The following is a 144,179-nucleotide window of genomic DNA, read 5'->3' on the forward strand; positions in this document are numbered from 1 at the left end:
TGCTGTAGCCAATAATACCCTGAATTTAAAGTTTCTCCTTAAATTTGAAACTTCTAAGACAAGCTTAATTTACCAACTCCAAAACATAGGTACTAAAACTTTTTAGTCTCTTGGACTGTTACAGTCCAGATCTTAACTGGATTTTTTTTCTTTCCCGATTTAAATGTTCTACAATTTAATAGCTGAACTATGTTTTATGTGTGATGAAATATTGATGATAATTTAAGACACCTTCAACCTAACAACTAGAAACATGACTATTAAACAATTGTCACATCAGCATTTATGATTTTATTTCTGGTCATTTTATTTATTTAAAAGCACAGTGAGGTCAGAAGGAAAGCTCAAGAATGGGGAGCAGGGTACAGTGGATTTTGGAGTGTGAAGGAAATAAAAAATTTTACCCCAAAATATATTAATTTGGCATATTTTTAAGTGGCCCTGCAAAGCTGTCTTCTGTGGGGGAAATTTGCATTTGTAGATGTGCAGAGAATCTACATTAATGCAGCCAGCCCTTCTCTTATCCAGATTAACTGAGAAAGATTAACTGAGTCTGAAACATTCAAAAGTCTGAAAAAGACTCTTACCATCTATTTTCTCCAAGGGCTGCTGCCTGTGAAGCAAAGCTTCATCTCTATAACAACACCACCTTTACTAGCTAAGCTTCCTCTTTCCTCCCTCCCAGAATCTGTCTTGCCACTAAGACCTGATTTACCAGCATAACCTGTTTTGGGCCATGTTCTGAGCCCACATTCCTTCTGCAACCTCAAGATGATACATAAGCATCTGTACCACACTGGGGGTAAAATCTTCATTCTGAAGTCTCCTATGCATACATATTACATAAATTTATATGCCCTTTTTTTTTTTTTATTAATCTGCCCTTTGCAAGTTGGTTTTTTTCAGCAGACCTCCAGAGGGCCAAGGGTGAAACCATCTTTACAAAAATTATAACTGAGGAAATTATGACAATGAAAGAGATCAGACCTAACCAACTCCATCTTGCTTCTAACTTTAAGCTGTCCTTGTTCGTTCCTGGGCATAGGCTGAACTAACCTTTAACTCTGAAACAAAAATGATACTAGCCGTTTCTTTAAAAAAAAAAAAAAAAAAAAAACAAACAACAAAAAAAAAACCTTCTTGTCTGAGGACCAGTCTGCCTTTGTAGGACTAACAAATTAGCTACAAGATTAGAAATTAAGGTTTAGGGGTCATGCAGCCTCCAGCTGCAACAGTCTGAACATCCCCAAATTGCCCCTAGGAATAACATCACTATTGTAAATCCTAAGATCAGTGCTTGAGATATTTTGCAGACCCTGCACTTGATGGATCACCTGACACCACCCAGAAGGGTAATCTAGTTCAACCAGTTCTATCATCCCACCCAGGGACAGAAGACAGCAAGGAAAACTCACTTCGACCCCTATAATTCTATCTCCAGCCTGACCAGTTGGCATGCCCCACTTCCTGAGCCCCTACCCGCCAAATTATCCTTAAAAACTCTGATTCCCTAGTGCTTGGGGAGACCAATTTGAATAATAATAAAACTCTGGTCTCCCACACAGCCAGCTCTGCGTGAATTACTCTTTCTCCATGACAATTCCCCTGTCTTGATAAATCAGCTCTGTCTAGGCACTGGGCAAAGTGAACCTGTTGGGTGGTTAAAAGGTTTCCCCTTGGTCCCTACAGTTGGAAAAATTCACCTAGTTATTTGCCATTTATCATCAAAATGATTGTTAAGTAAAATCTGTAGAAAGCTATTATTTGAACTGGGCTTCTACACTACGCCCAACAGGCCAAACCAAAATGAAGTTACTTATGCCAAAATGAAGTTATTTATGCCGAAGTTCAAAGCCACCAAGCCAAAACTAAGTTGTTTATCAGATCTTTCAAGAAATCAGGGAGAGATTATAGCTGCAGGGACCAGGGGAAAACCTTCCCTTCACCCTCTGAAGTTTCACTGAGAAGTCAACTTACAAAAGACAAATTGAAGAAAAAGCATACAGATTTGTTACCAATCATACAAGGGAGAACTACAATGTAATTACCCTACCCTGGAATGGTGTTCAGATGTTCTTATATCATCTTGAGGTTATAGAAAGAATAAGGGCTTGGACTGCTGGCAAAACAGGTTAAGGTGGTGATATAGTTTTGCTGTGTCCCCACCCAAATCTCATCTTGTAGCTTCCATAATTCCCATGTGCTGTGGGAAGGACTTAGTGGGAGATAATTGAATTATGAGGATGGGTCCTTCGCATGCTATTCTCATGATAGTGGATAAATCTCATGAGATCTGATGGTTTTAAAAATGGGAGCTTTCCTGCACAAGGTCTCTTTCTCTTTGCCTGCTGCCATCCATGTAAGACGTGACTTGCTCCTCTTTGCCTTCTGCCATTATTGTGAGGCCTCCCCAGTCACATGGAACTGTAAGATGATTAAAAATCTTTTTCTTCCCAGTCTCGGGTATGTCTTTAACAGCAGCATGAAAATGGACTAATACAGGTGGTAAAGCAGGATATGAGAGGGGGAGAAGAGGAGGCCTGGCTAACAAAGATAGTCTTGCTATGTAAATGAAACCTACCCTCTCTGAGGATAGCAGCCCTCAGAGAGAATAGATAGTAAATGCTTTTAAAAACCTTTAAAGGTGTCGAATTCTCAGTTAATTTTTCCTTGATCCAGACAAGGAGAGGCCTCAGAGAAAACCTGGGCTCACTAGCATAGATATTCTACAGATGCAAATCTCTCCTACAAAAGATAGCCCTTCAGGGTTATGTCAGTTTGCTCTCTCTTTGAACAGCCATCTCAAAATATGTCAAAGAAATCTATTTTGGGGTAAAATATTTTTATTTCCATCATAGCAGAATCTCCAAACAGGCCAGTTTTAGCCAGCATGATAAGGAAGTAACCTTTACAAGGAAAGCAACTTCAAAACACCAATTGTCTTTTTGTTCTCTGTTTCTGCTATCTTTAGCACTTTTCTGTCTATAAAGCCAAATAACTTTGCTCAGTTCATCAGGACATTCATTTTATTTTCTCGAATAATGTGTTGTCTGATTCTAAAATTGCAAATAAAAGCCAATTAGGATATTTAAACTAAGTTTATTGTAATTTTGTCTTTTGACAGTATCTGGTTACCAGAAGAAGGGGACCCAAAATGCTGCTGAAAATTTGTGAGACTTATTGAGGAACACAGGAGAGCCTCCATTGACCCCTTCATGGATCCCGTTTCTTCCTTATGGACCGCTACATGCTGCAACTTCATTTTGGATCAGACTCTGTTCTTCTTGCATTGAGTGTTCCCCCAACCCAGATCTTTTTGGCCTTTGAATCCAGGGTTAGATTGTGCTGTAAAAGAGAGTACCAACCTTGGGGTTTGTGGTTGACAAGTCACTGATAAGAGTGAAAGTCACAACAGAAACAGGATTGGGTTCTGTAGGGAAGCCTCAGGTGTTTGACTAAGTCAGGCAGAAACTAGCAGTAAATGGCAATTACTGCCAAAAGTATGAATTTTGGCTTTTGAAAGTTTTCAGAAATGTGTTTTTTTCTTGCATGCTTAGGTAGAGAAAAATTATTAGCTATGTTGGTCAAGGCAATCTCAGAGCCAAAGACACAAACTTGACTGGTGGGCATGCTAGTGGCAGCAAATTTGTGCAGGTCTGGAGAAACCTCAATTCTTGCTTCATCAGAAGAAAGAATTCAACTGAAGGGGCATAAGGCAGAAAAAGAGACTGAGGCAAGTTTCAGAGCAGGAGTGGAAGTTTATTAAAAAGCTTTAGAGCAGGAAAGAAAGGAAAGTACATTTGGAAGAGATTCAAGTGGGCAGTGTGAAGGCAAGTGCCCCATTTAAACTTGATCCTAAGACTTTTATGTGCTGGCCCACTTCTGACCTCTTGCATCCCTTTCCCTTCATTCTTTCTGAAGGGTAAGCTGCCCACATGTGCAGTGCCCTCCTTATGCTTGGGAGGTGAGCATGCACAGTGTGTTTAGGAAGTTATATGCATGCCCACCTGGGTTTTCCCTTTTCTGGTGGAATGCCCCCAGAAAGCCATACTCTGCTATTTTGTCTCTTAATGCGCATGCCTGAGCTCACTTGGCCAATTCCTGAGATTTTATTGGAAGCTGATTACCAATGTCATGTGTTTTTATCTGTTTGGGAAATTGCTTCTCCCTGCTGCCTGCAATTAATTATCACTTTAGTTTGAAAACTGTCAACCATCAGGAAGTTGCTTCTCCGTGGCACTGGCTGCCAATTATCATTTTTAGAGAGCTAGTGTGATAGCTGCTGAATGGTCACCTGATGATTGCCTGACGTTCCTGGTGGGGATAGGGGTGGGGGTGGGTGGAACCTTCTCCTGCCACGTTCATGCCTGACTAATTACCAGTAACAGGCATGAAATAGGCACTTAAGAGGTATTGGAGCAGTCACTACCAAAATAAGACTCCCATGGTCACAAAAATGGGTTAGTTGATATAGGTCACCCATCAGCTTCAAGAAAACTTTGCGCAATGAGGTACTCTGTGAAAGTATTAGAATACACAATGCTCTAGTGTTTTCATCATAGGATTTTATCTCTGCTCTGATTGACCCAAGGGCCAGAATAAAAACAAGATCCTTAATTTCTAAAGAACTGACCACTCCACTTTCCAGCTATGCCTGCTTTTTATACGTATAAATATTAGGCACTGGTAGCCTCAAATTTTTAAAGGCAAAATCTTTTTTAAGATAATGGAGAATTACAATGGCCATTATATAGAACCTCCCAGATGAAGAATACTGTACTTTAAAAAGTGCACTTAAAAACGAGGGGTACCAAATTAGGCTTACCTAGGGATTCCTATTGATGTGTGGAAGCCTCTAGAAAGATTTCAGTACAATTTTTATTGCATCTTTTAAAAGACTTGTTTACAAAAGGCAATTAAAAAGCTTAAGAGACTAAATGATTTAAAAAATTGAATCTGTCAACCTTTAGCATAGTTACTATTCCTCCCTAAAGGAATAAAGAAAGCTAAATAAAAAGTAATTTTGGCCCTCATGTAAAGAAGGTTTTCTTCCTTTTCAGAGTTATCCATGTGGAGTCCAGGCATAGAAAATACTTGTTTGCCCTATTCATTAATGGAGCCCACCCTAAATAAACTGAGTAATCTAGAATCTAAGTTCTGGATTACTGAATCTAGAATTTAGAATTCTGTTTTAAAAGCAGAAGATTCTATTTCTTAAAACAGAAACTGTTAGAGTAGGTAGCTAGGCAGACATGTGCAGGGCAAGAGAGGCCTTCCCCTGACAGGAATGTCAGGGGGCCATCTGGTGATCAGACAGCTTGTTCAACTGTCTTTCTAAAATAATAATTGGTCGCACCTGGTGCCAGGAAAGGGCAGTCTCACAATAGAAAACACCTGAAGCTGGTGAGCAGCAGCTTCCTGGTAAGATCTTAGGAGTTGGGTAAGTGGGCTCAAGTATCCACACTAAGAGGCAAAATGGTAGAGTTTAACTGCTACATGACCTTCCTCTAGGAACCCTCAGCTGGTAAAGGAAAACCACCTCAAATGAGCATACGCACAACTTCAGGAAACACTGTGCATGCTGCCCCTCCCAAGTGCTAGCAGGCCACTGTGCACATGGACAACCCAGCCCAAGGAAGAATCAAGGGAGAAGAAACAAACCCTGGAACCATGCCAATGTATAAAACCCCCGAGTCAAGGGTTGGACAAGGCACTTGGATCACTTAAGTTGACCGCTTGGCCCTTTTCTAAGGGCACTTCATATCCTTTTGTTTCTGCTCTAAAACCTTTTAGTAAACTTTCATTCCTGCTCCAAAACTTGTCTTGGTTTCTCCCTCTACCTTAGGCCCCTCAGTTGAATTCTTTCCTCCAAGGAGGCAAGAATCCAGTTGCTACACATGCATATGTATTTGCTGCAACTAACATACTTTGGTGCTGTGACTCAGATACGTTACCTAGTTGTAAGATCTCTCTCTGCCTTGCCTTCTTTGGCTGGAGTTATTCAATCCCCATATGAGGTTTCCTTCTCCCCCTTTGCTCTCCTGCTTACTAACCAACCCTCAGGATGATTTCTGTCAGCCACAGTGGTTCTACTTCCCCTGGCTGATCTCTCAGCTCACCCTGACAGTGACTCACAGGAGTAGAAAGAACCTTGGAGTCTGCACTGAGTAGACCTGAGACACTCATGGCCCTGCTGGACAGGAGGCTCATGAGAATGGTAGGTCTAAAGCCTAACACTGTGCAACGTCTGGGGTTTCCTCTGATTTATCAACTAAAATAAACTCTTTCCAAAAAACCTGCACTGCCTATTCTCCCGTTTTCTCTGTGTATATTTTGAAATGGGCTTGAAAACCCACAAGGCTATTCACCTTAAGGACAAGTCTGCCTATTCTCTGCTTTCACTTTACGTGCCTTATGACTTCCTTCTCTGCCTGAAACATACACTGTTATTCATGGTGTAGCTCGTGCTGTGTTTGTGCAGCAGCAAAGAAACAGGCTCTCTTAAGGATGTCTTTTGGCTCACTGCCAGGAAAGACATTAATTGGAACCCTGGGTCTGCCAGCTCCTTCTGATTCACCATATATCTTTTGTCCCTGTTATTCTTCAGGGCCAAGTTTTTTTGGCTTTTGATGAAATTTGTCTGCCTTCATAGGATCTCCGTCTGTGGCCATTTAAGGACCCCACCTACTTGCTTTTTTTGAGCCAGCACCCCTTTGGGAGGAGGGAAAATTATTCCTTTGCCATTTGTGAGCCCTTATCCCAAGCCCCAAGTCATTTAGAATTTCCTCCTTTATGTCAAGAGGGCAAATCAACATTGTCCTCTCGAATCCAAGGGATGCTGTTTTTGTGAGTGTGTGGAAGCTTTCTATGAGTATTCTTCTTGCTTTCTCCCACTTCCTCCTGCAGCAGAGGAACTGTCCTGTCTGTTTAAGCATTTGTCTTCTGCATGTTACTCCAACAGGACATGGAACCTCAAATACAAATTTTCCTCCATTCCTCTAATTACCTCCACATCTTTCTCAACACTCGACTTGTAAGGGAAAAAGGCTTCTTAAATGAGCATGTACATAACTTCAGTAAACACACTGCACATGTGTCCCCTCCCAAGTGCTGCAGGCCACTGCACATGCAAACAGCCCACTCTAAGGAAGAATCAGGAGAGAAGAAAAACAAATAACAGAAACATGACAATGTATAAAACCCCAAGTCAAAGATTGGACAAGGCACTTGGACAGCTCAAGTTGCCCACTTGGCCCTCTTCCAAGTATACTTTACTTCCTTTTGTTCCTGCTCTAAAACTTTTTAATAAATTTTCACTCCTGCTCTAAAATTTGCCATTCTTGCTCTGCCTTATGCACCTGGGTAGAATTCTTTTCTCTAAGAAGGCAAGAATCAAGTTGCTGCAGACCCGTATGGATGCACTACTGCTAACAAAACCAAGTTAAACAGAACACCTATGGAACTAAATTAGGCTCAAAAATGTAACTTTTTAACATTTAGCTATTTTGAAACTCTTTTGTAAAAAAGATATATCTATGAAGGAAAATGAGCAGAAATTCTTACAATGGGGGAGAGCATTGGTCTAAGCAAACCTCACCTTTGACCATTTTATTTTAACTGTGCTTCCTACCTATACTTTTCTTTGTTTAGGCAAATAATGGCATTTAGGCCGGAAATTTAACTTATGTGCCTTTGAGATGTAAATTTTCTAACTTGTTCTATATAAGATCTTTATCTTTAGAAATGCAAACTTAGGAAACTTTTTACATAGTTATTAAAAATGGAATGAATATAATCGACAGTAATGGGGTTAAAACAAAGGTCAAATCTACCAAAGATTGTATGGAACAGAGGGACCCTCAGCTTGTCCCCTGAAATCACACTTCCCAAATCAGTCTACTCTCTTTATACTAGTTTGGAGAAATTTACAAAGCCAAAGGGCACAGATTACAGTGAGCAACCTAGATAAGAATTGCTTAGGGCAATAATCAAGTAGTTCATTCAAGAAAGGGAAACATCTTCCTTAACTCCTCATCTGTAATGGGTATAACAGTCATTATACCTGCTGCAAAAAAAATTATACCTGAGAAAATTATGACAGTGAGAGAAATATGACATGCTTGACTCTAACTTGTCTTTAGTCTCGTATGTTGGCTGTCTTCACTCATTCCTTGGGATGGGCCAAACTTTGGAGGTAATTCAGTTTATAGTTTAAATAATAGCCCTTTTGAAAATCAAAACTCTCCTTGTAAAACTAATGAAAGGCCACCAAGTTAGGATGAGAGGGGTTTGAATTCTAAATAACTTCCAGCCATTATTCTAGAGGTCATAAGATTTTCAACTTCCCCAATTACTCTTGAAGATAAGATCACTATTATAGAACCTAAGATTGGCCTTTTGAGATGTCTCTTCAGGTTTTTGCACTTCTGACAACAAGATGGCCCCACCTGGACCTGCCAACCAGTCCTGTGCCCCACAACCAGGAACTGACTCAGCATAAAAGGACAGTTTTGACTCCCTATGATTTCATCCCCAAGCCAACCAATCAGCACTCCCAACTCACTGGCCCCCCTACCCACCAAATTATTCTTAAAAACTCTGATCTCTCAGAGACACTGATTTGAGTAATAAAACTCCAGTCTCCCATACAGCTGGCTCTGCGTGAATTGAACTCTTTATTGCAATTTCCCTGTCTCGATTAATCAGCTCTGTCTAGGCAGCAGGCAAGGAGAACCCATTGGGTGATACAGTCAAGGATGAGAGAGATTCTTAGAGTAAATAATTTTTGAAAAGACTGAAAGAATGGTTTGTGACAAGGTCTTTCTGAGTGTGCCAAAGTCTCCTCTCCCATGAGGAAGTTAATCTTCCCTGGTTACTGGAATTCCCTGGGGAGAGAATTAATGACAATAGAGTTTTTTTTGGAGGATTTCTCTTTTGGCAGATGAGAGAAATTCAGAAAGCCACACCCTGCATTTTACTATTTTTCAAGTGCCTTTAGTTCGAATTACAAGCATATCTCAGAGACATTGTGTACTCAGTTCTACACTATAGAAATAAAGCAAGTATCACAAGAACATGAGTTACACAATTTTTTGGTTATGCAGTGTATATAAGTTATATTTACACTGTACTATAGTCTATTAATTATGCAATATCATTATTTCTAGAAATACAATGTACATTCCTTAATTTAAAAATACTTTATTGCTAAAAAATGTTAGCTATCATCTGAGCCTTCAGCAAGTCAATCTTTGCTGTTAGAGGGTCCTGCCTTGATGCTGATGGATGCTGACTGATCAAGGTGGTAGTAGCTAAAGGTAAGAACAGAGGCCCCACTTAGGGGTTTGCCAGCCCCCCACCAACCCCAAGAAAATAACCACATGAAAATAAAGGAAAATTCTTGCTTTCCAAGGAAATTCCAGCTAGCCTTGAGAATTAAAGAACCCAATAAGGAAGAAGATATTAATAGCTTAAACAAGCTATTTAGTTTATAATTTGTTTATAGCTTTTGGGAAGAGCTATTATTTAAACTACAAAGTAAGTAGCTTAAACAAGTCACCCAAGCAAGTCAAAGTCTCAGAGTGTTTTGGTTCTCTAGAGAAACTAAAAGATACATTCGTTCTTGAGTTATTTTTCAGAAATCAGGATGTTCACCAGATGGAAAATGATGACTGCTGTCACCTAGATCTCAGATAAGAGAGAACTGAGGACTGGACTCTGGCTGCCAGTCTTTGTTCTGAGTTTCTCCTTGAGGGACCTGGAAAGAGTCACACCTTCAAGCCATTATTCTTACTAACCTGGTTGCTCTGACCCAGTAAATTATGGCTTGTTCTCCTGGCCTGACTCTGGCATGGCACCCTATAATGATTAACAGTTTCCCTTATCTTAACTAACCTATGTTAAGCCCAAACCTTAACATTTCTTTCCGTCAACCACAAGTTTTTGAACAAAGCCTTGCTTCCTTAATTGCAAATCAAAGAATCTCTGAATCTTCCTATAATCTATAAGCCCCTGCTTCAAGAAATCCTACTTTTTGGGACCAAACCAATGTATAACCTTCATGTATTATGATTTTGCCTATTACTTCTGCTCTCCTGAAATGTGCACCTGCCTAATAAACTCTTACTTGTAAGCCATCAGAAACTTCTTCTTAAGCATTAACTGCCTGTCCTTCTTGCTTGGCACCCTGCAATAAATGCCCATCCTTCTCTAGCTGCAAACGTTGGTATCATTTGGCTTTCTGGTGCCAGGCAAGCAAATACAAGTTCAGTTCAATAACAAAGATTGGTATGGCTGTGGAAATAAGGCAACAGTGAAGTCTGCCACTTCGATTGACCATTTCATGCACTTATTTCTCTGTAGCATATGCTCCTGTTTGACAGCATTTTACCTATAGCAGAACTTCTTCCCAAATTGGAGTCAAGCCTCTCAAACTCTGCCTCTGCTTTATTAACGAAGGTGTTGTAATATTCTATATCTTGTTATTTCAATAATGTTTACATCATCTTTACCAGGAGTAGATTCCCTCTCAAGAAGCCACTTTCTTTGCTCATCCTTAAAGAGCAACTCCTTTTTTTTTTCTTTTTTTTGAGATAGAGTCTCGCTCTGTCGCCCAAGCTACAGTGCAGTGGCACAATCCCAGCTCACTGCAACCTCCACCTCCCAGGTTCAAGAGATTCTCCTGCTTCAGCCTCCCAAGTAGCTGGGATTACAGGCACATGCCACCATGCCCAGCTAATTCTTGTATTTTTAGTAGAGACAAGGTTTCACCGTGTTGCTCAGGCTGGTCTCAAACTCCCGACCTCGTGATCCACCTGCCTCGGCCTCCCAAAGTGCTGGGATTACAGGTGTAATCCCAACTCCTGTACCAGGCCAACTCCTTTGGTTTTTTATAAGTTTTATCATGAAATTGCTGCAAGTCAGTCACATCTTCAGGTTCCACTTCTAATTCTAATTATCTTGAGTGGATTTAGCACAACTTTTAAGAGCCCTAGGATTTTAAGGAAGGATAAGGAGGATTGGCTTCAACTTAAAGTCACCAGCTGCATTAGCTCCTAAGAAGAGAGTAAGCCTATCCTCTGAAGCTGTGAAGCCAGCCACTGACTTCTCCTCTTTAGCTATGAAAATCCTAGATGGCATCTATTTTTAATAAAAGACTGTTTAATCAACATTGAAAATCTCTTGTTTAGTATAGCCACCTTCATGAATGAACTTAACTAGATCTTCTAGATAACTAGATACAGCTTCTGTATCAGGGCTTGCTGCTTAACCTTGTACTTTTATGCTATGGAAGCAGCTTCTTTTCTTCAACATCATAAACCAACCTCTGCTACCTTGAAACATCTCATTTTCAGCTTCTTCACCTCTCTCAGCCTTCATAGAATGAAAGAGAGTTAGGGTATTGCTCTGCAGGGAATGTTATAGCAGGTTTTATCTTCTATCTAGACTACTAAAACTTTCTTCACATCAGCAAATAAGGCTATGTAATTTTCCTGTATGTGTTTACTGGAGTGGCACTTTTAATTTTCTTTAAAAACGTCCTGTGCATTCACAACTTAACTGTTTGGCACAAAAGATCTAGCTTTTGGTCTATCCCAGCTTTCAACATGGCTTTCTCACTAAGCTTAATCATTTCTAGCTTTTGATTTAAGGTAAGATATGTGCAACTCTTTCTTTCATTGAACATTAGAGGCCATTTTAGGGTTATTAATTGGCCTAATTTCAATATTACTGTGTCTCAGGGAAGGGGGAGGCCTGAGAAAAGGAGGAGATGAGGAAACTGCCTGTTGTGGCAGGAGTCAGAACTGACAAAATTTATGGATTAAATTTGCCATCTTATATTAGTGCAATTTGTGGAACTCCAAAACAACTACAATAGTAACATCAAAGATCACTGATTGCAGATCAACATAACAGATATAATAATTGTTTGAAACATTGCAAGAATTACCAAAATGTGACACAGAAACATGAAGTAAGCATATGCTGTTGGAAAAATTGTTGCTGATAGATTTGTTTGATTCAGGGTTACCACAAACCTTCAATTTGTAAAAAACACAGTATTTGTAAAGTTCTGTAAAGTATGATAAAATGAGGTATGCTCAAAAATCAATCTACCAAAATGACATATTTTGCATAGCATTTTCCAAACTTCAATGGCTAGTTTTGTTGAAGAAGCAATTTAAGCATAATTGTTAACAACAAGTAAATTAGGTTAATATAAATGGGATAAAAGCTTATAAATAAAGTTGTCATAGTGGCAAACATCTTTTTCAATAACTTGAAATCTTAAAGTTATGCTAATATATGTAATAGATATTCATGAAATACTCAAGTCATTTCTAAATTAAACTGAAATATTAATTGCTGAATCTAAGTTTAAAGTATACATCTTTTGGCATCTTGCTTTTATGTGATACAGAGAAGCTAAACATGTCTTAGTTTGAAAACATGAAAAAATTATGAGGAAAGATATGGATTTTTATGGCTTTTAAAATTTTAAATATTGCTGGTTCTTTTAACATTTTGTTTTTCAGATTTAAGGAAACTTTAAAAAGCTATCTATAGCTCATAGCAATTTGGTAAGGTATACCCTTGTGATCAAAAATTGAAACGTTTGCTTTTTCCTATCTAATCCCTCCAAAATCCAGAAACTATTCATGAGTATTCTTATTTTATGGCAATATATGCTCATAAATTCAAAAAAATATGCTTTTATAATAAAATACAATTGGTAATACTGACTATATTTCCAAGCCTTGGACTGGGATGCCATATTTCAGAATGTACATAGAACGAATCTATAGGTACTGCAGGAAAAGTCTCAAGTATGCATTGGCTTGGCTTTCTAGCCTCAAGAGGTCTTTAAAAGTCCAGCCTGATATTGCTTATCAAAAGTTTAGCAAAGCAAACTTGGAAAAAATAAAAGGACTATGTTTTCAGTTGCTATTCTTGGTGCACTTAAATAGGCCAATTTTCATGAGACTAGACTTATTTTGCAAACAAAATTAGTCTTACTCTGATTATCTTTGGTGTAAGTGGGGGCGTCGCTGTTAAGAGAAAAATTATATTGATGAAGAAAGACTATAGTGTACCTGTTATTAGATTGCAGCCCTGCTTATTGTTTGAGTTTTTTTTATCTACCTGTAGACTAGAGTGGATCCTGAATTCTGTTTTCCTCCAATATCTAGCTACATCCAATATCTGACTATATTTCCTCCAATATCTGGTTACAACCCTACAAGAACTGCTCTGTTCCTGAAGCCCTATAAATTGAGTTCGGACAACTTGATGTAAATTTCAAGGACAGATCTCATGTTTGATGTGTGAGCTAAGCAGAGAATTTAACAATAACCAGAGACATTCAACCTGCAAACCAGGATGAGAAGTTGATGACTTCATGTTGTGGACAGCTTTTCCCGAGACATGTTGAGACCAAAACCCAAAATTATGGTGACTGAGAGCAGCATTGATGACCTAAGTTTCATCACACTCTCAGTGAGAGTGTGACAAAAAGGGAGGAAGTTTTAAGTGAAATCCATGGAAGGTAGATTGGGTGCAGTGGCTCACACCTATAATCCCAGCAGAGAATCGCTTGAGCCCAGGAGTTCAAGACGAGGCTAGGCAACATAGGGAGGCCTCGTCCTTACAAAAAATAATTAGCCAGGCATTGTGTCTTTTATCTGTCGTCCCAGCTTATCAGGAGACTGAGGCAAAAGGATTGCTTAAGCCCAGGAGTCTGAGGCTGCAATGAGCCATGATCACACCACTGCATTTTAGTCTGGGCAACAGAAGGAGATCCTGTCTCTAAAAAAGTAAATACATAAAATAAAATTATAGAAGGCCATTTGGTTTGGACTGAGCTTCTACACTAGTCCCTTACGCTGAAGTTCCACCAAGCCAAAACTAAGTTGTTTATCTGACCTTTCAGGAAGTCAGGAGAGTGAGAGATAATAGCCAAATCCACAAACAAGCCAGTTTTAGCTGTGATATAAGAAAGTCCCTCTGTTTAACCTTTATAAGGAAAATAAATTTGAAATGATCAATGACTTTTTATTCTGTTTCTGCTTTCCTCAGCCCCTTTCTGTCTATAAAGCCAACCTCTCTGCTCTTTCAACCATACTTACATACATATTAATATTATAGTAATTGCATGTAAATAAACTGTATGGAAAAGTAGTGTATTCATCTGTTTTCACATGGCTACTGCTATACCTGAGACTGGGTAATTTATTTAAAAAAGAGCTTTAATTGGCTCACAGTCCTGCAGGCTGTACAGGAAGCATAGCACCTTCTGGGAAGGCCTCAGGAAACTTTCAGTCACAGTGAAAGGCAAGGGAGAGCCAGCACTTCACATGGCCGGAGCAGGAGGAAGACAGAAAGCAGGGAGGTGCTATACACGTTTAAACAACCAGATCTCTATTATAAGAACAGCACTAGGGGGATGGAGCTAAACCATTAGAAGCGGCCCCCATTGTCCAATCGCCTCCCACCAGGCCCCACTTCCAGCACTGGGGATTACATTTCAATATGAGATTTGGGTGGGGACATAGATTCAAACCATATTAAGTAGCAATGCTTTTTTGTGATTATTATCCAACTCTGTGTAAGGGAAATTAACATATTCACTCAAAAATTCACTTTTTTTTCCTGTCTGTATTTTTTCCTTTTCTGAAAGCTTTTGATCACATTATGTCAATCTATACACTTTTTTCCTTTTTGTAATCAGATTCCACATCTTCAATCAACAATACCCATTCTGTTACCAGATGTGCTATGTCTAAAGAGAATTGCTCTGCCTCTCTTACTTAGAGTAGAAAAGAATTCATTTATTAATCTTTAACACTTCCGAAGCAATTTCACATAGAATACTCAGTGATGATGAGCATGGCAATATTCAGAAGAACCAAAATTTATTTATTTATTTATTTATTTATTTATGAATTGGTCTTGATTCTTCAGAATTCTATTTCATCTTGGTTGAGGTAAAATACCCTTTGTATCTTTCATATATCAAAGAATAAATCCCAGCTTCACAAAGAAGTAAAATGCTAACTATTAAAATGCAAGTGTTCTGCTAAGACAGGGAGAGAGAAGGGACTAAACACCCTGATGCCTTTGCCCCCCTGACCTTAGATTTGCTGCTGCTGAGTCCTTTTGTACTGTCCCCATTAGGGAGTCTAGAAGAGGCACTCTATAAAGATCAATATGCAGGGCACAGCATCAGGGAGAAAGTGGGCATGTGCATTCAACTGGCTAACCACCAGCGCAGATGGGTTAAACAGCAGATTAGACACAACTTAAAAAGATAGTGTCTGAAGAAATTGTCCAGTAGCACAGAGAGACAAGGATTTAGACAATAGGAAAGATTAGTGAATTGACATGAAGATTGGAATGAACAAATGTTTTATATTTCTAAGGAGCATTCTAGAGGACAGAATACAAATAATGGGGGTGGTGGGCAATATTAAAGGAGATTATAATAAAAGTAACAATTATTCAATAATAATGGTGAACACATACATAGTATTTACAATGTGCCATGGCACTGGACATAACTAATTTAATCTTTATAACAAACCTATGAATAGGTATGGTATGAATCCACAGATACAGGAAACACAATAATTATAGAGCATGTAAATAATTGATATGCAGATGCCTTGAAGTCAAACTATAGAAAATCAAACAAAAAAAGAATGGAAAATAGCTACAATAAAAGGTGGTAACAATGATTACACTGACAACAGAAATTTTCAACTGTAGACAATGGAATAATCACTTGGATATATAGGAATAAAGAACCATTGACCTAGAATTAGGTATCCAGCAAAACTATTTTCAAATATGAAAGAATAATAGTAAGATTTTAAGATAAAACAAAATTATGATCATCAATAAACTTTAACTAAAGGAGTTTCAAAATGGGTATACTTAAGGAGGAAGAAAAGTAATTCCGCAAAGTCAAGGGTCAGGAAAGAATGGTGAGAAAATTGGACAACAACCAGCCATCCCATTACTGGGTATATACCCAAAGGACTATAAATCATGCTGCTATAAAGACACATGCACACGTATGTTTATTGCGGCATTATTCACAATAGCAAAGACTTGGAACAAACCCAAATGTCCAACAACGATAGACTGGATTAAGAAAATGTGGCACATATACACCATGGAATACTATGCAGCCATAAAAAATGATGAGTTCATGTCCTTTGTAGGGACATGGATGAAATTGGAAATCATCATTCTCAGTAAACCATCGCAAGAACAAAAAACCAAACACCGCATATTCTCACTCATAGGTGGGAACTGAACAATGAGATCACATGGACACAGGAAGGGGAATATCACACTCTGGGGACTGTTGTGGGGTTGGGGGAAGGGGGAGGGATAGCATTGGGAGATATAACTAATGCTAGATGACGAGTTAGTGGGTGCAGCGCACCAGCATGGCACATGTATACGTATGTAACTAACCTGCACAATGTGCACATGTACCCTAAAAGTATAATAAAAAAAAATTAAAAAAAAAATAGATGGTACAATTGACCCTTAAGCAAAAAAAAAAAGAAAAGAAAAAAGAAAATTGGACAACACTTAACTAAATTTAAGCAAATATTGTCTGTATAAAGTAATAGCAATAGTTTCTAATTTAGGATATAAGTTACAACAATAGCATGCAACTTACAAGAGAGTTGAGAGGAGTTAAACTGGTGAATCATATATTTGAAATGAAGATCAACAGTGATTTACATTTAGTTTCTTAGTTATGAGAATTTCAAGGGTAATAACCAAAAGCCAGTTAAAGAAAAAAGATGAAGCAAGAATCAAACAAATGTAACATCTCTATCAATCCAAAATAAAGCAAGGAAGGAGAAAAAAATAGCAAAAGAAAAGCAACACAAAACAACATGCTGCAAATAAGTCAAAATGTATTTTTAACCACAATAATTTAATTATTTTCAGTTGAAATATAGAATGCTCAGAATACAATAACCCAAAGTAAGGTGTGTTGGTGTGCTAAGCACATTGAACAGAAAGGCTTCAGAAGGACCTCAGAAGGAAGGTCTCTCTGACCTTCTCCCATCCTCCTATCTCCAGCCCATCTTCATTCACCTGAGCAATTCATAGAAATCAGACTTCCTTTTCTTCAAAGTGAATCATTGAAACTAGAACTCTTCTCCCCACACACAAACCATAAAACCCAGAAGGGTCATTCACACTTCTCATTTCTCCCTTGAAGATCCTCATTTCAGAGGAGTGCTGTCCAATACTCAGAAGAAATGCTACACAGAGAGCTTAAGAATCTGAACAGACAGGACTTGTTGAGTTTCCCCCTTCAGTTACCATTAGATTATACCCTTTTATATTAGATGAAACTCTTTTATCCAGTTACATTTCTACATGCCTGTTCATTTTTCATGGAACCTAAGTATAAAAATAGATAGTTGTCCTTGGGTCTTTGGGTCTTCATTTCTGAAGTCTCCTGTGTCATGTAAAACTTCGATTAAATAAAGTTATTATGGTTTTCTCTTGTTAACCTGTCTGGTTATAGGAATATTGGCTGTGACTTTTATGATTGGTAAGGATAGGTATTATATCTTTCCACCCTAGTATTTACAAAGGAATTTCAGGTTGAAATTGAATTTATGTGGTACACATAAAACCTAAGATAGACAGGTTGAAACTACAGTAGAAAAAGATTAGAAAAATATTTTATTTAAGAAACAGGGTAGCTATAGCAATATCAATCAAAATAACCTTTAAGCAAAAGTATTATTAGGAATAAAGAGGTCAGAACATTTATTGATTTAGAAACAGCTATACAATGTTAAATGCATGCCAACCATTGTTGTAGGCACACAAGCAGGCTTTTAAGTATTAACTTATTTAGTTCTCATTTCAATTTTATTAGGTAGGTATTATTTCTATTTACCTTTCCATCTTTTCAAACAAGGCAATGGATGAAGGAAGCTTAAGCAATTTGCTCAGTCACACAGTTAATGAGGAGAGCAATCTGGACTCAATCCAGAAAGCAATCTGGCTCCAGGGTCCTTGAACTTAACCACTATGCAATGTTGTCTAAGAGGCTTAGCTAGCATACTATAAACTTGTATGCACCCAATTTAATGGCCTCAAGCATAGAAAGAAAAATTTGATAAAACTACAGGGAAAAGTAGACAAATGTAAAATAATAAAGACATAGTTCAACATATTTTAAATTACTACAAGCTTAGGCAAGCAAAAAATTTGCAGGATAAAGAATTAAAGAAGTCCTAACCAGAGGAATCCAACAAGAGAAAGAAAGAGCATGCAAATTAGAAAGAAGTCAAATTATTTTTTGCAGATAATATGATCTTATATTTTTAAAAAAACCCAAAGACTCCATTAAAAAAATACTATTAGAACTGTTAAACAAATTCAGTAATGTTGCAGGATACAAAAATTAACATAAAAATCAGTAGTACCTCTATATGCCAGCAGTGAACAATCTGAAATAGAAATTAAGAAAGTAGTTGTATTTATAATGTTATAAATAAAATACCTAGAAATAAACTTAACCAAAGAAGTGAAAGCTCTCTATATTGAAAACTATAAAACATCGATGAACAAAATCAAAGAGAACACCAAAAAAGGGGAAAGATATTCCATGGATTAGAAGAATCAATACTGTTAAAATGTCCCTACTACCACAAACAAGTTATAGATTCAATGCAATCCCCATCAAAATACCAATGACATTCTTAAAAAATAGAAAAAATAATTCTAAAATTTATATGGGACCACTATAGACCCAGAATAGTCAAAGCTATTGGCAAACAGGTGTATGAAAATGTGATCAGCATCATCGAGCATCAGAGAAATGCAAATCAAAACTACAATGAGATATCATCTCACCCCAGTTAAAATGGCTTTTATCCAAAAGACAGTCGATAATGAATGCTGATGACAAGGTGAAGAAAAAGGAACCTTTGTATACTGTTGGTAGGAATGTAAATTAATACAACCACTATTGAGAACAGTTTAAGCAGAATAACCACTCCTATGTTTATTATTGTAACACTGTTCACAATAGCCAAGATTAAGAAGCAACCTAAGTCTCCATTAACAGATGAATGAAGAAAATATGGCACATGTACACAATGGAGTACTATTCAGTCTTAACGAATGAGATCCTATCATTTGCAACAACGTGGATGGAACTGGAGGTCATTATGTTAAGTGAAATTAAGCCAGGCACAGAAAGATAAACATTGCATGTTCTCACTTATTTGTGGGAGCTAAAATTCAAAACAATTAAACTTATTGAGACAGAGAGAAGAATGATGGTTACCGGAAACTGGGGAAGGTAATGGGGGTGGGGGGTAGGCAGGGATGTTTATGAGTACAAAACTATAGTTAGATAGCATGAATAAGATCTAGTATTTGATACCACAACAGAGTACAGTCAACAATTTATCATGCATTTAAAAATAACTAAAAGAATATAATTGGATTATTTATAACACAAAGAAAGGATAAAAACTTGAGGTGATGGATACCCTATTTACCCTGATATGATTATTACACATTATGAAACCTGTATAAGTCTCTCATGTACCCTATAAACATATACATCTACTATGTACCCACAAAAATTAAAAGAATTGAGTGACACAATTTAAAGTTCTAATGTAACAGAAATTAATACATTGTGCATCCTTTAAGAGAACTATAAAAGGCAAGGATAATGTATTGGTTATTTACCGCTGATGAACAAATTACTGCAGAATGTAGTAGCTTAGAACAAGACACATTTATTATCTCACAATTCCTCTGGGTCAAGAACTCAGGATTGGTTTAACTGAGTGCCTCTGGCTCAAGATCTCTCATGAGCTTGCAGTGAGGGTGTCGGCTGTGGTCTTATCTAAGATAAGACCTGGGTATGATCCACTACAAAGTTACTCATGTGGTTGTTGACCCGATTTTATTCTCTCAGGGCTGTTTAGACGGAGGGCCTCATTTCTCCTGCCTGTTGGCTAGAGGGCTCCCTCAGTCCCTTGCCTTGAGGGCCTTTTATAGGACAACTTCAAACTTACATCATGGCAACTGGTTTTCCGTAGAGCAAGCAAGAGAAAGAGGGAGTGAAAGTGAGAAGGAGAGAGAGAGAGGAAGAAAGAGAGAGAGATGAAAGCTACAGTTATTTTATAACCTAATATCAGCAGTGGCATTCACTACTTTTGTTTCATTGTATTTGTTAGAAGTGAATCACTTCTAACAAGTCTAGTTCACTCTGCAGGGAAGGAGATTACATAAGGGTGTCAATACTGGAAAGTGGGGGTCATTTAGGACCATCTTAGAGGTTGCCTAGCACAGGTGATTAACATAAAATACAGCAGGATTATAATAAAAGCAAAGAAGTCATCAGTACAATTGTATTGACTTAGGCATATTTCTGAATTAGATGATTGAATTGTGGGTGTCCATTTTGTTATGCTTTATAAGTTTACTGATATAGTACTCTTTTCTTTTGTATATATAAAAATCACATAATTTTTTCAAAAAATAAGGTAGTCACCATCTTCTAAAATAAAACAAATCTCTAGCTATATGAGACTGACCTCTCGATAACTCCAGTTTTTAATGAAAATTAACCATTGCATTTCATCTGATTTGTGAGTTGTTGGGAAAGTTGCATCATTCCCTGTGCACCTCAAATTACCTATACGAACTGAACAGTACATTTTAATTCTATCTTTAAAATAAAATGTTCATTAATTCAATTTGAACTCTCAAACTCAGTCTTTTAAAAGTTTCAGAATTTTTACATAAAAGACACTCTACAAACTTACAAGTAGGAAATATTATTTTATGGTATATTTGCTCCCACAAATTTAGGCAAATGTGAGCTTTTTGCTTGAATTATTCAAGTCTAAACTCTGCCATAAATGTAACCTGTAAATATTTAAACTAATGCAAACAAAAAAACTTGGTTTTATCATTTTGATATGTAGTATCTCTCTCCCCCACCACCTCCTTGTCTGGTGTTATCAGAAATACAGTTTGATAACATGAATCAAGCTAATAACATTAGCTTATGACTGAGTTTGGCCTGATATAAAAATTCTGCATAATTAATTTTAATCTTACAATAACACTGGTGGGACTGTAGACCATTTCCCTTAATTTAAATACATAATTTGCAACTTTAATACATCTGCAATAATGAAATGTCAGAATCTTTTACTCTGAAAAGAGCATAACTATAAATACAACTAAAATTTTATACAAATAACTTTTTTTATTAATTTTATTGGCCCTCTTGAATTAAGAAAAATAATGCAATGATTCTTTAATTTTCAACTCATATTATTCTTAAAGTCCCTAAATTGGTATTTCCAAAAAGCTGCATTAAGGCTAATTGAAGATTCTGCAAAAGATACATTATGAAACTAAGATAACTATAAAAATGTTCAGTAGTACAAATACATATAAAGTAATATATAAAATCTACTTAAATCACCCCTTACCGCCCAATACCACTCCCCTGAGATAACGAATCTTAATTATTTGGTATCAGTCTTTTTAGACATTTTCCATAATACTAAAAACTTATGTGTATTCACATATATGTGTGGGGGCCAAAGGCTCTTGGAAGATTCTCTGAAAAATCAACTCACAAAAGGCAGATTTATAGAAGAAAAAGCATACAAATTTACTTAACATGTATACATGGGAACTTTCAGAAGACTCAAGGATACAGAAGAAATTGTCAATGTTTATGTTTAGGTTATGGATAGCCATGTAGAAACATGATCGGACAAAAAGGGCAAGATGTAATGATAATGGGCTGAGTGGGGAAACTCTGGCTGTCTAGATTCTTCTGAGCATGCATTCCTTCCTTGGTGTGAGGAACAGCCCTCTCTAGAATGGGGGTCTCATGATCTACAGTCAAACAAGGTATGTCAGACAATTTCTTTATGGCCAGTTTTTACACAGAAAGGCAAGGGAAAATTAGAGTAATATTATTAGGTTTTATGACTAGCTTTGGAGAAAAGGGGCTCTGATTTCTGTGACCTGCCTTGGGGAAGAGGGATTCTAGTTTTTATGGCTAGCCTCCAGGGAGAACAGGACTGAGAGACAGGGGAACACGAAAAGGTCAGAAAAAAACTTTTGCTCTGAGGCTGCTGTGGAGGCCTTCATTTTAAGACACAGTTTTCTGAGCCCCATCATATGAAAACATATGCATTTTTAAATTGGAGTATACTATATTTATTGTCTGGAAATATTTCTCTCGTCTTTTCATCTAACATAGTCATCTTCATACAATATAAGATATAGCTCTACATTAATGATTGTTTTATTGGCTATATAGAAATCTCATGGCTTGAAATATAATGATATAACTATTTTTCTATTAATGATCACTTAACATTTTATTTTATAATTGTTAATTTATCACATATAATTTATTTTTAAATTTTAATATTAAAAACCATGCTACAATAAATGTTTTTGGTGATAGAATTTTACTCTAATTAAGCATTGTCTCTCTTAAATGGCTATTTCTAAATTTCCACTGATCGGTCTCCTTTTATAGCACTGCTCTTAAAGGGGAAATAACTCTAAGTTTGGTCCTCAAAGGTTACACAACTTGATTTTAATTTGTATTTGTTAATCTAATTCAATTATTGTTCAATATTAGCTGAAGTATTCAGGCCAACTTCAACTCAAATGAGCAACTTAAAAATAAGAAAAATGCTAAGAAGGTGGATGTTATGTGTTCTCACCATAAATACAACTATATGAAGTAATGCATTCACTAGTTAGCTAGGTTTAACCATTTCACAACATACATATACTACAAATCGTGTTGTACATGGCAAATACATATACTTTTATGTCAATTAAAAATAAATTTGAGAAAAAAGAAATAAAGTTGATTGTATAGTTTGTCTATTTCAGCACAAAAACTGTAATATGGGAGTTTAAGCATGTTTACTTTCTCTGACAGTTTGGTAGGTATAATAAAAAATTTACCTTGTTTTTTAAAAAAATAAGTAGCAGTCATTTTAATTAATTGCAATGTGGCTTTTAAAAAGAGCTTGAGGCCTAATTAGTTAAAATCTTACAGGTGTATTTTCAGCATGAGTGTTCTATTAGAAGCTAAAAACTGGTTACTCATTTATTTTTAACCATGCTCATCATTTTAGTATTCCCTGATGGTGGGGAAATCTAACATTCTTTTTCTAGCAAGTTGTCTCACTGCTGCTTACTAACAGGTACTGGCAGAGCCTATAATCTGCCTACCCACAAAGGTTAGAAATGAATTTTGGCATTTTGGTGGACACTCAATATTTACCCACTTGGAAGACAACAATAGTGCTCAAAACAATGAGATATATAAATTTCCTTGTTCGGTTTAACAGTGGTTGGAAGATAAGTCACTCAAGCAGTGCTGACAGGTATTACTCTGTCTGAGATCTCTGTTCTCCCATTTGAGAAGAAAAAACAACAAATTCCTTGTCACCCTCTTCCTTTCTAGTGCAAATCTAAGACTGGAAGTTTTTTTGAACATATTATGCATCAGGACTTGATCATTAACTGGAAACTACCTTCTGTCCTCTCTAGTTCATTGCTCCTCTTGGTTCAGCCCTATGGATCTAGAAAAATCTCACCCTTGCTCCACACACAGAGCCAGGCAGACAGCCCAGTGACAACCCTCAAAGTGAGCAATTTAGGTTTTGTTCTGGTAGCACAAAATTCCATTTCCTCTAGTTATTTTTTATTTTATAGAAATAAAAATAAAATAAAAGTATATTTTTCAAAATATTTGCCTGTGATTTATGTAAGTACCCACATATTAAACCAAACTCTGTTGCTGCCTTGCAATATTTTCCTGGATTGAACCAGCCAGTCTCCTTCAAGTCTCCTATGTAGGCCAATCACTATTAGAAATGAGTGATCAGAATATATTTGTCTGTAATGTTTAATTTATTTCATCTGTAATGCTGCAGCCGGGGTATTTTATGGCATTACACTGGAAATGGCTTGACTCTTTGATATGGGGAGATAGATCTCAGGTCAAAACCCAAGGAATAATTGATTATTTTCACAAGAAGAGGGTTGAAAAATAATATCCTCCCCTCCTACAGTCCTCAGAAAATAGCAGCCAGCAGTGAGAATGCATCATCAGAGAATGCTGATGTAATAGGCAGACAGATCAGGGGGATGAAGTATCACACAGTCACCATCTCCATTAACTAATGTAGGAGGAAGCATCAAAGTTGTCCACAAAAAATAATTGACAGGTCTTGGTGCCTAAAGACACATACGCAAGCCCTAAGAATTTCCTTTCATTTAGTAATCACAGCCCTCAACAAAGAAAGGAACCTCTTAGCTTGGGCAGCATTAAAACAAAACACTAAAGGAAGTACAGATGATTATCTTGAGATCTTAGAAGAAACCAAACTAGACCCTAACAATATCGCTTGACCATGTTATCGAGGATTATAACCAATTCCTTGGTGACGAAGATTAAACTTTGATAATAGAATCTACTTTATATACATTGTATCTATACCTATTTGTCTAATCTATCATCACCTGTATATCATCTATCTATGAAATTAGAAAATAAATTGGGATAATTCTCACTATAATGTGTATGTCCAGTAAGTTTCATTATTGTTCTCAAGCTCATAGTGTCTCTAATCAAAGACTCTCTAGATACAGTCATGTCCAGATATATAGTTGGGAGAAATCCACTTACTTCAGACAAAATTATGGTTTTTGTCTGAAGAAGCATATTTAAGAAAACATTATCCCTTACAAAGACTTTATTTTCTGTCAGGGTGTGCTACATATTGACTTATTGTTTCTCAGTGACAGGGGAAAAGGCATAATCTTGAAATATTTGAAAGTACTGGCTATCTTCAAAGTTTTTTTCCCAAGTTCAATGTATACAGGAAGTAAAAAATGTGTTCTGCCCAACCTAATATTACTCAGAAAAATTTTAATCTCAGACGGATTCATTTAAGTCACCAAATCTTCGAAGGAAAGTAGTATCTTTCACAAGCACAATGAGAATTTTTAACTGCTCTCAGACAAGTGGCTATAATTATTGGAGATTATCAGGTATAACTAAAACTCTAGGCTCACAGGAAAAGCTGATGTCATATTAATTATGAAGAGTTTTATTTTTGAAAAATGTCATGTTTGCCTTAAATATTTAATATTTTCTCTTATCAAAATGTGTTACCTGGGAACTGAGGATCTAGCACCATCTGCAGGCAAAATAAGCTAATTTCATCTGGCAGTAGAAACAATTTTACAGAAGTTTAAAACAGGTTAAAATTCTTTCAACAATGATGTATAAGTCTGTCCTTACAATAAAAAAATAAATTGGAATGCCACCTGCTTTGTCCTCCGTTTCTTTTATTTTCTCAAAGCATCTGCAGTGGCCGTTGATAAGAGTACTGTAGTCTCTGAACTGGTATGCTTAAGACTACAATACTCTTGCCAGGAAGGGCCCCATTTTGATCAGCGGGGGAGGTACATCGGCTATGGCCCACAGTATTTTTAAAGGCCCACAAAAATGTTTCATGTCTTTTAAAATCAGTATTAAAAAACTTTTAGGTCAAATAAACTATTTTAATATATGATATTAACGTATTCATCTTTATATCAACCCAGTTATAAAATATACTTTTTGATATTTTTAAATGGAGACAGGGGTCTGTGAAGACAAAAGTGCCTAGGGCCCACTAAGGTCAAAAGGGTCTTTTTTGGAGGCTGATTGCTAGAGTCCAAAGAACTACACAGGTGAATACGGAGGGTAATCAACTTAACCCTGGTAAACTACTTAGAACACAGCTTGGCACGCATTCAGCTCTCAATTTTAGTCACTATATGCCAGCTACCTTTAGCCTTCTTAGTCTGGTTCTCACTACTTGTATGCCAGAGCTTAAAGTTCATGTTTGCATATTTTGTTTTTAATCTCACATCTTAATTAGTGCTTTTTAAAGTTAATCAGTGAACAAAATTACCAACATATAGTAATCATTGGAAAACTCTAAAATCCAAACAGAGGAGTCTTCCTGTCATTTCTTCAGCTGGTATGACTGATTCATCTTTAGCAACAACAAAAAATAACACAATGCATGTGTTGGGGATTTAGATAACCATTGTGAAAAATTATTTACAATTATATTAGCCCATTTTCACACCACTCTGAAGAACTACGTGAGACTGGCTAATTTATAAAGAAAGAGGTTTAACTGACTCACAGTTCCATATGGCTGAGAGGACTCGGGAAACTTAAAATCATGACGAAAGGCGGAGGAGAAGCAAGCACGTTCTTCACAAGGCAGCAGGAGAAGACGGGGTGGGGGAAGTGCCACACTTTTAAACCATTCGATCTCGTGAGAACTCACTCACTATCACGAGAACATCATGGGGAAACCACCTTCAGAATCCAACCACCTTCTACCAAGTCCCTCCCTCGACAAGTGGGGATTACAATTTGAGATGAAATTTGGATAGGGACACACACAGAGCCACAGCATATCAATAATAATCTCATTTTAAATTTAAAATTACACAGTACTCTTATGATGTAAATATTTTTTATCCCCATTTTACAAATGAGGGAATTCACGTATAGAAGGAGGTAAAGTTCTCTGTGCAAGTCCACACAACTGTGGTGAGTTAGAGCCAGGATTTGGGATCGAATTAAAATCCAGGTGCACCTGACTCTGAAGCCTCACAGCAATGTGTCCTGCAGCTGTCCTGCCTCCAGTTCTATTTCTACATGGTGCTCTTAGCAGACACCTCTCCACATACACATGTATATCCACAGCTAGAACAAAACAAACTGGTAATCCTCAAATTCTTCTTGAAGTATGTTTTTTTCAAAATATTTTTGTCCAACAAATAAATTAAATACCTCATTTTAACAGGCATATTTTTATCAACCCATAATGTGGATTGAAAAGCGGAAAGAAATATCTTTAATAAATTATCAAGTGATCTTGAGCCATTAAACATTCTTGGCTTTTTCTAAAAATAGATGATAGCATGTAGTTAATAGGACTTGGTGTCAGATATGCATTCAAATACAATCACAGCAAAGTGTAAGCAGCAGGGTATTTAGGAAACAATTGGAGTTCTCTAGGCTTTGGTGTTGTCATCTGTAAAATAGAGAGAAATCTTTTCTCTCAAAAACTTGATTGTCTGAAAGATTGTTAATTAAAATCCCTAGCATCACACTCAATACATTTTGGTTTTCTTTCTTCTAATTATCCCCACTTAATTTATTTAATTGATAATCACATAATTGATCTACTTCCACTCAGGAAAGCACTTCTGATTTTTATGGTGTGCTATTGAATAATTATGAAAATAAAGTGGATGCTGAGTGAAGAGGTTATCATACCTAGCAGTCTTTTGACAGAAATATTTGTCCATAGTAGTTTTAGTTTACCTGCCTTCGATAAATAAAGCAAAAATTGAAAATCTTTGACAACCAAGCTCTGAGAACTTTCTGAATTTAGAACTGTTGCCTTCCCAACTCAGAACATGAATGATATGGTTTGGCTGTGTCCCTATCCAAATCTCATCTTGAATTGTAGCTCCCATAATTCCCTTGTGTTGTGGGAGGGACCCAGTGGGAGATAATTGAATCATGGGGATGATTTCCCCCATACTGTTCTCATGGTAGTGAATAAGTCTCAAGAGATCTGGTAGTTTTATAAGGGAAACCCCTTTCACTTGGGTCTCATTCTCTTGTCTCCCGCCATGTGAGACACCTTTGGTCGTGACTGTGAGACCTCCTCAGCCACGTGGAACTGTGAGTCCATTAAACCTCTTTCTTTTGTAAATTGCCCAGTCTCAGGTACGTCTTTATCAGCAGTGTGAAAATGAACTAATATAATGAACTTCACCATAACTTAGCAAACAGCCAATTCCATCTGCCATGACTCTGCTGGCCCTGATCTGGGCTGATTGCCCAGGGATGGTCACTGGTTCACGCCCATCCAGTGGTACCAATTTCTCTGAGATTTTTCTCACTCAAGACTTTTGAACTAAATGTCATGTTTTCTAGTCAATGGGTGGCAGTAATTGGAACAGAAAGATCATCACATTGATCTGCTGGGTACATTGAATCCTGAGGAAAATCAATAAAGAACAGCAATGGGCAAAGAGAATTAAAGATTTACAGAGAAGCCAAGAAGAGACAATCCATGCAGGTCCAGAAAGAGAAAAGAATGAGTCTCTTGATTGCTTCCTGGCTCCCATTAAACCCAGCCTCACTTATTGTCTTGAATGCTGTATCTTTTTAATTAACTACCATGTTTATTGAGTTGAATCAAAGGAAAAAAAAAAAAAAACCTTAACTCGATGGCTCCCACCTGGAAAAGGGGAGGCAGTTTCCATTAAAGTGGGGCTGTTAGAAAAAAGATAGAAAATTAGGAAAACTGAGGGTAGTTTCCCACTCTCCACTGCCAGGGATAGGTAGCAATCCAACATATCATGTCTGCTGCAAACTTGTCCTGGCCATTACAAGCCATGACTGTTTAAAGGAAATAGAGTGTCAAGGATGCTGCCCATATTTTCAACATCATCAAAGAGTTTAAGTGTTACATGATGAGGTCCTTGTGAGGCAAACTGAAAACTGGAGGAAATAAACTTGACAAGAATTGTCAACAGGTCAGTTTGTGCAGCCTGTTTTCTGAAATTAAGGGCTGAGTTCTGTGAAAAATAGAAGTCATCTGAGAATAAGTCTTATTTCTTATTCAACATTACATATTAGTGATTTTAGCACACTTGCTTTACTGCTGTTTATAAATATCTCATCTACTTCATCAGAGAAGGAAAATGTATTAAGACTTAAGCAATTTTTTTAAGAGATGGGGTCTACGTTGCCCAGGCTAGAATGCAGTAGCGATTCATCAGTATTCACAGGTAGAATACTCACTCAATACAGACTTTCAACTCCTAGGCTCAAGTGATCCTCTTGCCTCAGCCTCCCAAGTAGCTGAGATTACAGGTACAGACAACTGCAACCACCTGACTTATGCAATCTTTAGGAATTTTGCCAGACTTTTTTTTCTACAAACAAGAATTGAGTTGATATTTCCAGTATCTTTTGCAAATGGTGATTGAGGAAACATCAGCTGCAGTGCTATAGCTACTATATAAACACTGATTAACAAGCTCCACTTAGATTCCCTACTTTGCTTTCTGTGAACAAATAGCCACTCTTCTCTTTTAAAAAGAACAGAATCTTATAATGTTTATTATTTATTTCTTATTTACAGTTAATAACATTTTAGATACACTGTACAGTATATCTTCTTTTAGGTTTTCTGTATTGTATTTCTCCCCCTATTTGACATGTTGTTTAATATTTAGGCCACTGCAGCTCATTTTAGAAGTAACTGGCATGCATATTATAAGTCATAAACAAATTATTAAGTGGCACAAAGGCAAAATTTTATATTAATTTGATTAATATAAATATGCTTGGTTTAAACTGTAGCACATAAGTCCATCAAAAATTACATAATTGTGATGGATTTTTTATAAAATTGAAAAAATACATACAATATGTCTATATTGTCATTATGGGTTCCAAATATCCCCAAACAGTTTTAACCTGAAATTTTAAATACTATCGGGTATTTCATTTCAATGTTAGCATGAATAAACACAAAACAGTCAAATATATTAACTAAGCAAAGTCTATAGTCTGAATTCTTTATAAGAATTCAGTGTGAATAGACACTACACTCTAGCCTGGGCAACATAGCAAGACCTTATTCCTAATAAATAAATAAAATTATAAGATAAATATTGAAAGTTACATATTTTCAAGTACTTTTGCTTAATTTTTAAACACTCATTATTTTCAAAGTATTTTCCAAATAGACTGTGAATAAAGTATGTTTAAATTAATTGATGTGAAATATCACCAAGACATAAGCCAAAAATTAAATCTCTTGCCATCAATTTATCAAATTACTTGCTTTTCTAAACTCACATTATATTCTAAACATCACTTTCATTTCCATGAGTTATTAGCTTTCATAAGGACGATTTTACATAAAACTTGTAAACCACAGCATTTCTTCATTATTAACCTATACAGGTCCATTAAGTCAATTACAAATGGATAGTGTATTGATTAATATTTTAATTTTATTGCGATTCTTGATGTAGATCTAAAAAATGTTTATGAAAAATTTAATGTACACTCATGCATCACTTAATGAAGGGTATATGTTCTGAGAAATGCATCATTAGGCAATTGTGTCTTTGTACTAACCTCGTAGAATGTACTTACACAAACTTAGGTGGTATAGCCTACTACACCTGCGCTGTATGGTACAGCCTACTGCTCCTAGGCTACAAATCTTTACAACATGTTACTGTATTCAAATACTGTAGGTAATTGTAGCACAATGGTAAGTATTTGTAGATCTAAACATGGAAAAGGTACAGAAAAATATGGTAATATAGTCTCAGGGGACTACCATCATATATACAGTTTGTGATTAGCTGAAACGTCATTCATTATGTGGTGCATGACTGCATTAGTTTAGGTATCTCAGAAAAAGTCTTTAAGCAATTATTACTTTTCAACCATAAAAAGTTTATATTGAAAATCAATTTAATAAGACTATTGATAAAATTGCTATGTGGTTGTGATATTTTGAAATATATATTTGGTTTTCATCCCATTCCTAATATATACTCCTAAAATCCTTATAATGTCCAAAGTGATAAGAGTCTTTTTGTATGCTAATGAGTTGACCAATGGCTGGGGACTCCTGGATAGCCAGGTCATAGGAGGCCGGTCATAGGAAAGACCAAGATAGCTTTAAGCATTTCAGCCCTGCCCCTCCAACCTCCAGGGAAGGCGAGAGGCTGAAGGTTAAGTCAATCACCAATGGATAATGATTCAATCAATCATGCCTACGTAATGAAGTCACCATAAAAGCCCAAGGACAACGTTCAGATGAGCTTTCAGATAGCTGAATACACAGAGGTTCCTGGAGAGGGCATAGAACCTCTGCACCCCTTCCCACATGCTTTGCCCTACACATCTCTTCACCTGTGTCCTTTGTAACATCCTTTATAATAAAGCAGTAAATGTGTTTCACTGTGTTCTGTGAGCCGTTCTAGCAAATTAATCAAGCCTGAGAGGAGGAGATAGTGGGAACTCTAATTTATAGCTGGCCAGTCAGAAGCACAGGTAAAACAACCTCGGGCATGTGATTGGCATCTGAAGGGGTAAGTCTGAGGAATTGGGGGACAGTGCCCTCAACCTGTGGCATCTGATGCTACTACAGGTAGATAGTGTCAGAACTGCATTGAATTAAGAGGACATCCAGCTGGTGTTTGCTGCAGAATTGATTAGTTATTGGGGAGAACTCCCCCACAAACTTCTTGGTGACCAGATGTCACAGAAGCCTTCTGTGTTGATCGTTGTGTTGTGAGAATATACTGGGAAGAAACTGAATTTGTTTTCTTCTCATACAATTGTATATTAAGCAAAGTTGTCAAACTGATATAAAAATGTATCTATTTTCATAGTATTTTAATTCCAATTACTAAGTTTAAAAAGTATTCGTTTGTATCTACAATGCTATTTTCACAAAAGCTGAAGAATATTTGTACAATACTCTTATTTTCACAAAAGCTGAAGAATTTAAGTATACACTAAGTGTTAACATTTATTTTGCATTTATATTTCTGAATTTCTGGTAACATAAAACATAGTGAAGCATCTTATTGTTGATGAAAAGAGTCAAACTGTGTAAAATATTTGAAGATATTTATTCGGAGCAAAATGAGTCATCATGGCCTGTGACATGGCCCCAGGAGATGCTGAGAACATGTGCCCAAGGATGTTGGGCTACAGCTGGGTTTTATATGTTTTAGGGAGACATAATAGGTGGATTCAAGAATTTTCTGATTGGCAATTGGTTTATCTAAAGACCCAGAATCAACAGAAGGGAGTGTCTGGGTTAAAATAAGGGGTTGTGGAGACCAGGGGGTTCTTACTATGCAGATGAGGCTTCCAGGTAGGAGGCTTCAGAGAGAAGAGATTGCAAATGTTTCCTATCAGGCTTAAAAAGGTGCCAAACTCTTAGTTTATTCTCTCCTGGATCAGGAAAAAGACCTGGAAAGGGGTGGGATTCTCTACAGAATGCAGATTTTCCCCAAAAGAGACAGCTTTGCAGGGACATTTCAAAATATGTCAAAAAATGTATTTTAGGGTAAAATAATTTCTTTCAGGGCCTGTTATCTGTCATGTTGCTATCTTATTGCTACAAAAAGTCTGCTTTGTTATTCTTAAGGTCTCTGTTTTGATGTTAATGCTGATGGGTTGTGCCTGAATTCCAAAGGGATGAGGGTATAATGGGGCATGTCCGACCATCCATTCCCATGATATCCTGAACCAATGTTTCAGGTTTACTTTGGAATTCAATTACTCGAGAAGAGTTCTTTCCATTGTTTGGGAGGCTTTGAATTTTATTTTTGGTTTATATTATGTTCTCCTAAGTAATCTATTAAAACTACCTTTTAGTAAATATAAAATGATAAATTAAAAACTCTTTAATTCTGACATTGGATGTTAATACTTAAAGAGTCCTTAGCATATGTAGCAATACTTTTATTCTGATTGCGTCTTACTTTATCTTACAGGTTAGATATGGCTTAGGAATGCTCAATCTTTCTACTTAAAAGAAAAAAAATGAGCCTTTGTAAATGTATATGATTTAAGATGGTCGTGTTCAAATTAAAATAACTTGTTTTCTGAAAGTCAAATGAAATGTCTGAGGTAAAATATGAGATAGCAGGAAAAAGGAAACTTTATAACCCCAGGTAACTTGCAATTATTTGGGTCGCTGAGGCAAATCTTTTAATTATATGTGTATTCCTTGTTGTTGTTACCCACTTCCCCAACTATTCATGTATTGTAATTTAACTTTGTTTTTATTAAGCATCCAGATACACTTTTCTTGTGATATCTGTAGAAGGATTTGGTTTTGTGATCATCTCTCTCGATTCATATACCAAAATGGATCATGGTACAGAAGAAATGGAAAGATGGAAGAGCAATCAGATGCAGACCTTTTAGCATGCCTGGTGTTTGTTTTCTCACTTTTGGGCCCAGGACGCCACTGCCACTTTTTGTAAGGCTGGGAATTACATTTTTCAGAAGCCACTTACCTGTGTGGTTCTGGGTCAGAGTTTGCCAATGAGAAAAATTTGCTGGAGAGTCAGAAGAAGGAAATGAAGAGGAAGCCATCAGTCTTTTCAGAGGTGTTTGCAGCTTGATGCTTGGAAAGATGAAATTCACAGTGGCTTTCTAGCAAAATTTTGAGAATAATCCACTTTGCCTGAGACAGTTGGTGGTAGTTTTTAAAGATTCTCAAGTATTATAGCAGCTCCGGGAAAGCCTCTGAAAAGAACCTGCTTGGAGCTTTGGGCTAACGTCTTCATTATTACCTACTCTGATCAGCGGTGGCTTTCCTAACCTCTAGCTCCCAACCCTCATTCCCCATTCTTCAAATACTTACTTCTGTGAGCCCCTCGTTCTGCATTAAGCATCATCTATTAGGATGATATCAAGTGGCTTCCATTAGGCTGACTGACTCCTAATGATGCAGACATAGTCACAGTTAGGGCTGAGAAAATATTCAGTTTATTAAATATTGTGAATGGGTGGAATATCAGATACATCATCTCAATATGTAAATATCCTATCCCATCTCAACATCAAATTTAGATTACCTGGATTTCTTCTTTGCTTTTCTCTATGATTACAACAGAGATCATTATGTATTTTATTAGTTTCTTCAGTCTTTAAGATATTTTTTGAATGATGTTCAAATAAACTCCAAGTTATCTCCAACTTTTTCTGAACAAAATATTTCCATTCTTAAGATACAGGCTTGTAATTCATATAGTTGATGCTACTGAATGGCGTCTTATCTGTAGTAGGAAGAAGGAAATTGTGTTTCAATGAATAGTATAAAATCATTTAACCCTTACTCATTATTTGTTGCCTCCTTCCCTCCGACATGATACGTAAAGCTCTTTTGGTTCTGTTTGCCACTAGACTCAATACTGTTTTCATAAAATTGAAATCAAATCAAGATCATACTTAAGGTCCAAGCAGTCATAACCAAATGGAGCTTGCATACTAGGTGATTCCATCGTGGCAAAATGTTACACTTTAGAAACATCCATGCCCAATAAAACTAATTAACGTTTTGATATCTCTCAGGAAAAAACCAATGATACTCATAACACATTGCAGTGTTTCTCTGAAGTGTCTTTCCCCATCCTTTTCTTTCTCCACCTCTTTCTATTCCTCTATTGGATGTAATTAGTTACAAACTCTTGCATAGTGCTTGTTATGTCCCAGGCACCACTCTAGGTACTTCACATATATTAACATATTTAATCCTCACAATAAGCCTAAGATTAGGTGCTACTATTAATGCCATATTGCAGATGAGAAAACTGAGACTGAGGGGGTTAAACTTGCCTGAAATCACAGAGCAAATAAGTGGCAGGGTCAGAGTGAGTGCACTCAGCCACAAGCAGGAGGTTATGATGCTTCTCAAAGCCTTTTATCAACCCACCCTCTTTAGCACCTTTTTCTTCCTTTGCTTATTTTCCCTTTCTCTGTGTTTCTTGTCTCTAGCCAGTAATTCTTTTTCATAGAAATTCTAGCAATCCAATCAGTAAGCTCCATTTCTTTTTTTTACCCACTATCTCAGGTTGCCTGAGGAAAAGCCAGGAGGTAGTTAGCCAGCCTGAACCCTCCTTTGGGGAAGGTAGGGAAGAGGGGAGCAAGGGATGGAGTTGGAGAAGGTTCTATGGATACCCATGGATGGTGGTTGCTTTTTTCCCCACTAAAGAGAAATTTATGTTTTAACCTATGTGTGGGAGCCAAGGAAATATCGAAAGCAAGTAAAGAAAAAAAAATGACACCAGTGATCAACAGAATAAAGCCAGAATGAGATTGAAGTTAGAAGCTTGGGAGAGCAGGTTACAGTAGAACAGGACATATTGTCCTCATGCTTAGCCTTTTATCCCCTTTTCCTTCCCCATGGCCTTCTGGCATTTTTTCCCCTTAGTGTGATTTCAAATGCATTCTTAGAAGCAGCATTAATGGGGATAAAGATGATTTGCTATTGATCATATGAGGAAGGATTCAGATGGCAAATAAATACATAAAACAGAATATAGAGCAGCCACCTAGTTGAGTACTGTCAAAGTGGAGTTAAAAAGCTTTAGAGGTCATAGGGTTTTCTGTGCCATAAAAATCTCACATCAAATCAAAACAAATAATATATACTTAGGCTGCCTTCAAACCCAAGGAAGCTCAAGCTTTTATTTTTATTTTTCTCAAACAATATTTAATCAAATAAGTACTCAATAACTTTTGCTTTCCAGTTTTCAAACCATAGCCCTATTATGATCTGGTTATTTTCACAATGAGGGCCAATTCTACAGGATGACACCAGTGCTCAGAGAAAACTATACATATATCCATTTTGTCTCCAAGCCAGATTGATCCATATCAAGCTTCAAGAAGAAAATTTCTAATCAGTTGTCAAATTCTGGTACTCCAGCATACTTTTATATTCATGACCCTGGGGCATTTTGAAGTGCTAAAGAGCATATAATGACTTTTTAAATTACAACTCCTACATATTAACTTTAAGACATTTTTGAGAGGTTTGCTGCATTTGTGTGTCTGTATGTTTGTATGAGAGAGAGAGAGATTATTAGAACTACCCTTGTGTGTATAGGAATTAGGACTGAAATAACATCTCGGGTGTTGATATTTGGAAATTTAAGATTAGAGACCAAACACAATGCAGTTTAATCCTATATGAAGAAATAAGATCACAGAAACTTTTTAAATATATGTTTTATAGCACTGGCCCTACAAATAAGTGTCTTGAATCTATATTGTGGAATATTTGCTGTCTCAACCACAGTGTCATGAAATACTGCATTACACTGGACAGTTGTATCTATACATTGAAATTCCTTAAAAACACATCAAAATTTTATATAATAACTCTACCATAACACAAAAATGATACAATTTTTAATTTTAGAGGCAAATAAATGCTTTTTTTTATTTTGGAAATAAGAAAAAAACATTAATTAGTAACAATTACTAAGTAGAAGAGATATGCAAATGTCAATGTCTAATATTTATTTTCTCTTTAAACTTTGAAATACCTGTATTTTCTTCCCACATTTGACTCCAGAGTATTCAGTGCGGCAGGAACACACATTGGGAAATATGCATCTGCCTCCATAAAGACATTTCGGGTTGCAAATTGCTGCAATACACAAATTTTTACAATGACCATCTTTGACATGAAATGCTTGTGGCATATTCTATCCTAGTGGTCTGGGGCTATCTGGTGATTGGACACCAATGCAGTCATAAGAATCTATTAATGAACCATCAATGAATGGATCTAATCTATGTACTCTCATCTTTCAGAGCACACGCACACATCAAAAACAAAGCACCCAAAACTCAAACAACACTTTTGGAATTCTATAAAGATATTATTAAAAGAAACAAAAATTTCATTGGCTACATTTTGAAGTATTTGAAATATATCTCTTTTTTTTTTCTAGAGGAGCTGAAGTCATTAACAGAAGATAGCATCTATAATTTACTTTTTAACATTAAGCAAAAATTTAAAAGAGACAACCCAGTACTGGCTAGTGTATGGAAAATTTGACAATTTTTATACTATCATTGGAAGTTTAATGTGAAATAACTACTGAAAATTTCTGAAAGATACTCATGCTGTCTATATAATACATTTCCTACTTGAAATCTTTCCCAAGGCAATTAAAAATACCTACATCTATCTCAATATCTCAATATCTCAATCTATTTATCATCTACCTGTAGAAAGAAAATACTTATAATACTTAATAATAACCTGTAAATAACTAAAATGTTAAACATAAGAGGGGAAGTAAAGGGAATTTTTGTAGTATTTATATTATGGAACTTAATATATTGCTTTAAATTTTGTTTTTAAACAACATAAATTATTTCAAACAATATTGAGTGAAAATGAGCATACCACAAAATTATATATAATAGTTATTTTTATAGGACAAATACTGCTTCAATATCACATACTTGAAGCTTACACATTCAAGAATAATATGTCCTTTAAGATAAATGCAATATTGACAGGGTATGTTTTCATCAGGGCTGCTGTATACAGTTGGGCAGGCTGTGTAATCCACGAGGGCTCCACAGCTAAGAAGGCACCATTCACATGATACGTATCATAGATTTGAATTTTTATTACAACAATTTTCCAACAGATGGTAGTAACATATTTTGTTTAAGAAATATCATTATATTAAGACAGTTTCTGAATAGTTTGAAATAAAGAATTTGAAGTAGGATGACTTTTAAATTCACATAAAAATGCTGCAGGATGCAGAAACAGGGTGCACAGCTTCAGGCTGTGCTCAGACAACCTCAATCTGCAACCACTGAAGCATATTTCCTCATTAATATGCTTTTAACATCTTCTCATCCTTCTCTCTTATGGTCCGCATAGAGCTTACTCCAGAACAAGCACCCAAGTTGAGGTTGCTAACTTTTTTTTTCTAGCATTTTATCACATCTAAATTCCAACTGGAATTATCAATATTTGAGCATACATATCTTATGTAAATACCAGCACTTAATAGTACTTTGATATATTTTTCTAGGATAAGAAATGTATACATTACAATAGCAATTACTAATAAATTAGGGTCTAAGAGTCACAAAAACTACATGCAAAATTTCTGATGCATGGAAAGAAGGGTATGGTTCATAAGACATCGAAACGGAGGGTACATTATTTCTAGTAAAAAGGCATGATCATAATAAAACTGTGTAATTTCAGTTTACAATACACTTGGCCACCAATTTTTAAATTATGTAATTATTAATCATTTGGAAATATTTTGAGGGATTTGCAGTTTTTCCCATTAAGTTAATCATTGTTAATATTTTAACATCTTTTTTCAAGTTTCCACAAAAAATTTCAAAATTGCATGAAATTTGATCTTCCTCTACATCTTAAGATTTCATCTATGTAGAAATTTATGACTAATACTGGATGGAGATATACTAAAACTCTAAAAAAGCAACCGAAATTAATTCTAGATGGTGAAATTTAGAGTGACTATTTTTTTTTTCTTTTTTTACTTTTTTTTTGAGACGGAGTCTCGCTCTGTCGCCCAGGCCGGAGTGCAGTGGCGCGATCTCTGCTCACTGCAAGCTCCGCCTCCAGGGTTCACGCCATTCTCCTGCCTCAGCCTCCTCAGTAGCTGGGACTACAGGCGCCTGCCACCATGCCTGGCTAATTTTTTGTATTTTTAGTAGAGACGGGGTTTCACCATGTTAGCCAGGATGGTCTCGATCTCCTGACCTGGTGATCCGCTGGCCTTGGCCTCCCAAAGTGCTGGGATTACAGGCGTGAGCCACTGCACCCGGCCTAGAGTGATTAATTTTTAATGCATTTTCATATTTTCTAAGGTATCCATGATACATACGTATTTATCTTATAATATGAAATAATATTTAAACTTCTATGTATCAACACCTTCTTTGGCCCACCTGGGGAAACTTTACTGGTAATCCACAGACCATAATTTGAAATTCTCTCTTCACACAAACTATTAATATATTATACTACACTTTTTTCTTTTAAATGGATATAAAATTTAGGAAGTTTTTGTTTTATATCTAAAATCATTTTTTAAAAAGGATCAGCATGCTGGAGTTTTTTCCCCCTTATGGACTTGTCCTAAAGCTATACTTTAATTATTATAACAGATTCCAATTCAGAACATATAGTAGGAAAAACATCCTGTGGGCTTACGTATTTGACACCGCACTCCTTCCCAGGAGGAAGGACAATGGCATATGCTGGGCGCAATGCATTCACCACCGTTTTTACATTTCTGCAAGCAGATAGCTGCCAATCGAAATATAAACAAGTTAAAATTTTAAATTACTAGTCAAATCCTATCCATAACCCACAAAACTTTTCATTAGAGAGAAAAAAAGAAATAGTTACAAGTAAGTGATTAAAGAAATTTTTTCCCTAATATTTTATCAAGAACATTTTTGAATGTCACTACATATTCTTGGAAAATGTGACCTTAACAGTTGCAAAATGTTCCATCGTTTCAATGCGTCGTGATTTAACTTTTCTCCAATTGTTGGACATCTATGTTGCTTCTCATTTTTTCATTTTGATCAAAACATTCTAGTAGCAGCTAATTTAAAACAATTTATAGAAAGGAAAAAAATGAAACATTTGAATAAAGACAGCCACCCTCAGGAGCTAACCAGCCTGAGTGGCACTGTTATCTTCTCTTGGAAAGGTCAGAACTGGATGGTTTGAGGTGGGGCCAAGAAGTCAGTAATTTTTTAAAACCTTTCCCCAACCCCAACTTCAGGACTTAAGGACTTGTTATTTTTTCTGGCAAGTGCAGTAGAAAAACTGAAAAATACAAGATATCCTCTTCTGCTAACCTGAAAGAATGAGTTCAGAAGAGTAAAAACTCTGTGTTTCAAAGAGGTATCTCCTAAAGCAAGAATAAATATGCAAAAATTTTAAAAAGACCAAGCAAACAAAAGTGAAAAAAATGCTCTGTTTTAAATTCTGCTTTACATTCCCATGAAGGACGAAAGCTTCAGTGTTTTAAGAGTATTCCTCTTACGTGTGTTGCATCGTTTCCCACTCCAACCAGAAGGACAAGAGCAAGTGCTTGGTCCCACACATTTTCCTCCATTCATGCACGTAGGATCACAGATGCCTTAAGGTAAAAGCATGAAAAGTCAGCCCTTACATTCAACAGTTTTGTCTTGGCTTTAGCTGTAGTTGACAAATACATTTAGTGATGTCTTACTTTTTTGGCATCTCCTACCAGTGTATCCTTCACGACAGATGCACACATTATTTCTCATGCAGTGGCCACCATTCTTACAGGGAGGGTGACAGAAAGCTAAAAGAACACATGGCAGCAATCTGTGAATATTACACATCCCATTACTACATATGATACATTGCATCATGTGCTTGTCATCAATGAGGACATAAGGCAGAGAAATGTGCTATTAAAATAAAAGATCACTCATTAAACCTGTCCTTTCTAAATCATGAAATGCACAGCTTATACCTATAAGCTACTAGTGGGTTAGCACAATTTGAAATATATTGGTTAAGTGTTCATAAGAAATTGAGTCTTTCATATTACAATGAATATATTATAAACCTTAACTTATGTTTCACTATACAATAAAGCATGGAATGATCTAGACAAAACCCAGAAAATAAGTCAAAACGTAGCTCAAAATAAAAATGTGCCTGTTCTTGTGGAAATTAGACAAATCTCAACAATTTTCCACATATTTAAAAAGCACTTTTAAATTAGCTTTCGAGTACTTACTGAGGTTATGAAGGCACAGCTTTATATGTGACTTATTCCAGTGAATGCTTGGTAAAAATATTTTTAACAATAAATCCTTGGTTTTGTTAAGAATATTTGTTAGATAATTTTGAATATATCTTACTTATACAAGTAGTTCCTATTTGTATAATTCTGTTTTATGAAATTCAGAGTAACGTTAATATGTATTAATTTTATGAGATGGTTATGATTACTTCATGTTTCTTCCATATATGGAAATTAAATACAGGAATTTCTTTTAAGTAATACACAGGCAAACCTGTCCAGAAAATTTAAAATTTAATTTCTTCCTAAATAATAATTAAATAAATGTTAGTTTGTATTTTAAAAATAAATTTCAAATTAACTGGTATTAATAACAGGACTAGTGTGGACTGACGCCCTGTTTGAATTACTAGCTGCTTTCTTTATTTCCAAACACTGTAAGAAAAATTCTACTGTTTTCAAATGGATTTTTAAATGGAAATAATATAGAACTTTATAGTAATGATATAACTGAAAGCTTTTAGCAAACAGATAATTTCCAGTATTTTAGGCTGAACTTTTTTTTGGTTCATGCTTGAGTCTACTGTTATTTCTCTGACATTTTATTGATACTTTTTATTGGTAGAGAAATGTTCTTACATTTTCTGCTCCCTATCCTTCATACAATTTAAGATTATTATTATTTATTAGAAAATATATATTCTTTCTACTACAAAAACTCCATATAAAATGCCTGTGGTTAGGAATTTGAAACGTAAAAAAGCTCCACAAATTGTTTATGATGCGTAATCTTGCTATAATTAATCATCCACAGAAACTTGAAGTGTAGAAATAAATTATTTATACAAAAAAGCATACATACTTAAAATAATATATACAAAGGGCATACAATTTAAGGGTGGCCATGTCTACCCATAGTCTCACATTAGGAAAACGGGGTTTATGAGAAAATCCACCCTCCACATATATTTATGAGATCTATAGGCCTCATTCTGTCACCAAATCCTGAAGGGAGCTAAGTAATTGGATTCACTCTCCATGTGAAATCCAAGAGGTGAAGCAAATTGGAAGGTGTATTTAAATATCTCTCCAGCCATACATCCTAAGCCTTGCTTACTAGTTTAGTAGTTTAACTTTTTTGTGATGTTTCTAGCTCAATTTCTATCTTCCTCTTTTAAAATTCTATAGTGCACATAGTATATGTTTTTCATATGACTTTATATTCCACCTAATTTTATTCAATCACATTCAATGTGTGTGCCATCTTCCCTTCCCACCATTTAGGCTCACAACAAGATGAGATCTAATAAGAATTACATGTCATAGCAACTGTCTAGATCATACTTGAAAGCCAGGAAGTCTGAGGCATGGAGCCTTTAAGTAAACACCAGCAAGAAAGCTGTGGAGGCAAGCTCATTGTAAAACCTACTCTCTTCCCACAATGATAATCTGTTTTCTGGCCCTTAAAGCATGGAATACGTTCAATAGATAATTTTTAATTCAGTTTAATAATTGAGAGATTTCTTCCTTTATCCACTTACACAACTGGCATATACATTTTAGAGAACTTTTCTTACTTCATCTTACAACTACTTCAAGTAGCATGAAAGATGTAAAGTTTTCATTTCCTTCCTTACATTCTCCATTCAAAACTACATATATAACTCTTTAGCATGGATTTAACCATAGTCTTCTAGTTTTCAAGATTTCCCTTAACTTAGTCTTTACTTCTTTCTGTTTCTCAAACTGCTTCTTCAAAGGAATACGAATTACAGGAACTCATTCACTATGCCCGTATATCCTGTGTTAGCGGGATGACTTCTTTTCTGCTTTATTTCCATCCTAAGAATCCTAGCCAACATCCAAAATAAAAGAAATAGAATTGCAAATCAAAGTGCATCGTGGCAAGGAAAACCTAAATTTTAGGAATTAAATTATGGAAATACTCTGACATGTTCTATAGTAAAAATCTACTCTACATTTTTAATAAACTCGAAAATATGAAGATGTAGAAAATACACATTACATATTATTGGTTGACATTAATTCATACCCTCAAGACATCCCCATTATTCTGAAAATAACCTGCAATATTAACTATATGAGGGAAAGTGTTAAAATACTAAGCCCATGAAAGAGAAAAACAATGCATTTTTATGTCTCTGTATCTTCTTGCATAGCGCTGTGCACAGGTGATTCTTCATAAATGTTTAATGAAACTAAGGTGAAAAGAGATTATGGGATAATAGTGGACAGTAGATTGACTATAAATCAAACATTTTTGCTGTGTAGGCAATAAAAATGACACAATTTCATTATAATAGACTACAAGAGAACTTTGCTTATTTGTTTCATACCTTGGGCCTACAAAGCTGCACAGAGAGATGCCAAGGTATGAGCTTCAATATATCGAGTAAATATAACCATTTTACATAATAACTTTGATATATTTTTGTAAGCTAGTAATTTGGTGGGCATACTTGAAACATTGCAAGAATTCTGGGGAAAAAAATCGCATCTTTCCCTTTGAAACTTGTCTCATGTTTACTCAGAGCTCTGTTGATATCTAACTTTCCATTTGCCCTTTTTACATACAAAGAAAGAATAATTACCATTCTGACAGTGTTCCCCAAAGAATCCATTTGGACAGAGGCAAGTATTTGGCTTATTACACGAACCACCATTGAGGCAAACAGGGTCACACAAAGCTAATAAACAGCAGGAGGAAAAGAGAACATAAAAGTTTTATTATTTAAAAAATGAAAGCTGCACAGAAGTGCAAAATGGTGCATAATGAAATATTTTATTTTTACTGCAAGTAAAACCCATAATGTATAATTAATTAGACTTTGCCAAACATAAGAGGAATGAAATTACTGGATAATCGCTTTGAAAGTATGTTCATTAAGTTTACAAATAACACTAAGCTTAGAAAAGCTACAAAGGGAGCTGGAATTTAAAGTGGCGGTGTTTGTCCAAGATGACGGTGCTCCTGCTCTATCAAGATTGTAGAGGCTATGATTAGAATTCAGAATGCCTTCAGTAAGCTAGAAGAAAGGATTGCAAGTTAAGAGAAGACAATTCAATTCAACAGTGTTAACAGGATGGTTTGTAATCTGTTCAAATACATGTAGCCATGCACACCTCCTTATCGCCTTCCCAATTAAAATGAGAACACTGCACTCAAGTCCTAGCACACTCAAAAACATTCTTTGTTTTTGCTTCTTTATTTTTGTTTTGCTTTGAAAGACATCCCCAATTTTATTTTTCACCCTAGATCCTACCCATTCACCAACATCTACTACAAATACTATTTTCTTCCTCACTCCACTTGCCAAAATTAATTTCTTCCTTCTCTGCTTCTAAGGAACTGTGTTTCAATAACATTACTTATCATAACTCAACTTGTATCATAGTCTTTTTTATAATTGTATCCCATGTCTCTGTCACTAACAATATGCGACTTGAAATCAGGGCAAAAATCAAGTGGATCCTTGTTTCCATTTGCATCATGCTTCACAAATAATTGGCCAGCTATAAACACTGAATTACACTTTCATTGAGAAAAAGTCATTAGATTATAATGAATTAGATCAAACATAGATAATTGCAAACATTGCTGCCAAAGAAACAAGCTTACGCTGGGCACAGTGGCTCACGCCTGTAATCCCAGTACTTTGAGAGGCTGAGGCAGGCGGATCACGAGGTCAGGAGTTTGAGACCAGTCTGCCCAACATGGTGAAACCCCGTCTCTACTAAAAATACAAAAATTAGCTGGGCGTGGTGGCATGCTCCTGTAATCCCAGCTACTCGGGAGGCTGAGGCAGGAGAATCACTTGAACCTGGGAGGCAGAAGTTACAGTGAGCCAAGATCGCCCCACTGCACTCCAGCCTGGGGGACAGAGTGAGACTCTGTCTAAAAGAAAAAAAAAAAGCCTAATACTGTGATAAATAAATGGAATAACATGAAGGGTATCCACTTAATTCAGAATTGCTTAGATATTTAATGAAATAGGATGTTTGTATTGCGATGAAAAACTTAAAAGAAACCTAGAAGATTCAACACGTTTCTCTTCACCACAAGGTAGGTGAATGAGGGAAATATAAAAGCAAAAAAAGTATTGGTTGGTTAAGATAACAGTAAAGCTGTAAGACACCATACAGTTCAACATAAAAACAAAGGGAATGAAGATGAAAGAGTTTTAAAAATCTGTCTGAAATAACAACTTCATACCTATCTACCTGTCTTGTCAGGTCAGTTTTATGTTTCTTAGGTGCACGTCTTCAGGACATTGGCATATTTTAACTTTTAATTGACATGTTCATTGAAAATATTTCCAATTTTACCTGTACTACAGGTGGGTCCATACCAGCCAGGTTTGCACTGGCAAATATCTGGTGTAAGACACTGGCCTCCATTTTCACAGTGCCTGTTACAAACCACTGAGATCATAGAATAAAGAGAAAAGAAAGATTAGGCTTGGAGTAGTCATATTGTTGGTTATTATCTAGCTAGCTCATAACTGCTAATCACATCTGCTAATTAATAAGATTGCAGAGAAAGATAAAATACAATTTATATTCGGGTTTCAAATGCTTTCTGATTCTCATATTCAGTTATTTTATTTTATTTTTGGTTAATAGAGATGGAAAAAATAGAAAACCGTTGAGCCAAGTGATAAACAAGACTTGGCTATTTGGGAAAATTATTAGTTATTGATGAAAGCAATCATAGACATAAATTTAAAAAGAAATTTATATGCAATTTAACAGATTTGAATTCCTGTTTTCTCAAAGAAAGACCATGAATAGCATCATATCTTAGTACTGGCCACTGTGGTTGATATCAGTGCTATGCAAGATGGTAACTGTTGTCATCAATCATCAATGTGTGTTCTTTTTATTTTTTTCCTGGGATAAATCTATTTTATTTATTTATTTATTTATTTTCCATTTTCTATTATTATTATTATTATTATTATTATTATACTTCAAGTTTTAGGGTACATGTGCACAATGTGCAGGTTAGTTACATATGTATACATGTGCCATGCTGGTGTGCTGCACCCATCAACTCGTCATTTAGCATTAGGTATATCTCCTAATGCCATCCCTACCCCGTCCCCCACCCCACAACAGTCCCCAGAGTGTGATGTTCCCCTTCCTGTGTCCATGTGATCCCATTGTTCAATTCCCACCTATGAGTGAGAACATGCGGTGTTTGGTTTTTTGTCCTTGCGATAGTTTACAAGAACTATCGCAATGTGTGTTCTTTACGTAGAGTTTGGGTTCATTTCATGTAGCATTAAGGCCATCAACTATTCAAAGAAGCAGTTTCATTATATCAGACATCAGGAGAGCTTTGCTTACTTGTTTCACACCTTGGTCCTACAAAACCATAAGGACAAGTGCAGAGATTCCCAGCCAAGCATGTGCCACCATGTTGACAAGGTGGGTTACAATGTTCTGCAGAAACAGATTATGTTATTATGTCAGTTCTTAATTTTTTAAAAGTCAGTTTATATTTATAAAGCACTGTCACAATAAAATCTTGTTGTAAGAGTAATTTATAATACATTAAGTTCTCTTTTACTACAAAACTTAGTTCTGTGGGACTGACTATATTAATTCACACTGGAAACACTTACAAATCAACAGCATGCTTTGATTAATAAAACGTTTTGTTAACTGGAAGAAAATATAGGACCTTGGCCTTCTTCTGAAAAGTGAGATTTGAACGTACTTATTCCTGCCTTACAAATAGAGCTTTTCTATAGTTCCATAGTTATTTTCATATGCTATTTATATTGAATGTTTCTGTTAGTTCACCCTAAATTTACTTTAATTTGTTAATTTGTAGCTTGCTTTGCCATAAAAACATTTAACATGGCTCTCAGCTTATTCATAATTATATGCACCATCTACCAAACTATCTTTTCACATATTATTTTAAAATAAACAACTTATTTCTTTAAAGTATCATCCACTTTAGGAATGCTATTTCATAAATTTTCCGCTTAAGATTTAAACCAAAGCAATGCAATTATATGGCTACAGATGTATTTTTACAAATTCACTTTTTAGGTTTCTTCTTACTACTTTACATTTTCTAGTTATTTGGCATTTAACACTTTATTTGAACCATATTTGGTAGATCATTCAATAGCTGTCTTTGCTTGAAGCTAAAACATTTGTAGATATATACTACCTTATAACTAAACCTCAAATCATTTCAGAGGATAATTTTACCAATAACAAATAAGCTATTGCCCCTTGAATCTCTGATTTCAGAAATTTAATTCTTTAGAATCTTTGAATAAATTACATTTAATAAGTATTTTAAAATGTAGAGTCCTATACCAGCTTTGATAAGAATATTTTAGTATACACACAGTAAAACTGAATTGTCTTGTAAAATGGTTTTTAAAGAAAATCATGCTATATTTTAGGCCTTATATTTGATTTTTAATTTGAATTATCACCTTCATCACAGGTTGCTCCACCATGTCCTGGAAGACACTGACAAATGTTAGGTTTAATACATTTTCCATGGTTTTTGCAATCAGGGTCACAAAGAGCTGTATAAAATAAAGCCCAAGTTTTAGACATATCAATTACCAAATACAATTTATCATGCAAACTAATGAATGATGTTACCTACCAGTTTGGCAGTTAGAACCAATGTAACCAGGTTTACATTTGCAGATGTTTGGGGCAACACACTCCCTACTTTTTCCACATGGATATTTACAAATGGCTAAAAAAAAAAATCAAGGAAAAAAAGGTTGATTGCTAAAACAGAACATACATATTGCCCAGAGACTTAGTTATGATAGAAGCAAAAGTCTCTGAAGTTTGAATATTTAACTAATAGTCCCTCTAGATAATACTGAGAACGTAAGAATACTCCAACAACTCTCTTGCTTAAGTTTAGTCTCAAACAAGCCAAAACACAAACAAAGCAAAACAGTAACACAACAGTAACACAAGACAGCTTCTATGTTGCCAAAGCCAAAAAGTTGATTTTCATCAGAGAAAACAATGTTAATAATTGTGAGAAGATAGAAACAATGCCTTTAAAATTACAGTGATATATAACTTGCTGTAATCTCGAAAGAGTTGGAAAGATTACAGAGAAACCTAGTTCATGCAAATAAGCAAATATGCCAGAATTGGTATTTGCAGTGCCAAATGCCCACCGTGAGCTGAAAAGAATACAGACCACAATGTTAATCAGATCTATATTGACATCTTTTATCTGTTTAGCTGATTAATGCTGGGAAATTCAGTGGGCACTCCAAAGCTCTGTTTTCTCATCTGTATAATGGGAAAAATAATACCCAATTTGTGGGGTTCATGTGGATTATATGACACAGTTGATACAAAATGTTTCCACAGACCCTGGAACACAGAAAGTACTCAAATATATTTGTAATATATATTATATAGTTGTAATACTCTATAATATTAACATGATTTTAATAAATAACTCAGCAGACCCACTTTTGTTCTTGCAAAATGTAATGAGAATACAGTATAAATGATCAATAAATAAAATAAATGGAAATAAGTGAACTAAGCAGAATAAATAGAAATTAGTATATAGAAAACCATATCCTTTTAATAACTTAAACTTGAATTAGATAATTTTCTTTGTATCTTCTGAAGAGTTTCATACTACCTCTGCAATTGATACCATCTCCATAATACCCAAAGGGGCAGCATCCACATTTGAAGTGACCATCTGAGCTTGGCACACAGGAAACACCAAGAAAACAAGGCGAGCCAGCACGAGGTGATATTTTGGTTGATCCAAACTTTTCTGGCAAAATAGCAATTGCTTTTGTAATAGATGACACAAACTCATCTTCATACTGTGTGTAATCTTGGGAAGACCTGCTAATTTGAGAATTATACCCTCCCGTCTCGGTTTGGATGGTGTTCTGGATATCATCCTTTGCTTTGCCATGGGTGTTGTTTGGGTTCCTGTTTAAAGAGCTACTGTTCTTCACAGAAACTTCCAACTCACCCAGACTGAGATTTGTACTGAGACTACGATCCACATGTTCAATATCTGATATCTGATGGGAAATAGGCTTTACTGAATTATCCATTTGGGCTGTAATTAATTTCAGTGATGAGCGGGAGATGTTGTTAGTTGTGCTCAATAACTTTTTGATAGTAGCGGGAGTAGGAGTAAATCTTGTACTAATTAGTGAATATTCTGTTGATGGTGGCTGAAAATTTATAGCTACACAACCAAAAAATAAAAAACATTAGTCAATAGCATTTATAAATAGTCTTCTCTACCTGAAATATTTTACATTAAGTAATTCATTCCTTCACTTAGTATCTACACATGTCTAACATTGTAGTAGGAGCTGTGTACTAACAAGAAATCAAGACACTGTTTCTGCCTTCAAGGAGCTTATAATCTTTTGGGGTACACAAGATAACCCAGAATGTTAAATAGTATAAAAGTCAAAGTACAATAATTTATTTCATTAAGATTTTGAAATGGCTAACAAACACCTGTTGATCACCTCATACACATGAGCCTCAAAACAAAGGAAAGCACAGCCCCTATCCCTGAGCAATTTAGAATATTGTCAAGGATACAGACATGTGAGCCATTCACTATGAAACAATCATTGAGAACTACTACAAGAGTGATAAATATAAAATGAAACCTACAGAAACACAGAAGAGTAAGTAATTTTCCCTATAAAGAAGACAGGAACTAAATGTACAAGCAAAAATTGGGAAATTATATAAATGCTATTTTATATGAGAGGCAAAGAACCACAGGTCTAATAATTTTACCAATGTGATAAAATCAGGTTTTATGTCCCCATCTTTCTTGATTGCTCAACTAGAAATTAAAACATTTTTACACATCTTTTTGGCGGGGGTTGGGGGGATCATTATTTATTTCACCTGCCAAAATACTTCATTTCCTTATTGCACTTTTTTACTTCTTTGGTATGGAAAAATCTAACGGGTTTTAGAGTATGAACACATTTTAAGCAGTGATTAGATACGTTTTTCTTGTTATGCTTTCTATTGCAAATTTAGGATTTGATTTTGCACTGTCTTCATGCAAAGCTCTTCTCAAAGGTCTTAAAATATAAAAAACACTTAATGCTTCTCAAAGCATTAAGATTTTATGTAAATCAAACCAAAACCAGAAAAAGATAGAAGAAAATGAACCAAAAACAACAAAAATAATCCTTAACATAGTTGGCAACAAGTGCAATGAAAGATTTTCGAAAAATGTGAGGACTTCGTGAAACATAAAAAGCATATGGGTTCAGACTAATAGAAACAAGAGTGCACCAAATATAGCCCCAAACATAAATAAGGGCAGTGAGGCAAGCACAGTTGTGTCAAAAAATACAGCAAAAGTGCCCTGGATTAGCAGTCCCCAGAAGAACTGCTTTAGATGATCTGGGCCAAGTCAGTGTCCCATTCCCTCAGCCTCTGTACACAGAAGGGACTCCTTCCAGAACCAAATTGTTTTAAGTGAACCTTCTCCTTAGGAGAGTTTTTATTGTCAGAATTGGAGAAAGAAGCAGAGAAGAACTGAAACTCCAGATTACAAAAATTACCATTAAAGAAAGTAAGAAAAGAGCATATGTTAGCAAATGTATGTTAGTAAAGCATATTTTTTCTTTTGAAATGTAATGATTCAATGTTCCTATGAAGGTATATATCAGAGATATCATAAAAATTACAAAATACAAGAATCATGAGAAGATATTGACCTTACAGATACTAAAATGTAGTATAAAGCCACACTAATCAAAACAATGTATTATTGGCATACAAAAGACTATTAGAAAATAATAACATAACAGAAAGCTCAGAAATATATCTCAACACATAAGGGACTTTAAATAAAATATATGATATTTAATCGTGAAAATGGCCATACTGCCCAAGGTAATTTGTAGACTCAATGCCATCCCCATCAAGCTACCAACGACTTTCTTCACAGAATTGGAAAAAACTACTTTAAAATTCATATGGAACCAAAAAAGAGCTCACATCGCCAAGTCAATCCTAAGCCAAAAGAACAAAGCTGGAGGCATCACACTACCTGACTTCAAACTATACTACAAGGCTACAGTAACCAAAACAGCATGGTACTGGTACCAAAACAGAGATATAGATCAATGGAACAGAACAGAACCCTCAGAAATAACGCCGCGTATCTACAACTATCTGATCTTTGACAAACCTGACAAAAACAAGCAATGGGGAAAGGATTCCCTATTTCATAAATGGTGCTGGGAAAACTGGCTAGCCATATGTAGAAAGCTAAAACTGGATCCCTTCCTTACACCTTATACAAAAATCAATTCACGATGGATTAAAGACTTAAACGTTAGACCTAAAACCATAAAAACCCTAGAAGAAAACCTAGGCAATACCATTCAGGACACAGGCATGGGCAAGGACTTCATGTCTAAAACACCAAAAGCAATGGCAACAAAAGCCAAAATTGACAAATGGGATCTAATTAAACTGAAGAGCTTCTGCACAGCAAAAGAAACTACCATCAGAGTGAACAGGCAACCTACAAAATGGGAGAAAATTTTCACAACCTATTCATCTGACAAAGGGCTAATATCCAGAATCTACAATGAACTCAAACAAATTTACAAGAAAAAAACAAACAACCCCATCAAAAAGTGGGTGAAGGACATGAACAGACACTTCTCAAAAGAAGACATTCATGCAGCCAAAAAACACATGAAAAAATGCTCACCATCACTGGCCATCAGAGAAATGCAAATCAAAACCACAGTGAGATACCATCTCACACCAGTTAGAATGGCGATCATTAAAAAGTCAGGAAACAACAGGTGCTGGAGAGGATGTGGAGAAATAGGAACACTTTTATACTGTTGGTGGGACTGTAAACTAGTTCAACCATTGTGGAAGTCAGTGTGGCGATTCCTCAGGGATCTAGAACTAGAAATACCATTTGACCCAGCCATCCCATTACTGGGTATATACCCAAAGGACTATAAATCATGCTGCTATAAAGACACATGCACATGTATGTTTATTGCGGCATTATTCACAATAGCAAAGACTTGGAACCAACCCAAATGTCCAACAATGACAGACTGGATTAAGAAAATGTGGCATATATACACCATGGAATACTATGCAGCCATAAAAAATGATGAGTTCATGTCCTTTGTAGGGACATGGATGAAATTGGAAATCATCATTCTCAGTAAACTATCGCAAGAACAAAAAACCAAACACCGCATATTCTCACTCATAGGTGGGAACTGGACAATGAGATCACATGGACACAGGAAGGGGAATATCACACTCTGGGGACTGTGCTGGGGTGGGGGGAGGGGGGAGGGATAGCATTGGGAGATATACCTAATGCTAGACGACGAGTTAGTGGGTGCAGCACACCAGCATGGCACATGTATACATATGTAACTAACCTGCACATTGTGCACATGTACCCTAAAACTTAAAGTATAATAATAATAATAATAAATAAATAAAATAAAATATATGATATTTAAATTCAATGTGGCTTATGTTATAAATGATACTACATAATTGCCATTCATCTGGAAGAAAAAAAGTATTGGACCTCTTCTTCATGTAATAAAATAACAAATTTCAAATGAATTGAAAACTAAATGTAAAATATAAAATAATAAATGTTCTAAAAGAGACTATGAGTTCATATTTATAATTTAAACTTTGAGAGATTCTTAAACAGAAGCTATAAATAAAAGATTTTAAAATATATTTATTTGATTACATAAAATCTTAATGCTTTCATATAAAAAGACAACACAGATAAAGGCAAACCACAGAGATAAACACAATAATTTAAGTACCTATTATGTATAGGATCAGAATATATGAGGTGGCCAGAATATATAAAGTACTCCTACAAATCAATAAAAAGGCAAGCAAAAGGATAGCAATTAGCACAAAAACAAATCTAAATGATTATTTGAAAAAAGAAACCCAAATAAATAGATAATCTTTGGCAACTTCTATCTAGGAAAAATCAAAAACCATAACAGTGGAAAGATACAACTAAACAACTTTGGAGATGAGAAAAGTAAAATAGCTATACATAAGAAGACAATTTTAAATTATACAAGAATACTACATGTAATTGTATACAAGAATTTGAAATCTAAATGTGACAAATGATTTTCTGGCAAAATAAAAATGATGAAATTGACTCAAGAGGAGGCACAAACATTGATGGAAATAGAAAAACAATCTAAAATTACTCCCCAAAATAATGCTAGGACAGACAATCTAATGAAAAATTTTACCAAACAATTAAGGAAAGGGTATTTTCAAAACTGCTGCAATGCACAAAAAGAGATGAAAAGTAATATAAATGCTTTATTAAAGTGGCATAATCATATAGTCAATATATTTGTGACATATAAAAATTTAAATGAAATACTAGCAAATCAAAGGTAGCAGTGCATTTATGGAAAAATATATCAGGATTAGACTTGTACCTATTTATATAATTATATAATTGCATAAACACATAATATGGAAAATATAAAATAATGTTGAAATATAATATGCATTAATTACTGATTTTAAATATTGTGAGAAAATTAGTCTAAGGAAACTTTGTTAACTACAATTATAGCAAGTAATAAATGATGCTGAAAAAGCGTTTGATAACATTTAAAACCCACTCCCAATTTAAAACTAGGAATTCTGAAAAAGCAACTAATAAAAGGAAAATTCATCAATTGGATAAATGGTATCTAGCAGAAACTGCAGTGACATCATAGTGAAACATGAGAAGAATTCCCATACCATTAACAAAGCTCTCCCTTCACTACAGGCTTTGTACTAGAGGTACACTACACTACAATGAGAGCGTAAGTTTGAGACCCTGGTCTCTTCAGTTAGATTGCTCAGGCTCAACTCTCCCTCCTGTAATTTAAAACTCCATAATCTGAACACATTACTTAAGCCTTCTATGTTTCTGTTTAATCATCTGTAAAATAGAAGTAATAACAGTTATTGTAAATAGCTATTATGAGGATTGAATGAGGTAAGATACAAAAAATGTCTGCCTAGCGCTGGCACATTATAAGCATAAATTAAATCTCACTATTAAGACAAGAAAGTAAATAAGAATAGCAGACAAAACCCCCTATTTGCAAAAAACAATTATTGTCTGCCTATAAAATCAAGAAAGAGAATCCACTATAAACCGTAGTGTACATCAGAGTATTCAGTAAAGTGACAACACTGGAATAATAAGAAAATCAAGACACATTTCCTATGTTCCAGGAATCAAAAATATCTTGAGAGATATCCCATTCACAATAACAGTTGATGTTACAGAATGCAAAGGCATAAAGAAAGCCAATGTGAAATGTACAAGAACTTTATGAAGACAATCACAGAATGATTAAACCAAATGAGGGCTATTAAGAAAGCACTATGACACAGGAAAGGCCTTGTGAAATAGTGAACTTCTTATCACATTTAGGGTTTGAGCAGATACTGGATGACCAGTTTCCAGGGATTTATAAAATATAAGTTTGAAATAGTCACTTCCAACCATAAGCTTCTCCGAAATCACTTTAAATGATGCTTTGTTCATTAGAGGACATAAATGCATTTTTTCTAAAATATAAGCCAGATGATTCAATAGATTAGCAAGAGAAAGGATAAATTTTAAACCGCATCATATAACCTTTAGGTGATCTTTCTAAAAATAAAAATACCTGAGGAATAAATATGTTGGTCTTCTAGAAAACAAGTAAGAGGAATTACTTGTCATTAGATTTTAACTAAGACCATTACTTACTGAAGGCATTTCCACTTGTTGGCTTAACATGCCTCTTTCTCCCTGGGGCATTTTTATCATCCTCTTCTTTATTTACACTTTTATCAGATCTTGTGAGAACCACAGTTTGTGTAGTAAATTTATTTACAAACTGTGTTTCAACTGTAAATGAGAACAAGGAAAACAGATTAGACTTAAACTATTAGACAACCAAAGCACCACAAATAAGAATATACAATACAAACGCCACTTGGATTAAACTCTGCAAATTAGACTAAATAACTCACTTAAATGTCATCTCTTCTGCACACTTTTCTGGTATGGACTGAATTGTGTTCCCCTAAAATTCATATGTTAAATCCCTACTCCTACATGTGAACATGTTAGGAGACAGGGTCTTTAAGGGGGTAAATAAGATAAAATGAGATCATAAGAGTGGCACCCTAATCCAACAGGACTGGTGTCCTTACGAAAACAGGAAGAGATACCACACATGCAGGGAAGACCTGGTGAGAACATAGCCAGTCTGCAAACCAGAGATATCTCACCACAAACCAACCCTACTCGCACCTTAATCTTGAACTTTCAGCATTCAGAACTGTGAGAAAATAAATTTCTGTTGTTTATGCCCCTCAGTCTGTTATAGCAGCCCAAGCTAACGTACCTTCCTTCAGTTGAATTCACCCACCCGATCAATTTTGCCCATTTGGGTTCTCCCACAGAACTTTGTCCTTCATGCTATTGATTCTTATGTGCCCCACTAGTTAGCAATAACCTCAAGAATAACTGTGCTTTATTCATGTTGATATCCATTGACTCTGGTACCTAGCATAAAACTAAGAAAACACCACCAACAACCACAAGTCCTTTTGTATTAATAAGCCCCTTCCTACAATACACAAATGACTCTGACAATGTTAAGAAACATATTTAGTCACTCATGTGTAAGGGGATTTGGTTCAACTTGTTTTTCTCTTAAATGCCACTGAATGAAGTTTTTATTGAAGAAATGGGTCTGTTTGGGAAAGAAAACTGCTAGACCACTTATTACAATGGAAGGTGTGAATATTAGGGATGGGATATTCAGGAGTAAATGTGAGAAGCAGTAGTAGAGAATTCCCCTTACCATCCTATACTGTGTTGCTCATATCTGTGGGGCTGGGCAGGCTCAGCCCAATTTGAAGCACAAGATGCTGCTGCTTCCTTAGTACGTAATTGTCACCAAAAAGGGTCCCATTCACTTAATTAAACCAAAGGTATGGATCTTCAACACTGTCTTCTATAACTTAGTTTTTTCTCTTTTAATCTTTTAAAATGTTGATGCCCACCAATTTTTTTTGTCCATTTTCCTCTAAATCTAAGGGTTTTCCTGGACAATTCTATGACATCGCTGATGATTCTAAGATTTATATTTTCAACTTAATCCTCCTTTCTGAGCTTCCATGGATATTCCATAGTAACCCTAGTTTCTGTGCATCCAAACTGAATTCATTATAATTCCCCTCCAAAAAACTTGTTCTTCCATTACGTTGCTTGTGTGTCTTAGTCAGCTTGAGCTGCCATAACAGAATACCACAGACTGGGAGGCTTAAACAACAGAAATTATCTTGCCATTCTGGAGGCTCAATGATCCAAGACCAAAGTGATCAAACTAGCTGATTGAGTTTTTGGTGAGGGCTCTCTTCCTGGCTTGAAGACGGCCACTTTCTTGCTCTGTCCATACATCACAAGCTCTCTGGTGTCTCTTCATATAAGGATACTAATTCTGTGGGATCAGGGCTCCACCCTTATAACCTCATTTAACCTTAATTACTTCCTTTCTCCAAATATAGCCACACTGGGAGTTAGGGCTTCAACATATAAATTTTGGGGGGACGCAGTTCTATCCATAGCAATGCAAATGCAAATTCTACACACCCATTCACTAAAATCAAACACTTAAAACTTAATGGATCTCTTTCTCTCTCATGCTAAAACCAATCACTGGCCAAGTACAATCAACTTGCTTCTTTAGTATCCCTTTCATCATTACCTCATCTTCATCTTAGGTTAATATATCTTCATCTTTTTTCCTATATATTTGAAGTATTTTCTTAACTCTTCTTCCCACCTTCAGATTTACACAGTTCCTTACCCACAAGTGGTCCATCCTACACACTACTCCTTAAACTATCTCACGTGTAAACTGTATTGTCTTTCTCTCCCACCTCAAAATTTTAAGAGAGTCTCCATGGTTTTTATGTGGTCTTGCTACTGCTTACCTCTCTAGCTCCAACTCTTGTAGCAGCTCCCCTTTCTCCCTATATTCTAGGCACACTGAACTATTCACAGTGGCTGCCCAAGGAGTGCTGTGATGTTGCCTGCTTCTGTCCCTTTGCTCCTGCTGTTGGTTTTGCCTGGAATGCCTTTCTCTCTCTTGATCTATCAGATTCAGTTCTCATGTGTCTAGTATAGTCTAGTCACTTCCTTTTTAAAAAATTTTTCATTATTTCTCCAGGTAGATAAGATTCCCTGTGTAGTATTCCTACTAGCCCTTTTGTGATTTCTATCAAAAGACACAGAACACTTTATTATACTCTGTAATTACTAGTCATATTCCCTGCTGTTACACTCTACCTATTAAGTCAGAGAACATGTCTTACATATTTTTGCATCCTTTGTATCTAGTTCAATGCATGACACTTAATGCATTTACACTAAATAAATACATGAGTCAAAAACAGAAACTATGCTATTAAAAAATAATTAACTGCAGCAAAAAAAATCTCATAGCAGAAAATAGGAACTTTTACCATGGCATATTTTTCCATCCCCATAAAATCCTTTTGGACATGAACCACAATGATAGGAACCAAAGGTATTCAGGCATTCTACTCCCTCAAAGCAAGGCTTGGAGTCACACTCATCAACATCTTCCTGGCAATTTTTGCCTGTATAAAATATAGATCAAGAGCTCAGATTATTTAATTTGAAAAACATCGTATGTCCAATTGTCTTATTATATAACTTCTACTTTTTATGTCTGTCCTTCTAACCCCAAAAGAGCTGCTATGCATTATGAGGACAGAAGTATGCTGTTTTTTAAACTTACTGTATAATCAAATATAAAGTCACTAATTACATTCAATTTAATATTAAACCAGACCTTTCAAGTACATACGATTTTTTTTTGTAAATAAGATGAGTTAAGAATTCCATTAATAGTTAAGGCAAAAAGCTTCATATTACAGCAGTAATTTGAACTTTGTTTAAAAAGTCAGTAATTTTTAAAAGTTATTTAGGATGGTTGTCTGTTTAGCTTAAGGACAAATTGTTTAGTCTAGTTATAAAAATTCATGAAAGTTGTTTGTGTTAGGAAAGTCAGTCCGTCCTTAATCAACGTTTTTGAGTTGATGTGGTGCTCTTTGAAATGCTTAACAACTCATCTGAACGAGTAAATTCAGTCATACGTGGATGGTAGCCTTTATTATACTAAAATTTATGAGGCAATCAACATTTGAATTCTTTCAAATAGAGTCTACAGTGGAGTAGAAAAGAGATCTATATTCATAGTTCCCAACGATAAAATTTTTGTTTTAAAATGCTGAAGAGGTCGGGCGCGGTGGCTCACACCTGTAATCCCAGTACTTTGGGAGGCTGAGATGGGCGGATCACGAGGTCAGGAGATTGAGACCATGCTGGCCAACATGGTGAAACCCCATCTCTACTAAAAATACAAAAAAATTAGCTGGGCTGGTGGCGGGCGCCTGTAGTCCCAGCCACTCGGGAGGCTGAGGCAAGAGAATGGCGTGAACCCAGGAGGCAGAGCTTGCAGTGAGCTGAGATGGCGCCACTGCACTCCAGCATGAGCGACAGAGTGAAACTCCGTCTCAAAAAAAAAAAAAAGTGCTGAAGAAAATTAGAAGACACATAAATATTCTGCTCAGTTCTATTGTATTGTTAAAATGGGTGTCTTCAAGAAAAATATCAGCTCATTAACTATATATTTACTTATTTAATATTTACATCTATTAAATGTAAAGAAAATATTCATATGAGTTTTTAAAAAGCTGCGGGAAATTAAAGGTTGGCAGTCATATATTTATTTCCGTAATCACACATTTTAGGGCAATTAATGAGTTAGTAAATATGCTAACATTTCATTTGATTTCAACTTCTTACCATGATATTTCTAAGTCAATGAATTATCAGTAAAACCTCTCTTAAGTGATAACTTTTGTATTTTCTCTGGCATAATTCCTTTATTTTTCCATATTATATCTTAATAGTAATACATTTTAATACACTTCTCCCTACCAAATACAGGTAGGAATGTTTAGGAACCTGCAAAACAGGTTCCTACATTGCTATAACAGTTATAAAAATTGGCAAAATTGTAATAGTGCATGGAACTTACAATTTACAAAAACAAGGGATATGGATAGTAATTATGTTTGTAATAACTTTTATTAAAATTGTAAAGATGTGTACTAAAATCTTTAGGACCACACATTTGCTTAAGTAATCTGTAGATATGTGTTTCAAGGAGCTTTTCTTTCTAATTTGTTATGAGGAGCAAAATCTTACCTTTGAGCTCAGGTGGACAATCACAGGAATAACTGTGAAAACCACTAATACAGCTGCCAAGACCACAAGGGTTGGATTGGCACCCACTAATGTCCACTTCACAAAGGCTGCCATGGAAGCCAGGCAAGCAGACACACAGGTACACTCCACTCCCTGGAGAAAAGTTCCTATCAGACACACATGATCCACCATTCAAGCAATCACAAGACTTCACAGTCACCTACAAAACAAAAAAAAAGGAAATGTCTTATTTTTCAATAAAATTATCTTCAGTTTATGCCCCAGAAATCATGACAGTCATGTGTGTTTATGTACAAGTATGACCAAATCACTTACATTTGATATATATATACACACACACACAAATGTAATATAAAATTGTATTAAAAATAGTTTAATAAGGCAATTACGCCCACTCCCAGATGCATAACCACAATATAATACTAAGGATAACTTTTCTAAAAAAAAAAGTTACAAGATGATCAATTTCTGTCATGCAAGTAGAACAACTTAAAAAATCATTAAAGTGGAAAGCAGTTAATCACCTGGGTTATTCACAAATCTAGAGAGCAAATGATCTCCCGAATTACTGGGTTAATATGGCATAGAACGCAGCTGCTCTTCACAATATTACTTCAGTGTAAAAGCGTGTTCCAAGTTTCAAATGAACAAAGGACATATAAAGGGTTTGTAAGTACTAAGTGCTCATGACTGACATAAGCAAAAGAAAAGTCAAAGAAAGGAATTATAGTTGTCAATTATTTATCTCAAGTTGTATTTATAATCTTGTTTTCTTATTCAACATCTCAGGTCCTTTCACCTGATGGAAGAGGGTATAATTATCAATCTTAGATTAATCACACATCTTTCATGAAGGTGGAGCTGAAGGAGTTCTTTATTCTTGTCATAGTGAAGTGCCAAATAAAACAGTATAGAAATTATTCATTTAGATCTGTGCTTCTAGGCTTGAGACTCTCTCTAAGGTTTTAAATTCTTACAAAGAATAGTCAAAGTTTTGGCAGTTTAATTTTCCATACAGTGTTTAATAACTTTGTTGCTCTTTACAACTAGCAATATGGCTTGTATTTTAAATTCAAATAAAGTTGTTAAAATTGCCAAAGAATCCAGTGGCACTTAAGTAATTATAAAGATTACCTCAATCGTGACTCTAGTTTCAGCATCGCAGTCATCATTAAGGCGTAGAGTAAATTGTTGGGTAGTTAGTAAATCTGTTTTCCACATAAAAAGCCCTGCAGAGGAAACACTTGCCCCTTCAGGACCAGAGTCCAACGTAAAATGGATGTCAGAACCTTCTGGATCGAAGGCCACGAACTGATACTCAAAGTTTTCACCATAAAATGTCTGTAATTTGTCTTGCAATGCTTGAATCACTGGGGGCTGGTTGTCTGTAATAGAGAAAACACTTAACTTTATACCCGTGTAGAAAAAGGAATGAAGTGTACTTCTGAGAGCTCCCACAGAGATACGCATTTTGATAAAGACTGAACTCTGCTAAAAGGTCTATTTGCTGCTTTTATTTTTTTTTTTTTAACATTCTGAGTAAGTTCAATTCCATTCTTAGACACGTGAAAGTAACTGACAGGTGCAAGACCTCAGGCATTATTATGAAAGTATGAAAGCACTTTGGATACAGCACAGAATATATAAATACCCATGCACTGGCCACACTGGATGCTGCACCTCTTCTGTCTTACTTCTTGGTGTTGACTGCCTCACTACTCTCTCTCTCTCTCTGGCTGTGGATCCTTTGCACTCTGTTTCTTTAAGCCTCACTTTCTCCCTGTACTCCCTTTCTCTATTCCTCCCTCACTGCCCATGACTGCTCCATTTCTTTGGCTCCTTTGAACGTTTCTTGCTGTACTTGCCTCCCCAGCTATAATACATGGAAGCCATTAGTCATATTCATCTTCTGATCCTCAGAGGTTCTTCCAGTGGCTGAGTGCACACACTAAAAAAGAGGCTATTTCAGGATGGGCATGGTGGCTCACACCTGTAATCCCAGTACTTTGGGAAGCCAAGGCGGGAGGATCACTTGAGGTCAGGAGTTCCAGACCAGCCTGGCCAACATGGTGAAACCCTGTCTCTACTAAAAATAAAAATTAGCAGGCATGGTGGTGGGTACCTGTAATTCCAGCTACTCGGGAGGCTGAAGCAGGAGAATTGCTTGAACCCGGGAGGTGGAGCTTGCAGTGAGCTGAGATCGTGCCACTGCGCTCCAGCCTGGGAGACAGAATGAGATTCTGTCTCAAAAAAAAAAAAAAAAAAAAGGGGGGGGGCTATTTTAGAGGACAGTCAGAGTTCCCTTTACACTCATGAAACAACTGAAAATCTCTTTTTATATTGTCTTATATTAAAAAATGTCTACCTTTCCAGCCCACTGGCTTAACAGTTGGAACAAATAGCCCCATTACATTGTACTGAGCACAAAAATTCTGCTTGCATCCACAAACTACTAATGCCCGGAGATTGTAGCTCTGACTCCTGTTCTGCCCCTGCATATCCTTACACAAGCAGCCTAACTTATTGATCTTAATTTCCTCATCCTCAATATGAGAGATTTAAAAGACATGACATTTTTATGACCCTTTATGACTTTGAACACTATGAGACTATAATCAATCAATCAGTCAAACTATAGCCATTGACAAAACAGAGGCACCAATTCAGAAGTTGTATTGTATTTTCATCTCTTGCACTACATTTTTCCTCAAATTTCCATTGTCTTCCCACAGCATTCCATGAGTCTTAAACCTAAGCAGTGAATCATCTGGCAAATGTAATAAAACACAGTAATGAAATATGCACATACAATTACAATGATATTACACAGCATTGTATAAATATAAAGCTGTATGACTTCTTAAATAAAATTACATGGGGCCAGGGAATAATTGTGTCCTATTGTCTCTAATAATGTCTCATCTCCCTGTGAGGGAAGAGAATTTGGACACCTATATGGAACCAACATAGCTCTATTTATGAAAGTGAGGAGGTTATATGGTACATGACTATAATTTGGGGTATTGTTTGAAACAAAGTATCTCAAAATTATCTGTACCCAATATTATACTCATGACATCACACAACAGTAGTACTGGAAGGCACTTTATAGATTACTGAGTCCAGATACCTTGTTTAACAAGTGCTGAATCCATGGCCTTTGAGCTTAAATGGTTAATAACTTCAGAAAACTGAACAGAGGTAAGGCTAAGCATAGGAAATTGTGTGTAGCTGAGTTAATAATTCCCATTTCTTCCATTAATAAATCACAAAGGCTTTCCTAACCAAATGTTAAAATAAATATCCTATACCCTCAAAGTAAATTTTGCAGTTAGGAGAGATGCTAAATTAAACACAGAGGTCGTTCATCTTAAACACATTTACGTAACTTCTGGCTGAAAACCACTTTTAAAATGTCTTGTATAGGAAATATTTGGATTAATAAAGAGTAACTTACTTTCTAAAAATGACCAAGTAAATCTTGAAATTTTGGGTCTACAAATCAAACAAGGGCTGGTTCGATTTTTGTCTCCTTCAACATAGCAGAGTCCATCAATAATGCAAACATTTTCCTAATGGAAAATTTTTAAAAAAGAAAACATCAAAGTACAGCGTGTAGAAAAAAAAAGTACATAGAAGGATGGCAGTATATGTATTGATGATTCCAACGAAAGCACATACATCTATTTTGATACTTACCGTAAGTGCATATGAGGAAACAAATTACCTGAATACGTAAATGTCTATAAAACTGATCAATTTGGAGGTAATAAAAGTACACATAAGTTTTATCTTTACAAAGTTATAGCTTATAATTTATAAATAACATGGCAGAAAATCTCTCTTTTGGTATTTTTCACTGCTAAACTCATCCTAGGAGTGCTTTATTCATAAAGAAATAAAACCAACTTCTTTTTTTTCCTCCACAATTTATAAAATCACATTAGGTTATAGCTATTTTCCATTTCCCTAGCAGCCCACTATGTTCTGTGAACACAGCCAACTAGACCAGATCTTTGGCATAATTATATCCACACTTGATAATGGATATCATTACACCAAACATTTGAAAGAGATGCTGATAAGCACAGAAAGAACATTAAATGTAGCAAGTATTCTTAGGGAGAGAATTGAATTTTATTCAGGAGATATAAACTTAGCTCATTTTACAAAATCTCCTTTAATATCACTTGGAAAATTGCACAAAAGTTAGAGCAAAATAGCTCCAGGAGGAGAAAACAATCTTGAATAATAATATTTTTAAAGTACTTATGAATATATGGAAATGAAATATTTGGGAAAAATAAAAATCAAACAATTTCTCAAAACCAGAGATTTGATCTGATGACTAATCTCAAGAAAATAAATTTTAAACTTAGAAAAAATAATACTTTAAAATTTTCATGTACATAAATATTATTTGTATGCACCTCAGCTTTGAGGAGTCAAGTGTCTCTTAAGTCAGCAGTTCACATGTGAGACAGCCCTTCTGATAAATACAGAAGGCTGGATATAGATTAAGAAGAAGTTGTGACTTCACCTCAGCTCAGGCTGCACTGCTGTTCTGTAATCCATCAAGTGGCAGGTATTTACATGCTCCAATAAAATTAGCTGCCAGGAAATACTCCCCATAAAAATACTAACTTTATACATTTTACAAATTTTAACCAAATGTATGTCATTTGATGCAAAGAAGAGTAGGTAACGTAAGATCTCTTATTGGAAAGTCATTATTACTACTGAAAAAACAATGTAGGTAGGAGTGAAGTAGTAAATAATTTAGTCTCGACTTCCTCTTACAATTTTTTAGAAGTAATCTGCCATTTCAAAATGTTAAAGGTAGGAACCTCTTCGTTGCAGGCAGAGTAACAATTTCAGTTACCTTATATAAACTTGAGGAAGGCTTTTCTCTATTAGTTTTTCTGGTATAAAAGTGAAAAAACAACAGTTAATGTGCCAACAGCATAGGAAATGAAAATACCTATGATGTAAATGTGAAAATACATGAAAAAAATACATACCTTTATAGTACATGAGTCATTTTTATAGAGACCACAAACTTGGCAAGCACCATCATATATGACCATTATTTTGGGATTACTGAATTTATAACCATCATTAGATACCTGTAACATAATAGTTCTATAATAAGATGATTTGTTCTAAATGTTCTAAATTCATTATGAAATGTTAAGTATTTACTTTGTTTATAAATATGAAGATGTCTTTTTATTTTTTACCTTCAACTGCCACTTCCCAGTTGGTTTCCCACCCACCAGATCCATGGTATCAAACTGCTGAACATCAGTGGGCAGCTGACAATCAACAGCTCTGCTATTGTGGAAAACAGTCTGTGTATAGATGGGTTCTCCAGGCATCCATTCACTGCTATTATACTGAAGACATAGTGAGAAAGCAATTAACGTCTGTTAAATTATGGAAATATTTTGTTAGTAAATTACATATAATCAAAACATAAATTTTAAAATATATGCCTAGTATAATGGAATATATAACAGGGAAACAAAAGTCACATTGGGAGTGAGTTTTATTCAGAATAATGAAAAACATATATATGTTAATATGATGCAAATTGCTCCCAATGAATCATGCATTTCTTGGCAGTTCAAATCAAAGAAGTTACCAATATTGGTCATATACAATGGATCACTATGTAACAACTTTTGTAGCAAAACACACTTGACTATATAGATGACACACAGTGGATTGATTTTCTGCCCAGAAATTCCTTCATTTCTCCTGCAAAAGCTTCCATCACCTCATCTACTTGAAACTGTCCTTTCTGCCCCCTAGACAATTCCCACAGGGTCTCTCATATTCCTATATGACCAATCTCCCTGACTATGCTTGACTGGTGCAGGGGCGGACCTAAGCTAGGCCAATATTTCAATACTCATGATATTTTAACTTTGTACCAATGGAGATGTCATGCCAGTTGGCCTCTGATGGCTTGAGTTGCAAGACGCAAAACTATGGAGTGGTTGGTGGCCATTTTTTCACTATGGAGAGAAAGCCAGTATATAGTGAAACAGGAAAATGAAGCCCACAAACAAAAGCCGAATTGAGACAAACACACACACACACACACACACACACATAAAAATGCACACATACTGAGTCTTCATGGTGTTCAAGTCCCAAGTTCAATATTTTTCTTGAGAATTCAGCTACTTTCTTATTCTTGATTCTCTAAGAAATATACTATCCTCATAATAAATATTTTTGCTCAAGTTAGTTTATTAGTAATTTGAAACTAAATAAACTCTACTTAGTTCACTCTACTTAATAACTCAGTGACACATTATGCTTAAGCTACACTTTTAGTATTGTTTTTCAGTATGAAAATGCACTGGTCCCAAAAGAAGAGAAGCCAGAATAATGTTCCAGGTACGGGTAACTACGTAGGAAACCAAAAGCTATATTTTGCTGTCAAAATTTAGATTTAGATTTTTCTTTGAAACTTATTACTGTCAAATGTTTTCAACCACTCAGAATTTGTCATAGAGCATGCTGATGCTTCAATATTGTGGGTCAGCAGGAAAGGGAAAGGAAAACATGATCACCCTTATCTGCAGCTAACAGAAATTATGTTTTTGAAGATTTGATGATTGAAAGAGTGAGCTGCAAATCTCCATATTTAAGGGAGTATGCAGAGTCTAGCCTAGCAGATCTACCAGTGGTTTCCCTCTTGTAGAGGAAGAATGATGATTTCTCAGAGTAGTCATGATATCTACACTTAGGTAAATGTACAGTCTCGGTTTCTTGTGCAGAAAGAAAGCTCCAGCTAATGACTGGCAATATAGAGATTATTTCCAACTTTCTATTTCAAGGGGCCTACCCAAAATGAGGAATATACAGTGCTCTATTTCCTTTTCATTCATCAATATTTTGTGAGTATATATTATGTGCTGAAAATATCTCAGTGAAAAAAGATCACAAAGAAAATGACAGACAATATATAAGTTTATTATTGCATTAAAAGAGACTCAAATAAGATATAATACAAAAGGAGGTATTAAGTCTAACTAACTAGCACAGTCAAAGAAGCCTTCAAAAAGGCAAATACTTCTCTTCCTGAAAATAAAAAGGGAGACTGCTATTTGGACACCGGGAGCAGAAGTGGAAAGAGTGCAATTCACATGAATGGAGGGAATAGTGTATGAAAAAGACAGGGATGCATGGAACGGCATAAACAGGAAGTTCCAGCCTACAAATATAGACAAGAGCTAAATCATAATGTGCCATCCATTTCTTGGATAACATCCTGTATTTAATCCTATAAATCAGCAACCTTAAAATTGGATTTTGTAGAGTCTTGACTGCTTTGGGGGAGGAAGTGAAAGAAATGCTTAGGTGGTTGAATCTCTAGCTAAAGACTTGCTTAAAACTACTAATACAAAAGTAGAAAAAAGCATGTAAAATATGTTACACTTTATATTAAAAAAAGAGTTTCTATCCATTTTTTGTACCAAAGAAATATAGTAAGGATTAACCAGAAAATGATGACAGTAGAAACATACTTTAATGAAAAGAAGGAGTGATGGAAAGCAGATGACAGGGATGACAAGAAAGTAACAATTCTATGTGCATACCTTTGTATAGCTTCAACTCTTAGAACTATAATATTTCATATACCCTCCAAATAATTAAATAATTATAATCAACCAGAGTGTGGAAGAAACTCAAAATGGAAGACAAATATTTTTAAAACCTAATTGTATTATAAATAAAACAGATAACCACTCTAAACAGAGTGGAAAATAGTTAATCTAACTCACTTTGGAAAGCAGTATCTGCCTTTATATTGTGACCTTGTTTCATGAATTTGTTTTTTTACAGAGGAAAGGGTTAGAATTTCTGAAACTGACTTACATATACATTTAGATTGAGAAACCAGGTAAATATATTGTGGATCATGAGAGCCAGTTTTCACTTGTAAAGAAAAGAGTTACAAATAAGGAAAGGAGAAGGCTAGAATGAACCTTATGGCACTGCACTGAAATCAGAAGTATCAGTATCAACTCACAGAGATGACAGATAGATAAACCGATAGACAGGTAGTTACGTGTGTGTATAAGTGTACATACATAGATTTTCTAACTGTATCCATTAAAAGGGCCAAGAAGGATTAACTACCCTGTAACAAGAAGCACACCTTGCACCCAAGTCTTGGATTTTAAATGACCCTCTTTGATAAACGGAACTACAGTCTTTAGAGAAACGGTTGATTCTAGAGTTGGGGTAGGAAAAATATGAGTCTGGAATATCATATGATGCCAGAATGTGATAAATTGTTCAAAAAATTATGGGAGCAAGTTAAAAGGACATGTGAATGAATTTGTAATAGTTCCCAACGGTCAAAGCTAGAATAATTTAAACAGCCAAATAAAGAATGATAGCAATGAGTTATAATTCATGAAGTAAGTTTCCATTAGTCTATACTGGCCTGAGTAAATAAATGAATAAATAAATTGGAAACAAGGAACAGCTCTTCCTTTCAGTAGAATTCCAGATAATATGTGTAGAAGAAATGATGGAAATAGAAAATCACCACTGGTAAATACCATAGTCATAATTGCTACAAGCAAAAATTATAGTTGGATGCTAAAATTAGGAAGAAAATGTTTGAGGAGCTATCATATATTTGCATAATCTAAAAGTGTCTCCCTACAACATACTTATTAGTTAAAATGGGAAAAACAGGGAGCTTAAAGTGAAGATACATGGCAAGAACCCCTTAAGTAAGTGATCAAAATTTACATTGCCCGTGATTAGATACATTGCATCATGAAAGGATGCACTAAAAATTGTACAACATGGCATGACCTCAATCTAACCATAAAAAAGGAACATTCCACAAAATAACTGGCCAGTGCTCTTCGAAAGAACCAAGTGTGCAAAAGATGAAGAAAGATGGAGCACCGTCACAATATTCAAAAGAGCCAAGTGTGCAAAAGATAAAGAAAGATGGAGCACTGTCACAATATGAAAGAGACTGAAGAAACATGACAAAATGCAGTATAAAATCTTAAATTAGATCCTGAATCAGGAAAAGGACCATTATTAGTTGGACAACTGGTAAATTTACAGAACAAGGTCTGTAAATTTGTTAATAGTATTGTATCGAGGTGAATTTTCTGATTTGAATAATTATTTTATGAATATGGTTTATAAATAAGATATTAACTTTATGAGAAACTGGGTGAAGAATTACTGGAAACTGCATTATTTTTACAATTTTTCTGTGAGTATCAAGTTATTCCAAAATAAAAGTTTTTAAAAATTACTTCGTAAAATGGGAAGTCATTAAGGATTTTGCATGACCTGATTTCCAAAATGCTAGATTTTAAAGAGGAACCCAATCTTCGAAGGGAACTGAAATTTGAACTAAAAAGGTGAGCAGGAATCGATTCATGTTGACTGAACATGTAATAGGGGAGCTAGGAGAAGACATTAGCTTAGTGGCAGGGCGAGCACATTCCACACAAAGTGAATGCAAGGCTTTGAGCAGGGCCCATGTTGGTAGGGTTGGGAATCCTAAAATAGTGGCACATTAAACAGACTTGACTGGAGGTATGAATTAAAGGCTAGAAGAGCCTTTAAAACCCAGCACTGGGCAAGACTGGCGTTAGGAGAGACAGACTTAACTTCAGCACAATGTAAAATAAAGACGGATATGCACTCTAATTTTAGTTTGGGCAAGTGAACATCTTTCTTTCTATAATTTTTGATTTGGTTTGGCTCTGTGTCTCCACCCAAATCTCATCTTGAATTGCAATCCCCAAGGATCGAGGGAGGGACATAGTGGGAGTTGACTGGATCATGAGGGCAGTTTCTCCCATGCTGCTCTCATGATAGTAAGGAAATTCTCATGAGATCTCGATGGTTTAAAAGTGGCAGCATCCCTCTTAACTCTCTCTCACCTGCCACCTTGTGAAGAAGGTGCCTCCGTCTGCCTTCTGCCATGATTTTATGTTTCCTGGGGTCTTCCCAGCCATGTGGAACTGTGAGCCAATTAAACCTGTTTTCTTTATAAATTACCTAGTCTCAGGTAGTATCTTTATAGCACTGTGAAAATGGACTAATATAGTTCTGTATAGTGTGTTAGAGGATTCCAGATTTTACTCTGTATTTATCAGAAGTTTGCAGGAAGTGGCAGGTAGTATGAGAGTAAATCACAACAAACAATGCATCTGAAGGTAAGTACAAGATGTGCTTTCCAAGAGAATATAAATCTACAAAATTCGCTCCTGGCACATCACTTAGTTTTCATGTGATGTCATATGATTTATTCTGCCATGACTAATATAATGTCTATTCTCTTAAGTGATATTAAAATTACTTACATGTACCTTTCTATTTTGACTTATTACTTCATTGGGATTAAAATATTTCATTACTTACTTAGAAAGGCTCCACCCATAAAATCCTGAAGTTAGCATACTTGTGTTTAACTACTTGATAAAGACACATACAAACCTATTTCCTCCTGTAAATTCTCAATCTCAGAATCACATTTGGCTTCATTAATTTAGAGAAAAAGTAAGAAGAGTATTATAATGTGGTTTGCTGTCTTAAGTTTTCAGCTTACCCACATATACTTTTGAAATTCATAGAGTCATCCTTAAAATAAAATTTCCATGTGAATAAAGACAAGGAAGACCATTTAAATAATCATCAAAAATAAGGTATAATTTGATATACTAATGTTCAAACTGATCATGTCTGTTTCTGTGGGCTTCAGAAAGATAAATACTATTTTTTAAACGTGGGTCTTTTCTGTCTAAAATACTTAGTAAGGAAAATATAAAGAATAAATGCAATTAGTCCTCATTTTTTGATTTGTAAAAGGGAAATGTTCATATCCAGTTGATGCAAGATGTCTTGGCTAAAAACAATGTCTCTTCTTTATGTTTTTACACTTCAAGAAATACAGAGGCTTACATAAATCAAGCTTGATATTCTTTTAGCTTTTTAATATAAGTGAAAACAGTGAGCCGATACTTCAATAAAAAGTTTATAAGATATTTTAATAAAGTTAACAAAGAAGCATCAACATTATGTAACTTAATCATTTTCCTGTTCAGCTTTCTAGATATAATATCGTTTGGATTTATGTTGCTAATTGATAGACCAAATTAATCCAAGATAATATTAATCTGAGTATCTCATACACTCTATTGTTTCTGAACTCTATAATTAACATACCTGTAGCTTAGTAACTTCACATTTAATTGAAGGTAATTCTTTGAAGCCTTTGCCAAAAACTCTCACCATCATACAATTATATTTTTGAACATCACAGAATCCAGCATTCCCAAGCTCTGTAATTTCAGGAGCTTTGTCTTTGGAAAAAAAATATAACAAATACTACATATTTTATTTAATTTCAGAAAAAAAAACTAATTATTTCCAAGCCCCAAATTAAAAGCATATGGAAAATAATATTTTAAAGTATACCTAATAATGCTGCTTACAACACTAATTAAGCCATTAAATGTTAAGAGTAATCTGGTATTAGAAGAGGTATCTACCATCAAACCAATAATAATATTACAAACACTACCAGTCCTAAAATCACAGATTACACTAATGTTTAATAATATTTTATATCAATTAAGGACAAATATTAAGAAATTACCACTACAATAAAGTACATTTTGGTTTTGCCATTTTGGCTTGTGCCATATAGCTGGGTTATAGAAAAAAATATTTCTGTAATAAAATATAGTAGTTAGTAATGCAATGTATTAAAATTTCAAAATGTCATCTGTATCAGTAACATCTGGTTGTCAAAATGGGTATATGCAGTGTGTAAAAATTATTAAACCCCTTGCCTAACTACTGGGAAAACCTAAGTGAATACAACTCTACTAGCAGTAGGGTAGAAAATCACGTGTATTCAGAACCTTAAAAATCTTGATGAAAATTTTTTTTAAAGCCTGGGTTACTTCAGTCCATACTTTCACAAATTCAACAAATGTTTAGTAATTTTCATTTATCTGTTGTTATTCTAGGTACTGGGGTTGTAGTAATGAACAAAACAAAAGTTTCTGCCTTCATGTAATTTGCATTCTAGATGAGAGGATAAAAAAATAAACAAATAAAAAGATAAATATAAATTATATTACATAATTGTTTTCAGGAATATAGAAAAAATTATATTAACTATATTAAGGGAGATTAAGACCATGGAATTGTGTAAGAAAAACAAGTCTATTTTGAATGACCACAGAGGATTTTCTGACAGTATGACATTTGAACAGAGAAGTAAAGAAAGTAAGTCATAAAGATCTGTGGTGGGAGAATCCTCCGGTGAGAGGGAGCAGTGAGTGCAAAGACCCTGAGGTGGGAGCAGGCCTGGCTCCTTTGAGGAACAGCCAAGCTGCCAGTGTGGCTGAAAAGCAGTGAGCTGGGGGAGGAATGCTAGATGAATTCAGTGAGAGAGGAACCTCAGACTAGCTAGGGTCTTCTACGCCATGGTAGGGATTGTGGACTTTACTCTGAAGGAGATGGAGAGCCATTCGAGCTATATAAACACAGGAGCAATATGATCTCACTCACATTTCAGTGGGGTCACCTGCTGCACAGAAATTTAGTTTTGGGAGAATCTACGATAATCTGAGGGGGAAATAATGGTGGCTTGGACTATGGTTGTAGCAGGGAAAGAAATGAAATGCTTTGAAGCTGGAGCTGGATTTGCTGCTAATGAATTAAACTTGAGGCATGAAGGAAAAGGACAGGCAAAAATGACTACAAGTTTTTAATGTGAGGAATGAACTTTGCATTTACTAAGAAGGAAAAGGCTGTAGGTGGAAAAGAGCAAGATGGTAATAATGGGAGGGAAATCAGGAGTTACTGGTTTACTTATTAAAGGAAACAAAACTTTTTACAGTTTCTTTGTCTAACATATTAAGACAAAATAGTTTATACTGTATAGATAGATGCATTAGAGAAAAAGAGTTTTAAGCACATCAGTATAATTAGCCAACAATATAAACACAGTGCTTTAAAAATACTAAATTTGAGTTCTGGGAAAATAATGATTCTCTATAGGTAGAGGGCCCAGTTGTGTGTAGAGGCCCTGAGGTTAAATGATCTTGGCATTTTCAAAGGACAGCTCAGAGGAGCTGGAGTGGAACAACAGGGTGACAGTAGCAGGGAATGAGTTTAGAGAGCCACTGAGTGCCAGATCACACTGTGCCTTCTAGGCTGTTATAAGTTACTTTGGCTTTTACTCCAAATAAGATGAGATGCTGTTGGAAAGTTAGTAATGTGTTCATTAATATGATTTGGAGGTTTTCTCTATAAAATCTGAATAAATACTGTTAGGATACTGAGGGTGAAATAAAGATCAAATGCATTTTTATAATGAAATATCACATGCAATATCAAACTTTGAGAGTACTTACTTACCATAGGAATCACTGCAGTCATAGGAACTAGAGCTTGGGGAACATGCACACCCCCATTCCATGCACTGCCCATTGCCGCTGCATAAATTGGGGCATTTTAATACTGAGAGAATGTCTTCAATTGATGTGCCATACTCTTCTGTGTTATATTTCCCCTCCTCCACAATCCTCTTTTCACATTCATTTTCTAAAAGGGCCACACCTGCTTCTGCCCAACTAAGATCATCTTTTAACAGAACATCCCTCACACACATCTCTATAACACTGTCTAGTCTCTTGCCAAGAAAAGCAAGACACAGCCTTCCTATGCTGGAGTTGGCTAGAGTCTCCTGACAGAGGGTCAAGGTGCTATACTCGGTGAGGCCAGAGGGTGTGGGCCAAGAGGGGAAAAACTCTTGCTGTACATCCTCAGCATGGTCCTCTGGGAAAAAATAAGTAAGTTCTTCCAGATCCGTTTGGCCGAGACTCGGGAAAGCAAACAAAGGAGGAAACTCATGAAAGTTCTGCCGTTTCCATCTGTTTTGTCGATTGTACCTCATTTCTTGGCTGTGGCTTCCCCGGCCTTGTGTATATTTCTTATTGGCCAAATATTGTAGTGAATCTTGTTTCTCATTTCCAGGATGTTTTTGTACATTCAAGCCGAGTTTAGTCAGGTTTATGTGTTTTTTTTCTTGCAGAAAGAAATTTACATTATATTCTTCTGGAGATGTATGCTTGTTTATCTCTCTGACAAGAGTGTCTGAATTAATATATTCGGAGGTGACATCTAGTTCTGGTATCAAAGAAGATAAGCTGACATGACTGAGGTCTTTGCAACCCAAGGCAATTTCTGATCGAGAAACACTGTCCAGATCTTCGGAAGATGGATACGCTGCAGTGTCCAGTGAACAGCTACAATAGGATGGCTTTCCAGGTGATGTCATAGAAACTGGCAGTGTGTCAAACATGCTTTTTCCTGGTAAAATCCTTCCAGAGGGAAAACAGGAAAGAATAGTAATTTTGTACATAAACATTTTTTTCCTAATATGTGTTGCAAAAAAGCAGAGTGTTGAGCCACCACCCGTTTTAAGTCTGATATTAACATAATCGCAAGTGGAAAAATAGTGTCTTACCTCCATTCATTAATAAAAGCAACATAATTGTTAAAATTTTGATCAATTTGCATCCCATTTTTGTCATGGAAATCATTTTCTGGATTTTCATCAAAGGTTCCACAAAGTCCCAGAGTGTTTCTGTAATCTACACTAGGGGCTCTGATCGTTAGACTCATGCCCCATTCACCAAGATCAGCACGGATAAATGCCCCAGAAGAAAACCAGATCTGAAAAACAGAAACAAATACAGAAATAAAAGATGTTGAAGCAATATTCAACCTGGATTAAGAAAAATCTATTATTTAACAAATAAGAAATAGTTATTCCCTCAATATAAAAAAAGAATAAAATACTGATTTTCTTGACTACAACTTTCCTCTTAACATTCTATGTCAAAATATGGGTTTTTGCATTTTGCTGACCTGAAATTTGATTACCATACTGATCTTTTTATTGAAATATATTGCTTGCAACTTCTTTCTTTAAATAATTTAAACAAAAATAAGATAATTTATACAATTAATACATTACAAATATTGAGGAGGATGTTTACCAAGTAATGTTTCTGATAATAATTATTTAATACAGAATTAGATTGCCAAATAATTAATTTACACAGATGAATATAATTTCAGAGGAGTACATGTTCCCGCAGCTAATTAGCATTCTCTAGCTGCCAGTAGACAAACAGAATCAGAAGCTAAATTATAACTAGAAGGTAGCTTGGGGAGTTGGCAATCTGAGCAAGGAGAGTTTGCTGAATGACCCTAGTAGCCTGTGCAATCTAACTGTGAACCACCTCTCCCATCACAGGAATATCACCTCTTCCAGACCAGCCACTTTGATGTACTGTGTATGTGGAGAAGCTATCTGTTCTAAAAATCACTGAAGATACACCACTGTGTTTGCTCTTCTGGTTGTTTTTCCCCTTTTAATTTTCTTAAAATTTAAAAATAACGTTTTTTTCTCTTTTTACAAAAATGGTCCGTGTTAGTTACATTAAATTATTTTAAAAACAAATTTTACATTCCAAACCAACTTAAGGTAGCTAATATTAAGATCTTTGTGCAAATTCCTCAAAAGCCTCTTTTATATTTTGGGCATATCTTCGCCTGTCAATAAACACACACACCTACTCCAGCATTTTCATGACTACAAAGTGTTCTACTATATGACATCATTATATTTAGAGTTTTAGTTAAACCTGTTTATTGATCACCACTTAACTATGACTTTTTCATCTTACAAGGAAAGATACAATAAACATCATTGGGGGTATGCACATCGTTAACTATTTTTTTTACAATAAATTTCCAGAAGTAAAATTTCTTGGCAAAATGCACACATAGGTGCAGGTTATATATGATATATATGTTCCCTGGAAAGACTGTTACTAAATGTACTATCTCTACGCTTCCTGATATTGTGTGAAAGATGTTCAATCTTTATTTATCTATTTGACTGCTAATGAGGTTAAAGTTTTCATATTTTTGTTGGTTTTTGTACCTTTGAACATATCAGATTTCTTTTGTGAAAAGGTTTTTTATATTATTTGCTCATTTTAATCGGAGTGCTGATTATACATTAGTGATGCATGAGTATTTTCTATCTGACCTGTTTTATACGTAGCAAATATTTTCCTAATTTTTGATTTGCATTTTGGTTTTCAGTGATGGAATTCAAATATATAACATATTTTCAAAAATGATTTTTCGCTTCAGTAAATATTATACAAACAGAAACTTAAATTTTTAATACTTTTATTTAAATTTAAATTTGATTTACTTGGAATTACTTGTTTGAAAGATGAATGGAAGGTGGCTATGACCTGAAAATACAAATAGTTTACTCACAGATATGAAGTATAATCTTTAAAAAAATATTAGCCTGCCAGGAGTAAAGGAAAAAGAATTAAAAATATTAGTGAATATATAATCTTAGGTTTGTTTCCTGACTTCATATTCTATTACACTTATCTACCACTGTATTCATTTCAAAAACTGGTTGATTATTCCTATTCATACTTAATTATGTCTGTCATCTCTGTCTAATATACTATTTATTACACGTTGTTAAAAGTAATTTTAATGAATAATCCACCAAGTTGTCATACTGAAATCTTAAAGAAGGCAGTTTAGATTTTACATGGTTTTAATGATGTTGTGTCTATTTGTGTGTGGTAAGTGAGAAAAATGTATTCCTTCTAAGATGATGGTTAATACAAATGCTATTTTGTTAAACAAACTAATGTTGAAAAATGATAGCTCCTAATTTAATAGAGATGTTTATCTGAAAGGAGAAAAAGGAAAAATACTTTTAATGTTAAAGAATCATACATACTGTGACTTTTCTTCCTAAGTAAGATTCACTTATCTTGATATTCCTGGTTACATCTTGGCTTTTTACGAATAAATATGGTTGTGATTCACGTAGCTGACCATTGCACATATCAAAAGTAACTATATCACCTCCTTCCTGGGCAACAAACCCACAATTACATGACACTGGATAGTGAAGGCTTCCGCAGTCCCACTGACGTACATGGACTTCAGAATCACGTGACATACTCTTATAAAGCACAAATGTTCCAGTCTTGAAATTATCATATACCCTATCATTAACAAAAGGCAATTGCATTAAAAAATCGTGTAAAATATCACAATAGTATGTTATTGATTTGCAACAGCTTTATGTATCACGATCATTTTGTTGTATGCACTGAAGGAAACAAAGTAGTCATAAACACCTCAATCTCTCCCACTACTCCTTTCTTCCCTTTCACCACTCCAGTCAAGCTGCTCTCCTTGAGCAGGGCAGGCTGGCTCAATGGTCTTCTCCCCATATGTGTATGCACGTGAGCATCTCCCTCATCTTTGAGTACTTGTTAAATGTCACCCTCACCAAATGGCTTTTCGTAACCACTCTATTTTAATATAAATTCCAACCCCTCTTTTCAGCCTTCCCTTTCCACCCAATTTAGTTTTCTTCACAGAAAGTATCTTCCTCAGATACACTTTATATTTTACTTATTAAATGTGTTTATATCTCTCTTCCCCTTTGCAAAAGCCAGCTCCATGAGGGTAGAGAGTGTTTGTTTTGTTCACTGCCATACCCCCAGTACTTAGAACTTGGCTTTTCACCTAGTTGTTGCATAATTAATCTTGTTGAATTGTCAGATTACATTCATCACTACTGCGCTTTCTTGAAATTTTTCCACTAAAATGTCTAAGCTTTTAGTTATAACCGTAAAGGATTCTTGCCCGTTAGATCAGTTCCTTCAGATTCTTAACACCTGTTGACACCATTGGAGTATAACTCAATATATAGAACAGTTTCCATATATTGAATAATTTTACTGACAATTATCATATTACAATTTTTTAAGCAAACCACAACCATTTGCATCATGAAAAAAATGTTGATGCAACACTAAGACATTCTTATCATTTTCCTTACAGACATCTCAGAACCATGAATCTCCCAGAACGATATAACTGAGTTTAAATCTTTCTATGCAGGTATTAATAACAAAATAGTTTAGATTACTTTTTGGTCTTTTGCCTATTTTACTTTAAATTCCAGAGGCAAATATCCAGGTATCCATAATAGTTATAATAGTTTTTTTCCTGAGTATTCTTGTCAAGACTTAGGAGTAATTAGTTTTAAAAATAATTCTAATATGTTTAATCATTTTGCCTAAACTTAAAGATTGTTTTATTATCATATGGAAATGCTATAAACATCTTTAGAGTAAATAATTTAATCATTATTAAAAATTTAAAGAGTCTAGCAAAAAAGATTCTCTGCATTTGTAATAATATTTATTTTTACAAGTTCAGCCTTGCAAATAATCCATGTTTTTTACTAAGAATTAGATTTTAAGGCAAAAAATTCTACACAAATAAACTAGTATCTTGAAACAAGCCAGTAATGCCTTTCTGTCTAATTTCAGTGACTAGGACTAAAAAATTATAAAACAATACACTGTTTAAAATAAAACAACAAAATCAAAGCAAACAAAACTACTAAAAGAAGAAACTTTCAGAAAATTACCTGCCATCAAATGTAATTATATGTGGGTCAGTAAATGAATAGCAGTAAGCAGTTGGGACATCCTTTACTTTGATCTTAAAAGCAAAGATATTTATGGTAAATATTACCATTAATTATATTTAGTGACATATAAAAAATTGCTTAGCAATCTCAACAAACTTTCAATTAATTATTGTTTTTATCATAGTTATTGAAAACTGAATCATTTAAAAACTAATTTACCAAAAAATTTTTTACATAAAAAGTTTATAAGACATAATGATAAAATACACATTTCTTCTTAAAGCTTCACTTGCAGTACTAGTTTTGTAATTTGTCAACCTGGATGCTGTCTGGAATGTAGTTGTTCCACAGGAAATCCTCATTAACTATTGGTTGCACTACAATGTTTGTGACTCTATCTCCATCTCGAGAAAAATCTGTGACAGCAGTGTAGTACACAAAAGTGTGGCTACAGGTTCCATTAGCACAGGAAGATGTCTGGAGAAGGTCCACATGACAGGAAGACAGGGCCAAATTTAAGCCTAGGTGCTCTCTACCTATTTAATGAAAAAATAGGTTTAAAAATTTCCAAGAGAATATACTAACCAAAGCATGTAATAAATTAATTAACATGAAACACTGAATTGTAAGATTATTCTCAAATTATTTTCTCTTTCTTAAACATATGGTTGCAAATTTTGTCTAAATTAAGCCAAAGCTATTGAATCTACCTGATTTTTACAAAGAATTAATCAACTATAATATATACATATGTACACATAAATACATATTACAATTTTCAATTAGGTTATAAACCTGTATGCAACTGAAGGAAATTCAAAAAGAATAGATAAAATTTATTCTTTTACATATTACATATATTATAATTTTACATATTATATATACTAACATGATTTTTTCTGTCTAAGATTTGTACCTTGGGCCCAGATACTTCTGTAATATTTCTTAGCATATGTGTTCATGCTCCATCCATTGTTGAATAGTAGCAATGGCTTTTAATTATTGATAAAGGGCTTATCATCTCAAAAACTAGACAAATCAAAACAAATGAAGATGATCTCACAACAGTAACAAGCTATCTTCTTTCACCTCCCAAATGTCCCAATATAGTCACAACCTTGACATGCTCCCTCGCTTCGATAACAAAGAAAAAATAATTTGGAAAGGAAATGGTAACAAAAAAAGAGAAAAGAACTCCAGGAATTTGTATAACTAAACAAAAAGAACAGATTTGCCCCCAAAATTGGCCTGAGAGGAAGTATGCTATCATATCCAATTAATGATTCCAAAGTCCTCCTAAGAATCAAAAAGGAAAAAAGTTGTTAAAAAATGTTCTATCTTCTTTTCTTCCATACAGATTTTTTAGGTATGAAGTTATATTAATCAGATATAGGCATACTGAACTATTTTTTTAGAAATATATACTTTTCCCATGCACATAAAAAATAACAAAAACATTCAAACTCTTAACCAACTCTCTAAGGTGAATACAGAATATTTCTAGCTTAGATATAGCCCATAACATCCATTCCTCAAGCCAATACATGAGGGGTTGTTCTCTTTAAGCCTGTGAAAGCAGCATAGTCTGTTTAGAAATACACTCAGACACCATCTGGTTCCCTATGAAAGTAAAGATTTAATGCTAGTGTACTTAAAGAGGACAAGATGAGGAGTATCCAGAATGAAATCCAGAATTTTTTCTTCAACAAACAAAAGCCATTTTTAATTCTCAGAGAATAAGAACATGCATGCAAACTTCTAAAATGTAGAAATATATTTAAGCTATTATTATATTATTTTAGCAATGTTTGCCTTGTTGAAAGAATTGAAAGCATGAAAATATATTTTAAAGTATACCTGTAACTGAAGGAAATCTTTGACTAACATGATTTTGGAAAACATCAATAACATCATCCTGTTTCTGTTCTCTCCATAAACTATAGTAATATTTGCATAATACACTTTCCAGAGCTAACTTGAAGTAGAATTGTGTCAAATAGTCTGAGAGAGGGTATAATTTAATATGTCTAGGCTGTAATTAAAAATATAATGTTGCTCGTGGTGCTCCTGAAATCTGAGCGAGTAGGTAGGTATTATCTGAGCCTGCTTACTGTTAACAATCCTAAGATGACCTCTCTTAATTCCTCTATCTCTTTAGCCATCTCTTTTCTTGAGTGCATCACTCCAAATGATTCTCTTTCTCTCTCTCTCTCTCCTGGCTTTTTTATCTTCTTGTTTCTCTGATTTAATTATTTATAATATGGACATGAAGGTCTATAGATACCTTGTGTTTGGTATATTTACTAAAGACAATGTAATGTTCTACGGTGAAAATGTACGTGGTATGCCGATGAAATTGTAATCTCTCTTAAAGGTTATATTTTATGTATCTGTAACTTGCTTTGATCTCTACATCAGGGGCTCAGTGGGAAAAAGAACATAATCAAGCCAATCACTGCTATGCATGGTTTGTCCTCGCATATTCTATCTTGTTATGTGGGAGGATTTCTTCACTCTATCCATCGACACATATGTGGCCATGTATCACAACATCCATATAATCAGTAATTGAAATAGAAGAATTTTAAGACACAAGATCCCAAACATAAACGTACGTTAGGGAGAGAAACTTGAAGGATGCATTATGAGATCTATATTTCATAAGCTTGAACTTTTAACGTAACTTATCAAATGCCTCTCATTGGGGATGATTTGAAAAATCTTAAAGAGCAGTTTTTCCCTTGTTTTCTGTAAACTAAGCCAACAGAGGAATAAACAGGAGACTGAGAAAAAAAATAGGAGAAAAAAAGAGGAGCGAGAGGAAAAAGATGATGACGAAGAGGAGATTATTCACTATTTTTTTTCTTTTTTTTAAATGTATGCTTTCAGCCAAGAAGAAGAAATGTGAATTGCTTTGGCAATCGTCAGTTTGGCCGAGTATTAGTAATATGATTGGGCTAAAATTTGATGTCAACATGCAACATGATTTATTATATGAGTACACTCCAGTGACTTTTCCTACAGGAAAAAAAAGCATTATTGTTTGCAATCTAATAATAAGATAAAAAAAAGTTAGTATATTACCTTGATCAATAGTTTTCAGTTTTAATGAGATTTTGCATTCTTGATCAAGCTCACTAAATTCAGAACAAATAATAGGAACTGTGCTTTCTATCCTCAGGTAGTATTCTTTCCCATCCTCTGATATAGTGCTCAATTCAGGCTGTAGCTGGTATAAGAAAATACGTAGAAAAATTATGTTAAAATATAATTTATTTCTAAGGCACAATTTTGAAAGGGCATTTTCTTAACAGCACATATTTTACTAAATAATAACTTAAGCCCTAGAATGTTTTAACTAAGCAAGACCATTAAAATCAAACTTATACAAATACAAGCAGCACACACAGGAGTACACGGAGCTGCTGTACTGCTCTGAGTTTGACTCACTTTGGTTCCCCAGCACATTTGGCAAATCATATCCAAGCCTGCCTCAATGATTCTGGTTCTGTGGTGAGCACTGGAAAGTGAAGAAGAAAGAAATATTTCTATTTTCTTCCACTTTATTGCTAATGTTTACTGACACACCAACAGAAGACTCTGGTTTTTCTTAGGGATTAATACCACCATCTCAATTAGAAATTTAAGTACTTTTAATACATAAATCGAATTATTGTTGTCACCTGAAATAGCTCCACACTTAGCTTATTTCTCAGCATCTGATTTCCAGAGCTGAACTTCCTGAGAACTGGTGCAACCCAGGACTGGCCCTATCCTCATTCACAGGCCAATCCTTTTTTGAGGCAGGAATGTTTTCATGCAGTCTCGAGTCTTGGCTAGCTCTCAAAACAGATGATTCTTAATACTGAATATTCTCCCTGTTAGCCTAATCAGAAACGGTACAAGGGTGGGGGTGTTGACTATTGACCCCTGACACTGTCTGCTGAGTGCTAACCAATGTAAACCAAAATGTTCCTGTGTTCTCAAAGCTTGACCTCTGCTTCCCCTCACACTGCAGTTATGCAATTCTGACAATGTGGTCCACTCTTCTCACTTCTTTTCCTGGTTCCTACTGTGTGTACATGGACTTTATTCATAAACAGGGTTTATCCTGGTCCTGAGTCCTATTCTCACAATCTTACCATTTATCTCATCTTGTCCTTGAACGAGAAATGAATCCAGGTCAAACTCGAGTCCTGTGGGTGAGACCTTCCAGGTTCACCGTGCTTGCCTGCCTGGACCGTTTGATATTGCCCCCACTTCTTCCACTGCTTATTAATTCCCTGTCACCTCTGCTCATCTGCTAGAATAGCTCTTCAGTTCTTGGATCCTGTTGCCACCAGCAACAACCAAATCTCCTTCTCTGTTTAGCTAGCTCAATCTTTGCAGTCCATAAAACTCATAGCTCTGGGTCAATTCTACTCTAGTCAGAGACTCTACTACTTGGCCTGGTATCTGTCTTCCAAAATGCATGATAACTAAATATTACTAGGCTAACTTTAGTTACATGATGGAATGAATTAGAGGAATAGACCTTTTGCTTTATTCTAATTTGAGCTATTTCTTTAAAAAATGAAGGTACATCTCAACTTTAGTTAACAAGACCCCTCAAACTTTGTTGCGCATTAGAATTATTGGGGCTTTTCTTCAAATATAGGGACTCATGGGTCTCAACATTCCGATTCAGTCTGTGATGAGGTACAGAAACCAGCATGGACAGATCACAGTTTGGGAAACATAGCTCCAGAGGAATAATCTTTCTGATGCATCCCCACTGCTGCGTACCTTAATGCCTGCAAAAAATTCTTGGCTTTCGATGGCTACACTTTGTACATGAGGATTCGCCAAGAAAAAGACAGAAGCGCTGCAGAATATCTATGGATATAATTAAAAAATAATCACTTAGAAATTCAATTTTGGAGAAAACATGTGTAAATTATCACTTTTAAAATCCTAATTTTAATTCTTCATAGATAGTATATAAAGATAATAAAAGAATTAAATAATTTAAAAGCTTACTTGATATTTCAGAAAAATTCCATCATTATAAAATATTACGTATTCAAACCTCAACATAAAGTATAGTAGGCTTTGTATTTAGGATGTTTTTAAAAAGTACTTAAGGCCTGGCGCGGTGGCTCACGCCTGTAATCCCAGCACTTTGGGAGGCCGAGGCAGGCGGATCACGAGGTCAAGAAATCAAGACCATCTGGCCAACATTGTGAAACCCCGTCTCTACTGAAAATACAAAAATTAGCTGGGTGTGGGTGTGGTGGTGCAAGCCTGTAGTCCCAGCTACTCAGGAGGCTGAGGCAGGAGAATCGCTTGAACCTGAGAGGCGGAGGTTGCAGTGAGCCGAGATCGCGCCACTGCACTCCAGCCTGGCGACAGAGTGAGACTCCGCCTCAAAAAAAAAAAGAAAAGTAATTAAAAAGTGACATCATCATTTAAAAAATTAAAACATTTTTTCTAGAATAAACGTATATAATTTTAAAACCTGAGAGGGACATATATGTGTAAGAACTTAAAGTATAATAAATATATATATATAAAAGGATTAATCAATAATAATCAGCAAATTACTAAAATGATATATTCATATATAGTCACTAAGATCACTGACTCATCCAGTTGTCACTAGAATTAGCACAATTGCAAGGAAAAAAAACAAAAAGAAAAATATTAGGGCTTTATACTCTGGGGACAAAATCTATTTTTTCGATATGATGTTTAAAAATTGTGTTTGAAAATCAATACATTCATGAAAATAAAATCCAACTGTTTTTTAACATACCCTGTCTCCAAGTCTGAGATTTATGCCATCAAGTTCTAAAAGAGAGAATGCCTGAACTGTGGTCTCTTGTGTCAGCTCCTCTTTGACTTCTTGAGAAGAAAGCCTAGACCAAGCTATGTGAAATCCCACTGAGTTTTTTGTAGCGGGAACATCAAAAGAACACCTACAGAAAAGCCTGGACTCAATCAACTCCACCAGAACCTTTGGCCTTCCTGCAGGTGGAGGTGGCAATGAGGCAGTCAGCTGACCTGGGGAGAAAATGCATAATTTGTAACTGGGAATCTTAGACAATGGAGACTGGCTTATGGAAAAAGCACTCAAAGACTATAACTCTGGGGTTTATCTTAAGAAAAAGCAAGCTAAATTTAGAAAAATGATTATTTCTAGCAATCAACAAAGTAATACATTCATATTCTGGCCCATAATCACACAAATATTGATAGCCAAGCAACGTATCAGCTCAAGCTTATATTAATGCAGGTTGAATATCTGCCTTTGAAAAGTCTAGCTCTTGAAAAGAAATTTGCACTCTTTGAAGCAATTATCTTTTCTAAAAGATGGGACAAACAAAATTAAGGTTTAGTACATTATAATTCCTTGTTATAATGAGAAATAGCCACAAGAATGTAAAATCGAATTACTTTCTCTTTTACTGTTATAGTTTTCTCTTATAACTCAACTTATCATTACTCTGGGCTGAAAGAGTTATTCATTGCAGAGGTGATTATACTATCTTAGTGAAATATCTTATTCCTTTCATTTTTCTGAGGTTAAAGAAATTTGAAGTTTCCTCTAAGAACTCACAGGAAAATTTTATATCATTTTGAACTCTGGGCATTTGCAAAATCAAATCTGGGGATCTGAAAGTTTTCTGGATAAGTTTTTTGTTTAGTTTTGTTCTGTTTTAGAAAGGGGAAAAATATCTGAGTGGTAAATTTTTAAAAGAAGATTTTAAAATGTTCTAAAATAATTTGTCTATTTTATAAATATGCTAATTTTAGGACAATCACAAAATAATCTTTCAGCCTTGCCATGTAGATTTTGGAAAATTCTGGAAAGACCTTGAAATCTTTTCTGTGGAGAAAATGTACTTTTAGATATTTTACAGTGTTATTTTGTTATAGTCCCAATGACAAATGAATTATTTTCAAATTTACCTAGTTAACAAATATTTTGCTAAGCATTTTAAACATTAGACCAAATCAGTATATTCGAACTTGAAGGAAATAATAAACTACTTTTGAATATATATTTGATTTTAAATATTATATATCTGAGTAAAAATTTATCCTTAAATAAACTAGGAAAAGGACATTTATTTTAAAACAGGGAAAAGCTATCTATGGAAATGATTATTAAGAATAAGAGAAGACAAATGACTGAAAAAATTAATTCATGATGATTAAAATGTTTGAATCAATACTTTAAATTGAGAACTATCTGGGCAGATTGATCATTGCTTGCAACAGTATAGATGAAAGAAAATTTGTTATATTTAAAGAAAAAGGTTTAGAAACAACAGATAAATTATGTCTACTTAGAAAATCAAAATTAGTATTCCTTTGTCAATTGTAATATTAGTATGTATTAAATATATTAATACATTTTCCATTTTATCATGAAGCTTTATTGACTTTTGACTCAATACTTTCATTTAGTGTTGCTTCCCCAAATTGTGTACAATTTGCATAGCAGAGTTTTTTTTAATTAATTGCATAAATGTTCTAAAGAGCATAATAAGTAGGTGAAATTTATTATTTATTCAAGAGGAAAAAGTGATTTTGCTACAATACATATACAGTATAGAGAATTTATATCTATTATGCAGAGTAGTCAAATAATTACATTTTATGTTTACTGCTGCTATTATGAATATTGTTTTATTACTTTGTGAATTTAAATCACAGGGCTTAATTAAACTGACCTCCACATACAATAATAGCTTGTGTAAAATATACAAAAAAAAAAGGGCTAGAAAAAAACCATGTGGAATAGGGCATGAAATAGAGCATGAAAAATCAATTCAGAGTGATAAATTTTGAGGATTATTATAAAACTCTTTTTAAAATACCAAGCATAATCATTTCTAGGCCTGATATTTGAACATTATATGATCTATCCTGATTTATTTTATGTATTTATGGCTTGTTCCACCATATAAAACACCTCTGTTAATTAAATTAATTATATGTCAACAGTCTCTCATGCATTTCAATTATCCTATTTGGCTAACAAAATATGATAAGGCTAATAATCCCATAAAAGGCTAATATTTCAATAAATAATTTCAATTTCTGCCCGTCATGTAGGCAGATGACATACATTTTATCACTTAGATAATCTACTTAGAGTAATTTATTTTAAAGCATATTATAGTAGGAGGATTTCTTAATATTTGAAAAAACTTTAAAATGTTTAAAAAATAGAAAATAAAAAGTATACATTGAAAGGAAGAGAAAAATTTTAATCACTATCAACATCATTGATGTTTGTCTTTCAAGATTTGACACAAATACAATCATTCCCTTAAAAAAAAAAGGCATTGTTGTATTGTATAATGTACTTCTATATTTTAATGGTGTTTGCAAAATATTTTGTCAGTGTTTATGTATCAGAAATATTGACTTAATCAGCCAATCAGCAGTTACTGGATGTTTGCAGGTTTCTTAAAACATTATTAGACAAATTCTGTTATAAATATTGTGCTCGCACACTTCCCTAAATAGTTCTCTAAGACATATTTTTGAAAGTAGAAGTGTTAGGTACAAACACACATGGAGTTTTAAGAATGTTGATATGAACAGCCAAATTTTCTTATGAAAGATTCTACTAATACACACACGTTTGCCTAACTCTCTGTACCTCAGCCAACTCAAGGACTATTTCTTAAAGGCACGATAAAGTTATTTTTATTTTTGATAGCTACCAGACTTTGGTTATATCAAATATCAATATAATTCAACATCCAAAGCTGCAGAATATAATTATCTGTTGAAATAGTCTAGTTTATAAAAACACTATTAAAAAAGCAAAATATGATACTTACGAACACAATCACCTCCTATTTCAGTTTCATCAGAACCACATGGGTGTAATCGTGCATCAGAAATAGCTGCCAAAGGTTAAGGTATGTATAATTATTCAGCTTGGCATGAAGATATACATCTACATATATCCAAGATGACAATTTATTGAAGGATGATTTAATACAGACTAAGACTTTCTTAATTCTTCTCTTATTTCATAACATTTCTTTCCTTTTAAGGGTGAGATCAAATGGAAAAATAAGGCATCATATTTCAAAACAATCAAAGCTTTAATATCTTATTTTCTAAGTACAAATCTGCATTTTTAAATAGTGAGACACTGACAATATCAAATGCTGACAAGGATGTGGAGCAACAGGTGCTGGTGAGAATTCAAAATGGTACAGCTATTTTGGAGAACAGTTTAGTGGTTTCTTACAGAACTAAACATATTCTTAGCATATGACATAGAAATCATGCTCCTCTATGTTTACCCACAGGAGCTGAAAACTTATTTCCATACAAAAACCTGCACATGGAAGTTTATAGCAACTTTATTCATAATTGCCCAAACTTGCAAGCAACCAAGCATGGAATATTATTCACCCTTAAAAAGAATTGAGCTATCAAGCCACAAAAAGACATGTAGGAAACTTAAATGAGTATTAAGTGAAAGAAGCCAATCTGAAAAGGCTACCTACTAAGTGATTCCAACTATATGAAATCCAGGAAAAAACAACACTATGGAGACAGTAAAAAGAGCTGTGGTTGTCTGGGGTTGAGAGGAGAGAGGGGTGAACAGGCAGAGCATAGGCAATTTTTAGGGTAGTGAAACTAGTCTGTATGTTCCTATAATAGTGGATACACGTTATGAGAAATTTGTCCAAACCCATAGAATTTACAACACCTAGAGTGAACCGTAATGTCAACTATAGACTAGGTGATAATGGTGTGTCAATGTAGGTCATCAATTATAACAAATGCAGCACTCTGGTGGGGGACGTCGACAATGGGGTTGGGGGACTATGCATGTGGGAGATTTGCAGGGTATATGTGAAATCTATAATAATAGTGAAACACACTATAATCTCCAGAAATGTATACAACAGTTGGTTTTATGCCAGTTCCTTGGTAATCGATTCCCCATACTCATTTACAGGATTACACCACCAATGAGCCAAGGACAGAGATGGTAATACTTAACAACCCCATGTTCTGAATACAGTTAACTGGCACAAGAGCAACTATCTAAACAAAGGTAGGCTCATCAGGTTGCTTCTTGAAAGAATTTAGTATTTAAACTAAAAGACACGAAGTTGGAAGCTGAGTCAAGTTAATGACGGAGCTCTATATGAATGTCTAGACTACTGTTGCCAATATCCGGAAGTTGATCTATTTCTCACACTTTCTGAGACTTTCCTATGTAACTCTTCTTCAGATCCAATGACATATCCTAAAACCCTTAGATGTGATTATCTTTTACATTATTTTCAGTTGTTTTTTGTTATGTGCAAGCCAAACAGATTTGAAATAACCTTAACTACTAGACATGTACATGTATATATAAAAGAATGCAGTATTCCTATAAAACATGGGGCCAAAATACACAATTTTCTTGCCCAAGGACTCCCTAGAACTGTGCCCCATCTGTGCTTGGGGGGTTTTATCATCTTTTCTTCTTCCTTCTATTTGCTTTTCCCAGATTGCTTTTGTAGAATACAGCCAGCACCCTGGCTCAAATATTTAATATTAGGATTAGACAATTAAGAATCTCTAGAAACATTAGCAAGGAAAAAAAGAAACCATTCTGCTTAAAACCTTCTGTTTCTTCCAGATTCAACCATATGCCAATAATTAAACTATCATAAAGTAGTAGTTGTCAAGAAAGGAAGCAAACAAGTGGAAATCTAGTTTCAAAGCATGTAAGATGTGCAACATTTGAGGTCCTGTGCACAGTAGTGGAACACTATTGGGCTGCACAACTAACTTGGGTTAGCACCAGGAACATTGTAAAGAAAATAGATGCTTGATCTGCATCATGAAGCAGTAAAGATTTGTAAGAGGTCCATGCAGAGGGAGGAACAAGTATAAGGTATGGAGAAGAGGACGGAGCAGAAAACTGCAATTGGTGAGACATCAATAACAGGTTGTAGAATATCCTCGTTGAGCATGCAAGCTTCCTGAGATCAATCTAGCTTTACTAGTTACTACCTGTAATGTTGGGTAAGTGCCTATTTTCTCTGAGCGACTCTTTTTGTCCATAGAATAGGGATACTTATTGCATGCATCCTATTCCAACACAATGGCCCCATCTACATCCCTCCAACATGCTAGAAAAACTCTTTCCTAGGGGTCTTTGCTCTTGCTCTACTCTGACATGATGTCTACGTGGCTTGCTTAACTTTGGGACTGCCCTTCTCTCTTTTTTAATAGCTTTATTGAGGTATAATTGATTGAATGTATTTAAAGTGTAATTAATGACGTTTTGACATATGAATAGACCCACTAAAATCTAACCGTAATCAAGATAACGGTATCTCCATCACCTCCAAAAGTTTCTCTGTCCTTTTCTAATCCTTCTGCCTGCCGCTACTCCACATTCATAGACAGCAACTTATCTGCTATGTCATACAGTTTAGATTATATTTTCTAGAACTTTAGATAAATATAATTGTACACTATGGACTTTATGTCTAGAAAATTTCATTCCTCATATATGTTTGAGATTCATCTATGTTTTTGGCTTATCAATAGTTTCTTCTTTTTTTCTTACAGTGAAGCCATCCTACAAATACAGTTCTCTTTTATTGAAAAGTAGTATTTCATTGTACAGGCTTATCATAATTTGATTATCCATTAACCCATTGATGGATATTTGTGGTTTTTTTCAGGTTTTTCACTATTTTGAATACAGCTGCTTTGAACATTCATGTAGAAAACTTTTTAAAAACATTTGCATTCATTACTCTTGGCATATATTTAAGAATGGAATGGCTGTGTCGTATGGAAGTATACGTTTACTTTTGAAGAAACTGCCAAATTATTTTCTAATGTTTGAATGTACCATTTTACACTCCCAGTAGCAGAATACAGCAGTTCTGGTTGCTCCATGGCCTTGCCATCGTGTAGTATGGTCAATCTTTTTAAATTTTATATATAATATAATGGTATCTCATTGTGGATATAAATCCATTAAACTAATGACTAATGATGTTAAGCATATTTTTATGTGTCAATTTTCCATTATTATGTCTTCTTTGGAGAAGTGTCTGTTCAAATCTTATTACAAAATTGTTTTCTTATTATTGGGTTTTGAGAGTTACTCGTATATTTTGGATCCAATTCTTCATCAGATATATGAATTGCAAATATTTTTTCCCAAGCTGTGGCTTCTCTCTTCATTTACCTTTAGTGTCTTTCAATGAGCAGAAGAGTAGAAATTCACAATTTTGATCAAGTCCAATTTATATTTTCTAATGGATCACAATTTTGGTATTATATTTTTAAAATATTTGTCTCATCTAAGATTTTCACCTAAAAGTGAAAGTATTCTCTCAAGTTTTGTACTTTTAGCTTTTATAATTGAGATTTGAGTCTTTGATGATTGTGACATGGGTTTTTCTTTTTATTATATTTTGATGATATGAATCAAAGTTATTTTTTGCATATGAATATTCAATTAACTAAAAACACAACCCTTTTTTCTATAGAATTGGATCTATTCTTGTGTTTAAGATCAGTTTACTGTGTGTGTCGGTGTTTTTCTGGGCTCTCTATTCTTTTCCATTGATTTATTTATCTATCCTCATGCAAATACCACATTGTCTACATTATTGTAACTTTAGAGTAAGTTTGAAGTCAGATAATATAAGTTGTCCAACTGTTTTCTTTATCAAAACAGTTTTAGGTATTATAGGTTCTTCATATTTCTATATGAGTTTTAGAATGAGTTTGTCAATTTCTACAAGAAAGCATGTTGTGATATTCATTAGGACAATTTTGGAACTAGAGTCAATTGGAGGAGAAGTGACATCTTAATATCATGTCTTTTGATCCACGAACAAGGTTTATCTGTCCATTTTCTTAGGTTTATATAATTTTTCTCAGCAAAGTTTTGTAGTTTTCACTATAAAGGTCTTACACACCCTTTGCCATATTTATTACTAAGTGTCTTATATTTTTGGTACCATAATTGGTATTTTTAGATAAAAGTTCTGATTGTTAATTGCTAGTATGAAAAAATACAAATGATTTTTAAACGTTGATCTTTTTTTCATTCAACATTGCTAAGCCCACTTAACAGCTCCAGTAGCTATTTTATAGATTCCATTAGGTTTGCAAAATAGGTGATCATGTCATCTGCATTTATATTCATGAGGGATATTGTTATATAGTTTTCTTTTAATGTCTATGTCTAGTTTTAGTATTAGAGTAATGCTGGCCCCACAGAAGTTTAGAAATAGTCCCCATTCATTTTTTCTGAAAAGAGTTTGTGTAAAATTGGTATTATTTCTACATTAAATGTTTGGAAAAATTCCCAACTGAAGCCATCTGGGCATGCAGTTTTCATTGTGAGATAGATTTTTAACTAGAAATATAATTCCTTTAATAGAGATAAGGCCGTTGAAGTTATCTATTTACTTTTGAGTGAGCATTGGTTGACTGTATTTTATTTTATTTTTATAGAATTAGAAGGTATAAGTGCAAGTTTTGTTACATGAATATGTGTAGTCTGTATATTTTAATAAATTTGTCTATTTCATCAGTTTTCAACTGAATTGGCATAGAGTTGTTTATAATAACTATTTTTTATTATATACAGAATCTGTGGTTGTATCACTGCTCTTATTCCTGATATTGGTAATTTCTGTCTTTTTTTTTTTCTTTTTTACTGATCAGACTGGCTAGAGAATTATTAATTTTATTGAATCTCTGAAATAACCAGTTCTTTATTCTATTGAATTTTCTCTGTTGTTTTTGTATATTCTATCGCATTTATTTTTATTCTGTTTCCTTTCATCTGCTTACTCTGAGTCTATTTGTGCTTCTTCTTCTAATCGGTTAATGAACAAACTAGGGTCTTTAATTTGTGACTTTTCTTGTTGTTCAATATAGACTCTTAGTGGGTTTTAATTTTAATGAATTTCAATTTTTGTGATATTCTAATTTTCTTAATTTAGGGCCCGGAATATAGTTTTTCATGGTAATATTTTCATATCTACTTGAACACCTTTGCTGCTTTTTTGTGAAGTCTTTTCTGCATGTCATTTAGATCAAACTGGTTGAAAGAGTATTCTGGTCTCCTCCATTTTTGCTGTTTTAGTGTCTACATGCTCGATCAGTTATTGGCAGATGAGTATTGATCTCCAATAATAATCACAATTTGTTTATTTCTCCTTGCAGGTCTCTCAGTTTTGTTTATGTATTTTGAATTTGTTATTAGGTGTTTAATCATTTAGAACTGTCATATTCTTTTATTGCACTGAACATTTTATTATTAGGAAATCATCCTTCTTTTTCCTAGGAATATGTTTTGCTTTTGAGTCTACTATGCTTAATATTAATAAACCCACTCTACATTTCTTGGGATTAATGTTACCTATGTATATCTTCCTCTATCCTTATACTTTTGGACTCATTTTCCTTATATTACTTTTGTACCAACCTAATATATATAAAAATCATATATAAATATATATAGCATCATGGTGGACTTATACCTTACAATATCCACAATTATTTAACAATATTGTAAGGTTTAAATCCACCATGTTGCTATCCGTGTTCTATTTATTCTATTAGTGCTTTGTTCCATTTTTCATTTTTATCTGCATTTAAAAATATAGAATATATTTTATGATTCCATTTTATACCCCTTGTTGGCTGATTAGCTATAATGTTTTATTTTATTTTAGTGGAAGCTTTAGGGGATATAGTATACATCTTTAACTTCTCATAGACTACATAGGCTAACTTTAATTGATATGATGCTACTTCACATGTAGTATAAGGACCTAACTAGCTTGCTAAGTAGAAATACAAAAAATATAACACATATTTATATTTCCATAGAGTCTTCTGAATAAATAATATTTCAAATATATAACCTTTTTTAGAATTGCTTTGATTACAATTATGATCTTGAATTAATATTTTTTCTTGACTTCTAGAAGGCTCTAGGGATAGATAGATTGTGTGAATATATACACATATATATGAATTCTGTGAGAATCAAAACGTCTTCATGAGACTATGATATTAAAGTGAAATTTTGCCCTCTACTATTTGCTGTTTTGGTGATTTTAAAATTAAATATTATGACTCCTAGCTAGATAGGGGCTATTGGTTGTAGACAGCAATACGTCCAAGTAAAAAATGACATTTCATAGACTGCCTTCGAAGATAGAGATGATCCTGGGAATTCTTCTAAAGTAGTTATGATAAGAAGGCTTTTTCCAAATAAGCTCCTTAAAAGGGAGTAAATTTCAGTTAGCAGAAGCTCCCTTTCACCTTTTGAACTTTCTCTTTTATCCTGTCTAAATGCAGATAAAGAGGCTAAAACTGGAGCTTCATCCTGTCGCCATGAAGGAAAAGATTAGTGACTTTCAGAGACCTCAGCCTGACATTGTAAAGTGGCCAAATCGCCATCAGCAGAGAACACCTGCTCCAGATATTTGTTCAGTAAGAAAAAGAAACTCTTAAGTAGATTAAGTGACTGTCATTTTTGTTTGCTATCTATTCAGTCTAATTTAAGTTCTAAACGGTATTCCAAGGCAAGCTTCTATCGGCAAACCAGAGAGAATAATTCATGCATATGTTTGATTAACAGACATTAAGAGTAAAAAATAACAATTGTCTCCCAGAATTCCTTCTCCCTAATTACTTAGAGGACTTGAATATGGAGATTATGAGGTACTTTTGAGTGTTCTGGGTTAGGAAATCGAGTGGATGATAGTGACATTAACAAAACAGAAAATATTTTAAATTTGGAAGGGATGTCATAAAATGCAAATTTTAAACATTATGTTTTTAAATTCAGTGTAAAAAATATTTCTGGTGAAGTGATTATTTGTATTTTATGTTATTCCCTGGTGTGAAAGTTTTGTTTTCTTTTTTAATAGTTGTCAATGTTTCTTAAACTAATATAGATAAATGATGGGTTTTTCCATGAAACACAGAATTTTCCACAAATATTTGGTAATATTATAGGAAGATTTATAAAAATTAAATACTTTTTATGACAAGAGTGCCAAAAAATATTTTTAAAATTTTTCAAAAACTCTTGTCTTGGCCACCCAATGAGATTGATGCATCTCTCTGGATTTTCTCCTTCCTAATGAATGCCACTAGCTATACTAAACTGAGCAGATGCTGCCCTTTCTTAGTAAACAGACTGCCAGTTTTAGCTGGACAGCAGCTGTGTACAGAATGTGAAGGTTTACCAGCTCACTCCCTCACAATAATTCTCCATAGACTTCTCAATGCACACAGAACAAAACGCGGAGCTCCCTAAATGATCAGGCCTTGCCCTTTCAAACCCCCATCTTGTTATGTTCTCCCTCACTCATTGAGATCTAATATTTCTGTCCGGCTTTCACTCTTGTGAGTACAACATACTCTTATTGCCTTAGGGCCTGCTGCTTGCTGCAGCTGCTGTTTGAGATGTTCTTCCCCTTGCTTTCTGTCTGACCAAGGACAGTTTAACCTCCAGCTCTCAGCATCAGTGCCCTTTTGTTAGATGTTTCGCTGGTGACGCTTCATTATATATTTCATCCTCTCTCACCTTCAGTATTCTCTTCTACAGTATTTTTTAATCTTTTCATTCATCAATTGCAATTTATAATTGCATGAATACTCTGTGCCATGTGGGCAGGGACCACATTTGTTTCGGTCACCCCTCTGTACTAAGGAGATGCTGTGTTGATTAGAAAATAAGCATAACTCCAGCAGTACATATGTGTGAAATGATTAGTGCGTTATTATTATACTTGTGGAATACTGCCAATAAATACCTATTTGAATTAATAAATTTTATAAGTTTATTATTTTGATCTTATTATAATAAACAATAATTTAGCCTTATTTCTTTTTCAAAGATAGAACTACTGCCTTGCAGTTAATGATAAAGTAAATCTAAACAATTCAATTTTCCATAAATGTAGTATGTATTTCAAAATAGCGAAATAAAATTATATGTTGAGAACATTGTCTTTCTTAGTTTCTATAATCATGTAAAGTAGACAATAATGCATTATTTGCTTTGAGATTATGGCCAATAATGATATATTACATCAACTTTAGATGTCATTTGGAAATAAAACAGTAGTTAAAAACAGAATGTGAAACTGGAGTGTGTGTCATTGTTTTTATGAAAAAAGATTGCATTACAGACTCAGCAAAAAATTAACCATAGGAGAAAACTTATTGTAATTATTATTTTTGCTGACATTAAGAGAGATTTCTGAGAATGCTAGAAATTTAAAGGAATCAATTTTTCTAATAATACTGGTTTAAATTCCAAAGCTATGATGAGCAAAATAATTTTTGAGATTGGGTATTTTATATATATGTGTATATATACATATTTATGTATATTTATGTGTATACACACACACACATATATATATAAATATATTGGGTTATTAAAACCTAAAACTATGTTTCATTTTAACTACTATAATAACCAACTAAGTGATTTTACTTGTTTGCTACAATTGTGTGATTTGGGGTCGGCTAGCTTGGGGAGTCTAACAACCTCAGTAGTAAAATGTTCATGAGTGTTACCCATATAATCATCACTGTTGCTCAATCAAGTGTTCATCTGCTTTGACAACACTGTCTAAAAGAGTGTCTCCCGGAACTTTCAGTGTCCTATATATGGTTGAACCCAGGTAACTAAATTGGGGTTTGAGATTCACAAAAAGGTCGCAAAAATAATAGAGAATTTGCACTTATCAATCTTCCACAAATGTTAACATATTACAAAGCCATGATATATTTGTCAAAACTAGAGATTTACCTTAGGAGTGCACTCTCAAATAAACTGAAGACTGCACTCAGATTTTACGAATCTGAATTTTTCAATTTTCCCAATCAGGATATCCCATTGCATTATTCATCATTTTCTAATCTGTGACTGTTTTTTATTCTTTCCTGGTTTTTCATAATTTTGACATTTTTGAACGGTACTATTCAGGTATTTTGTTAGTGTGTTCTTTAATTTGAGTTTATATAAACTTTCTCATTACTAGACTAGGATTATGCTTTTGGGGGAAGAGTACTACAAAAGAGAAGTGCTCTTATTATTACATGTTATCAGGAGACATGTGATGTCAACATGCATTATCACTAGTAAAGTTAACTGCAATCACTTGATTAATGTAATGTCTGCCAGGTTTCTCCACTGTAAAATTAGTAGATTTTTTTTTCCTTGTCATACCCAATTATTTGGAAACAACTCAAATGCAGCCAACAATCAAAATGAGGGAAGTTATTCAAAATCTTTTAGGTGAAGTAGTAGCAACAATAATTTGTAATTCTTTAAAGACGCTTCGTTTCCTTGCCTCTATTTAATTATCTACTCATATATTTATAAAGTAAGGACTTAGGGATATTTACTTTAATCTTTAAATCATATTCAGTTTATTTTTAGATATTGTCTGAAGCATTCCACTAGAATGTAAGTTTCATGAAGGCAGAGATCTCATTTATCTTGCTCATCACCGTAACTCTGAGGCCTTAAATAATTTCTGGCACAGGATAAACATTCAATAAATATTGGTGAATGAAAGATGAAATAATATAAAATGTATATTTTTATGATAACTTTTACTCACCCTTCTTCATCCTTTAATTAAAACAGGAATGGACTTGAGGAAACCAAAGAATTTTTAACACACTCAATCATTATGTCCAGTGGAAAAATGTGAGATGTCTGTTTTGATGCTTTCACATTTGGGGGGACTTTACAATCTTGGCAAAGAATCCTAAAGAAATTTGACCAATGTAAACAGAAATTTAGCTTCAATCTAGCAATAATGGTAGACTGAGTATCTTACTGAGATTTGCACTAACTCAATACAACCTATCCAGAGAATGGTACGAATGGCAGAGTTCCATGAATAACAGTCATGTGAATTACTGATGTTTTCTTACCTTCCGCACAGTAGCCCATACATCCCTGAGTTGGTTGTAGTAAGTATACAAAAAAGTTCCCACAGTTTCTTACAGACACTGGGATTTGAAAGAAACAGCAGTCTTTTGTAGTGCTGAACAAAAACTGCCATGTTGCACAAGCTGTCAATTGCTTGATCTCCCCAGGAGATGGCAGTGTTTCTGAATCTCTCAGAGACAGCCAGATGGGGGCCTGAGTTCCACAATGGTTCATCTTTTGCAGGAGAGAAAACAAAAGTTGAAAATTCAATTTATTTTCATCAATTGTAGATATATCAACTTTGCATTTTATTCTAATCAACCCTTAAAATATCATTAATCATTAAAAAAATTATGGCTTGCACCTGTTCTATACAAGGAAAAGTAGTTTTAAGGAATACTAAATTTAAGAGTAGACATCTCATAATTAATATACTCATTCAATTACACATTCAATGTAAATATTAATACATTTATTCCATTCATTACATTTGTATTGTAAACAAGAGAAATTAAATCTCAGATACCTTACTAAAATAGCTGATACATTCTAAAATAAGACAAGTCGAACTGAAGTTATGTTAACACATAACACAAAGATAAACTGATCTTGGAAAACTCTTGCAAAATTGCTTGAAATAGTATGCACAAGAAGTTAATGCATAGTTCAGGAGGCAATAAAATCGGGGAGAAGGAAGGCACTGCTCAAAATCTGGTGATGGAAAAATTGTTTAGTAATTTAGAAATAATACAGTTTTGTGGGGTGCGGTGGCGCATGCCTGCAATCCCAGCACTTTGGGAGGCTGAGGTGGGCGGATTGCCTGAGGTCAGGAGATCGAGACTATCCTGGCTAACATGGTGAAACCTTGTCTCTACCAAAAACACAAAAGAATTAGCCGGGTGTGGTGGCGTGCGCCTGTAATCCCAGCTACTCAGGAGGCTGAGGCAGAGGAATTGCTTGAACCAGGGAGGTGGAGGCTGCAGTGAGCTGAGATCGCACCACCGCACTCCAGCCTGGGCGACAGAGCGAGACTCCATCTCAAAAAAAAAAAAAAGAAAGAAAGAAAGTTTAAACCTCACTTGAAGTCATTTATCAAAATCCTTTTCAGACAAAAAATAGAATTAAATAGAAAAATAACCCAGGAAAAATAAGAAGAAACTATGTATGACTTGGGAAGAACCAGGGCCCTTACTAAATGCATGATCTTGGACAAGGCACTCAACATCCTTCTCTTTTATATTAGGTGGAAGTAGTACCCACCTCAAAGTGCCATAGTGAGGTATAGATAAAGTAATGTATATAATGCAACTTCTACATAGTAATGGCTCAAAAATCGTTAGCCAGGTTATAATTCTTGTTATTATTTCTATGCTTCAAAGCAAAGGAAAAACATAAAGGAAATATTGATATATATGATTGAATTATAATTTTTAAAATATAAGATTAAAGTTAAATAATAAAATTATATGTAAATAGTACTATATTGTGTTATATTTATGTATAATTATACTATATTTGTTATTTTATTTTAACCATGTAATATTATCCATTTAAAAACTCTAAGACTACAAATGGGCAAAATGTACAAATAGGTAACTCACAAAAGAAACACAAATGCCTAATAAATACATGAGAATATTCAGTATTGCAAAAGGTATGTTTATGTACTGCTATTGGAATTAAAAATTATCACTATGTTTTAAATGAACAACTATATGTATCAAGAGCCTCAAAAAGACTTTAGCCATTACTAATTTAACTTATAAAAATCAATCTTACTAAAGACACTAAAATTAAAACAATAATTACATGTACATTCGCCAATTGCAGAATTACTTATTATAGCAAAATCCCAAATGTCCGCACATATGGTGATGGTTTAAATAAATATGATACATGTATGACATAATATTATTTTCAAAAATTATGAAAATGAATTTATAATAATAGGAAAATAATGCTATAACTGTAACTGAAAAAGAATAGCATGTTTTTCAATTGAATATATAACATGAACATTACAAAATATAAATAAGATAAAACAATAGCAAAATGTTAATAACAGTAGTTATGACTGTGTGGATAGATTATGAAGAAATGTTGTTCCATTCCTGTTCTTTATTTCCTAAGCTTTAGGTAATGCATAAGCATTATTTAAAACATTACAAATAGTAATTTATGTAAGTCCACGTGTATTAACCTGTAGAGAAAAAAAATCTATTGATTTTCTGGTTGAATACTTTAAAGCCTTAGTACAGAAAAGGAATGAGAGGGTGGGGATAGGGAACACTTCCTCCTGGAGCACAGCCTGCTCAGGTTAGCTGATCTCCAGGAAAACAGCCAAGGAAACTGTTTCACCTACACATTCATGTGAGGTTCTAGAAACAATTATAGCTAAATCAGCCTTAAGAGAAAAACACAAATATTTTTAAATGTGGTGAAGTTCCTCCAATTTTCTCAAGCTTTTCTTTTAAATTCTGAATTTTTTTTAGTTCTTTACAAATGAAGGGTCACAAAAGCGACTAAAGAGCAAATAAACAAAAAAGAGATAATGAGACTTAGCCACAATGCCACACATTAAACACTGTTAAAATTTCAATGTCTTTCCAGAGATCTTTTTACATTAGTGCTTAAAAAGGAAAATGATTCCTGTGTCTGCAGTATTTATAAAATGTGAATAACAATAAGGAAAACAAGCCTTTTGCTAAGACATAATCTTATATGATGTGATCTCTCTCCAGGGGCCAATGGTAGCTGCATGACCTCTAGGTTAAAAGAAAATCAACTTTAAGAATGAACTCACACCCAATAAGTGTATAATTATAAAGGGTAAAATTGTGAGTGATGATGAACACGTTAGTAATTTGGGAAGCATGACACAGACATATGTCTTCAATAATACAATGCCTCTATTAGCTACCTATCACAACTGAACACCTATTTATGCAGAACTCACTTGGGAAACCAGTCAGCTGAGAAAGATTGTGATAAGGGAGAAGATCAGGTACATGACTTTGGTCATGTGACTCATGCTTAGTGTCTGTGTCCACGTCTTTATAATGAAGTAACACTAGCTACCTAAAAGCATCACTGAGAGAACTAGTGAGTTTACATATGCAATAATGTCCGCAAGTGCAGGGAATTTATAAGCTGCAAAATAAATGTCAGATTAAAACCCTTCTTACCATTTTGATCATATAACTTAGGATGCTGAGTTAATGGGCTTAGTGTTTTGACAGATTTAGACTTAGTCTCATTCCTTAGATCATGTGGATAAAAATGTAGTATCAATAATAAGAGTTGAACTGAAAGGATAACTGGTCAAAGTATGATAAGTAGAAATAATGTCTATTTCATGACAGTATCATTAGATGAATGGGGACTATGAACGAATTAGGGGAACTTGCATTTGAAAATCATGCCAAGGATAAGTAGAATTGTCAATAGAAATTCAGAGTGGCTTGGATAAGTAATGCAAGATAGCTGAGGGACAACCCAAGAAATCACACTTTATGTTTCTTCTTCTGCTTATTGCTTGAAGCATTTTGGAAGAAAATGTATTTGTCAAATGAAATAAGAATGAAAGAAGCCACCTGAGCTAGTTCACTATACAAGACAATGCTATGATCACAATCATATCGTGTTGTAAAAAGAGTGAACGTTACGTAAAGTTAAGTTGCAAAAAAAAAAAAAACACATCCGATGTGAGTTCATGTACAAAACCTTTTTAATTTTGTCCATTTAAACCTGATGTGTTTGAAAGACATACACTTATATATTCACAAGTATAAAGAAAAAAAGGTATGCTGGCTGCACAAATTTGGGGTTTGAGGAGAGAGATTCAGTGAGATAAGGCCATATGCCTCCAGAGTATTGAATGTCCTGCAGGTACACTGTCTTTCAATTGTGATCAGAAAATACCTGGAGATTTCACTGCCAGCCTGAGTTCTTATTAGTCTTAGAATAGGAGGTGCTGAGCCTGTAAGTTTTACTCCAGCAGTTAAGAAATGCAGTGACAGGTAACAACTGACAAAAACAAGCACTTTAGACACACAGTATTTTACTATTTGCAGGTAATACAGCTAAGCACCTGAGCCCTGGAGAACGACTGCCTGTATTCCAAACTCAGCTTTTTGACCTGCTACCTGTGACTGTAAGAGCACTATGCCTAAGAATATATGTTTTCTGCACTGTTTGATGGAAATAATGATGATAGATTGTATGCTACAGTTGTAAACTTTTATACAAGATATTGTCAGTGAAAGTGTTTCTGGACTGCATGGAGCATAACATTAACAATTACTATTATTATTAGACTAGGTAATGTGGGAATAGTCTTTCAGATTAACTCAATACAAAATTAAAACATTTTAGCATGAGAAATAAGCTGGTGGTAAAAAGATACAATTCTCATATGAAAAACACATAAGGAAAATAACATGCAGTACTTAGGGAGTTGACATACCTCAACACATTTGGTTGGCATCTCGGCAGGTCTGTCAAAGATGAGAAATCTATACCATCCAGGGGAGAGGGAATGGTCACATATTAGATCTTGAACAGCTGACTGCTGGAGGTGCCATGAGTCAAAATGGACACTTCTATAAGGACTCCGAAGAAACTGGTGTCCCCCAGGAGAGCACTCCTGAGCTAGTATGGAAAGACAGGTGTTTTTATGTAATGTGTTTTGTTTGTTGACATAGTTCGGTCCTCAATTAAAATTGATTCCCAAAACAAAAAATAAAGCAAATAAACTCACTATTGCACATAAAGACCCTCTGAAATGTCAGGGTCTCTTAGTAAGTCATAAATGACTTAACTAACTTGCATGTTTCATAAATGCAATAAACAAATCAACAAAACTCTTTAGCATGTACTTTTGAAACACTTAAGCTTTAAGAACTTTATTTTCATTTAATTCAAACAACCAATAGAGCTGGCTGCTCTTGAGCCTCCTCTGGATTTGAATATCACCATTGTTTCTCTACAACCAGTTTCTCCCAAAGTAGCCACATGCCTAAAACATTCTATTTCTGCCAAATCATGGAATGCAACAAACTGAACTAATCTTTTAATGCTAACTCAACAGGTGTAAAGTGCTTTCAAACTAAAGTTTCCTGCATTCTTGGATGCAGAAAAACATTAAAAAATTTTAAAGTTATTTTCCAAAGTTTTGGAAGTATGCCTACTAAGCACAGGAAAACGAATGGGATGGAGGGGAGCAGGTTTGAAGGGGAAACAAAAAAAGCCCATGGCGAAAGGGAGAATTCTTTAGTCTTTTTTAGGAAACCTTTTATCTGAGTAGTCTTTGGCCTGGAAGATACTTTTTCCATGAAATCCACAGAGGTCGAACAAAAAGCTCCACTTTCCAGCATTAAAAGTGGACAGAAGAGCAGGCAGTGAAACAGTTATCCTAAAATGCAACTCTTGCTTGAGGCTCCTGTGCTCCCAAATTACCCAAATAATAAGCACCACAAGGAACTGTCTGTATTTGAATACCAGAGTATCTTGTTGGCACAGTTGATAGAAAATCTTCAAATACTTATATTATATTTATTGATGGAAAACACTGTAATAAAGGTGGCATCTATGAAATAGAAAGGTGAAAGAAACGATTCAGTCACTAAAAATACCTCATCGTGGAAAAACCTTATCTAACTAAAAAATTATCAAATACTTATTATATAATTTTAAATTACAGAAGTGTTTATAAATCAAAATCAATTTGTCAACTTTAATAAGGAGAACAAAAAATCAGAGATACTAATTTACAAGTGGATCTCACAAGTGTAGCCTATGAAAAATAAGTCATTATAATTAGAATTATATTTCTGCTTTTTATTTTGTTTGTAGTTATGGCAATTAAACTATACAAAGATATTATTTTCCAAATGATCTCTCTACAGAATTTTTTTTAGTACAAGATATTGGAAGTCAACACAAAAGGCTCCTCTTTGTCTCTAAATCCTCCATAGTTGTTAACTTCCCAAAAGGCTCCGATGTCAACACGAATTAAGTATTTTATAAAATATGTGTAGACAGGAGTCAAGGGATGTGCTATCATTTCATCTAATTTTAGAATATCTCTAATATCCTTCAAAACAAGGACATTGCACCTGGTTAGAATCTTTTAAAAAAGAGATTTTGAAAGATATTCCTAATAAGGTGTGCATAAATTATTAAAATGTTTTCTCTGATCTCTTTTCTACAACAGAATTTTGCCTTGGGAAAAAAATCAATAACTCCATCTTTATTTTGTGTAGTATTCCTCCTTACTCAGCACCTTTGTAGTTCTTACATTTCTTCTGGTTTAGCTGCTTTGATAATTGTTTCCTAATACAAAGCCGAAAATGTAAGATGTGTGAAAGAAATCACTGCTTGACATCAACGACATTACAGAATTGTGTAATATTTAACTCAAAATTTTATTTATTTACTTTTACTCAATATTTATCTTATAAGATAATTTTAAATTCATATATTTTATATCTATTAGTTCATAACTTTTTTCTAAAAATCTACTTACCTCATTTACAGTGTTCAAGGACTATATAGAAAGTTTAGAAATCTTATTAGCAATAATCAAGCCACATTTTCAAAATTTTATTCCAACCTTAGCTCTAGAATGCATGATACAGTTAAGTGAGGATTATATCGATGGCTTGGGCTCTCATTTGAGGATCTGAGGACTACGCTCAACAAATACTAAAAGAATAGCTCTACAAGCCCATCTCATTCATCAGTCAAGTTCATAGCATGATATACAGAGCTTTCTGGCAAACTGACAATATAACTTTTCCCCTCAAAAAAAAGTAGATATAAAATATACATTAAAATTTATACTTCTATTTATCCTTCCTGATATTATTTAAGAAAGTTGGGTAATATATAATAGAATTTACAGTACTTGAATTTCATATACTTTGGAAGAATGTATCAAGTTAGAAATAATAGATCCATAGTGATAGCATATGCAAATAATTTCCTTTTTTTATTTCTATATATGAGGTAACCTGTAATAGATTATTTTCCAGTTTAATGTAATGACCAACCTGCATTAGATTATTTTCCAGTTTAATGTAATGACCAAGACTAGAATTCTCCAAAATTCAGAACTGGTTAATAAACAATATATTAAGAAGCCAAATAAATCATTTTATTTTTAAGAGATAAACATGCATAACCCTTGGTGACAGGTACTTCATAATAACTGAATTTGCAATTATAAAATCTTCTGTATATTATCCTACAGGAATTCCTACAGGAATTTCAAGTATTTTTTTAGTCTTTAAAATCTTATAACTTCTTCAAAGATTTGAGAAAGAGAAAAACCACTTTTGATCCCCAAATGTAATGAGAAATAAAAACTAATTTAGTTTCTGACATTCAAAATAGAATTTTGTTGGAAAACCATTCCATACTCATGGATTAGAAGACTCCATTATCTGCCAGATGTGGTGACTCACGCCTATAATTCCAGCACTTTGGCAGGCCAAGAGGCCAAGGCAGGTGGATCACCTGAGGCCAGGAGTTGGAGACCAGCCTGACCAACAAGGAGAAACCCCATCTCTACTTAAAAAAAAAAGAAAATACAAAAATACAAAATTAGCCAGGTGTTGTGGTGCATGCCTGTAATCCCAACTACTCATGAGGCTTAGGCAGGAGAATCACTTGAACCCAGGAGATGGAAGTTGCAGTTGGCCAAGGTCGTGCCATTACACTCCAGCCTGGGCAACAAGAGTGAAACTCTGCCTCAAAAATAAAATCAAACAAACAAAAAAGAATCAATGTCATAAAAATGGCCATATGCCCTAAGCAGTCTAAAGAATCAAGACTTCTATGAAACTACCAATGTTGTTTTTTACAAAATTAGAAAAAAAAAAACTATTCTAAAATTCATATAGAGCCAAAAAAGTGTCCCAATAGCAAAAGCAATCTTAGGCAAAAAGAATAAAGCCTGAGGCATTACATTACCCAGCTTCATACAATATTATAAGGCTACGGTAACTAAACATCATAGTAGTCATTCAAAAACAGACACACAGACCAATGGAACAGAATAGAGAACCCAAAAATAAAGCCACACACCTACAGCCATCTGATCTTTGTCAAAGTCAGCAAAAATTAGCAATGGGAAAAGGACTCCCTATTCAATAAATGGTCCTTGGATAACTGGCTAGCCATAGGCAGAAGAATGAAACTGTACCCCTACTTTTCACCATATGCAAAAATTAACTTAAGATGGATTAAAGATTTAAATGTAAGACCTCAAACTTTAAAAATCCTAGGAGAAAACCCTAGGAAGTACCTTTCTGGACATGGGCCTTGGCAAAGAACTTATGACTAAGTTCTCAAAAGCAGCTGCAAAAAACCTAAAAATTAACAAGTTCAACCTCATTAAAGAGTTTCTCCACAGCAAAATAAACTATCAATAGAGTAAACAGACAACCTACAGAATGGGAGAAAAAATTCACAAACTACGCATATGAAAAAGGTCTAATATCCAGAATCTACAAGGAACTTAAATATTTCAACAAGAAAAAACAACCCCATTGAAAAGTGGGCAAAAGACATGAACAGATGCCTCTCAAAAGATGACATACAAATGGCCAACAAACATGAAAAAATGCTCAACATCACTAATGATCAAAGAAACGCAAATCAAAACCACAATGAGGTATCATCTTACACCAGTCCGAATTACTATTATTAAAAAGTCAAAAAACAATAGATGTCAGTGATGCTGTGGGGAAAAGGGAACATTTATACACTGTTGGTGGGAATGTAAATTAAATCAGTCACTATGAAAAGCAGTTTGGAGATTTCTCAAAGAACTGAAAAAAGAACTATCATTCAACCTAGCAATCCCATTATGGGTATATACCCAGGGAAAATAAATTATTCTACCAAAAACACACATGTACTGGTACGTTCATCCCAGCAGTATTCACAGTAGCAAAGACATAGAATCAGCCATGGTGCCCATCAAAAGTAGATTGGATAAAGAAAATGTAGTATACCTGAAACTGGTCCAATTGTCCCACAGAACTGATCTTTATGGTTTCTTTTGAATAAACATAGAAATTGACCCTCCCAGTCTTAAAACTTCAGAAAGTTTACAACTGTCTTATCTGAGTTCCTTTCTCAGGAAACCAACCATCAGGTCTCCCAGATGGTATCAAGGAACTGAAACTTACCAGATAACCACATCTGGAAAATGAGATTCCAAACCCCTACCCATCATGATTGCTTAACTGATCATCAGCTTCCTGTTGACCAACTCATCTTCCTTATTCCTCCCTAATTCCTGTATTCCTACATGTAGCTATATTTCTTCCCTGCTATATAAACCCAATTTTAATCAGTCAGAGAGATGGATTTGAGACTGATCTTCCATCTCCTCAGCTGGAGCACCCTATAAAGCCCTCTTGCCTAGCAATACTCATTGTTTCAGTGATTGGCTTTTTGTGCAGGACATAGACTAAACCCCTGGCATTTCAGTAATACATATACACCATGCAGCACTATGAAGCCATAAAAAAGACTAAAACGTGTCATTGGCAGCAACATGGATGCAAACGGAGGCCATTATCCTAAACAAATTAATGCAGAAACAGAAAACCAAATACTGCATGTTCTCGCTTATAAGGGCAAGCTAAACATTGGGTACCCACAGACATAAAGATGGGAACAATAGACACTAGGGACTACTGAAGGGGGAAGGAAGGAAGAGGGTAAGGGTTGAAAAACTACCTATTGGGTACTATACTCACTATCTGGGTGACAATATCATCCATACCTCAAACCTCAGCATCATGCGATGTACCTTTGTAACAAACCTGCTCATGTACTCCTTGAGAATCTAAAATAAAATTTGAGATTTTTTTTAAAAAAAATAGAATTTTAGGTTCTTCAGCAACACAAATGGTTGAAAAGCAAGGGAAAATAGAGTGACTAGTTTGCTAAATCACTTTACATTGGTTTTCTTTACGTATCAAAAGACAAACTGAGGTCCTCTTCTGCACACAATTAGATTGAAAGTAAAAGGGCAGAAAATAATATATTCTACAAGCAGCAACCAAAAGAAAGGCAGTGTGGCTGTACTACTATCAAACAAAGAAGAACTTGAAACATAAACGTCTTACCAGAGATAAGAGGGACACTTTATAATGATAAAAGGGTCAATCCGTGAGGAAGATAAAGCAATTGTAAACATAACTGAACCTAATAACAGAGCACTGAAATATGTGAAGCAAAATGCAGCAGAAACGCAGGGAAAAAATACACATTTTAACAATAATATTTGGAATCTTTAATATCCCACTTTCAATATCAATTTTAAAAACAGGCAGCATAATATAAATTAGAACAACAATATAAACCAACTTGACCTAGCAGACATCTATAAACACTATTCCTAAAAATATCAGAATATAAATTTTCCCCAAGTGCACATGGAATATTCGCCAAAATAGACACTCTGCTAGACAATAAAACAAGTTTGATAAATTTAAACAGAAAGCTGGGCATGGTGGTATGTTCCTATAAACCCAGCTACTAGGGAGGTTGACGTGGGAGAATTGCTTCAGCCCAGGAGTTCAAATCCAGCCTAGGCAACATAGTAAGATCCTATTTCTAAAAATAAAATAACATAAAATAAAAATTGAAATTCAAAAAGATGAAATTCATATAAAGTATGTTCTGTGATTACAATGGAATGAAATTAGAACTCAATAACAATGAAATTCAAAAAAACTTTACAAATATGTGGAAATTAAACAACCAAAATAATCACTGAGTCAAAGAATAAATGAAAAAGAAAATTAGAAAATACTTGAAGAAATGTTAAAATGAAGACACAATATAGCAAAATGTATGGAATGCTGCTAAAGTAATTCTTAGACGGACATGTATAGACAGGAATATGCCTATAGTATAGGAGAAAAAGATGAACATCAAGTTAACCTTGCACCTTAAGACACTGTAAAAATAAGAGCATTCTAAACCTAAAGGAAGCAGAAGGAAGGAAATTTTAAAGATTGGATATAAAATTGATGGAACTTAGTATAGAAAAACAATAGAGAAAAATCAGTGAAACCAAAAGCTGGTTCTTTGAAAGAATCAACAAAACTGACAGACCTCTAACTAGATTTATTGAGAAAACAAGAGAGAAGATTCAAATGACAAGAAGCAAGAATGAAATAGGGGACACTACTGAAAACCTTATTAAGGAATACTATGACTGTTATATGCCAATAATTATAGATAACTTAGATGAGATTGAAAAATTTCTAAAAAGACAGGAGCTGCAAAACCAACTCAAGAAGAAAAATACAATCCAAATAGATTTATAACAAGTAAAAATATCAAATCAGTCAAAAAACTACCCACAAAGAAAAGACCTGGCCCAGATGGCATCAATGCTAAATTCTACCAAACATTTCAAAAAGAATTACCACCAATTTGTCTCAAACACTTTCAAAAAATAGAAGAAGATGGAACACTTTCCACCTCATTGTACAAGCCCGGTATTATAGCCCATCATCCTGGTTACCCTGACAGGAAAGCCAGAAATATATATAACAAGAAAAGCTGACTATAAACCAATACATCTCTGGAATATGAGTGAAAAAATTTTCAGCAAACAGAATCCAGGAACATAAAGCATACATATAGAAAAATTATGACCAAGTGAGATTTATTCCAGGAAAACAAGGTTGGTTTAATAACTAAAATCGAATTACTATAATAAACCACATAGATAGCATAAAAGTTGAAATCCACATGTTCATCTCAACAGACACAGGGAAAGCATTTTTAAAAATCCAACACCTTTTCATGATAAAAACACTCAACAAACTAGGAATAGAGGGAAGTTTCCTCAACTTGATAAAGGATATATACGAAAAGCCCATAGCTTACATTTTATGTGATGAAGAAAGACTAGATGCTTTCCTATAAAATCAGGAATAAGACAAGTATGTCTACTCTCACCATTTCAATGCCACATTGTACTTTAGAATAGCTAATTCTACCCAGGGGGATTAACCAAAATAAATAAATAAAAGATATCCAGATTGGAAAGGAATAAGTAATACCATTTCCATATAGAAAATTCTAAGGAATCAACTAAAAAAACTAAAGTATAGTAGCCCCTCAGTATCCACAGGGGATTATTTCCACGACCCACAGACTGGGAGAAAATAATTGCAAATCACATATCCAATAAGAAAATTATATCTGGAATATGCAAATAACTTATACAACTCAATAAGAAAAAGGCCAAGTACCCATTTTTTAAAATGGCAAGATCTGAGTATTTCTCTGAAGAGAATAAGCAAATTTCTCATAAGGACATTAAAATGCTTGACATCATTAGCCATTAGGAAAATGACAATCAAACTACAATGAAATACCACTGCACAACCACGAGGATGGGTAGAATCCAAATCTCAGTTAATAAAAAGTGTTGATGGAAACATGAAGAAGTTAGAAGCTTTACACACTGTTGCAGAAATACAAAACGGCACAGCCACTTTGGAAAACATCCTGGCTGTTCCTTAAGTAGTTAATCATAGAGTTACCCTATGACCCGGTATTTCCACTCCTAGGCATATATCTCGGAGAAATGAAAACATACATCCAAACAAAACTTGTATCTCGGTGCTTTATAGCAACATTATTTATAGTAGTCAAAAGGTGGAAACAACTCAAATGTTCATCAACAAATGAATGTACATACAAAATATAGTATATCCACACAATGGAACATTATTCTATCTTAAAAAGAAATGAAATACTGGTACATGCTACAAGATGAATGAACCTTGATAATACTGTGCTAGATGAAGTAAGCCAGTCACAAAAGACAACCTATTATATGATTCAGTTTACATAAAATATCCACAATAGGCAAATGCAATGAGACAGAAAGTAGATTAGTAATTCCTTATCGCTGGGGAGAAAGGGAGGGTAATAGCGGGCATGTGGCATGATAGCCCAGGGTATAGTATTTCTTTCTGATTGATAAATATGTTCTAAAATTGACTGTGGTCATCGCTGCATATACCTGTAAATATACTCTGAATATACACATATCTGTGAAAATGAAAAACCATAGAGTCGCACACTTTGAGTGATTTGTATGGTATATGAACATCTTAATAAAGCTATTTGAAAAAAAGAAGTCTCAATAAATGCGTTTTCCATTTACCTCGTCTTCTAGTTTTACTCCATTAAACATAAAGAACTTGACAATGTTATGAACTTAAAACCTGGTAATGGGTAATATTTGTCTTCAGTAGAGAGATTACAAACCTATTATATAGAGGCAAAAAAGGGTTATGCGGTCTATAGCAAACATGAAATCATCTTCCTTTATAAACATTGCTCATTTTTTTCCTGGAAATATTTATCTAACTGTAATGAACAGATATACGTTATTACATGTATTTTTTAAAGTTATTCATAAAGATTTAGTAACGCTGTAAGCAAACCAAAGAAGGACCAGAAAAAATATCACTGCAGAAAATAATAAATTTGATTTTAGTATTTTATTTTTAAGTTTTGTATAGGATAGTGTTTGTATTCCCCTTATAGAAAGCAAACTTACATCAGTAAAATGAGTTAAGATCAAAAAACGATAAGACAAAACTATACCCTGGACTGCTATAAATGTTGTACATAATGTTTTTTCAAGCTGCAGATGGTTGAACACAGATCAGACTTTTTCTGAAAAACGTAAGGAAACTTGCAATATAAGAACAAGTCACCTTTCATTAATATTCCTATCTGTATGAACACAGAAAACAAGCAAAAAGGGCTAATGAAAGTAGTTTTGGTTTAACTTCACTGTATTTTAAACTAAATGTTCTTTGTCATGGATTAAAGAAGTAGGAGGGGAGTATTCGCTCCACAGAGATCTCTTTTACAGTGCCAAAACTGATTCTAACATATATATACAAAAACCATAATACAGTATAATACGGATATACAAAACTTAACTTGGTGATTTATTGTAGGGATAAAATGTTCACCAATGAATTATTTCTGAGGGTCCGGTTGGAGGTGGAATTCGTGCAGTATGGAATTCAACTCTGTTCTGAGAATTCAGGTCCACTTGCGGCTAGCATATCTTGCAGATCCGGCGAAAGTTTCTTACAGTAAATTACAATGACCTCAAAGAGCAGGATAACAGCAGGAAACAACCAAAAACAGAACCAAGGGTCGTAGAGTAAGAGGAGGCAACAACCGCATGTGCGCAAAAGAAAACTGAAGAGTTTTCAAGCTGGAAATTGACCTTTTCAAAGACAGCGGAGGGACAGAGAGGAGGCGGGTGAGGAACAAACATCGCTTGCTGCCTTAAAACGCACAGGGACGCTCCCCAAGTCGTCCAAAAAGTCTAGCCTAGTCCCTCCACCGCCCACGCGGCGCCACTGCGCGCCCACCCCCGCGCGCCCTACCTCGCTGACCTTCCCCCCAGGCCAGGAACATCAGCGCGATCACCAGCACGCAGGCTCCGCCAGGCATCGCTGCTTCCGCAGGTGGGGCGAAAGGCGTCGCAGAGCCCGGGCCGCGGGTGCCAGGAGGATGGGGCCACAGCAGCCCCTCGGGCCTCCTTTCTTGGATTTTCTCAGTCTGTTGCTGCTAGGAACAGGGAAGCTCCGCGTCCTCGTTTTGGGTCGTACCCAGTCCTTTCGTGGGATAGAGCCTTCGCGTAATCCGTCTGCGACTCCTCCCTTCCCATTTTGGCTGCTGGCTGACCTGAAAGCCACGCCCAACCTGTGCCCATAGCCCAGCGTGTACCGGCAGTGGCTCCGCCGCCTTGGATGTCACCGTGCAGTCGCACAGCCAGGAGTCAAGCTACAGGGATGTAGCTCTCCGCCCGCTGCATCTTGCTGTTCTAACAGAGGCTGTATGAAAACTTGGTAATCCTAGAAACTGCTCAGATGGACCTCCCATAAAAGAAGCCTCACAAGGTTCCGTTGGAAGGGGAAGTTTCCCATGATTGTATCTGCAGACGGATTCCTAACTGCGTAATGGGCGCTGCTGGTTTGCACCCCAAGGCGAAGGCGCTGAAAATGCTCCTGTCACCTTAGATCTCAGTGATGAACGACAGGAGGAGGAAGTAGACACTAACGTTGCAACAGTAGATGCCCTTTCTTCTGCCTCTGTGACAGGTTTTCAGAAGTGGAAAAGACTGCATTTAGACACTAGCCAAACCATGAGGTTTGTCACCTGTATTTGCCAGTGATTCTCAGAGCTCTTACAGTTGTCCCAGGACGCTTTAGCACATGGCCACACGACTCCCAAGGTTGACCTGGGAGTTATTAGAAGATCAGAGGGCTCTAATGTCTTCCCCCAACCTCGTTTTTGTTTTGTTTTGTTTTGTTCCAGACAGGGTCTCACTCTGTCACCCAGGCTGGAGTGCAGTGGCACAATCACAGCTCGCTGGAGCCTTGAACTCCTGGCGTCAAGCGATCTTCCCCCTCAGTCTCCCAAAATGCTGGGATTACAGGCGTGAGCCACCGTGCCAGGTCTAAGGTCTTCAGAAGTGTGGTTGCCTCTGCAGAGGAACAGGGTCCTTTTTTCAACTGATTCTACATCCTTTTATGTCTGAAAATGAAACCTCACTGTCCTAGTTTTTCCCGGGCTGTCTCATTCCTTGAGGCTCCCATCCATCACCTTGCACTTGGTTCTCACAGAGCCTTTACCTGAAGAGGATAGTTTGGGGGTCCAAGTGAGCACCAAGGTTCCACCCACAAATTTGGAGGTTCAAGGTTGGCCTAGGCATGGTGGTGGAAACAGGAGGTGTCCAAATGCATAAAGAAGTGTTTTTTTAATTGCATATAATTCTTTATTTTTAATTTGAAAGGTAAATTACCATTTAAAATTTTAAAGCTTATCATCTCCATAGTAAAAATATTAACCCATATTGGAAAATAATTTCTTTTTGGTACACAATACTTGTGTGTAGCCATCTTTCAAATGCAGCAAGGGCACCCAGTTTTCTGGATTAAAAATAAAATATTACATTTTGGTGGACGGTAGGCAGGTGATTTTTATCTTAAGGCTTAAGTATGGAAGGGCAATATAATGTAGGCACAATGAAAACCCAGAGATTTCTTAGTGTACAGTTAAGTCTTTTGTTTCCGTTTAAAAAATTCTAATAAAACAGAGACAAGAAATTAAATGTCAGTTTTCTCAATCTATTTGTGAAATCACCAGGAACAAAGTAATTTGATGTGAATCAAATCATAGCAGGTCTTTTGTGAATTTATTTTCTAGCAGTATCTATACAAATGTAGTAAACTTTTATACTTTCTTGGAGGACAACATTACTTATCTGACTTCCATCAAAATACAATTTCAAGTATCATGGGCCTTATTTTTTTCTTCAGTTTTTGATTGTTTATGAGTTTATGAGTTTACAATAAACTTGTGCCAAAACCCAACTTCCCTCCATGTGAGTTAAGATGGAAAAAACTAAAAGCAACTTAAGAATTTTTTTTTAAGTCTCAGTAACCTGGCTTGGATCTGCAAGAATGTATCAATTAAATGTTAGTTATATCACGCCTGTAATCCCAGCGCTTTGGGAGGTCGAGGCAGGCGGATCACCTGAGGTCAGGAGTTCAAGACCAGCCTGGCCAACATGGTGAAACCCCATCTCTAATAAAAATACAAAACATTAGATGGGCGTGGTGGCGTTCCCTTGTAGTCCCATCTACTCAGGAGGCTGAGGCAGGAGAATTGTTTGAGCCCAGGAGGCAGAGGTTGCAGTGAGCCAAGATAGCTCCTCTGTACTCCAGCCTGGGCGACAGAGCAAGATTCCATCTCAAAAAAAAAAAAAAAAAAAAAATTAGTTATAGAACTGTATGAAAAACAAAAAGTAATAAAAATGTTTTCATCTATATCTCGTGAAGTTAATCAAAAATTGGTATAAGATTCTTTTTTATATTTTTGAACATTAAAAACAATGGATGCATGGTACCCCGCAATATAGAGACTGACAGCACTTGTAAAATGCAGTAAATATCACTGAGACAAATAATAAGAATGTCAGAGGGAAGAAGAAATGAAGCCAAGTGCTAATAAGTACAATATAGCTTAAATTAAAAGATTAACAGGAGAAAATTTTCAAATGATAATTTTCTAGGAAAAGGAGATAACTCAGTTTTTGTCAGGTTAATTTACAAAGTGATGGGCTTGAGTGAAAAAAAATACCAAATTCAAGGGGCAGAAAAACCCAGTGATTAAGTTCACAAATCCTAGGTTAAAAACACCTGGGCTGTAATTCTAGATCCGCTACCTATTTATCAGAAGTGTAACCTTGAACAGCACACTCAACTCCTCTTAACCTCATTTTTCTGTACAACAGAAATGACAATAATAGTACCCCATAGAGTTAAAGAATCAAAAGTGTATGTGCATGCCTGTGTGTGGCTGTGAGCGTGGAAGAGCATCTGGAGAAAGAGCACTCAGAATAGCATTTGGTCCAAAGTAGCTATTATGGTTGAATGTAACAGTTTACTGTTATTAGAACTAGGGTAATATTCTACGTAATTATACTTTCTCTTATATCTTATTATATAAAGGTGCATTATTTCTTGGCACTACTCTATTACAGTGTCTGCATAGTTTGGAGTAATCTTCCTGGAAAATACATATTTATGTAACATATGAATTCCTCATCCCATGTTTTACTAAATGAGTGAGCCCTTTTCCAGAAATGTAAAATTGATAGGATTGCTTCTGGGGTTTACTTGAGCTGAACACAAGTACACTCAGAAGCAGAGGCTAAAACATACAGCAGGTCCTTGGTCATTTTGTTTAACGTCACTTTGTTATAACATTGATGGAAAAAATCGATTTCCAGCAGAGGCCAATGTCTATGTGGAATTGGCACGTTCTTTCCATGTCTATGTGGGTCTTCTCTGGGTACTCACGTTTCCCTCCACTTCTCAACTCTCTGTGTGTTGGGTGAATTGGCATGTCTACAAAGGCCCTGCTTGAGTGATTGTGGTTGGGTATGTGAGTGCGCCCTGCAGTAGGATGGCTTCCTGAAGAGAGCTGGTTTACACCTCATGCCCTGAGCTCCTGGTGTAGGATCTGGCCACCTGTGATCCTGAACTGGAGTAAGGAGGTAAATAATTATCTTGTTTTCATTAATCTTTACTCAATGTATGTATAGTTTATTTTACTGTTTAATATTAGAAGTATTTTGGTCTTTTTTTAGAAGTTGGTGATGTTTTTGTGACCAGAAATATGGTATAGTAATTTAACTCATGTTGATATCAATTTGTCTGTAGTAAAACTGGTTTCATTACATGTTGTTTCACTTTACGTCGCAGTTTTCAATAACCTATGGACACCGTTGAGGACTCATTGAATGTGGCTATAAGTGTGGTCAAGTAATGAAAACTGATCAGCTGAGGGAGGAAAAAGACAAAAGTGGATGACCAAAATGAAGGTGAGGTGAGAAACAACATGTGAGAGTAGAGAAACAGAGAAAAGCACCCATACACGTCCACACGTGCACACACACACAAAAAGACAGACAGAGAGGAAGAGAGACAGACAGACAGTGACAGAAAGAGAGATATGCTAATTCCTGATGGCTTTCCACTCAACAGCTCCAGAATCTTTCGAGGACTGCCTATGTTTCCTGTCTTGGATTAAGAAAATGTGGCACATATACACCATGGAATACTACACAGCCATAAAAAATGATGAGTTCATGTCCTTTGTAGGGACATGGATGAAACTGGAAACCATCATTCTCAGTAAACTATCACAAGGACAAAAAACCAAACACCGCATGTTCTCACTCATAGGTGGGAACCGAACAATGAGAACACATGGACACAGGAAGGGGAACATCACACTCCGGGGACTGTCGTGGGGTGGGGGTAGGGGGGAGGGATAGCATTACGAGATATACCTAATGCTAATGATGAGTTAATGGGTGCAGCACACCAACATGGCACATGTATACATATGTAACAAACCTGCACATTGTGCACATGTACCCTAAAACTTAAAGTATAATAATAAAAAAATGTAAAAAATTAATTAATTAAAAAATAAAAACAAATTAAAAAAAAAAAAGAAATACCCCCAATACACTGCCTATAAATTAAGGTTAAGTGACTTTGAATTTGTTTTGCTGTTGTTGTTTACAAACAAAAGAATATTGTCTAAAACCTGTTTGAAAATATAAACTGTATAAATTATTAAATATTTGGTTGTGCTTATGCATTTGCCAGAAGAAACAGAAAAATGCACTTGAGATTTGTATTGAAACATTACAGTGGTTTGTTTAGGAGGAAATGGACTCATCATTGGACCACATAGAAGCTATCCAATCAAAAAGTTTCAGGGAAAAGTATGGTGTGTTCATTGCAGAATGAAAGAAAATCAGCAGTTAAGCTGATTTTGTTATGATAAGCTCAATATGTTTCACAAGAAGATTATTCAGTGCTAGAAAGTCTGGAATACCATTGGCTTTTCCTTCCAACTAGCCAGATGACCACCTATAAATGATTAATAACTTCATTGTAGACAGTTATAGAGATTGTAACTGAAAATAGCTACAGAAAAGACAAAGATTCAGTGGTACTGAAGCCCAATAAGTAATATTTGCCAAATATGCCCCATCTCTAATTCTCATTCATAGGCTGAACTTCCTGTCTTATAGTTTCTTTCCTTTTTCTGCATTTAAAAGTTCCTTCTTTTTAAAAGTGTTGAAAATGCATGAGAAAAAGCTGGATAGGAATGAAGAGAGAAACAATTTTGTTTCATTAAACATAGTAATAAAGAAAAACAGTTGATAGTTGAAAAGAGAATGCCCTAAAATCTGCATTACAAAAATGTTTTACCTGTGATATATCTGCTTCATACTGATCAAGAATTAGGGGGAAAAAATGTAACTTTTAAAGGAAAGGAATTAAAGCAAATCACTTATTTAGTTGTTCCTAGAAAGCCCCTTTAAACCTGGTTCCTCTTTTAGTCTTCCCTGTTTTGGAAAATGGCACTATTGAGTATCCCTCGTCACCAACTAGGAAAAAGGCATGAGGCTCCTCCCTTCTCTCTCATTCATGACTCCTCCTTTGTATTCAATCCATGAATAAGGAGTCCAAAGAAATCTCACACTCGCCTGTTGTTCTGTGTCTTCTCTGCCGCTCTGCTGGTCAAGCTTCCCCCATGACTTACGTGAATCACTGCAGAAAATACCACATTTTTTCTCTGAGCTTCACTCAGGCCCCATCCAATCTACATCTCTGCCATATAATACCAGGATGAGCTTTCAAACTGTAAATCACACCATGTCCCTGCCCTAAAACCTTTCACTGGCCTCCCATAGATAATGGGTAAAAATACCAGAGGACTGTTACCTGCAACAGCTAGCCCCTGCCTACCTGTTCAAACTCAAATACATTGCTTTTCTCCCACTCCCACTCTCCCTCCTCAGCTCTCATATGTGCTATACTTCAACTCACTAGCCTTGTGAACGTTCCTAAAAGTTCCTAAAAGAAGGCAACCATTGCCCCTGGAAGGACTGATTGTTTATCCTACAGGTCTCAGCTGAATTTCACCTCCTGAACACCCTGTTTAAATTGGCTCCTTACCCCAGGTCATTCTCTAGCATTACACTATTTGTTTCCATTTTAGAACTGAAACTAAATATTTAATCTGTATCCTTGCTTATTGTCTGTTTTTTTGTTTTTGTTTTTGTTTTCTTACTAGAATATAAGGTCTATACAGATAGTGGTCATGGTTCTTTTACTCACCTCGCAGTATCCCTGACATGAACGAATCTAAGATTAGTATTTTTAAGGATAGAGTTCTAACAATGTCCATATTAAAAGAAGAAATGAAACTCTGACTCTAATTTTACTGTACTTTAAATTAAATATCAATTCAACAGAAACACGCCAATTGACTTGGTTAGAAAATTAGTATTCAGGATACATTTACTATCTTAGATGGTGGTTCTTAGTCCTTCAAACACTATGTTAGATTCTGATTGCCATTTTAACTAATTACCACAAATTTTATAGCTTCAAACAACACAATTTTCTGCTTGTTTATTTTATCATATTACCTTATATATCTGGAAGTCAGAATTATGAAATGGGTTTCTTTTTTCTTTACTTTGTTGATTATTTGTCGTTTATTTTGTTTTATCATTTCCTACTTTTATTTTTCTCAGCATTGAGGTATAATTGATGAATAAAAATTGTTTATATTTATGTTGTTTGTTTGGCTACCATCTCCCCATTTGTACATGATATTTCTATAAACATGTACATTGTGAAATGATTACAGAATCAAGTTAATTAACATATGTATCACCTCACACAGTGAACCTTTGTGTGTGGTGGGAACACTTAAGATCTACTTTCTCAGCAAATTTTAAGTATGCAGTATAGTATGTTAGTATATTAACTATAGTCACCATGCTCCCCAGAATTTATTCATCCTGTGTAACTGAAACTTTGTACCCTTTGACTAATAGCACCCATTTCCTCCACCCCAACAACCCCTAGCAACCATTATTCTACACTCTGCTTCTGAGTTTAACTGATGTATTTAGATTCCACATATAAGTGAGATCATGCAGTATATTTTTTTCTCTGCCTGGCTTATTTCACTTAGCATAATGTCTTCTGGGTTCATTCATGTTGTCACAAATAATAGGATTTCCTTCTTTGTTAAGGCTGAATAATATTTCACTGTATATATATGTATATACACATCATATTTTTAAAATTTATTCTTCTGTTGATGGACACAGGTTAATTCCGTATCTTCACTATTCTGAATAATGCTGCAATTAACAGGGGAGTAAATATCTCTTTAAGATACTGATTTCATTTCTTTTGGTTATATAACCAGTAGTGAGATTGCTGGATCATGTGGTAGGTCTATTTTTAATTTTTTGAGGAACCTCCATGCTGTTTTTTATAATGGCTGTACCAATTTAAATTCCAACCAATAGTATACAAGGGCTTTCTTTTCTCTGCATTCTTGCCAACACGTTTTATGTTTTGTCTTTTTGATGATAGCCTTTCTAACTGATGTGAGGTGAAATCTCTTTGTGAATTGGATTTGCCTTTCCCTGATGATTAGTTGATGTTGGGCATTTTTTCATATATATATTGGCCATTTGGATGTCATCTTTTGAGAAATGTCTATCCAGATCCTTTGCCCATTTTTTAATTGGGTTATTTCTTCTATTGCTATTGAGTTCCTTATGTTTAATATATTTTAGATATTAACCCCTTATCAGATGAGTGGTTTGCAAATATTTTCTCTCATTTTTTCAGGTTGATTCTTTGCCGATTGTTTCCTTTGCTGTACAGAAGCTTTTTAGTTCAATGTAATCTTATTTGTCTATTTTTGCTTTTTATGCCTTGCAAAAATGAACAAATTACTTTTTGAAGTCATAGGCAAAAAATTATTGCTCAGACCAAGTGAAATAAGCCAGACACAAAAAGAAAAATTCTGAATGATCTCACTTATATGTCATATCTTAAAAAAATAAAGAGAGGATAAAACAGTAGTTATTAGGGGCAGAGGAGAGGGGAGCATAAGGAGATGTGCAGATCAAAGAATACAAAGTTGCAGGTATGTAGGATGAACAACTGTAGGGATCTAATGTACAACATAAGTTCTGTTGTTAATAATACTGATGTCTTCAGGATTTTTGTTGAAAGAGCAAATTTTAAGTGCCCTTGCCACAAAAAAAAAAAAAAAAAGGTAAACTTGGGCCACGCACGGTGGCTCATGCCTGTAATCCCAGCACTTTGGGAGGCCGAGCTGGGCAGATCACGAGGTCAGGAGATCAAGACCATCCTAGCTAACATGGTGAAACCCTGTCTCTACTAAAAATACAAAAACTAGCTGGACATGGTGGCAGGCACCTGTAATCCCAGCTACTCGGGAGGCTGAGGCAGGAGAACCTGGGAGGCAGAGGTTGCAGTGAGTGGAGATGGTACCACCGCACTCCAGCCTGAGAGACAAAGCGAGACTCCATCTCAAAAAAAAAAAAAAGTAAACTTCTGAGATGATGAATGTGTTAAATTGCTTAATTATAGTAACCATTTCACTATGTATATGCATATCTAAACATAGTGTTGTACACCTTAAATATATACAATAAGAAAGAAACTTTTCCTCTATATTTTGTTCTAGTAGTTTAAGGTCTTAAATCTTTAATTCATTTTGAGTTGATTTTGTGTATAGTGTGAGATAAGGGTCCAATTTTATTCTTCTTCATGTGGATATTCAGTTTTCCCAAGATCGTTTATTAAGGTACTATACCTTCCTATTGTGTGTTCTTGAGACCTTTGTCAAAGATGAAGTGACTGTAAATGGTGGATTTATTTCTGGGCGGTCTATTCTGTTCCAATGGTCTATATGTCTGTTTCTATGCTAATACCATACTGTTTTGAATACTATAGCTTTATAATGTATTTTGAAGGTAAGCAGTGTGATGCTTCCAGCTTTGTTCCTCTTGCTCAAGATTCCTTTGGCTATTGGGAGTTTTTTGTGGTTCCACATAAATTTTAGAATTGCTTTTTTTCTATTTCTGTGAAAGATACCATTGGAATTTTGATAAGGATTGCATTGAATCTGTAGATTGCTTTGGGTATTATGAATATTTTTTAAATATTAATTTTTCTAATTCATGAACATGGTATATCTTCACATTTATTTCTATCTTCTTTAATTTCTTTCATCAATATTTTATAGTTCTAAGCATACGAGTATTTCAGATCCTTGACTAAATTTATTTCTAAGTATTTCATTTTTTGATGCTATTGTAAATGGGATTTTTAAAAATTTTTTTCATACTTTATTGGTGTATAGAAACACAACTGATTTTTGTTTGTTAATTTTATATCTTGCAATTTTATGGAATTCATTTATTAGTTCTAACAGTTTTTTAGTAGAGGCTTTAGGCTTTTTATATAAAATGTGTCATCTGCAAACAGATAATTTTACTTATTTTTTATTTGGATGCATTTTATTTCTTTTTCTTAATTGTTTTGGCTATCAATACAATATTGAATATAAATGATTGAAGTCAATTTCACTGGGCTAAAATCAAGGTGTTAACATGCCTGCATTTCTTCTGAAGGCTCCCGGGAACAAATTCCTTTCTTTGCCTGTTCCAGCTTCTAGAGGCCTCCTGCTTTCCTTGGTTCATAACTCCTTCCTTCATCTTTAAAACCAGCTACATAGTATCTTCTCTCCTCCCTGACCTCTGTTTTATTCCTTAAATCACTCTTGGACTCTGATCCTCCTTTTTCTCTCTTATAAGGAAACTTGGGTTTATACTGTGCTTATCTGGATAATCCAGGATAATCTTCCCGTCTCAAATTCTTAACTTAGTCACATCAGCAAAGTTCCTTTACCATGTAAAATAACGTATTCACAAACTCCTGGGATTTACACCTTGACATATTGGGGGCTAGGAGGTTGTTATTTGGTCTACCACAGCTGGGATTTCAAAACCTCAGCTATCTACCACAAACACATTAATGTACTAGTATTTAGCTAGCTCAAAAAGTAGAAACATAAATTTTATTTATCAGGAAAAAAATTAATAGAAACCTTTAATGCATTGTTTTCACACCAGCAAAATAAGAGAATTGTACTATATAATTGCAATAGGCTCTTTTTACTATAAAATTGGAGTATTTGAATGTGGAAAAATAAACCCAATGATACCAAATGTTTTGCAGAAGACTAAGAAATTACTTTTCAGATGTTTTGTTTTTGACATTTTTATTTAATAAAAGCAATTTTTAAATGGCTCTCTTAATAAAGAAATTAACTTATTTCAACTTAATATTTTCCACATTGTGATTTTAAAATGAGATTGGAATACTAAAGTTCCTTTGAATGTAGATGGAAAAGATGTATATTTCCCTTTCAACAGCCATCTCTATGTATACTAGAAAGTAACACTGTTTGCATCTGAAGTATACATTAGAAAATGCCTTTGAAATCAAAGTTTCTGGCTAGTGTCATGGCTTTATTTGAATGTTATTTACTTTTCTACAAGCCTTAAATAAAACATTGTAGCAGGTGGTAAAGCTATGTGACATTTCTGTTTTGTTTATATGATTTATGTATTCATCACTTTCTAAATCACAAAGCATTATGAATCTCATAATTATAACTTGTAATATAATGGATAGTTTGCAACTAGAAATGGATAGTTATAGTTACAAAACAATCTCATCAATATAAGCATATTTAATTTTGTCCTGCTGACCCAAAAACCCACCCTAATTCAATTTGAAATGAGCCAGATATTTTAGAATATACAACCTCATTTTTTTAAAGTTCTGTTGAGATATAGTTTACATAAAATAAAATTTACCCGTTTTTGGTGTATTACTCGATGAATTTTAGTATACTTAGAGAGCTGACCACACATGACCACAATTTAATTTTAGAACATTTTTGGCTGGGCCTGGTGGCTCATACCTGTAATCATAGTGCTTTGGGAGACAGAGGTGGGCAGATCACTTGAGCCCAAGAGTTCGAGATCAGCCTGGGCAACAAGACAAAACTCTGCTTCTACAAAAAATACAAAAATTAGCCGGGCATGGTTAGCCATGTGCCTGTAGTCCCAGCTACTTGGGAGGCTGAGTTTGGAGGATCATCTGAAACTGGGAGGTCAAGGTTACAGCGAGCCCAAATTGTGCCACTGCACTCCAGCCCAGGCAACAAAGCAAAAGCCTGTCTCAAATGAAAAAAAAAAAAAAGGAACATTTTCAGCACTAAAAATAAACCTCATGCCAACTTGTAATTATTCCCCATTCCAGCCTCCAATCCTAGGCAACAAATAATCTTTCTCTATATATTGGCCTCTTTTTTGGACATTCCATATAGATGGAATCGTACATGTTCTTTTGTGTCTGGCTTCTTTCACTTTTTGAGATTGTCTGTGTTATAGATTTATCAGTGCTTTATTCCTTTTTATTGGTAAGTAATATTTTTGCTGTATGGCTAGATCACATTTTGTTTATTCATTCATTAGTTAATGAAAATATTGGGTTCTTTCTACTTTTTGGTCATTATGAATAATGCTGATATAAACATTTAAATGTAAGTCTTCGTGTGAACCTATATGTTTATTATTTTGGGTAGATTTCTAGAAGTGAAGTGACTGTGTGATCTGAAAAATCTTTCCTTAATTGTTTAAGAAACTTCCAGCCAGTTGTGGTGGCTCACATCTGTAATCCCAGCACTTTGGGAGGCCTAGGCAGGCAGATCACTTGAGGTCAGGAGTTCGAGACCAGTCTGGCCAACATGGTGAAACCCTGTCTCTCCTAAAAGTACAGAAATTAGCCGGGCATGGTGGCACATGCCTGTAGTTCCAGCTACTTGGGAGGCTGAGGCAGGAGAATCGCTTGAACCCGAGAGATGGAGGTTGGTTGCAGTGAGCCCAGATGACGCCACTGCACTCCAGCCTGGGTGACAGAGCAAGACTCCATCTCAAAACAAAAACAAAAACAAAAACAAAAAAAACTTCCATAGTGTACTCCAAACAAACTTGTTTTAATACGGAAAAAAATTTTGCATATCATACATTTGTTCTCAGCTTCTAAGTATTCTTTTCCAAAATAAAAATTTCTCAGAAATGGTTTTATTAAAACATTAGGTATTGTTTTTTTCCCACTATTTAATTTTGAAACTGTATTAGCTAAAATGTTATGTTAAGTATTTTTTAAAAAACTGATTACCTCAAAAATATCAATGCACTCCATTTGATGTTTTTTGTTTTCTTGGGTTTTTTTAATTGTTTGATTGATACATAATAGATGTACATATTTGGAGTACATATGATATTTTGACATGTCACATAACGCATAGTAATCAAATCGGGGAAACTGGGGTATCCATTACCTTAAATATTTGTCTGTCTTTATGCTGGAATATACTAGCATTATTCTCTACTAGCTATTTTGAGTAGGCTATTGTTAACTATAATCACTCTATTAATTTATCAAACTAGGTACATTCTTCTATCTGCCTGCGTGGTTTGTTTTTTTTGTTTTTTTTTTTTTTTTTGAGACAGAATCTCCGTCACCCAGGCTGGAGTGAAGTGGCACAATCTCAGCTCACTGCAGCCTCTGCCTCCCAAGTTCAAGCAATTATCCTGCGTCAGTCTCCGGAGTAGCTGGGATTACACTATCTGCCTGCATTTTTGTATCCATTAATCAACCCCTCTTTATTCACTCTCCGGCTCTACCATTCTCAGCCTCTGGTAACCACCAAAATATCCTCTACCTTCATGAGATCCACTTTCTTAGCTCGCCCGTATTAGTGAGAACATACGATAGTTGTCTTTATGTTATTTCATTTAACATAATGACCTCCAGTTCCATCCATGTTGCTGCAAGTGACAAGATTTTATTCTTTTTCTGGCTGAATAGTACTCCATAATGTATATATACCATATTTTATTTATCTATTCATCCAGTAATGGGTACTTTAGGTTGATTCCAAATATTGGCTATTGTGAATTTTTGGCTACAATAAACCTGAGAATAAAAATATATCTTCAAAATATAAATTTCCTTTCTTTGGCATGTATATCCAGTAGTGGGCTTGCTGAATCATATGGAAGTTCTGTTTTTAGCTTTTTCAGGAATTTGTATCCTGTTTTCCATAGTGGTTGTACTAATTTACATTGCCACCAACAGTATATGAGTTCTCCTTTTCTCTCCATTCTTGCCAGTATTTATTATTCTTTGTCTCTTTGATAATAGCCATTCTTACTGGGGCGAGATGATATCTAATTTTTTTAAATTTACATTTCTCTGATGATTAGTGTTGTTGAGCATTTTTTCATATTCCTGTGGGCCATCTGTATGTCTTCTTTTGAGAAATGTCTACTTAGGGTTTTTTTTGTGCCCATTTTTTAATCATACTTTGGTATTTTTTTGCTGTTTAGTTCCTTATATTTTCTGGTTATTAATCTTTAGTCAGATAGATAGTTTGCAAATATTTTCTCTCATTCTGTAGGTTTTCTCTTCACTTTATTGTTTCCTTTGCTATGCCGAAGATTTTTAGCTTGATGTGATCAAGCATTTTTTCTATTTTTCTATTTTTCCTTAGATTGCCTGGGCTTTTGAGGTCTTATTTCTATTTTTCTCTTTCCTCAGCTTGCCTGGGCTTTTGAGGTCTTATTTGTATTTTTCTCTTTCCTCAGCTTGCCTGGACTTTTGAGGTCTTCCTTAAAAAATATTTACCCAGAGCATTGTCCTTGAGTATTTTATCAATGTTTTCTGCTAGCAGTTTTATAGTTTCAAGTCTTAGACTTAAGTATTTAATCCATTTGATTTCATTTTTGTATATGGTAGGAGATAAAGGTCTGGTTTCATTCTTCTGCATATGGCTATCCAGTTTTGCTGACACCATTTATTGAAGAGGTTGTCCTCTCCCCAATATATGCTCTTGGCACCTTTGTCAAAAATGAGTGGAATGTAATGTAAATGGATGGATATTTTTCTGGGTTCTCTATTCTGTTTCATTGGTCTATGTATCTGTTTTAATGCCAGTATCATGCTGTTTTGGTTACTATAGCTTTGTAGTATCTTTTGAAGTCAGGTAATGTGACGCCTCCCACTTTGTTCTTTATGTTCAAGATTGCTTTGGCTATCTGGTGTCTTTTGTGGTTCCATTTGATATTACATGAAATAAAGTTAAGTGAAATATCTTAAGATTTCTGTTTGGGTAAAATTTGAATGACATATCTTGAAGTTAAGCTCTAATATATTCTAAAACTCTTATAAATATTGCACCTGAATATCTTGCCAAAATTGCTGATATTTCTATTTTTCTACATGAATGATTTGCCTATTAGCAACCCTTTCAGACTTCTCGTACTGCTTATAACACTAAAGGGAAAACCAAAGGCTTTAGCATGTTTAATTAAATTCCTGGATTTCCTAATATTTAGTGCATATATGTGAATTCTCATTAGATGAAAAAAAATTACTGGACTGGCAAACCTGAATTCAAGATTGGGATCTAGTACTTTAAAAACTAGATAACTTTAGGCAAGTTATTTAACAACTCATAAAATTTATTTCTTGATTAGTAAAGTAAGGCTCATAATCAATTAATACCAAAATAGAGAAGTGTTCAAGATTATCTAATTGATGGCCATACTCACCTCTGTAACATAATATTTTGAATCTAATATTGTGAATCTGTTGACCCCGCATGATGCACAGGAAGGCATTTGGCATTGAAATTCTACCCAATGAAAGGCTTTAAGACAGATGCTGATTCTCTGAACCCAATATATCCTCACATTTGGAGAATGTGAAATCTCAACGTGAAAAGTCACCTTCCAGGACCCCATTGCTAGGAGGGCTACTGCACTATACTGAAGAGACTGAACAATGTGAGGAAGTTCAGTGCAGTGGTTACAATCACAGGTCCTGAAATCAGACTTTTGTTTTGACAGCTGGCTCTGTCACTTTTCACCCAGTTAACTCTGGACAAGATACTTGATTTACATTTGACTTCTTTATTTATGTCTAAAATAGTTAATAACAGTGCTTGTCTAATAAATGTATGTTGTGGATTAAACCCAACAACACACATGAAGTTGTAGCATGTACAGCATGAGGAACTTGTCCAATAAATGGCTGAAGCTTTTGTTAATATCTATCATGTACCTATCAATGAAAACCCATTAACTCAGTATATATTTTCATTGTAGCCCCAAGAAAATGAAATTATAAGAAATGTTCAGGAAACTTAGAGATGGCATATGGCCTTTACGAATTCTCTCTCTTTCTCACTCTCTCTTCTCTCTCTCACTCTCACTGTCATTGTCTGGTTTTTTGTTTTTTGTTTTCTCTCTCTCTGTCTCTGTTTCCCTCTCTCCTGTTTTCTCCTACTCACCTCTTATAATTTAGCAATACATCACCTTTAGCAAACTATCCTGAACACAAAGCCTGGGTAAAAGCCCCCCTCCTATCATATGCTCTTATGACTCCCTACCTTTTTACATTGATGCCCAAGTGTAAATGTGACATTAAGCATGATATGAAAGCTATTAATATCTGAAAAATGAAAATATACTGGTACCTATCATTGGTGTGGTGTAAACATTAAATGAAATTATAAATATATACAACATATATTTATGTATAATACTTAGCATAATGTCTGTCAAATACTGAATGGTTAACAGAGATACTTTCTGTATATTTCTGTATTATTTACAAGCACAGTGACTGAAATATCCTGTTCAGTTGTTTGTGACAGAGCAAATATACCAACTAGAAATATGGGATCTAAATGGTCATAATCACCATGCTAGTCATCACTTAGCCCTAGCAAGTCTAAATACTTAGTTCCAAACTGAGCCAGAACCATTGATCTATGGGTACTGCCCAACTTTTTCTCTATGTTTGGCAAACTTTTTCTCCAAAGGACCAGATAGTAAATATTTTAAGCTCTGTAGACACTATAGTCTCTGTTGGGACTATTTTACTCTGTCATTGTACAGGAAACACAGTCATAGCCAATATATAAATGACTAGGTATGGCTGTTACAATAAAACTGTTCTCAAAAACAGACAGCAGACAATTTTACCTGTGAGCCATAGTTTGCAGATCCTGCATGGATCCCTGAAAGATTATTTGTATTGTTATCTACTTGCCTTCCATAGCAAATTTTCTTCCTTAATTTCCAAATACATGATTTTTTTAAATTGAAACTCATTTCAAACCTACCTTAATATTGCATTTTCTAATCTGCCTAATAAAAATACAAAAAAAAATCTGTATCTGAATCCAAGTTACCTATTTTAGAGCTGGAAAAGTCATCTAGATTAATTTTAAGATTAGGAATAATCTATGTAAAGAAAAGTGTATGTATCAAAGGCTTTGCCAGCTCTGCAGAAACAAGTTTGAAAAATGGCTGGAGGGTAGGATGGATATCTAGATGTCCACAGAGGCAAGTCAGGAGACAAATGTGTGTCAATGGTTTGGTGCAAGGCAGCTGGGAGAGGTGGGGACTATGGCATGAAGAATGCATTGGCCATGTAAAGGGAACAGCTGCTACCACCCACTGATTGTTGTACTGACAGAATTTGGGTCTATTTTGCCAGATAATCTTTTTTTAATAAAAGCCAAAACATTTTTTTCTTTTCGAATTTTAATGTTTTACATTTGTGAAAAACTCCAATTGTGAAATTTGGCAATTAGTTCAAAACAAAGAAAAAAGAAATGTTCAGACCTAAGAAGCAACTCTAGGGAGCGGCTGCCAATTAGCAACCTCTGCTCAAGATCAAAGTCCTCATTTTATTGGTAAGAGATGAAAGAACAGAAATTGTCATTTATTTCTGCTGTTGTTATTGTTGTTTTCTATTTCAATAGGTTTTTGAGGAACAGGTGGTCTTTGGTTACAGGAATAAGCTATTTAGCGGTGATTTCTGAGATTTTGGTGCACCCGTCACCTGAGGAGTGTACACTGTACCCAATGTGTGGTCTTTTTTCTCTCATTCCCCTCCCACCCTTTCCCTCACGTCCCCCAAATCCATTGTATCATTCTTATACCATTGTGTCCTCACAGCTTAGCTCCCACTTATGAGTGAGAACATACAGTGTTTGGTTTTCCATTCCTGAGTTACTTCACTTAGAATAATGGTCTCCAAAGAAATTGTCATTTCTTGAGTAAGGCTGCCATTTGATCTCTGACCCCATGGTCGAAATGCACTTTCACTAGCACATCGTCTTCGATTTTGGAAGAAAACTGGGCTAATTACATAGCAATTATGGGTGCTGACTTTGTGTTGGGCAGACCTCGTCTGGAAGTGTCAGCTCTGGACCCTGTTATGTCTCAGCTTCCTCACTTGTAACATAAGAGAAATGAATGCAAACCTCATAGGGCAGTGGTCAGGATTAAATGGAATAGTGAATGAAAAGCACTTAGCCCAGTTCCTGGCATACGGTAATCACCTGATAAATAGAGCTATTATTAAATTTTAGTTTGGAATTAAAATGTTGATATGAGGTAGGGAGAAAAATGCAGGTCTAATTAGCTTCAATGGGTAAGTGTGACCATGCACATGTATGTATTGTGTCTTTCTGAGTCTATAGAATAAATATCTCCAAAAATTTTCACATAAATCAGAACTGTTTCTAAAATTTTTTAGCTTGCAATTAAGAAAAAATAACAATATGAGTTTCTGTAGAAGTGTCCAAGGATGAGATTGTAGCTCTCCATGTGAAATCAAATCATATAGGAGTGCCTATCTGCCAGGTGAGCATGAAACATTTTGTATCTCAGTTTCACCTTTAATATTCTGACACAATCTGGATGAGGAAGAAACTACAACTCAAAATAAGCACAGAGACAAACATAATTTACTATAAAATGAAACCAAACAAAATTGTCATGTTGAGGAAACATGCAGGTTCTTGTAAATTGTCATGTTGAGCAACAGCTTTAATGATAGACTTCGAATAAAATGAAGCCTTTGTAAAGACCTCTCTCTTCTCCTTTAACTACCAAAGAAGATTCCTAGTCTTGCACTAGGGAACTGAGTTTCCTGTTCATTATATTTTCAGAACCACAAATTGTTTCTATTGAATAATAGTTTCAACTCCAGGCTGTCATGAAAAAGCATATGTCACTAACACACTATAATAAAAGGATTTTGTGAATGATAGAGGATATTATCTGAATTAAATGAAGAAAGGTTTCAAAAGAATATAAATTATTATGTTCAGATTTCATTTCTTAAAATCAAATGTATAGCACACTATATAGAGGCAGGATATGAACAAGAAGATTCCTGGGAGTACTAGCAGGAAAAAAATCTTTTTAATAGTTCTCTTTAAACCCCAATTCCAAACAGTGATCAGTTCTTATAAATCAGTATGACCTATTGCTAATGACAATCTCTAAAAGCAATAGAGTAGGTGCCAAATTTGACACACAGTTAAATTTTTACCTCCCTTAATTGCATTAAAATTTCAAATAAATTGAAATATTAATATTTTTATATTTTGTTTAAATACTTATACAGGCCATGATTTGTTCAGTACTGTAACTGAGACAGAGATGATAATGCATGAGTCACTTAAAAATAGTGAGAAAGCTGTGTTAGTCAAAGTTCTTGCAGGAAACAAACACTGTGATATTATAAGTAGAAAGGGATTTAATAGAAGGATTGAATGATCATGAAGTTATTGCAAGGGCTGAGAAACATAATGTAATCTGGGTCCCAGGCATTTCAGAGCACAAAGATCTGACCTGATATGAGAGCTACTACCTCTGCCCTTGTCAGGAATGTGATGAAATTCTCAATGCCCCTGCAGACAGACACTCACACAGCTCTCAGTGGCTATAACATTGGTGAATGGAAAATGGAACAGAATCTGGCCACCACCCTTACTAAAATACCCCTAGACATACATGAAACTGAAGACGGGGCACTGGAATGGAGCACTGCTACAGAAAACCTACTTTTCCATAGTCTTTTCTGTATGGACACATAACAAGATGAACATGGTTTCACATGTGCCTCTCAAATTCCACATGAGTAAGTCAAATGGTGGGAATCCAATTTGCACCTGGAATACTACCTAGAGCAGGTAGTAGACGCAAAGCATTTCATTGTTTTAGCAGCTGTGGTACACGAGAGGAGAATAGCAGGAAGTTGGAATGAAGGCTGAATGCCATCTGACAATATCCAAGACAAAGTTAAGGAGCCAGCTAATCCCCTGAACAAAATATTAGCCATACCCAATAATCCTTCTGTTGCCCCCACCTTATTTCATTTGTCTCTTTGTTCCTTCTGCTAATTAATCCTTTTTTCCCCCAGCAATGTTCTTTGTGTCCTCAGTAACCCCATACTATAACTGAGCTCATTTACCCTCAAACTCTTCATTGAATCCTTACTCTACACTCTTGTCTTGTCTCTGTATGGCCACACTGCTTATGAGGAAAGCACTCAGTGTTGCAGTTCTAAGGAAAGCATTTATTAGACCAAATTTGAAAAGTTACAGTGTCAGCATTCTCTTGAACTTTCAATGTCTCTCTTATTAAATTTTTCCTTTAAAATATCCTGATTCCCAACTCTGATGATCATGAGAACTAAACACACTTTTTACCCCCTCTCATTACTGACTTTCTGCCTACTTACATTTGTTGAGGAGTTCAGCATCTGGACCACAGGTTTCTGTCCTTGAACCTGAAATATCTCTGAGTTATTGACATAGATTGTGAATGACATTTTTATATTGCTGAATTCATCATCTTTTCATTCTCCAACTTTAGTGACTCACCACCACTCTATTTCAACACATTCCAATATCAAATTTCTTCTTGTTGAGTTGACATTTTAATCAATTCATAATATCTTTCTTTGTAGCTTGTAACATATTTTTGTTTTATAACCATTTCGTCTGATAGTGATACGGCTCCGTTGTCTGGGGAAACACCCAGGGTCCTTGGTTTCACACCAAGAAAATTAGCAATATGGACACACGTGGAGTGGATTAAGGAGCAGAAAGTTTAATAGGCAAGAGAGAAGAGAACAGCTCCCCTGTACAGAGGGATGAGGGTTCCGAACGGAATAACCCTGCCTGCCAGCAGAAAGCTGGCGGTCATACTGGGAGGCGCGAGAAGGTGGTGTCTGATTTGCATAGGGCCCAGGGGATTGATTTGACCAAGTGTGTGATTCACGTAGCCAGCAAAAAAACTGGCCCACCCACCCTAACCTTTTAATATGTAAATGTGGCTACCTGGCTGGTCGCCATGATACCCATACACGTGGCCTCTGCTTGGCTGGCCACCACGATGTCCGCACCCTTGATAACAAAGAAAAAGTAGCCGAACCACCATATTGGGTGGACCTGGCTCTTAGCCACCTGCATTTACATATGCAAGCGTGTGGCTTGCATATCAATGCTTGCAAGTCTGTTTTTCCAGGTTGCTTTCTGTTAGGAAAGAAATGTTTTTGGGGCTGATATTTTTATTAAGAGAAAAAGCCTTACCGAGGACTTTTTACCCTTTCTAGCTGCCTAAAATAATTTCTTAATATTCCTGTAATAGTAGTATAACCATTCCAGATCTCTTTTGGTTAATAATTGCATGAAACATCTTTTTAACATCCTTTCACTTTCAACCTATTTGTTTCTTTGAATGTAAAAAGGAGTCACGTGTAGATAGCATGTAGTTACCTCCATTTTAAAATTCACTCCATCAATCTCTGCTTTTAATAAGAGAGTTTAATCTTTTTACATTTAAAGTAATTACTGATCAGGAGAAACTTTCTTCTGATATTTTGCTATTTGTTTTCTATTTATTTAATATACTAAATTCCCCCATTACCACCTACTTGTTGTATGTAACTGGTTTTTTTTTAGCATACTGTTGTGACTTTCTTGTTAATTTTCTATATATTTTGAAATTATTTTCTTAGTGACTACCCTGGAAATTAAAATTAAATTCCTAAACTTATAAAAATCTATTCTTAATTAAGACCAACTAAGTTTCAATAGTACACAAAATTCTGCCTCTATACAGTCCATTTCTCCTCTTTTATGTAGTTGTTACAATTACACCTATATAGATTTCTGCCAATTTGCAAACGTATAATTATTATTTTATGCGTTTTAAAACATACAAAAAGAAACATACAAACCAAAATTACAAAACATTATCTTTGGTATTTATCTATATAGTTACCTTTACTAGCGTTTTTTATTTCTTCATGTTGCTTTTTTACTGTCTAGTATTCTTTCATTTCCACCCAAAGGACTCCCTTTAGCGTTTTTTATAGGGTAAGTCTACTACTGACATACTCCAACTTTTGTTTATTTGGCAATGACTGAATTTTCCATCATTTTTGAAAGGTATTTTCCCAGAAGTAGGATTAATGGTTAAATTTATTTTTCTTTCAGCACTTTGAATAAGTATTCCATTGCCACTGCCTATGGCCTCCATAATTTCTGCTGACAAATTGGCTATTAACCTTGTTGAGGATCCCTTGTATATGATGAATTGCTTCTGCCTTGCTGCTTTCAAGATTCCTTATCTGTGACTTTGGGCAATTTAACTACAATATGTTATAGTATAGATCTCTGTGTTCATCCTTCTTGGAGTTCATTGAGCCTCTTGGATGTATATATTTGTATCTTTCATCAAATTTGGAAAGTTTGGCCAATATTTTTTCTAATCTTATTTTTGCCTCTTTCTTCTCTCCTCTCTTTCTGATACTCCCATCATTTGTATGTTGGTGCATTCAATGATATCCCAAAAGTATCTTAGGCTCAACAGTTTTTCTTCATTTTTTAATCTGTTTCTAATACTATATAATTTTAATTTACCTATCTTCATGTCTACTGATTATTTGTTATGCCTACTGAAATCTGTAATTCAAACTCTGTAGTGAATTTTTTTTATTTCAGTTATTTTATTTTGATCCCAGAATGTCTCTTTGGTCCTTCTTCAGAAATTTTGGTCTCCTTATTAATAATCTCATTTTCTTCATAAATTATTTTTCCAATTTCTTTTTTTATTATTATACTTTAAGTTCTAGGGTACATGTGCACAACAGGCAAATTTGTTTCATAGGTATACATGTGCCATGTTGGTTTGCAGCACCCATCAACTTGTCATTTACATTAGGTATTTCTCCTAATGCTATCCCTCCTCCAGCCCCCCATCCCCCAACAGGTCCTTGTGTGTGATGTTCCCCGCCCTGTGTCCAAGTGTCCTCATTGTTCAATTCCCACCTATGAATGAGAACATGCAGTGTTTGGTTTTCTGTCCTTATGACAGTTTGCTCAGCATGATCGTTTCCAGCTTCATCCATGTCCCTGCAAAGAACATGAACTCATTCTTTTTTATAACTGCATAGTATTCCGCGGTATATATGTGCCACATTTTCTTAATCCAGTCTATCATTGATGGACATTTGGGTTGGTTCCAAGTCTTTGCTATTGTGAATAGTGCCACAATAAACATATGTGTGCATGTGTCTTTACAGTAGCATGATTTATAATCCTTTGGGTATATACCCAGTAATGGGATCACTGCGTCAAATGGTATTTCTAGTTCTAGATCCTTGAGGAATTGCCACACTGTCTTCCACAATTTACACTCCCACCAACAATGTAAAAGCATTTCTACTTTTCCACAACCTCGCCAACATCTGTTGTTTCCTAACTTTATAATGACTGGCGTGAGATGGTATCTCATTGTGCTTTTGATTTGCATTTCTCTGATGACCAGTGATGATGAGCATTTTTTCTTCTGCCTGTTGGCTGCATAAATGTCTTCTTTTGAGAAGTGTCTGTTCATATCCTTTGCCCACTTTTTGATGGGATTGTTTGTTTGTTTCTTGTAAATTTGTTTAAGTTCTTTGTAGATTCTGGATATTAGCCCTTTGTGAGATGGGTAGATTGCAAAGATTTTCTCCCATTCTGTAGGATGCCTATTCACTCTGATGGTAGTTTCTTTTGCCGTGCAGAAGCCCTTTGGTTTAATTAGATCCCATTTGTCTATTCTGGCTTTTGTTATCATTGCTTTTGGTATTTTAGTCATGAAGTCCTTGCCCATGCCTATGTCCTGAATGGTATTGCCTAGGTTTTCTTCTAGGGTTTTTATGGTTTTAGTTCTAACATTTAAGTCTTTAATCTATCTTGAATTAATTTTTGTATAAGGTGTAAGGAAGGAATCCAGTTTCACCTTTGTATATATGGCTAGCCAGTTTACCCAGTACCATTTATTAAACAGGGAATCCTTTCCCCATTTCTTGTTTTTGTCAGGTTTGTCAAAGATCAGATGGTTGTAGATGTGTGGTGTTATCTCTGAGGCCTCTGTTCTGTTCCATTGGTCTATATATCTGTTTTGGTACCAGTACCATGCTGTTTTGGTTACTGTAGCCTTGTAGTATAGTTTCTTTTTGTTTTTGTTTTTGTTTTTGTTTTTGTTTTTTGAGACAGAGTCTTGCTCTGTCACCCAGGCTGAAGTGCAGTGGCATGATCTCGGCTCACTACAAGCTCTGCCTCCCAGGTTGACACCCTTCTGCCTCAGCCTCCCAAGTAGCTGGGACCAAAGGCACCCACCACCATGCCCGGCTAATTTTTTGTATCTTTAGTAGAGACAGGATTTCACCATGTTAGCCAGGATGGTCTCGATCTCCTGACCTCATGATCCACCTGCCTCGGCCTCCCAAAGTGCTGGGATTACAGGCATGAGACACCGAGCACAGCTGCCTTGTAGTATAGTTTGAAGTCAGGTACTGTGATGTCTCCAGCTTTGTTCTTTTTGTTTAGGATTGTCTTGGCAATGAGGGCTCCTTTTTGGTTCCATATGAACTTTAGTTTTTTCCAATTCTGTGAAGAAAGTCATTGGTAGCTTGATGGGGATGGCATTGAATCTATAAATTACCTTGGGCAGTATGGCCATTTTCACAATATTGATTCTTCCTATCCATGAGCATGGAGTGTTCTTCCATTTTTTGTGTCCTCTCTTATTTCCTTGAGCAGTGGTTTGTAGTTCTCCTTGAAGAGGTCCTTCACATCCCTTATAAGTTGTATTCCTTGGTATTTTATTCTCTTTGTAGCAATTGTGAATGGGAGTTCACTCATGATTTGGCTCTCTGTTTCTGTTCTTGGTGTATAGGAATGCCTGTGATTTTTGCACATTGATTTTGTATCCTGAGACTTTGCTGAAGTTGCTTATCAGCTTAAGGAGATTTTGAGCTGAGACAATGGGGTTTTCTAAATATAAAATCATGTCATCTGCAAACAGGGACAACTTGACTTCCTTTTTTCCTATTTGAATACCCTTTATTTCTTTCTCTTGCCTGATTGCCCTGGCCAGAACTTCCAACACTATGTTGAATAGGAGTGGTGAGAGAGGGCATCCCTGTCTTGTGCTGGTTTTCAAAGGGAATGCTTGCAGTTTTTGCCCCATTCAGTATGATATTAGCTGTGAGTTTATCATAAATAGCTCTTATTATTTCGAGATACATTCCTTCAATACCTAGTTTATTGAGAGTTTTTAGCATGAATGGCTGTTGAATTTTGTCAAAGGCCTTTTCTGCATCTGTTGAGATAATCATGTTGGTTTGTCATAGGTTCTGTTTATGTGATGGATTACATTTATTGATTTGCATATGTTGAACCAGGCTTGCATCCCAGGGATGAAGCCCACTTGATCGTGGTGGATAAACTTTTTGATGTGCTGCTGGATTCAGTTTGCCAGTATTTTATTGAGGATTTTTGCATTGATGTTCATCAGGGATATTGGTCTAAAATTCTCTTTTTTTTTGTTGTGTCTCTGCCAGGCTTGATATCAGGATGATGCTGTCCTCATAAAATGAGTTAGGAAGGATTCCCTCTTTTTCTATTGATTGGAATAGTTTCAGAAGGAATGGTACCAGCTCCTCTTTGTACCTCTGATAGAATTCGGCTGTGAATCCGTCTGGTCCTGGACTTTTTTTGGTTGGTAGGCTATTAATTATTCAGAGCCTGTTATTGGTCTATTCAGAGATTCCACTTCTTCCTAGTTTACTCTTGGGAGGGTGTATGTGTCCAGGAATGTATCCATTTCTTCTATATCTTCTGGTTTATTTGTGTAGAGGTGTTTATAGTATTCTCTGATGGTAGTTTGTATTTCTGTGGGATCAGTGGTGATATCCCCTTTATCATTTTGTATTATGTCTATTTGATTCTTATCTCTTCTGCTTCTTTATGAGTCTTGCTAGTGGTCTATCTATTTTGTCGATCTTTTCTAAAAATCAGCTCCTGGATTCATTGATTTTTGAAGGGTTTTTTGTGTCTCTATCTCCTTCAGTTCTGCTCTGATCTTAGTTATTTCTTGCCTTCTGCTAGCTTTTGAATTTGTTTGCTCTTGCTTCTCTAGTTCTTTTAATTGTGATGTTAGGGTGTCGATTTTAGATTTTTCCTGCTTTCTCTTGTGGGCATTTAGTGCTATAAATTTCCCTTGACACACTGCTGTAAAAGTGTCCCAGAGATTCTGGTATGTTGTGTCTTTATTCTCATTGGTTTCAAAGAACATCTTTATTTCAGCCTTCATTTCGTTATTTACCCAGTAGTCATTCAGGAGCAGGTTGTTCAGTTTCCATGTAGTTGTGCAGTTTTTAGTGAGTTTCTCAATCCTGAGTTCTAATTTGATTGCACTGTGGTCTGAGAGACAGTTTGTTATAATTTCTTTTCTTTTACATTTGCTGAGGGGTGCTTTACTTCCAATTATGTGGTCAATTTTAGAATAAGAGTGATGTGGTGCTGAGAAGAATGTATATTTTGTTGATTTGGGGTGGAGAGTTCTATAGATGTCTATTAGGTCAGCTTGGTGCAGAGCTGAGTTCAAGTCCTGGATATCCTTGTTAATCTTCTGTCTTGTTGATCTATCTAATATTGACAGTGGGGTGTTAAAAGTCTCCCATTACTATTGCCTGGTAGCTTAAGTCTCTTTGTATGTCTTTAAGGACTTGCTTTATGAATCTGGGTGCTCCAGTATTGGGTGCACATATATTTAGGATAGTTAGCTCTTCTTGTTGAATTGATCCCTTTACCATTATGTAATGGCCTGCTTTGTTTCTTTTGATCTTTGTTGGTTTAAAGTCTGTTTTATCAGAGACTAGGATTGCAACCCCTGCTTTTTTTTGCTGTCCATTCACTTGGTAGGTCTTCCTCCATCCCTTTATTTTGAGCCTATGTGTGTCTCTGCATATGAGATGGGTCTCCTGAATACAGCATACTGATGGGTCCTGACTCTTTATCCAATTTGCCAGTCTGTGTCTTTTAATTGGAGCATTGAGTCCATTTACATTTAAGGGTAATATAGCTATGTGTGAATTTGATCCTGTCATTTTGATGTTCGCTGGGTATTTTGCCTGTTAGTTGATGCAGTTTCTTCCTAGTATCGATGGTCTTTACAATTTGGCATGCTTTTGCAGTGGCTGGTACCAGTTGTTCCTTTCTATGTTTAGTGCTTCCTTCAGGAGTTCATGTGAGGCAGGCCTGGTGGTGACAAAATCTCTTAGCATTTGCTTGTCTAAAGGATTTTATTTCTCCTTCACTTATGAAGCTTAGTTTGGCTGGACATGAAATTCTGGGTTGAAAATTCTTTTCTTTAAGAATGTTGAATATTGGCCCCCACTCTCTTCTGGCTTGTAGAGTTTTTGCAGAGAGATCCGCTGTTAGTCTGATGGGCTTCCCTTTGTGAGTAACCTGATCTTTCTCTCTGGTGGCCCTTAACATTTTTTCCTTCATTTCAACCTTAGTGAATCTGACAATTATGTGTCTTGGGGTTGCTCTTCTCAAGGAGTATCTTTGTGGTGTTCTCTGTATTTCCTGAATTTGAATGTTGTCCTGTCTTACTAGGTTGGGGAAGTTCTCCTGGATAATATTCTGAAGAGTGTTTTCCAACTTGGTTCCATTCTCCTGGTCACTTTCAGGTACACCAATCAAACGTAGACTCGGTCTTTTCACATAGTCCCGTATTTCTTGGAGGCTTTGTTCATTTCTTTTCACTCTTTTTTCTCTAATCTTGTCTTCTCGCTTTATTTCATTAATTTGATCTTCAATCAGTGATACCCTTTCTTCCACTTGATCAAATCAGCTATTGAAGCTTGTGCACATGTCATGAAGTTCTCATGCCATGGTTTTCAGCTCCAACAGGTCATTTAAGGTCTTCTCTACACTGTTTATTCTAGTTAGCCATTCATCTAACCTTTTTTCAAGGTTTTTAGCTTTATTGTGATGGGTTAGAACATGCTCCTTTAGCTCGGAGAAGTTTGTTATTACCAACCTTCTGAAGCCTACTTCTCTCAACTGGTCAAAGTCATTCTCCATCCAGCTTTGTTGTGTTGCTGGCGAGGAGCTGCAATCCTTTGGAGAAGAATAGGCGCTCTGGTTTTTGGACTTTTCAGCTTTTCTCCTCTGGTTTCTCCCCATCTTTGTGGTTTTATCTACCTTTCATCTTTGATGTTGGTGACCTAGAGGTGGAGTTTTGGTGTAGATGTCCTTTTTGTTGATGTTGATGCTATTCCTGTTTGTTAGTTTTCCTTCTAACACATTCCCTTAGCTGCAGGTCTGTTGGAGTTTACTGGAGGTCCACTCCAGACCCTGTTTGCCTGGGTACCACCAGCAGAGGCTGCAGAACAGCAAATATTGCAGAACAGCAGATATTGCTGCCTGATCCTTCCTCTGAAAGCTTTGTCCCAGAGGGGCACCCACCTGTATGAGGTGTCTGTTGGCTCCTACTGGGAGGTGTCTCCCAGTTAGGCTACATGGGGGTTAGGGACCCATTTGAGCAGGTAGTCCGTCTGTTCTCAGAGCTCAAATGCCATGCTGGGAGAATCACCACTCTCTTCAGAGCTGTCAGACAGGGACGTTTAAATCTGCAGAAGTTTCTGCTGCCTTTGGTTCAGCTATGCCCTGCCCACAGATGTGGAGTCTATAGAGGCAGTAGGCCTTGCTGAATTGCGGTGGGATCTGCCCAGTTTGAGCCTCCTGGCCGCTTTGTTTACCTACTCAGGCCTCAGCAATGGCAGATGCCCCTCCCCCAGCCAGGCTGCAGCCTCGTAGGTTGATCTCAGACTGGTGTGCTAACAATGAGCAAGGCTCTGTGGGCGTGGGACTCACCAAGCCAGCCAGAGGAGAGAATTTCCTGGTCTGCCACTTGCTAAGACCACCGTAAAAGTGCAGTATTTGGGCAGAAGTGTGCCATTTTTCCAGGTACACTCTGTCACGGCTTTCCTTGGCTAGGAAAGGGACATCCCCCTACCCTTTGTGCTTCCCAGGTGAGGCGACGCCCTGCCATGCTTTGGCTTGCCCTCCGTGGGCTGCACCCACTGTCCAACCAGTCCCAGTGAGATGAACCAGGTAACGCAGTTGGACATGCAGAAATCACCCGTCTTCTGTGTTGAACATGCTGGGAGCTGCAGACCGGAGCAGTTCCTATTCAGCCATCTTGGAACAGAACCCCAATTTCTTTTTATATGGTTTTCTTTAACAATTTTAGCATATTTAAGACAGTTTTATTTAAAGTTTTTGTCAAGTAAGTCCAATGTCTGTGCTTCGTCAGGGATAGAAATCAGATTCTTTCTAATTTCTCCAATTAATGGGCCATATTTTCTTATTTCTTTGTATTCTTTATAAATTTTTGTTGAAAACTAGACATTTTGAATATTACAATGTGTTAACTATAAAAATCAGATTCTTTCTATTCCTCATGTTGGATCTGTAGTTTTCTGAGAGTTGTGATTATTTATCCAGTGGCTTATCTGTACTGTTTTTGTATGGTTTATATTCTTTGTTATGTATGGTTTCAGGAATCTCTGTTCTTTTTGCCTGTGGTTAGCTAGTGTTTTTAAGAGATTTTTCTGAAGTCCTGGGGAAAAAAAAGAAGAAGAAGGACAAATCAAGATAAAAGAAAGAAAAAATAATAAGGAAAAAAATTCTTCCAGGCTTTATAGATTGGCTCTGTGTTGGGGCAATGCTTCAATGGTTGGCCAGGCCTTCACAATGCTTCCTTATATTTCACTTCTTGCTTGCTCTGAGACTAAATTTCAGCCAGAGGTGAAGGTCTTCTCAGGTCTCTTCTGAGCATCCTTTTTCCCTGGGAATATATGTGGCTTTACAGACTCCACAGTATACTGGCACTTTTCAATGCCCTAATTTTCCCCAAATAACTCTTTCCACATTTTTCCCCCAGGCTTTTAGAGTCTCTATTATTTGTGTCAACTGAACTCTCTCACCCCAGATGGCATGAAGTTTTTTCATTTGATTTATAATATTATTGAGGAATGTACTTTGCTCAGCCATTTTTCTGCCCTAAGAGACTTCTGAGTTGCACAAAACAAAGGTGATTACCTTGAGTCTGTCCTCCAGGAAGCTACACGACAGGACAAAACTACCAAACAAAGTAATAATATTTATGTTTAAGAACAAGTTCTACTACTCTGCCCTTTCCAGAACCAGGAACCGGGTCTTTTATTGAGAATGCAGGCTGCTGGCTTCAAAACTGTCATTGAGTCGGGGTAGGTGGGAGGCAAGGGCAAGTAAAAATAATGCAAAGCTTTTGTGCTTTTTTTAAGTTGGCTTTTTCTAGAATCAGCATTTGCTACGTTGCTGTAAAACAAGAAACCATATGTTTTAATACATTTTTTTAAAGAGTTCTGTGACACAGTTATAATAATTAAAAGGGCAACTGTTTCCTTAGTTTCTCCTAATTTTCTTTTACCTAAACTTTGTCTTTACATTATTGTATGTTCCATTCACTCTCAAATGTACCTATTATTCTTACCCACCAGCTCATACATAAGTATCTCCTCCAGTCCTGATCTTTTTCCTGAGCTTCACATTCATACCATCAACAAATGAACCCAAAATGACCAAGGTTCAACTCATAGCATACCACCTGTAATCTACACATCTGGCCATTGTCTGGATTGTGTCTAAGCTTTAGCCTCCACTCCTAATACTTCCTGCTTTGTACATCCGCATCATGAAAACTAAACTTTACTCTTGTCTCAATACATTTGTTTTTATTTCATCATGCTGAAATTTTATCTGTTTATCTCATCCAATATACTATAAGCCATTCATATGTGATTACCCAGTACCTAACTCAATATTCAATATTGATAATAAATATTGATGAACTGTATTAACTAATGAAAATTGTAATACTCCAGTCATATCCATAGGTGGCAGTAAGCTCCTAAAATTATGAGGAAAGTGGTCTGTGTCTAGACATAATTAATCACAGAAGTTAAAATGTTAAAATGACCTGTTTTAACTTATATTTTGGTCTTTTCATGCATACCAACTGCATAAGCTTTCACTTTTCAGAAATATTAAGCAAGGAGAAGAGAATACAATCTATTAAACTAGGAGCTCTTTGAAATGTTTTTCTACCTTAATTGCTCAGTTTTCAGACTCACCTATGACACTTCCTCACTCCTTTCAGCCTTCTCATTTGAGTATAAACTCAGTGTCAATTTTATCTAGAAGAAACTGATATGAAGAGTTTTCAGCCAACATTTAAAGCAAAATACAAGTTTAGTTTAAATAATTTGAATTTCTATTTTTCCTAATTCTTTGGATATTCTATAACAAGTGTACAAAGCAATATGGGATTTTTAAAGATGATCTTGTTTTGATAATGAAAAGTTATTTTAATATAAATTCAGCAGTTTCCTCTGGAATCCATTTTGCTACAATACTACAAGTATGCCTATATAGATATACCCTGTAAGTAACAACTAGTTTATAAAATGAAATGTCACATCATCAAATTATCTGAGACCGTATTTTTCCACTTAAGTTATCAAATAACAATAAGATGTCCATATTCCATCTGGGTTTACTAATTTATCAAGGCCTACTGAAAATTCCTATTTCTGAAAAAAATCTTCCTATGTACTTTAAAATTAATATTCTCTGGACTTCAAAATTATTTTCCAAACAATGGGCTTTGTTATCTACTCACAGATACATTCTGGGATTAGTGTATGAGTTGCAGATGATTTTCCTCATAAAAGATTTTATATGTAGGCTTTGGATCTGGCTTCTATATATTTGTTTTGTAGTTCCTGAGCAAATCTGTGAAGTTGGTTTAATGTATTTTTGGTATCTTAGCTCTTTATCTTGACAAGGGACACTCTGCCTACCCCATATGTTTTATTCAATTATGCTATATTGCTTTTCCTTAAGTATACCTTAATTAATTTCTAAGAAGTTATTTATTATACAACTAATGTATCATATCATATCAAGAATAATTTAAAATCAATAACAAAAATGAACACAAGATTTCTATCGCTCTTATTTCCCATATGTATTAGTCTGTTTTCACACTGCTATAAGGAACTACCTGAGACTGGGTAATTTATAAAGAAAAAAGGGGCCTGGTGCAGTGGCTCACGCCTGTAATCCCAACACTTTGGGAGGCCAAGGCGGGTGGATCACCTGAAGTTAGTGGTTCAAGACCAGCCTGGCCAACATAAATCCCATCTCTACCAAAAATACAAAACTTAGTGGGGCATGGTGGCGGACACCTGTAATCTCAGCTACTCTGGAGGCTGAGTCAGGAGAATCGCTTGGACCAGGGAGGCGGAGGTTGCAGTGAGCTGAGATCGCACCATTGCACTGAAGCCTGGGCAACAAGACCAAAACTCCATCTCAAAAAAAAAAAAACGAAGGAAAAAAGGTTTAATTGACTCACAGATCCACATGGCTGGGGAGGCCTCAGGAAACTAACAATCGTGGTGGAAGGTGAAAGGAAAGCAAGGCATGTCTTACATGGTGGCAGGAGAGACAGAGAGTGAAGGGGGAACTGCCAAACACTTTTAGGCCATCAGATCTCATGAGAACTCACTCACTATCATGAGAACAGCAAGGGGAAAACTGCCTCCATGATCCAATAACCTCCCACCAGGTCCCTCCTTCAACATGTGGAGATTACAATTCAAGATGAGATTTGGGTGGGGACACAGAGCCAAACCATATCACCGGGTAACCAATTGTTGCCACAAGATATAATTTGCCTTCTATTCTCAGATGCTGATTTGCCAAGGAAGGTGATCACACTTCCCAAAACACTCTCCTGTCACCTTAGGCCTCAGGGAAGAAAGATAGGAGGAGGAAATAAATATTAATGTTGCAACAATAGGATCTCTTTTCCTCTGCCTCTATGACAGGTTTCAGAAATGGAAGACAGAGGACACTTTATACAAACACATGTGGTTAATAATGGTCTATATACCAGTGATTGCAAAATCTTGTTCAGTGCTAACCACTACCCTGAGTCAAGACCTATAAATCCAAATGCTCATTGAGCAGCTGCCTCGTAAACCTCAGGAAACCAATGTGTTCCCTCAGGATTTCTATACCATTCACACACCCACTTCAACATTTCTCTTCATGATCTCCTATTTCAGAATCATTCCTTTATTTCCACTGAAACAGAAGCCTGGAAGACATCTTTGACCCTCTCTACTTCATCCCTGTAGCCATTCAGCTTTTAAAACGTGTCCTTTTCCCTAATATCACTGCAGTCTATTCACTTTTTTGCCTTCTCTGACAATACAGTATCGTATATGACTATTTCATCTCACCAGGCTGATGAGGACACTAACTCGCCTTCTTCTCTTTATTTGTGCTCTCTCACCTCTTTAAGTTCTTTCAGTGGCTCCAAAGGTAACCTACAGGAGTCTACAGTGTTAGCTACTCTTTAACCTTATTTCTCTTTAAGTCTCCTACTCCAATACAACCCTCCAGTCACAGTAAACAGCTTGAGATTATGGACACTGACCAATCCCTCTTGTATTTCCTCACAATATTGGATCTCTGGTCTCAAGTATTTCTCTTCTTCACCTTTACCTGGCTTTCTCATATCTAAGCTTAAGCCTCAGCTGTAACACCTTATTCTCCTTAGAATTTTCTTAACCTACTAAGAAGGATTCTCACAGCAACTGTCCTTAACATTCTCACAGCTCTTTTACCCACTGCATTAAAAATCCCCCTTTTCCCGTCTAATCCACCGAACTGTGAGGTCTGTGAAGATGACTGTTTCTGAGTCAACGTTATCCTCAGGTTTGGCTGAATGCCTGAGACACCATTGATACTCAACACAA

The 144,179-nt window shown here is 35.3% G+C and overlaps 1 protein-coding gene across 8 annotated transcripts; it reads right to left on the reverse strand.

The window, feature by feature from the left end:
* Nucleotides 1-33,680: 33,680 nt before the first annotated feature.
* VWDE (von Willebrand factor D and EGF domains) lies at nucleotides 33,681-111,239 on the reverse strand. Of its 8 annotated transcripts, none has more exons than XM_024357743.3 (31): nucleotides 110,964-111,239; nucleotides 100,967-101,151; nucleotides 96,504-96,735; nucleotides 86,369-86,434; nucleotides 83,323-83,570; nucleotides 82,314-82,403; nucleotides 80,613-80,757; nucleotides 77,847-78,064; nucleotides 77,526-77,599; nucleotides 75,813-76,083; nucleotides 73,491-73,699; nucleotides 72,380-73,344; nucleotides 70,172-70,308; nucleotides 64,183-64,338; nucleotides 63,964-64,068; nucleotides 62,400-62,514; nucleotides 60,077-60,327; nucleotides 58,922-59,141; nucleotides 57,148-57,285; nucleotides 54,377-54,517; nucleotides 48,209-48,778; nucleotides 47,189-47,284; nucleotides 47,010-47,105; nucleotides 45,898-45,993; nucleotides 44,875-44,970; nucleotides 43,140-43,235; nucleotides 39,982-40,077; nucleotides 39,793-39,888; nucleotides 38,946-39,041; nucleotides 36,268-36,371; nucleotides 33,860-33,993 (listed from the first exon to the last, which is right to left on the reverse strand). In XM_024357743.3, the coding sequence occupies exons 1-31, from the start codon at nucleotides 111,028-111,030 to the stop codon at nucleotides 33,961-33,963; spliced, it is 5,508 nt and encodes a 1,835-aa protein (XP_024213511.2). In that variant the 5' UTR covers nucleotides 111,031-111,239; the 3' UTR covers nucleotides 33,860-33,960. The 8 variants fall into 8 exon arrangements, 7 of the variants coding, with proteins under 7 accessions (XP_009450943.4, XP_024213516.2, XP_024213517.2 ...); XM_024357744.3 differs by having other exon boundaries at nucleotides 110,973-111,114; XR_010158797.1 differs by lacking the exon at nucleotides 48,209-48,778 and having other exon boundaries at nucleotides 33,681-33,993; nucleotides 39,982-40,100.
* Nucleotides 111,240-144,179: the final 32,940 nt, after the last annotated feature.

Source organism: Pan troglodytes, chromosome 6 (assembly GCF_028858775.2).
Source record: "Pan troglodytes isolate AG18354 chromosome 6, NHGRI_mPanTro3-v2.0_pri, whole genome shotgun sequence".
NCBI lineage: Eukaryota > Metazoa > Chordata > Mammalia > Primates > Hominidae > Pan > Pan troglodytes.

Coding starts and splice junctions, on each gene's coding strand:
- VWDE (XM_024357743.3), bottom strand. CDS start 111,030: ATGCCTGGCGGAGCCTGCGTGCTGGTGATCGCGCTGATGTTCCTGGCC. Junction 73,700..75,812: donor ACTTAGGAAGAAAAGTCACA/GTATGTATGATT, acceptor TCTGTTTTTCAG/ATCTGGTTTTCTTCTGGGGC. Junction 48,779..54,376: donor AACAAGTGGAAATGCCTTCA/GTAAGTAATGGT, acceptor TTGGTTGTGTAG/CTATAAATTTTCAGCCACCA.